The 144,179-nt window shown below is 36.2% G+C and overlaps 2 protein-coding genes across 2 annotated transcripts; one reads left to right on the top strand and one right to left on the bottom strand.

Annotated features, from left to right (window-relative positions):
* Nucleotides 1–69,598: 69,598 nt before the first annotated feature.
* LOC145691684 (uncharacterized) lies at nt 69,599–71,091 on the bottom strand. Its single transcript, XM_081767024.1, has one exon. It carries the CDS (start codon nt 71,045–71,047, stop codon nt 69,716–69,718), a length of 1,332 nt encoding a protein of 443 aa, XP_081623150.1. The 5' UTR covers nt 71,048–71,091; the 3' UTR covers nt 69,599–69,715.
* A 5,630-nt stretch (nt 71,092–76,721) lies between these two features.
* fabp (fatty acid binding protein) lies at nt 76,722–139,544 on the top strand. Its single transcript, XM_081768336.1, has 4 exons — nt 76,722–76,944; nt 118,630–118,802; nt 128,512–128,610; nt 138,960–139,544. Exons 1-4 carry the CDS (start codon nt 76,866–76,868, stop codon nt 139,011–139,013), a joined length of 405 nt encoding a protein of 134 aa, XP_081624462.1. The 5' UTR covers nt 76,722–76,865; the 3' UTR covers nt 139,014–139,544.
* Nucleotides 139,545–144,179: the final 4,635 nt, after the last annotated feature.

Raw genomic sequence — 144,179 nt, 5'->3', positions numbered from 1 at the left:
GTTCTCAACACATATAAGGTTTTTCTTCGACCTGTACTTACCTATGGATTCACTGCCTGGATATTAGCTCCATCTTCATTCTACTTCAAACTGGCAACCTTCGAGCGCCATGCCTTTCGTATCGCTCATCGTATTTCTCTTCCTAGTCCGACTCGCTACTTGTATTCGCTCATAACCTTCCCTACATTGCTTTATCACATTGAATCTCTCCGCCGAAACTTCATCACCATTCGCTTCCAGCAAGAACAACCATTGCTTTTCGAAGCCATGCATTACCTCGCTCTATCATCTGTTCGGCCACGATATTACCATCTCCCTCTTAACTTACTCTTCACACTCTATTGCTATACCTTACCACCTAATCATCCAGACTTCGCACTTGTGCAGGATCACCGCCTTCATGTTCATCTACCGCATATCTACCCGTCACATCAAGCACAGTAACTCCTCTGTCTTCTAACAGGGCCTCCTCTGTCTACGTTGGCCTAGCGTCGCCCCTAGGCAGAAGATAACCAGCATTTGTCTTTATTAACAGTCCCTATGTGTTGTAGCGTGCATAGCACCTCATTTCATACCTCATATTCATTTATACAGTTTTAAATTATTATCACAAGCCTGTTTTGTATTATTCTAATCATATTTATTGTACTTGTAACAATATAAATTTTTTGTTGTTAATTACCTCACCTATAAAATGATTATAGTCGCAAAGACTATAATGACCCAAAATATAAAGTGATAAATAAAGAAATATCTTTTAGCCCAACGATTATAACCTTCAATTCCTTCATTCCGTTACATCCCTTTCCTAAAAGAGGGTGTAGCCCTCTACAGGGTAGCTAGCCCAAGGGCTAGCATTAAAAAAACATATAGATATAGTAAAAGGATCCGGGTTTGGTTCAATGAGTTCAGAAAAACACATACGGAAACGTTATATTCTTTATATCCTAATTACATTGGCAACTTTTTTCGGGGCAAAAATGTGCCCGCATGGCATACTGGAAAATATTGACGGAGACCTCTAAGCTGGAAAACAATGTTGGATCCAGTAACAATTTATGCTGGTTTTGCTGTAAATTATGCTATTAATTTGACGAAAATTATTGGTCCAGCAATCAAATTCCAGCACAACTTTTCTTTTAATTTGGAGCGGAGGGGACACAAGTTCGGATACCATGTTGAACTCTAGGTTCCGTCTCCTTAGGATGTTATGAACATTCATCCCATGGAAAGCAATGGCAAACCACTATGGATTCACCTTGCCAAGGGACTTTTAGGTCAAATACCTGCCTTCGGACAGAATATCACATCATCATTCATTAACAGACATAGAATAACACATTGCAAAATTTTGACCCAGAATATATGCGAGACTGCGAGACCATGCGAGAAAGTCTCGCGCGAGACGCGAGATGAGACTCAAAATGTTATACGAGACGCGAGACAAGACTTCACATTTGCGAAACAAGACGAGACGCGAGACGAGACCAACATTTGAGGCTGCGAGACGAGACGAGACTGTTCCATTTCTCGTCTCGTCTCGTCTCGCGTGCATCCCTAACTATAAGATAGAGTAATGTTTCAGCTACAGCACAAGACACTGATTTATTTGGTTGTCTCTCCTGATATCGAAAAATGTAACAAATAAAAGAAAATATTTGATTCGTTTTACAATGAGCACACAAGATGGCACTTGCTATAAGATCTTACTAGACGTGCTCAGTTTTACGAAGTGTTTATTTGTTAGATATATTGTTTGACCGTTTTTTGTGTTATGTTTCATATTTTATTTAAATATCAATTTATATTTAAGGAAATAGATTTTGAGACGAAACTTGTGCAGAACGCCATTATGCGTTGTTGCCAAATTTGCACGTTTACTGTAGTAGTCACAACAAGAAAATTCCTGGATTCTAGCGTTGCAGTTCGAGAAGCGGAATTACGGTAAAGGTCGAAAACTAATTTCTCCAGTAAGTATCCAAGCAGAATTCCATGATTACTTCCTTTTTATCTGGCATCAGTAAACACGCGATGCTATCTGGCAACGCCACACTATTTAAGCAGCGTTTAACATAGTACTGGGAACATTTAGTGATCTGCCTTACAGGATTTAATGTAGTTCAGTGTAGACAAACTCGATTGGAGCTAAATTTGAAAATTAAACTGAAAAGGATTCAATTGACTCTTAACTAATCTCACAATTTGCCATGATGCTCAATGTTATGTTATTATGGAAGAAATCTCGTCTAAGCTAAAGCAAAATCTGTTTCTCTGTAAATTAGCAATTAGTGTAAAGTTAATAAAAATTGAAAGGGAGAAGCCAAATTCGTTATCATAAAGAAAATAAATAATGCAACAACTTAACATTTTCTACTTCATTGATATTTATGGATACCACTAAATCTGGTTCAGTCTCTCTAATAAATGATAGATTATGGATTAATAAATGAGCACAGAACCCAAGTAAATCAAGTATCCCGTTCTTCAGACACGAACTTATGATAAATAGCTGTACAGTTCATCTCTTGAAGGATTTGTCTTCTTTTCTGTTCTTACGTTTCTTCTTTGTTTATATGTTAGGATATAAATCAATTACTGCAATCTTCTGTTGCGCAACTACATAAACTTTTAAAGCAATATTTTTTCTTTCTTTACTGTCTAATGCTGTGTGTGTGTGTGTGTGTGTGTGTGTGTGTGTGTGTGTGTGTGTGTGTGTGAAACATATAACACCAAGGAAGCAGTCGTTCTTTCAGAAAAAAATGTTCCTGAGGGCACAGTTAGTATTCCGGGAGGCACTGCTGGTACTTTTCTATTTCTTATTATATTGTAGACTATTATTTTGGTCTCCTCCGGGGGGCACTCTCAGAGCTCCGGAAGGGGCAGTACCCCCCAAAAAAAACAGTTCTGGAAGAAACTGTAAGGAAGAGAGAAGTCATTACACTACTTGTCAATGAAGTACCTCCAACTGCGCAGATGTGAGCTGCCCCTACCAAATTTTGCCCAACATAATATGAGCAGAGTTACCATCCTAAGGAATTTTGTTGCATTTCTAACAGTTTTGGAGCTCCTTTTTTTACACAAATTATCCATATTTGTACTCTGGTTTTTCATTTACTCAAATTGAATGATTGTTCAGTGTTATATGTTCAAATATTTTGCGAACTACGCACAGAGTAAAACACTTCAATAATAAAACTAACATTAGAAATACCCATAAAAGACAGCTGCTCTGTAATACACCCTGAGAATATGGAAATTATTTAAATTCTGTTTTAAAACAAACTCGAAAACAGCTACTTGTCCTGGTTCTTGAGTTATAGATTTCTAACATTATTATTTAATTAAATAATAAGAATAACATTAGTATTTAATTTTAATAACTATATGTTAAAACTATTTTGTTTATTACAAATTAAGCACTACTATTATTTAAAAAGTAGTTCACAGGATTCCAAGACAACATGATACATAATGAGATGCAGTTCAGTTCGTTCCTCTAGTCGTTGCCTTAACCTAGATTTTGGTGGAAATGTTATTCTGGCAACACTGTAACTTCTATGGGTGGCAACACTGTAATTTATATGGATGGCAACACTGAAAATTCTTCAGGTTCATATTTTCTGTTGTAGAATAACATGGGGTCTCTGGTTTGACTCCCAGCCAAATAAGCTTGTGGTGGACAACATCGTGTCCGTGGATTTGCTCGGGATACTCCCGTTTCCTCCCACTTTCTCATTCCACCAATTCTTCCACCATTATTCACTTGCTTTAATTATTGTCTCCCATAGCCTAACAGGCATAATCGTGGGACGTTAAACTCACAGATTTCATTTTAAAACATGTATTGGAAAAACAGGACAAGGGCCGTAAGAAAACTTAAACTTAATCATGAATATATTAATTACAATTTAGTTGCAACATAAACTGTATTATTTCAATTTAAATATTTCAAAATGGACAGTGATGATACGGAACATGAATGCTCTTTATTATTCGTGTAAGGGGTTTCACCATGTTTAGATTTTATCATTAGTATTTGTTTAGTCGCATTTAATTGACCGTAAACTGAAAAATGAATTAAATATAAGCAATTAGAACCTATATCGTACACTGTAAAAAATGAGATGTTGAAACAACACAAAATGACTACCACTTTAGCGTGCTATTTGGATGTTAATTCAGCACCAAGCACATCGGCTTCCGAGCATATCAGAAATAACTCGTTAGTACCTGAGAAAATTTGCATTAGTTTAATACGAGAAAAGCTTTGCGAAATATCTTTGGCACTTATGCCAAGTAACGAATAATATTCTATGCTTCCTGTAATCGGTCACAATAATATTGTTGGAAACCTGTGAATCATCCGACAACAGTTACATAGACAACAGTTCTGCCATCTTCTGTTCATACATGCTAAGACACAAGAACAGATAAAGAAAATAGATGGAAGCACTGCTATCTGTGTAACTGTTGTCAAATGATTCACAGGTTTACAACAATATTATTGTGACTGATTGCAGAAAACAGAATGTTATGAGCTACTTGCCGTAATGCGAAATATATTTCGCAAAGCTTTGCTCATACCAAACAACAAAAAAGAATGCAAATACTCACAGCCAGTAACGAGGTATTTCTGATATGCTCTGAAGGCGATGTGCTTGGTGTTGAATTGACACACAAGTAACACGCTAAAGTGATAGTCATTTTGTGTTATTTCAACACCTCATTTTTTATTGTGTATAGCGGGTAGAAAGCTTGAGTTCAACAACTGAATTTTTCTTCTTTAAAAAGAGAGAGAATTTCACCTAATTTCCCAAAATGTTCAAGTTTCAGAAAATTGAGTTGAATGTTTTGATCGGGAGCACAAAATAAAAATTTTAGATGCTGCCAGTGGCGTATTTAGGGGGGCTTCCGGGTTTAAGCCCCCCCCCGAAATCTTACTTATTATAGTAAAGTATATGAAATATCTTGCAGAATTTTCACATTTTCAGGCAAAGCCCCCCTTCAATATTGGGGGGGGGGCGGGTAAGACCATTCCATGTTCAATTTTTTAAGCGATGTTCAAAATATTTATGACTAGCTGTTATGCTCGTTCTTCGCACGGATCAGATGAAATATCAATGGAAACAAACTGAATCACGAAAGAACAATTAATAAATATTAATAAAATTGGATCTATTTTGTGTGAATGTATCTCCAACAACGTAGACGTATTTTCATTGGGATGGCCGATGGGGATTGAATTTGAACGTAAACACTATCGGGAGTGTCACTATACATCTGAGTGACCCCGATAAATATGGGTTCGACACAAATATTGGTCATTTTCTACTACTTTTATATGTCCCGGTAAACGCCCTCTGAGACCCCCCTGGTTCGAATTGTGAAAACACCCCCTCAGGCCCCCAGCCGATATCGCGAAAACTATGAACGTGACACAAATATCTGTCATTTTCTGTCCCGATAAACGCCCCCTATGACCCCCTGGTTCCAATTTTGAAAAAAAAAACCTTTGGTCCCCAACCGATGGGACCTGTTTGCAAGTCAACGCCTGTGGAAGTATAACCATTCATCTCAGCGACAGCGAAAACTATGGGTTCGACACTAATATCAGTCACCTTGGATTATTTTTACATGTCTCGATGACCCCTCTATTATGACTCCCGTTCCTTGACTGATGGGGGCTAAATTTGTAAACGCGATCCTGAGTTTCACAATTGAGCTCAGCGACCCCGTAAACTATGGCGTTCACACAAAATATCGGCCATTTTCGATTATTTTTACATGTCTCGCTACCCCCCCCTCCCGAAGGTAATCCCTGGCCCGCATACAATGGTGGCTAAATTTGAGTTGAGTTGATTTTAGTTTAGCGTCCCTTTCAGCAGCGAGGCTATATGAGACGTGGACCTACTGATTAACGTGGAATCCGAGCTACATGAGCTCCCGCCGGGAATCAAACCCGATGGCTAAATTTGAAAGTCATCGATAATGAAAGTATCACCATCGATCTCGGCGACCACGAAAACTATGGATTTGACACTAATATAGGTTTTTAGATTATTTTTACATGTTTAGGAGTCTCCTCCCCCCCCGATGACCCCTGCACGCAGATCATACAATGGTGGCTGAATTTGAAAGTCATCGCTAATGGAAGTGTCACTATTGATGTCAGCGACCGCGAAAACTGACACTAATATCGGTCATTTTCGATTATTTTTACATGTCTCGGAATCCCGTCCCCGGTGTCCACCGGCCCGCATACAGTGGTGACTAACTTTAAAAAACATTGCTAACGGATGTGTCACCATTGATCTCAGCGACCGCGAAAACTATTAATTTCACGCTAATATCGGTCATTTTCTACTACATTTAGCCTACATGTCCCGGCAAACGCTCCTCTCCTGAGACCCGCCGCGTTCGAATTTTGAAAAAACGTTTCGTCTTGATCTGGGGAATGGACCAAGGTACCCGTGACCAAAATTTCTCGCCATTCTCGGTCCATTCGTCTGGTCCACAGGCCGCACACAGACAGACACACAAACAAACTCTATTTTATTTATATTAGAATTTGAAAACAATGCTATGGACGAGTGGCGGACCGAAGGAGTAGAGTTGTCTTCAACACTGGGAGGAGGGCAGATTTAAGGCTTATTCTGGGAGGGGGGAGATGAGACTCATATTACGGTAGATGAATCTGATTTCTGAGGTGAACCTGTTGTATATCAGGCGATGTAGATGAAGTGACAATCGGACACAAATCATCACATTTCTCCCCCAAAACACATTTCAAATCTGATTATTGGGGGGGATCGTCCCCCAGTTTCAAGATTGAGGGGGGCATGTTCCCCCTCATCCCCCCGGGATTTGCGCCAGTGATTGCAATTCACTTTACCTTAGCTTGGAGGCAAGCCACAGTTTAAGAAACTGTTTACATCTTGTACTCATTCAACTGTTTGTAAATATTTAAAAGCTTTTTCCTTTTTATTTGAATCATTAAAAGCACTTCTCGGGGTTGGTCTAGTGATGGTTTCCGTACTAGAAGGACACAGTCCCGTATCTAGGGGGAAAATGAAATGAAATTTTGAGTTTTACGTCCCACGGTTATGCCGGTTAGGCTAAAGGAGACGGTGATAATGAGTAATGAATGGAATGGTGGAATGAAGAAAGTGGGAGGAAACGGGAGAACCCCGAGAAAACCCACGCACACGGTCGTATCTAGGGGGGTCTAGGGGGCCGGGCCCCCCTAAATTTTGCTGGTACCAATAAAATTTTCACGGTAGGCTTGGAAATGAACTATAATATGGTGATGAACTATAGTATGGTTGGATCGGGCCCCCCCTAACTTCAGCCACCCCCTCTACATTTTCTGGCCGGCTACCGGCCTGCAAGGACATGCCGAAACTAACAGATTTTGAATATCAACCTGGAAAAGAAAGTGAAGAGTATAGTGACAGAGAAAGACATTTTGTGATCATGAGTGCGAATTACCAAAGTTGGGTTTCTAAAAGTTGTTTTAAACGAAGTTAACTAACCGTTAAATAAAATGTTGTGCAAGAGAGAGCATTAACAGACCAAAACCATGTCCCCGAAGAAATTACATTTCGGCTGAAAGCAGGGAATTCGTGTTATTATTCAGTCTAAATTACTTTGTTTTCGCGAATTCTGTTGAAGAATTTGAAACGTAAAATATATAAAATTATAATTATGCCTGTTGTACCGCACAGTTGCGAAACATAGTGTCTTAGTTTGAGAAAAGAACGTAGACTGAAAGTATTTGAGAATAGAATCCTGAGGCGAATATTCGGATCCAAAAGGACAGGAAAGGGAAATGACTTCATAACGAAGAACTACAAAGCTTATACCGTTTTCCTAACATTGTTAGTGGTCATTAAGAGTCTTCATCCCGGCGAAATTAAAATACCGCTAATTTTACAGTAATTTGTGATATCTTCGAATAGATAATCGAAATGTGGAACAAGAGCGCCCTAGAAAAGATTAATTTACATGAGAAACCGTTATCACGACTCACTTATCTGCTTTCGATTTCGAGCCATTTTGAAAATCGGCATTTATTTTCGCGTTTCTAATAACAGCTGAAAACGGAAAGCCACTAGGTGACTTGTGATAACAGTACCTCACGCAAAATAATATTGTCTAGCGCGCTCTTGTTCCATATTTCAATTATCTTTTATCTATTTGAAGATATCACATAATTACTGTAAAATTAGCGGTATTTTAATTTCGCCGGGATGAAGACTCTTAAGTCTAAGAGGCGCAGGTGGGAGGTTATGTAGCCATAACTGAAGAAAATAATAATGTTTTCAAAAATTTTAACTGGAAACCTAATAGCAAAAAGACCATTAGGAAGACGTAATCGAAGACGTAAAGACTACTAATATTAAGGTTGATGTTGCAGAAATAAGAATACAAATTAGATTAACTTGAGGAATTAGATTTCTGGGCTTTTAGTAGCTATGGCCATGTCAGCACGTCACATGTGAGGGATGACGTCCCTCGGCGAACACATTGTCCGGAGAATCAGGGAGGAACAAAGGGATGGGGAAAGAAGAAAGCGGTCTGGGACAAGGGCGCCCATCAGGGGGGCAAGGTGGGGCACTCGCCCCCCTAAGAGGAAATTGTACTTGGGAATATCGAAAAACCAATAGAATTTTTACATTAGTTACAGCAAAATTTGAAACGTCACTTATATTTGCCCCCATCCTTCGAAACCACAATATGGACGCCCTTGGTCTGGGATCATTAAGTTAGGTACCATCCCAGTATCTGTCTGGTGTAAATGATGAAAACCCAGGAAAATCTCACTCAGGATGGCCTGAAAAAGCTGTTACACTTTTTCGACCGAGTGTCCCCACCGGGAATCGAACTCAATACATCTTACACCAAAGGCAAGGCTTTAGCGACTACGTTACGCGGAGCCACAAGAATACAAAGTAGAGACTGGATCCAGTTGGTTAAGAGTCTTCATCCCGGCGGAATTAAAATACCGCTAATTTTACAGTAATTATCTGATATCTTCAAATAGATAAAAGATAATTGAAATATGGAACAAGAGCGCCCTAGACAATATTATTTTGCGTGAGGTACCGTTATCACAAGTCACCTAGTGGCTTTCCGTTTTCAGCTCTTTAGAAACGCTAAAATAAGTGCCGATTTTCAAAATGGCTCGAAATCGAAAGCAGATAAGTGAGTCGTGATAACGGTTTCTCGTGTAAAGTAATATTGTCTAGGGCGCTCTTGTTCCACATTTCGATTATCTTTTATTTATTTGAAGATATCACATAATTTCTGTAAAATTAGCGGTATTTTAATTTCGCCGGGATGAAGACTCTTAAGAACAAAAGTCTATGGAAAGCCTTTGTGGATGCGGCATTGAATCTTCGGGTTCCATAGGCAATAGAATTGGTTAAGCAAGAGAGAGTTTTTGGAAGCGTTGGGAAAACGCTAACAGCAGGAAGATATACGTACAATATGATTGCGTGAGCATCTCGACGTATGACGAAAGAAGAAATAATAACAAACAGGATATTAGGAAATTAAGAATTCATGTTTAAAAATATGTCTTAATACTAAATATCAAAAGTGATATTCATACAGGAAGAGAAACTGTACATACGAATAAAACTATCTGTAGACATTCAACCATTGTAGAATATGTTTTGCAACAAATGGCATTTATTTATTTTGTTCTTAAAGTGGTTAAATCCATGCGTTATCCATGTTTTCTACCCAATTGATCTATATGGGGAAATATTTCGCTGTTTTCTTTGAAGTAAGATAGATTTTTTTTAAAAAAAAATGTTTCGTTTTACTGAGTTCTTCTTCAGAGGTGTACTTAAATGTCCCTTGGTTGTTGGAAATTTATGGGAAGTATATTTGAATCAGTTAATGCGAAAAGGGCTTCAGTCAAACAAACTTAATTTTGAGAAAAATAAGAAAAGCATTGGAGTTTTGAAATTATAAAATCATTTTTTTTTTTTTTTGTTTTTGTTTAGACACAAATTACAATAATCGAATGTTGTATAGGAAAACCATTTTTATGCTGATTGCCATGAGGGAAAAAAAAATTGGTTTCGCTGTGAACTGAAGCCCTTCTTGCATGTAAATTATACGCGAAACCCTGTGTGCATGTAATTTTATTTAATTATTTTTTTGCTCTTTTTTTTAACACAAAACTGTGTTAAGACTTTTCTGCCAGGTACCACATGTTGCAGGTCTACCAACCAAATGGAACGAAATTAATAGCTATTACCACTAACATATAAAGCAAATATAATTCTACACGCAGAAAGAGTTTCAGTCACTGACTCAAGCCCATATGCTGCTTAGAATAATTAAAGTTTACATCTGTTTATAAAATGTTGGACGAATGAAATTAAAGCTCTTTATACACAGAAACATGCAATGTTCCTTTTTTTCTTCTTTATCGAAAGGATAGTCTTCTGTAATCTGACTCCACTAAACTTCTTTTATATAAATCTCTTTCGATAGCACACTATAATAAAAGCTCGCATGGACGGGTTAATTCGTTTATATGTTAAATGAGTGCTCATTAATATATTATATACTTATATTTTGGCGTTAGATATTACAATTGCTACAATGTCGCACGGACATCTTAACACTAGCATCGTACCTCTCCAACTAACTTATTGAACTCTCTTTTCACACTCAGTGTATCCAACTACAATATAATACCACTAATTCATTTCTTTTACTTTTTTGGCATACAAAAGAATTCGACTGATCTTTGACAAAATACTAAACACTACAGGCTCTCCCTGCCTGAAGAAAATTAACGTAGTTAATTTTTCTTTTTTTTTTACTTCTAAATACTTTAAAACAATATTAACTTTACCATAAGATAGAATAACAATTATATAAGTCTACATATACTATTATACATAACTTCCTTATAATCTATTTTTTTCTTTAATCTTTACCCAAAAGTTCAAATTTTCTCTCCTCTGAACAATTAAATTTCTTCAATTCTCTATTTGTTCTCTAAAGCTATCCTTCAAGTTGATTGGTATAGGATAAGGTTTGACATTGACTATCTCTTCATCCTTCAAAACAATCTTATATGGCTCCAAATTGGCTAACCTAGACCCATCTGAGAATAAATCTTTATATTTGATTAATAAATCTATCAACTTTGGCTTAACATACATGGGTAAGTCATCCCTAGCTTGCACAGAATCTATTATACACTGTTCAGTAATACAGTTTGAACTCTTACTCTCCTTTATGAAACAGTTACTCACATTAAAACTATTTAAGTTGACAAGAGTTTCAGTACCAACTTTATTCTTTAAACACATTATATTCTTCTGAAGCTCTAGGACAGCGTTGTATTTATACAAAAAATCTGCACCAATCAACAAATCTACATGAAGACCATCGACAACAAATACAAAAATGTTGAACACCCTGTCATTTATTATTATATTTAGTTCCTGGCAACCTTTTACACACTGTTTGACATTATTTACAAATCCAGACAATATCACATTTTTTGCAGGATTCAGTTTTGCTTTAGGCATTATTGCAACAATTTTATCCCATGCTTTCTTTGATAAAATAGAGCACTCGCTACCAGTGTCAATAATACATGTAAACTCTAATCCTACAATACTACAACTCGATCGCGGTGAAGAAAATTTACATCTCTCAAAATTTCTTCCCTCAGAACTAAGCAAAAATTCGTCGTCAACAACAAAACAAATTTTTAAGTTGGTGCTAGTTTGTACTTTTGTTTCATCATGATAACACTCTACCTCATCATTTCTGAATTCATAAATTTGCGTGCCTGACTCTACACCTAGTCAATCATTTCTAGTTTCATTAGTGTGAAATACACGATGATCAGGGAAACTTCTAGAATCCCTGCCTCTTTCATCTTGTTCTGCACTTACGCTATTATCATGCTCAGCACCACTTCTACTAGTTTCATTCTGTACACTCCTTTCATCATTATTATCATCGTTCTTTTCATAATCTTGCCTATTTCTTCGTCTCCAATACCATCTGCCATTTCTGTTTGAAAACCTACGATTCCTTCTGTGAAAATACTTCCCTTCGCGAAATTTATTTTTGGCGTAAGGCCTACTCTTATTATCAGTACATTGGGTCTCTCTATCCTTTACTTGTACATTTCTTACATTTGTTTGTTTTAGCATATCTGTCATTTTGGCTACTTGTTTCTTTACCACGCTTATCATTATCGTAATACTTACAACTATCAAAAACTCTATTATAGCTTGGAATATCCAAACGTTCTAATCTCTCAATTAGATCAGACACACTCTGTATTTTAACAAGTGATAACATTTTACGTACATCATATGGCAACACTGATAACAATAAATCCACAGTCTCAAATTCGTCAGGGCAAGACACTAAGTTCACATACCTTCGATACACTGACCATGCATAATCAACAAGTGATTTATAGCCTGAAGATTTAAAATTAGATTGATACAAAGCACGAAGTTGTGCAGCTACAATCCTTTTATCAGTATACTTCTGAAGAAAATAGTGTACAAAATCGTTATAAGACCTTATTTTACTCTTCATCGACAAAAACCAACCTTGTGCACTATTAGTAAGTTTCTTTTCCAAGATTAATAAACGACCCCTTTCATTAATGCATCCCATCTCAAAATATGAGGTCATTTCTTCCAAGAACTTTCTCGGACTTTCAGTCATGATGTCGCCCGAAAACGAAGGGTAAGCATTTAATTCTGTGAGTTTAACTGGCCTAGATGCTATTACATTATTACCAAAACATCTATTAAAACAGATCCTATCGTTATCGAAAACCTCATTATTAGAATTAAACTGACCATTATCTGCATAGTGAGTAGGAAACACTGTATGGTTACACACACACATACAATCCCTTTCCTTGTCACAACCCTTTCTTGGTTGACAACAATTACCTATATTTTTTTCTTTGACCTTTCCACCTTGAAACAATCGCATTCTGCTGCTTTCTTCAACCGGCCGTATCAAGTTTCTCTCCCTTGCACGTGAAGCAACAATGATGTTCCCCCTCACGTCTCTTACAAACAGCTGAGCACAATTCCTCCCTTGATCTCATACATTCTGTTAATTTTTCGTGAGTTTCAGAACCAGAATAAGAACTATTACTTTCTACATGTTCAAAATTATTTGATTTAAAATTATCATTCTGAAAATTTTGCAACAAACCAGGCCCTTCAACTTGCTCATTAAATGGAAAATAACATCTATTGTTAGACTCTTCATAAGCAAAACAATTCTTATTACTGATATTAGACACAACATGAGAGTTTAAACTTCTAGTACAGTCGGCAACAAAAGTATTATCATTAGACCGCGGTAGTTTGCCAAATGTGCCTTGAAAAGATGTACTTACAACTTGGTTAGTGTTCCTCCTTCGGCGATTTTGATCTGCACACAAATAAAACGCGTCTTCCTGCTTTTCTTCAAGCTGATTTCGCACCTCTGAGCCCTGGTCTTCCACTTCTTCATTTTCTTGACAGATTCTACTTTTAATGGCTGTCTCCTTTTCACGAACACACAAGTCGTCTGGCCGCTCTTTGACAAGTTTTTCCAGGGAATCAAATCTCTCCGTTAATTTTTCCACTTCCTTTTGAAGCTGATCATTTTCCTTTTTGCAAACAGTTCTATTAGAAACTATTCTTACTTCCAAATCTTTAACTTGGCGCTGGAACCCAAATACACTCTCTTCTAATCGTTTCTGCATTCCTTGCATCTCTTCCATTATTTCAGCACGAACTTCTTGGAGGTTGTTTTTCATTTCAGAACGAACTTCCTGGTGGTTGTTTTTCATTTCAGAATGAACTTCCTGGAGGTTGTTTTTCATTTCAGAACGAACTTCCTCTGGAGGTTGTTTTTCATTTCAGAACGAACTTCTTGGAGACTGCTATCGAGTCCTGTCATCAAAGCTAATAATTTGTCCAGTTTGTCATCTTTTACCGACTTTTCATTGTGTGTGTCTTCTTTTGTACATTCGTCACACTTCCATGGAGTATCTGGTTGTGAATAATAGTCCTGCTCCTCTGCACTCATTTTTAAACACTTAAAATGATCAAACATCACAACCCATAGAAAGTCCACTATCGTCACAACAAACAGCTTCCGTGCTCGTGTCCGACATTGTTACCAAAATAAACGTGGCCACTTAAATCTGAAACACCATAATTGCTCAAACACTATAACATAATGGAAATAACTCACTTTTGAACAAGCCACAAACGTCAAGAATACCACCCGAACCAACACGTACTTTTGAATCACGTCGAGGTCACCAATTTGCAATGTTCCTTTTTTTTCTTCTTTATCGAAAGGATAATGTCTTCTGTAATCTGACTCCACTAAACTTCTTTTATATAAATCTCTTTCCATAGCACACTGTAATAAAAGCTCGCATGGACGGGTTAATTCGTTTATATGTTAAATGAGTGCTCATTAATATATTATATACTTATATTTTGGCGTTAGATATTACAATTGCTACAATGTCGCACGGACGTCTTAACACTAGCATCGTACCTCTCCAACTAACTTATTGAACTCTCTTTTCACACTCAGTGTATCCAACTACAATATAATACCACTAATTCATTTCTTTTACTTTTTTTGCATACAAAGGAATTCGACTGATCTTTGACAAAATACTAAACACTACAAACATAGGTGTACCCAATAGAAACAAAAATCCGGTGTTAACTCAATTTCGCCATTTTGGTGACTAAAATCCTTTTTGCATGAACGAATTCATTTAAAGAGTTGTGGTAGAGCGTTCACCTCCTGCGCTTTGGGTCCCTGGTTCGATCCCCGCTCGCGCTGTGTGGACTTTGTGGTGAACAAACACCGCGCTCGTGGGTTTTCTCGGGGTTCTCCCGTATCCTCCCACTTTCTTCATTCTAAAATTTCATTCATTTCTGATGATCACCGTTTCCTTTAGCCTAACCGGCATAACCGTGGGACGTAAAACTTAAAGATTTCATTTCATTTAAGGAGTTAGTTTCATCATGTTCATATGTTCGAGCAGAGACAAAAACAAAAAGAAAAAATCAATCACTACTTAATGGGTCACCACCAATTTTGGCCAAGACGTAGAACAGCGTTTCCCAACCTTTTTCAACTTGCGGCACACTACGGGTGTAACTTGAATTCTCGCGGCACACTCATAAATATTATTATTATTATTATTATTATTATTATTATTATTATTATTATTATTATTATTACTATTATTATTATTATTATTATTATTTGTAAATATAAAATACACTGGTATTTTTTTCTGTGATTACTGATCTCTTTCTCACAGAGAAGAAAGCTCGATCACTGTTTCTCTCCCATGGTAAATCAATATGCTTATTTTTCTTTCTAATTTAAAAATAGAAAAGAATTGCAATAAAAATAGGACAAAGTTTTTTTAATGCACTTTCTTTTTCAAAACTGTATCCAATCTTTCACTTTTTTAATGCACTTTCTTTTTCAAAATTGTATCCAATCTTTCACTAAGAAAGAATATCACTAAATAACGAACGAACAAGCAAATCCCTTGTACTTTTAAGACACAAATGTAGGTAATTTGTATGCATGTTTGCTTTGTCGAAAGGATTTAGCGGTATTTTAAAATTTCAAGTTACGAAATAGTCTGCAAATAATGAAGCAATAATGGTCATAATAGTGATAAATACTGTTTTTAACATTAAAAATGTACTGAAAAGTAGGAAACTTATAATTTATTAACATGGTTAATATACATTACAATTTTCAAATATTATATGAAGGTTATTGTTAAATAATATTAGTAATGTAACAATCTTTCAATAATATCAATTAAAGGTTACAATTGTTTAATAATAATACAATTTTTAAAAAATAAGTAAGACGACTTGGTGCAATAAAAATTAATGTGCAACTTGAGCTTGATGTTCTTTTATGATCTTTTTCAATTGTGGACGGATAGTCGATAAACACGCCCTCATATGATCCGGTTTTGTTACACTTAATCGTGTTCATTGCAGAAAATCTTGCTTCTCTTAAGTAGGATGTAGAAAAGGGAATGAGAACTTTCACAGCCTTTGTAGAAATAGGGCTGCTGGAGAGAAATCCAGAATCTCTTGCTGTGAGTGCTAGAGCTTCAAACCTCGGTCATTCCTCACATCGACCAATTCACTATCTTCCTGAGCATTTAATTCTGTTGACTGTAGTAGAGAATTCGCAAAGTGATCCCTCACCCAGTCAAAAAAAGTCAACTGAAGTGTAGGAAAATACTTCTCAACATTGGTACGCAAGAAAGACTGTTGAGACGTTTGTGTCAATTTTACAGCACTTTGTAACCTCAAAATGTCACATTTGTTTTGTTTTCTAATTTTGTTCTACGAAAGTTAGAGTTTCTTCCTAAATGAACAAATTTTAAGTTGAGTTAATTTTGTCACTTAAAGTTAGTATATTTTCTTTTTTTCCCCTGCATGCTTTTGTTTAGTGCATTGAATGTTTGGAATATGTCGGCAAGAAAAGGTACTTTATTGCAAGAAGAATCATTACTAAGGAAATCGGCATATTCACTTTCTTCTGACAGAAAGAATAGAATAAGTTGTTCTTTGAGTGTATAAAATCTTTACAACATGCGACCACGAAACAACCACCTTACTTCTGTGTGAATAAGCAACTGACTGTATTCAAAATTCATTGCAGAACATAGACCTGAAAATAGTCTTGTTTCAAGAGGTCTTGGCTTTATGTAATAAACCATTTTTACCACTTGATTTAATACTTTTGCAAGTTCGGGAACAAATGATTTTGAAACAAGTGCTTCTCTAAAAACAATATGTAAATATCTCCGGATTCTTTTGCTTTACTAATGCCAAAAATCCCTTTACGGAACCTGTCATAGAGGGAGCGCCATCTGTGCCAACACTCAAACAAAATTTGCACGACAAACCTGCTGCATCAAAATAATCACTTACTATATCAAATATAATTTATCCCTCAGTTGTTTGGGAGAGCGCTTTACAAAATGAAAACTGTATAAGTTGAAAGTTCATTCCACCTCTCTGTATGGACTTTCAATTGAAGCGTAACGTAGCAGCTAACCGTGAAAATGTGTATGGGGATCTGGCAAATAAAATGCCATTACCGAAATACTATCTTTTACACAGTAATGTATGTACAATAATATACAACAATTACAGTAATTTTTCCATTGTAAAGTTCATGGTAATATGAAATACAAATATACATTGTTCATGTGTCTTGCAATTTGGTTAATATAGAATTAATAATTTTGTTTCGATTTTCTCGCGGCACACCAACGGCTCTTTCGCGGCACACCAGTGTGCCGCGGCACACCGGTTGGGAAACGCTGTTCTAAACAAACAATTCCACATGTCAGTGTTTACATACACCAGCACAGTAGAATAAGCTGCATCCATAGTCCATTTTTGACCTTGAAAGTACTTATACTCTATGTACATAATGTCGTTGAAGTAATGAATATTTTGATTACTCTAAGTACTCTCCTTGAAGTAATAAATTGAAAAAACAAGAAGTTTCAATTGTAATTATTACGGTTTTTTTTACCGGTACTTTAGGAACAATTACTGACATGTAATTATGCTGTATCGGACTGTAGTCTCATTATTTTGCGTACGTAATAACGACCTACATATTTTTTGTCCACTTTTTTTTATATGCGTTCCTTTGTAGAGCATGTTAAAGTGACAGGATGAATTATTTTTTGATAAAGGTTTAAATATGAAATTAAAGGAAACGGTCGGGCGTGCTTGTACTTCATGTTGATTAATTATTTCTGTGTACTTTGTAGCATTTTGAATGTCTAAACAGAGCTCGCCCATATATAAAGTGATAAGTTGAATGAATTTGTAATGAGGGTGTGACATTAGATGGATTGAATCGGCAGACTTTGTAGTGCTTTGAATTATAGTGACAAATTTAAATAAAACAACGTTAGTTACTGAAAATAAATTGTTTTGGGTTTAAATGAGAAAATAATGTTAATTTAGTTCTGGGTAGGGTGGACATTTTAATATAAAGGAAGTAATTAATAATGTAAAGAAATCACGCATGGTTCTTGAAGTGCATAATTAATGTCAACCGTTTGATTTTAAAAGACTTTTTTGAAACGGAAACGGAATCCTTTAAAGATTATTTGTCTGGGTAAAGAACAGGTAAACTGCAACGTGACCAGAATTCGGAGGGACAAAGAAGAGGAACACGGCGGGACAGAGATCTTCGAGAAGCATCTAGAATATTCTGAAGGTCATCTGAGGTAATATAAATACGAAAACACTTGCATGACTCATACAATGCGATAAAAGACGGCGGCATCGCTTAACGTTAAGAAAGTACTTCGGAAGAAGAAACAAAATCGACACCAGAAGAGAAAATCATTGGTAAGTACTAACTGTGTATATCATATTTTCCTTTTCTTGTTTCATACTTGTTCATGTTTTCTTTCCATATGAGAAGTGACATTGTAAATGAAATACATGTAAAACACAGTACTATTTTTTGAATGTATTAGGAAGATTATAGGGGACGGATGTGTTTATCCCTTACCGGGAATCGAACCTGAATTCTCCGACATCGAAAACCATATGACTCGGTGTACTTATATGTAATTATAAATTAACTAAGGTGTGGTGTAATGTAATATGGAGGCTACAGGGAATCAAGATTGTTCATTGCACCAGGATTCGAACTAGGGATCTTCCACGTGGAAAAACGTACGCTAAATCTTTTGCTCGGTGAATTTTTACTAATATGTAACTAAAAAAAACGTATATATTGGAAACAGCGTGTAACGCTGCCGGGAATCGAATCAGGATCTTCCGCGCCGAAAGCCAATACAATAAACAAATAGCGAAAAACTTAAGATTGTTTGGACCTCTCCGTCAGGACGAGGCGTAGTTATTATTTTACATATTAAAAGAATAGTTGCGTAGACACACAAACGGACACATTTTATAATAAATAGGCGATTATTTTCTTGTTCATAGGACCCTAGCATCTCTTCAGAATATAAGAAGTTAGTAGCCTTACATGAAAAGACCATTAAATGATGGGTGAAACTGATTATTTATGTAATATAGTATTAATTGTTTATTATTTTTGTGTGTGGAAAGGAACTGGGTAACCTACACCTGCTTTGAATTTTGCTTGTTTTTTATCTTTAGTATTATTGAACTGAACATAAGTTTGAATTTCGGTGACGAATAACATTTTTCCATGTCAGTGGTTTCCAACCTTTTGTCATTTTGAGGCGCATTTAGAAGAATGCTCAGTTTGTGAAATGCAGGAGCTGAATAAAGCTTGGTATGTGATATGTTTTAATTGTGATACTGTTGTAATCATTTTATGAGAAAATTTAGATTTTTTTCTTACGTTCCTTGATGATACAAATAATCGTATTTGATTTGGAGTTTAGCGTCCCTTTTTAGCACCATAGTTATGTGGGACATGGACCTATTGATGAACGTGGACCCCGAAGGACATGGCCTCTCGCCGGGAATCGAACTCGAGTCTCCCACACAAGAGGCGCATACGCTAACCACGTAGCTAAAAATAAGATTTATTCGTGTTTAAAACCGTTACGTGAACTAAAATACGGTATATAGTTAATTTCTTTTGGTAAGCTTCGTGTTTTACATTATATATCCACCTCGTGATTTACAGCGGTCGTAAACTAATAGATAGGAGTTTTGTGTTGTAAATGGGAGGAGAGTATTTGAAAATGTTATTTTGCTCAAAGTCACGTCTCAGTTTCATTAATTGAATGCCGGACAACTGCTTTTTGTATGTATAGAGCATATGGTTTTTTACTTTAACGTCTTAGGGTTACACTTTCTGGCTATGAAAGATGCGAAAATAGTTTAAAAAGTAAAACGATTACTATGGTTTATATGAAAGAAGCACCGTGGATCAAACTTGGACCTCCTGTACGAAAAGCGCCCATGCTAGCCATTAAATTATCGGAATATATTAAACAGTATGGAGAACAAGAATTCGTACCAAGAATGTAATTTTACGTGCGTATGTGACATACAGGCTGGGACGTTTTTATACTAACATTATCAGTGAGATTACTTTGTTTCGCTAGTATTATATATCTAGGTTTTAGGGTAAAGTAGACGGATGAAAGCGAATACTTATAAGTAATTTATGAAGGGAAGAAATAATAGTGGTAGAGGGAAACAGACATAATGTTTCTTCGGATGAAAGGAAGACATTTCGTATGAGACATAACCATACTATTTTATTGAGGCATTAGGTCATAGATTTTTTAGATCAAGAACTTTTAGATGGGGATAATGTAAAAGTAATTCGAACATGATATGGTATTAGTTAACGAAGAATCCTCTTCATTGAAATTCTGTGTATGTAATTAGTACACAGTACTAATACTGCGTACTGCAGTGTGCTAAAATGAACTGAGAATAATAAGTTGTCTAATATTAATTACGTTGATTGCATGGTTTAAAGGCACTTTTTAAATATAGAAAACATATTTGTTTCTCGCCGAGCGACTTTGTATGAGAAGTGACCAGTAAGAGGAGATATATATGTAATAACAGGTAGTGTACGTCAAAGACAACTTGGAGTCATCTAAACAAGGTAGGTAGCGACACTTTTTTGTTACGGAATATAAGAGATAAACGTTTATTCGGCAGCGCAGGTAACGGCATCTAATAGTGTGATTAATGTACTTATTATTAGAATTAGCCTTATATACTGATTATAGTATTTAAGGTTATGACAAGATTTACTAGCTTTGAAATTCTGTAGGTTGTTCGCAAACTTCCTGTACACTAACGCCATGTTTGGCGTCAGATACGAGACAGCGCAGATAATAACAACTATTGGCTTAACCTTCCTATTAGAAATTACCGTGACTGAGTTACCGAGACGCCTTGCTGTTACAATAAGGATAGTAGTTTTAAATCGGTAACAATATCTATTGTATAAAAGCTGCCAGTTATGCAGGCAGGGCATATAGTGAAGTCTATTAATGTGATATACAGATTGAGACATGCTGTTCACTATTAGGATAACAACATGGTGCACCGTGGTAAATAGAAAAACTGTTTAGAATTTGTCCGACATACTTGACATATTTTGCATTATCATCAGGGTAACGGAGTTGCCAACTTAGCATAAAGTTTTATCATTTTTTTAAACAGAAGGTTATTTTGATGATTGAAATTATTAACTAACTAACTAACTCTATGGCCTATGAAACCCGGAGGTTCAATGCCGCGTTCACAAAAGCTCTCCATTGACTTCTATCCTTAGCTAACTGCATCCAGTTTCTACTTTGTATTCCAATCTCTGCGAGATCCATCTTGATATTGTCCTCCCATGTGCGCCTAGGTCTTCCTATTGGTCGTTTTCCGATTGGTTTTCCAGTTAAAACTTTGAAAGCGTTTCTACTTTTTTCCATTCTAGCTACATGACCCGCCCACCTAAGCCTCCTAGACTTAACGACCCTAACAATGTTGAGTAGACCATATAAATTATGTAGTTCCTCGTTATGAAGTTTCCGCCATTCCCCGTTCCCGTTCCTCTTGGGTCCGAATATTCGTCTCAGGATCTTGTTCTCAAATACTTTCAGTCTATGTTGTTCCCTCAGAATAAGTGACCATGCTTCGCAGCCATACAGAAAAACAGGCATAATTATCGTTTTGTATATTTTAAGCTTCAAATTTCTCGACAGAATTCGCGACAAGAGATTTTGAACCGAATAGTAACACGAATTCTCTGCTTTTAGTCGACATTTAATTTCTTTGTGAATATGATTTTCCTCTGTTAATATTGATCCTAGATATTTGAAACTATCCACTTTATCAAAAGTATTATTTAATATTTTAACGCATCCATAATTTGCTGTATTCCGGTCCCGACGCACTTCCATGTATTTAGTTTTCTCTCCATTTACTTCTAAACCTATGTCAGTGCAAGCGTTTAATAAGATGATGATTGAAATTAATTGTGAAAAATAAATATATACATTACTTAAGTATGTGAAAAGACACAAATTGCTTTGAAATCACTTATAGTTGTAGTTGCAAAGGTGTTATGAGAGGAGATAATTTAAATAACATGTAACAGTAAGGGAAGTGATGAGTCGTACCTTAAAATCCTTGAATATTAGAATACACTTGGAGTTCGCAACAACTGTGGCATACAGAATTTAGCTTACAAAAGATAGATTGATGTTTTATACATATTTGTGTCTATCTGTCCTCTGCGGATACATTTTCTAAAGCGCGACTGTACAATAAAATCTTTAAGTTTTATTCTTACGTTCATGATTTGTGGGACATTTGAGAATTAAAACAAATAGTTGAGGAACACACGCCATCACAAAAACCATTTGATGTATACTAGTATAGAAGCAGGGGGGGGGTTCCACGCATTAGGGTTGAGTGCTCTACTATTTAGCCAACACAGCCTCTTCAATTGATCGAAGAAATCGATCCCCTCTTTTCCGTTATTTTTTTTTGAAAGAGGCATAGTAATAATTCTGCTTGCACAATTTTGGAGGGCACTAAATTAAAAATACCGATAGGAGGTATTGTTGGATATTCCTTTTTCCTCTAATATAATTTTGAACACATATATAACACATGATTATACTAAAAAAAGCTTCAGATATTCGACTTAATTCACTATATTTTCTATTATTTCAGTTGCATATTTTACACTTTTTTTAACTATAATTCTCGTATGAGCGTTGTCCATTGCAATTACAAATGACTAGATTTTCATACATAGGTAATAATAACATTGCAAACGTGGAATAAAAGCAAGGATAGAAATGGCAAAAGAACCCTTTAGGAGGAAGTTTATTCTGTGCTTCCGTGAATAAAGAGAAATGATTCGTGTGATATGAAAACAAGTACGTGAAAGAGAGTACAAGATTGAAACTATGGGTGTGGAGAAGAATGAAGAGAATTAGGTCGCGAACCAAGCAGTTTCAGAGAAGAAACTATTTGAAAGAAACTGTATAATAAGAGACTTCATAATGCCAGGGAAAAAAGAATGTCATACGCTATATCGTTGCGAAAGTTGACGAGAACAATATGATAGGTTACAGGAAAGAAAATCTTAAGATGAACGTAGTGAGATGAAAACTTTTATAGTGTGAGATAATTTATATATTATCGAAAGATGACCAGATCATTGACGCACAATGTTATCAATTATAACTCGTCCATAATATATTTGCATAGAGAAATGGAAAGAATTGGTAAACGTTTCGTTATTGTCGACATTCTTTCTTACTTATCATCTTCATGTAAATTGACATGATATTATACGTAGAATATATAAGATCGTTTTACTTTCTCATTCTTTATCCTTTCGTCTTCTTTAATCTCTACTAATTATGTGTCACTGTGTGAATCTGATATTGAAGATTACGTTCCCTTTAGCATATCATGAGCATATGAAAAGCGTTTTAATTGTCTTGTATACCTTTTATTAGGAATATTATTGTTACTATATATTCTCTTCATGATTACATTTCTATGATTGATCTTTATAACTTTTTAATATATCCTGTACAAATTTGACTGCTATGCTTTTCTTTCAACACTATTTTTATGGTAATCTTATAAAATATATGTATTGAAAATAAGAATAGTATATTCTTTTGCAATAATTGTTAGAATAAATATTACATTAATATATTCTTAGGAGATACATTTATTCATAGAAATGTATCTATATACTTAAAATGTTTTACTGTTTTAGCTCAAAATTGTATTTATTACTACATCTAACATTAATATTGCTACTATTACTATTATTATCTGAATTATGAAAAGTGTTTACCGAAACATGTGATTGAGTAATTACTACAAAGGTAATTATGTTTGGAGTAATCTATATAACATGCTGAAATAAGTCATAATTCAAACAATGAATTAAATAAGGCGATAAACTTGTTTGTTAGTCTACTACACACTACAATGGCCAAGAAAATGACTTAAATGTTATTTAAGCGTAAACAATAATTCGATAAAATAAAGCTCAGAAATCAAGATAATGTATTACTTATATATATCTTTAACTTGCATAATAGTGAGAAAATCTAATGACTAAGAGAAAATTAACGATTTCTCATATGGAGAAAAGAGAACATCACTATGATCTAAGGAAGAATCTGTTAAGTAATTAATTGGAACTTCCAAAACACTGCTATGTAGTTGCACAAACTGTGTATCAGAAACAAGCAGTAATGTTTCTTCTTTTAGAATTTATTTCTTCAGCGCCCTGTACTATACATAGTTGCTACTTCCTTTCTAAATTTTGAGTGAAACTGAAATATGCCTTGATGATTACACTGAGAACCATATGAAGTAGTGAATTAATTGTAGCTGAATTGATAGTTTGTTTGCCCTAAGCTCTAAGTGTGTCTTTTCACTCTCGTCCATAGGGTTATTAAAGAGTTAAATATAAATATCCTACTTTTAAGTAACAAGACTATGGAAAATAACTTAGAAATTTATTCTTGATAATCAATAAAATTAAGGTAGAAACAAATATAGATAATTGTAATTTAAATAGAACATGAAGTCATAATATAATCTTTGAATATATTACAGTGTTGCACAAAGGATATTCGATTGCTGCATTCTAATCAAGTTTCCCTGTCATCATGATTTGACTAAACTGATTGGTAAGTAACAGTACTGATACTTTTATTTTGTACAATTTACAAATGAAATTAAATAATACAAAAATTCTGTGAAAAGTGGAAATCCACAAATGATTAAAAATATTTTTTCTTCTAAAAGTACAGTTACTAGTTTTTCTTAGCGTCTGTAGCAACACTACAAACTTAAGTCTTTAACATTTAACTAAATGTTTTTAATTTAATTCCTAGTCTTTACTGGTTAATTTCTTTCCGTAATAAATATTACATCATTTGAATTGAAGTAATATTACCAATATAGTTGCAATCTGATAATTATTTTTTTCCTTTTTGTAATTTCTACAGAAGTCAAACATTTCTTTCGATTTTGAGCACAATACAAATTCCTTATATTTAAAATGAATGCGTTAAATTGCCGATAAGATTTGCCTAAGAACATGTACTCTAGTGAGACCTTTTAGGTAAAGTAATTCCATGTATCTTTTCTTTAAAAAAACTGTAATCAAATAACTCATCTTATATTAAATTTCCAGTAACTTGCTACACTAATTACTATTATTACTTTTCTTATTGTTAACTTCATGTGTACAACGAAATTCATAATTTTCCTATTTTAACTTTTCACTTTAACTTTTTAAACTTTTTGTGATTAACTTTCTACTTTCACTTAACATTCCTGTTTTCACTTTTAACATTCCTGTTCTTTATTTGCTTTACCATTTTTCTTACATTTTATTTTTACTTTTCCGTTTTAACATTTTTTTAAATTTTCTAACTTCTGATTTCACCTTTTATCATTTTTAAATTTTGTTTTTACACTTTGTTTTCAATTTTTTATTATTTGTTTTAATTTTCTGTTTTACTTTTTACTTTTTCAACTTTTCTTGTTTTAACATTGTTTCTTTTTGAGTTATTTTTGTTTTTAATTTCTAACTTTTCTGTTTAAACTTTTTTATCGTTTTAGCACTCACTTTTTGTTTGAATATTTTTCATTGAACTTTTCTTGTTTTAACATTTTTCCTTTTAACTTATTTTTCTTATTACATTTTCTGTTTTCACTTCTTATTTTTTGTTTTAATTTTGTTTCACTTTATCTGTTACTTTTTTGTTTTAAAATCTTTAATATTTTTCTTTTAACTAATGCTTTACCTTTTTGTTTTCACGCTTTTAACTTTTCTGTTTAAACTTTATAACATTTTTAGTACTCACTTTTCGTTTGAACATTTTCTACTATCGTTTGTGTAGTCAACTTTTGTCACTACAGTTAACTATAACTTATATTTTGTTAGTATTAAACTGATTGTTTTATTTTGGTTGAAGTTCAGTAATCTTTCAATTTATATTTATAAAGGTGTAAAAAATTACATTTTTAAATGTACGTTTAATTTTTTATTCGTGTTGTCTTTTGTTTATGATAGAGTAAAACATCTTCTATAAAATCAGAAACATTTTTACAGGAAACAGAATATAACCACATGAAACTAAAAATAAAATGTATTAATCAATTTGAACTATTATTAACTTAAATTGAAAATGCTATTATTATAATTAAATTAAAGAATGATAAATACTAATTAGGAATATGTCATCTGGTGTTTCTCTATTTCACATATTTATTGTGCATATAGCATTTTTACGGGAACAAATACGTTATAATTTATCGGAGACCACGGGTCCGTTTCCCGATACTTTTGTTATCTTCGGTAAACTTCAACTACTTTGACTTATAAACTTTGTATTTAAAACATTACCTTCGATAATAACTTTCCTTTTTGAAATTTTGTATCTTCGCTTCGTTAATGTTCGTGTTTTCACTTCGGGAAAGTTCGGGCCTTCAGCTGGAGAACATTCGAGTCTTCACTTCAAGTATGTTCTGATTTTGACTTCGGGAATGTTCGGGTATGTTCGGGTTTTGACTTCGGGAATGTTCGGTTATTTTCGGAATCCCGTGAGTGTATAAAATGGGCATGTCTGTTGAAATTTCAGTATACGTCTGCGCTTCAAAGTAGTATCTACTCTATATTCCGTGATACTTTGTAATTCACCGAACGTCAAAGTTACCCTTTATCGGCAATTCAGGAGCATTTCCCGATACTTTAGTCATCATCGGTAAATAACTCATTTTCTATCGTAGAACTTTCACTGATAATCTGTCAATGTACAGTCTTGTTACGCTTAAATTCAGCTGATACAGTGTTTAGCTTAAATTCTACACGTAAATCACTCAGAAATCTAATGCAATAAGATAAAATATAATCAGTAATTAAGAGAATTGACTAAATTAGTGTATATGTTGATGGTTGGATTAAATTCTATTTCAACGCAGTCAACAATAAATTGTTTCTTTCTTTTTCTTATAGATTCATTGTCATTACGAATCAAGAAAGGGCTAATAAGTACTAATGTAAGTAATTGTTTGATGTTTTAGACATACATTTCTATTTTGCATCAAATTTTATACTTGATTAAAATTACAACTTGTTCCAATTTGTATTAAATACTATTACCGTTCTAATTACTGTTTAATTCTTATTACCATTACGAATTTGAGAAATATTTTGATTAATATAGCATATATTACTCGCTTATCATTTGTTTTGAAATATTGTTCTTAAGTGATTAATTTATTCTTACAGATGGACGCCATTCGTACAATCAATACCATATTGGATTTCATAGAGGCTCGAGACTACTGTGACGCTGAAGAGGTCTTTTCCTCTTGGGAAATTGTGACGCGATGCCATGCCACTGGTGTTAGAGTTGACAATCTTAAATATTTTAAATTGCGGCGTGCGTTATATATTCACTACTATGAAACTCAAGATGTTGTCCTCAACAGTTGTAAGACTGCAAAAGATATAATTGATTTGCACGAGGCAGGATTTTTTAAACATGGAGAAATAAGGGAACAGGCGCGTGAAAGGGTAATGCAATTGATATCGGATGATAAAATTTCTGGTTTAACTCTATCCGACTTCGTTGAATATATGAGGGACACTGTGAATTCGCCTAGTCCTACATCAGATACAGTATTTTTGGTACGATTCCATCAACATCTTCATTGTACGGTACTGGTGGTAAACAATCAGACTTTCATGTTGTCAAAAGTACATCTAAGCATTACTCCTACTTTGGTTTACAAGGAAAGGAAGTAACAATTAGGCCTGATGCTAAACTTATCAAAGATCCGGAAACGCACATTCGAAACCTATTTGATTTCGTTATAGACAATACCCTTAGTGACGTTGACAATGACACGTATGTAGGCATAACTATTGAAAGTTCTGCTTGTAATCTGAACAAACCCATATACATGTCATGGCGTCCAAAAGCTGAATTGAACCCTGATGTTCTTTTCTATATAGTAGAGAACACATTAAACAGTAATGAAGAGTTTCTTTTCGCAGATGCGGTTACTTTTAAAGTACATATCGTTGACCCTCGTAAAGGAAGAGGACGAACCCTTGGTACTAAGAAACACACTGATTTAATTACTTTCCTAGAACAAAATGTGATTCCTATGAAAAAGGATGTGTACTGTCTTCCCAAGAGTATTATTCTTGGGAAGGCTAAAGCCGATCAATTGTCAGCAACTATATCGTCTTATGACAAACCCAAAACGTTTGTTGAAACAAGCAGTAGCTTTGTGTTCCACTGTAGATATAGATATTGTGAATAAGAATGGATGTACTTTGGATGACGTGAAAAAGTTTCAAAATCATCTGTTACCTGATTACCAAGTTATTGTTTACGAGAAAAATGGTATGACTCGTGAATTTAATATAATATATCCTGGAGTCCACGCTGGAAAGCAAATTTATATTTTATATGATGATCAACATTATCAGTTGATTACAAATATCAGATCGCTCTTAGGGAAACAAGGATACTGTCATCATTGTTTGGAAGCTTATCATCATGTACATGATCACAAATGTGCATACAAATGTCCGTATTGTGAAAAATATCATGAAGTGTCTTCCTCAGACAATATGAAACGCGAATGTACAGATTGCCACAGACTGTTTCCTATGGAAGAATGCTTTATAAATCACAAAAGTGTAGTAGGGAATGGGAAAAGTGTTTGTGATAATGTCAAAGTTTGTATCGAATGTTCTGTTATTTATGATATTCGGCGACGAAAATCTCCACATACATGTGATGAACGATTTTGTAAAACGTGCTATAATCATGTCGAGCATGATCACGTATGTTTCGTTCAAAAAGCAGCACCGACTCATGTAAATACATTTTTGTATATTATATTTGATGTAGAGACGATGTTACTCGATGAGAATGAAAAAGGTGAACAAGAACACATTGTTACTTTGGTATATGTAATGCATCTTTGTTCGCATTGCAAGAATAAATCCTTACATGATCCATGTCTTAAATGCGGACATAAAGATGGAAGTCGCGAGTTTTCCTTTAAGAGCATGGAAGACTTTATACGTCACGTGGTGATGGATCGACCCGCCTTTAAATCGATCATAGCATTATCTCATAACGGCAGTAAGTACGATATGATTTTCGCGGCTAAGACATTGATCGAAAGTCAAAATCTTTCACCTTCAATAATAGCACAGGGACACAAAATTATTGAGATGAAATTATCAAATAAAATTATTTTTAGGGACACTTTCCTATATATGGGTATCAAATTATCTGCACTCCCAAAGACATTAGGCTTAAATCAAAACTTAAAGAAGGGATATTTTCCATACCTATTTAATACAGAGGAAAACCAAAATTATGTAGGAAAGATTCCTGAATTACATTACTTTGATCCAGATTCACGAAGTCCGGAAGAACGCAAAGAATTAATTAGTTGGCACAAAGAATGTATAGAAAACAACATGCAGTACGATCTGCAAAAGGAAATGTTCGATTACTGTCGCAATGATGTTAGAATTTTAGCGGAGGCAGTAATTAAATTTTCCGATCTAATTGAAGAAAAAACTGGTGGTCTCCAATGCTTTATCTCTGCTAACACTATTGCAAGTACTTCAATGTTAACTTATCGAACATTGCATCTAAAGGAAAATACTATTCCTATTATTCCACCCCTTGGATTTGATCATCGTGACCGACAAAGCCTAAAAGCGTTGCAGTGGTTACGATATATGGAACGTACCAGAGGTACAAAAATCGAATATTCCGCAAATGGATTGGAAAAACGTTGTGGTAAATACAAAGTCGATGGGTACGAGAGTAAAACAAACACAGTATTTGAATTTCATGGATGTTTTTGGCATGGGTGTAAAATTTGTTATGCTAATCTTCGTCATACAAGCCTTGATTCATCTTCAAATCATCGTACAACCATGCAAGATCGATATGAATCAACGATCACAAAAATCGAGTACTTGAAAAAACAAAAATTTAATGTTATTGAAATGTGAGAATGTGAATGGGACGCCAAAGTAAAATCAGACAAAACAATACAAGATTTTATGAAAGATCAATGTGATGATCTTGTTGATCATCTTGTCCCTAAAGAAAGTTTTCACGGTGGCCGTGTAGAATGCTATAAGGCATTGCATGAATGTAATAATGACGAGACTATCTCTTACCTTGATGTTACTAGTCTTTACCCCTGGGTAATGGCTCGTAAAGCTCTCCCAATAGGTAAGCCAAACATTCACAAGGGACCATTTTTTCCAGACATTGAAAAGATCCATGGTCTCGTAAAATGTACTGTTCTTCCACCATCCGATTTATATTTTCCAATCCTCCCTTACACATGGAATGGAAAATTATTATTTGGTTTATGTCGATCATGCATGCAAGAAAGTAATATTGGAGAATGTACACATTGTGAAAGTGATCGCGCCATTACAAGTACGTTTTGTACCCCTGAATTACATAGAGCAATGAAATGCGGATACAAAATACTGAAAATAAAAGAAATTTGGGAATTTGAGCTTATGGGATCTGAAGTTTGCCATTCAAATAGTTTGTTTCGCAGTTATGTAAATACATTCCTTCAAATGAAGCAGGAAGCTTCAGGTTTTCCTGCTGAATGCAGTAGAAAAGAAAAACAAGAAAAGTACACTGAAGAATATTTCAGGCATGAGGGAATACAGTTAAATTATGAGAACATAGAGTACAATCCCGGATTAAGATATATTTCGAAAATATTTTTGAATTCGCTGTACGGGAAATGGGGACAAAGAACAGATCTTTCACAATCTGTAATCGTCGATACTCCTGAAAAATTTATGACGTATCTATATGCACCACAATATGAGGTGCAGTCAGTAATTCCCATAGGAGAGAAACATTTAATTGTAACATATAAAGACAGAGAAAATGAAAACAAACCGAACAAATTTTCCAATGTTGTGCTTGCAGCATTCATAACATCATGGGCGAGGCTTAAACTTCACGACCTTCTGACTACTGTTGGGCAATACCACGTACTGTACTGTGACACAAACAGTATTATATTTGTTCAACCACGACATGAGAAATCTAAGCTTGCGATAGGGTCTTACTTAGGAGAATTAACAAACGAGGTTCCAGAAGGATGGGAAATAGATGTCTTTATAGGGTGTGGAGCAAAGAATTATGCTTACAGAATGAAAAATATTCAAACTGGAGAGTTCGATTACGTGCATAAAATTAGAGGAATTACTTTAGATTCTAGGGCACGTCAAGTAATTACCTTTGAGCATTATTATGATTTAGTAAAGGAAAAAATTGAAAGTAAAACATTGTTGAATCCACGTAAAATTACTCGTAAGCCTGGATTTACTATAGTTACAAGACCTGCAACTAAAATGCATAGAGTAGTAAACAATAAGAGACGACGGTTAAATCCCCACAGTAAAACAGACTATAGAACATTACCCTATGGATACCGAAGTTAAAGTCTTCCTTAGTGAGTCATAATGCACGGATGTCTACAACCAATGAAAAAAAAAATAATTTTACACATGTGAAAAGAAAATGAAAATGTTTGTAATAATCATACCTGTTGGTTCAACTTAATAGTATTTTGTATATGATATAAAATTACATGGACATTTTCATGTATTAAATAATGTGTATTGTATTACTTGTTATTATTACCCAACTGTACAACAATATATATATATATATATATATATATATATATATATATATATATATATATATATATATATATATATATTGATTACCAAATTATGTACCTTCAACTGTACTCATAATGGTAAATAACAAACACATATTGTATAATATTAATTACTAAACTTATATATATTTAATAAATGTATATCATTTCATGTAAGACTCATTGTTTGAATAACTACATATGCAATTCTTTTTTTTTAATTTCTAGCAATATAATTTCCATAAAATATTTAAAATGAAAAATATTGTTTTATTTATGTCAACTTCACAATACTCAATCGTTTATATGATTTTTCAAACAATTTATTCTAAGTCTATATACAAATCGAAATGATTCTTCATTTAAAAAAATATATTTATGCAAAAGGTCAACATCGCACAAAATAATTGTGAAATTACGTAAAGATCATACAAAATACAAAAACTTCTACCAAATAATTACAAAGAAGAATAATTAATATTTCGCGCATAAAAAAATCAATTTCATATATAAATATGAGAGTACAAAGCGGTTAAACTAAGCAGGTTTGGGCATAAAAAATTCATCACTCTCAAATAAGAAAGTTCCACACGGCACATCCAAAAAGGGTGAGTATGAAAGGTAAGTAAGCTTTACACATACATTAATATCAAGAATACTATCATACCTAACGTAATATCACAAGTTTGATTCAAATAAAGCGTATATTACAGCACTTTCATACTTTAATTACAGTCCGACAATAAAATTACATGCGCGGAATGCTAAGTTATATACAAGTAATGAAGTGTACATCTTCAAGGTTACATACATACATAAAGTAACATAGTAATGAAACTGTTAGTACAAAAAATTAAATATTTTCAATGTTACAATGTTACAAAGTAATGAGACTACAGTCTGGTACAGCATAATTACATGTCAGTAATTGTTCCTAAAGTACCGGTAAAAAAAACCGTAATAATTACAATTGAAACTTCTTGTTTTTTCAATTTATTACTTCAACGAGAGTACTTAGAGTAATCAAAATATTCATTACTTCAACGACATTATGTACATAGAGTATAAGTACTTTCAAGGTCAAAAATGGACTATGGATGCAGCTTATTCTACTCAGCACGTGGTTCGGCAAGAAGATTTCACACCAGAGGGACCTACAGTCACATGCAGACGACTGCTTCTAGCCCCTCCCACGGAGCAGAAGACGACATCGGAGCAGCAACGCCACCGCCACCCAAAGGACCCTATAAATTGGATGGACAAAGGCAATTTAGTACCAGTTTTCTGGTGACCTTCCTCTAGTCTGCTTCGGGACTTTAGAAGTAACCTAACCCCAGGGCCTCTAGTCTGCTTCGGGGCTACGCCTATCCTCTTTCCTGGCTTAGCCTGCTCGGGGCTCTGACTGGGAATCCCAACCTCAGCCGCTTAACCTGCTTCGGAGCTCTGTTGGCCAACTAACCCACACACTGCTTGCTTCGGAGCTTTGGGCACCTTATTCCACTCCGCTTAGCCTTCACGGGGCTCTGCAGAGATCCTGTCTGTGACCTTACGGTCAAAGACACCTGTAACTAACCTTTGATATTAGAGAGATTAATTTGTACAGTATTTTGTGGAAATACTTTTATAGAGAAATTTTATAATAAAATTGGTAGTGGGAGGTCGATTCCGGACAGTCTTTTTATTAACGCTCTACCTATACCTATATGGGACAAAGTTTTACAATATATATGATCGAAAATGACCGTTAATAGAGTAGAGGGGGGCAAGAGTACGTGGGGGTAAGGATACGATTCCCTAAAATCAGGTGAATATATTCGCGTATGGCAATAATGCGTCACGTGGAGTTTGATATTAATAGCGTCTAGAACCTAAACAAGTTTGAGTGTGCTGTGGCAAACTACAAGCTATCTAGGTAATTATTTATGTTTTTCTAATAGTTTGATATAATATTGGGACATAAGTAGTTAATGAATAACTTACACAATTTTATAATGATTTCAAAGTACTATAAAGCGTTAGTTTCTAACATATCCATTGTTTGACAGGATGGAGTAAATTGACTTTCTTCCAACAGTTGGCTGTACAACATCAAGGGGAAAGTCAATTGTGTAGTGAGGGGGCAACGGTACGCAGATACCTTCGGGGCAAGGGTACGCATGCGTACTCTTGCCCCTTCTGTTCTATGAAAAAGAATCCAATTTGATTTAGAACTAACAATCAAAAAAGAATGTAGATTCCGCTGTAATAGAGAGTGACGGCAAACTTTACGAATACTGGTTCCCATATGTAGCCTATAACGTTAAGAATTCTGAAGAATCCTGATATTTTCTTATGTACGAGGGCTAAATTTTTATTCTAAATACTATTCCTTACATAACAGTATCTAAGGTGGTGTTTGAGTTTTCGAAACAGATAAACGTGTGAGATAGTGACATTTGCAGTTATTGAATAACGTTACGCTTGCTTATTTTATTCAGGTTTCAGAAATACTACGCTTTGTCCTCTTTTATCTTAAATGTCAGTAGTCTTCAGTAATAAATTTCAATGGGCCTTATGCAGAGTCGTTCTGACGCGTGATTAGTGCCATACTAAAAAGTTCGACTACCGTATGTTTCCTGTAGTGGTCAGTCCTTTAGTAATCATACGTTAAAACGACTCTGCATAAGGTGGTATCAGTCCAATGATTGGTATGGGATTCTATAAAGATATATGAAGCTAACCTAACCTAACATTTGACAATATGTAGCTTCATCAAGGATAGGTCGAGAAGTTTTCAAGTTACCCTTGTAGGTGACAAGCATTCTGTAACTGATGGAATAAGCTGGAAATATATTTTTATAAAGGGTCTAAATATTATCTGATTTGTTTTTGTATCCTATGCATTTCCATTACTGATATAAAGAGAATTAAGGATTTTTCTTTTCTTTTCTTGAATGAGAATCTGCAACGTCTTTGGGTACAATGAAGCCAGTAGACCTATTTACCGAAGAAATGGAGAACGAATTAGTGTAATATATCACATTACTGGATCAATTCTTCTATGAATTAACTTTAAAAGATCTAAGAAGAATGGCATACAATTTTGCTGAACGTAACTAGGTGCCCCATATCCTTTAGTCGTGTGAATCGAATGGCAGAAAGAGATTGGACAGAGTCTTTCCGTCGTAGACATTTAACAATTGGTTTGCAACAGCCTTCAAAGACTGGTCTGGGGAGAGCTCGTGGTTTTTGCAAGCCACAAGTTGAATGTTTTTTAATTGTCTAAAAGATCTTGTAAGACAAAACGGCTTTTCTCCACGGGATATCTACAACATGTACGAAACTGGAATAAATACGGTTCCTCATAAAGTTCCAAAAGTCGACTAAAAATCAGTTGTGAATAAAACTGTATCTAGTGATTTTGGAGTTAACAGCTGTTTCATGGTGAGTGCATCTGGTTCATTTATTCCCCAGATATTTCCCACAAAACAAATGAAACAAGAATTATTCGATGGCTCGCCGCCAGGTTCTGTGGGAATATCTAATTCTGGTTCATCAACTCACAACTTTTCGTAGAATGGTTATATTATTTACACCAACATGTGCGATCAAATTCGGTTTCGAAAAAGGTATTTTTACTTGTTGACAATCAGACCTGTCACATTTCAATCCAAGCGATTGATTTCTGCAGGCAAAATAGGATAGTGATGTTGAGTTTACCACCAAATCCCAGTCATAATTTGAAACTATTCGATCGCTCCTGTTTTTGACCCGATGGAATCCTGGTATTCAACTGTGTGTGATAAATGGATGAGGAATCATCCATCCCACATAATTCCAAGTTGCGAGTTTGTTTACTGAGGCTTACTACAAAAAAGACTCATAAAATGCTTCGTGTGGAGTGTTGTACTGTATGGGGCGGAAACGTGGACATTACGTAAAGGTGATGAAAATCGACTGGAAGCCTTCGAAATGCGGGTGTGGAGAAGAATGGAAAGAATTAGTTGGGTCGAGCGGAAAACGTATGAGAGAGTGTTAGAAATGGTGGGTGAGAAAATAACACTTTTAGATATTATTAGGAAGAGGAAGAGAAACTGGTTGGGACATTGCCTAAGAAGATATTGTATCATGAGGGACGTCCTAGAGGGTATGGTGGTGGGAAAGAGAGGGAGGGGGCGAAGGAGACTACAATTAATGGATGATATAAAAACAGAAAGATCATACGCGAAGACGAAGAAGTTAGCGGAGGACCGTGGAGCATGGAAGCTTCTCAGCTGCGGCAAATGACCTGCTAATAAAGACAGAATACCTATGATGATGATGACTACAACGCTGCAACCATTGGTATCCAGCCTTCAAGAATCTGGAATTGTCCTACTGAATCCAGATGTGTTCACTGAAGATGATTTTCTTCCATCTATTGTGGATGTGATAGACTTAAATGTAGAAGCCAGGTCTGAAGACGAAAGCATTCCTGAAGCAAAAAATCAAGCATCAGACCTGAATAGAGTCCAAAATCGTTCATCGGATGATTCACTGGAAGTAAAAAGGGACCTATGCGGTGCATCCAGATCAAACACTCCTTTGCCAGTTGCTCGTCCTCCTTCATCTGTTACCAAACCTTTAAACAGTAACGCTAGATCCTCACTAGAAGCAAGCAAGAGCTCATGCTGACTGTCCACTTCAAACACTCTTCTGCCGGTTGCTCGTTGTCATTCATCTGTTACCAAACCTTCAACCAGTAACGCTAGATCCTCACTAGAAACAAGCAAGAGCTCATGCGGACTGTCCACTTCAAATACTCTTCTGCCGGTTGCTCGTTCTCACTCATCTGTTACCTAACCTTCAACCAGTAGCACTGGATTCTCACTAGAAGCAAGCAGGAGCTCATGCGGATTATCCACATCAAACACTTCTCTGCTGACTGCTAGTTCATCGGTTACCAAACTTTCAACCAGTAAACTAGATCTTAACTGGAGGTAAGCAGGGGCCCATGTGGACCATTTACACCATGCATTCCTTTGGTGGTTGTCAGTCCTCCTCCAACTGCTACCAAGCACTCAACCAGTAGATCTTGATCTTCTCGAAGTCAATCAGAGATTCTGACATCCTCTCCTTTCAAGCAGAACGGCGCCCTCCAAAGAGCAAAGGCAAACCTCATCTTGCACCAGGAAAGCTACAACCGAAGTTGTGGCTACAACTCCTCAGGTCAGTGAGGAAGTAGTGTACGAGTGTCCATTATGCAATATCATCTACAGTGATCCACCAATAGAAGACTGGATCAAGTGCGCACGATGCCATGAACAGTTGTTAATGCTCTTTTGGGTGCGTACTCTTGCCCCTCTGATTTCGTACTCTTGCCCCACATATAGGGGCAAGAGGACGAATTTGAATGTTTTCATTCTATCAGTTCTACTTCCTCCAAGAATAGAGGTATATAAAAGTTGAGTTCACATTTCGTAAAGGAGAGTTCAAGCTTTGTGTTCCATGTAAAAGTTTTCCGTTGTAACTATTTTTTACCAAAATATATAAGTTTAATTAAAATTTGCGTACTCTTGCCCCCCTTTCCTATACTATCGAATCCATAGTTTTTGGAGTCGCTGAGATGAACAGCGACAATTCCGATGCCCTTTAAATCCAAATTCATCCCCGTAAACTGGGAAAGGGGGAGGAGAATATATAAAAACTGATCGAAAATGACATATCAGAGAGCGCTTCAGGAATAGTAAAAAAAAAAAAAAAAAAAAAAAAGTGACTGACCAACGGAATATATTACTCATTTTTCCTATTTTAACCCAACGAAGCGGCCAATTGACGCTAGTAACAAATATCGTTTAAATGTAGTTTCATAACACCATTTGTGGACCTCTTGTAACGCAAAAAGGTTTCTGATAACTTCTGGACGAAATTTAAAAAAAAAAAAAAAAAAAAAAAAAAACAGGGGATGAATTTGTGCATAAATATACGACGAGTAAACGTTGGAGACGAGACAAAAGAAGCTGTTTCTATAGGAGACAAAGGAGTAGAAAGAAGTCTTTGGAAACTGAGACGAGACTAGGGGCGGATCCAGGACGAACTTCTGGGGGGGACGGTGTGTTGTGGAATATGATTTATTTATATATAAAATAAGAAAGTTTCCTCTTCTGGGAGTAGCGATCGCCCCCCTCCCCTGTATCCGCCCCTGGACCAGACAAGATCAACAAATTTTATGAGAAAACCTTATTACTAATCTTGTCTCATGTGCAATACTACCAGGTATTCAACAGTCTTTAAAACTGTAACATGATCCGAAACATGAGAAGTAAAAAAAATAAAATGAAAATGGAATAAAATCTTACAATTTAACGTCCCAGCTTATGACTTTTGGGATAAAGGACACAATGAGTAAAGTGAATAATGATGGAATGAGAAAGTAGAAGGAAACGGTTTGAGTTGAGTTGAGTTTGAATTTAACGTCCCTTTCAGCAGCGAGGCTATATGAGACGTGGACCTATTGATTAACGTGGAATCCGAACCACATGAGTGGAAAGAAAAGGGAACACTTCGAGAAAACACAATGGACACGATATTGTCCACCACAAACTTACTTAGGCGGGGATCGAACGAGGAACCTGACGCACCAGTGGTAAGTGCTCTACCACTGAGCCACCCTGCCCCTACAAAAGAACTGAGAAAGTGATTAAAGGTTTGGTTAACTCGCATTGGAGTTTAACGTTAATTTCAGCACTGACGCTATATGAGACAAGATCTAGTCTTAAATGCAATCTGAACCACCATAATGCGTTTGACTGTCAATGCTGTGGTTACCGGGAACCGAACACGAGACTCCATTGCACCGAAGGAACAAGAGCTAATCACTAGAACAGCAGTGACTGGGGGAAGCAAGTGGGTTTCTTTTCACATTGTAAATAAGGTAGGCCTATATACGGTATACATCTGAAGTATCGGGATTCAATGTTGAAACCGGAAATATACATCTAACACCCCCGGTTTCAATAGAAGTATACGTTCGTAGGTGGAAAATGCCGTATAGATGCTGAATATGTACTGGCCGGTTATATAAATTACGTACTTTCATTAGATATTTTAGTTGGTGTTTAAGATATCTTAAATGTGCGTCTTTTTTTTTTTTTTAACCCTAAAACTATGCATTATGTTAGACTTTTCTTTTTCACCTCTGATCACTATACTCGGCCATTTGGATACGTAAAAAGAAAAAAAAAATGTAATAATCTTACATGATACCAGAACCCCATAGAGAACACGGCATTCGTATGAATCTTCAGTTATCAGAGGGATTGAAAGTTCTAACTCGTCTCAATAGATGTCAGTAGTTGGTCTTTCCAGAAATATGCATAGCTTAATGCAACTCTGCCACCTAGTGGGGAAGGACGGAACTACTTCAATCTTGTGAAGGCACCTTCCCACTTACGGAAGCGTGAATAGCGAGGAGGGGCGGGATATGCAAATTATGATAGAAATAAAATATGAAATTACGAATAACATATTTACACTTTACTTTAGCAAAGTTGTAAAACAAAAGCTACATGTTTGACATTATGTCTTTCCTATTGCTGTTCAAGATTTCTACTTTATTAAAATACTTTACTAAAACTAAATAATTATGCAAATTAAATTTATTTACAAAATTATCAAAAACGAGTACAAAATTCTATTTCAGTGTATAAAATGGCGTTCAGAAACTTACTGAGTAAGGACATAGCAAGTTTAACAAAACACACCTGAAATCATTTTTCACTTCCAAACGGTTGACATATTGATCAAAATCGAAAATCCTGATTGACGGAGGTAAGTTGTCGAGAATTGAACAAGAAATGTTAATGCTATTTTAGCTACTCTTAGGTAAACAGGCAGAAAACAAACCCAACATTCTTCAAAACACGCTCGCTGAAACAGTTGAATCGCACTTCCATTCAATTGCTTCCTCCTGAATTTCATGTATTAGTAAATCTACATCAATGGTGAAAGGTGTCGTTGCTAATTTGCACTGCTATTCTTCTTCACACAAACCAGGAAAATAACGCTTGAATTCATCATAGACTGACTCACACTTACATTATGAGTATGAATTGATGTCTCACCATATGGTTAAATCACACTCTTTATTATCAAGAAGTTCATTTAATTGGTGCAACGACATTGAGCAAATTTTTCTAAGGATTAGATCGTTGATAATCTGTTATCTATGACTTATTACCGAGTAGCAGAAAGTGCTGAAATTGCGCAAATTTTCGCCGCGACGTTGCCAACAGCAGAATTCAGGAAATTGTGTGAGATTTTGCACCGAAATGGCACCAAAACGCCATTCCTTTGTGAGATTGTACTTGTACTGCATTCTTATATTTACAAAGCAATATGTTTACAGATAAAATCCTTGGAATTTAAATCCTACAACTTTTGAAAAAGATCTTCCAATTTTTAAACTTCCTGTCATAATTTTATTTGCCTTTTTGTTCAACTGTTTAGTAGCTCGTTGCTTACGATAATAATGTATAAAAAATCTTTCCCACAACACCTAAGAACAGTAACTAAGATGCAAATACGAATACAGTAAATGTTTCACGATCCCATGAATTTATTGGCGAAAATCGTGTCAGATTATCTTCATTAAAGGAAACTATTATGAGGACAACGGAAATCAAAACACACCGTGAGCATAAAGCCCTGTCCTGATTATAAAAATTTATTACGGAATAACCGTTGGACAGAATCATGTAAATTCTAGTCCGTTACATAGATTAGTATTACAAGTTTTTTAAAGACCAATAGAGTGACACAGTACGTTACTTGGTTAGTTGGCGAAATGACATCGAAGCAGGAGAAACCGCAATGCGTGCTGTGGTATCACGCTCTCCCCGCCACGAACATTTCTCCACTGGCCTTTTTTAATGAGGCTATATCAAGGATAGAGTCTATGTCACACCTGTTGCTGACGTCGAGGAACTGAAGGCTAGGATACAAGCAGTTGTGGGTACTGTGACAGAAGACATGTTACAGAACACCTGGCGGGAACTGGAATACCGCTTAGACATTTTCCGAGCTACCAAGGGGGCACACGTTGAAGTGGTCTAACGTAAGTGGTCTTTTTTTTTTTAAAAAAAAAAAACTTGTAATACTAACTTATGTAACTGACCAGTATTTACATTATTATGTCAAACGGTACTTCTGTAATATTTTTTTGTAATCAGGGCAAGACTTTGTCCTCACCCTGTAGATCTCTTAAGGGAAAATTTCAACTTTCGGAGTGCAGCATTTAGAAAGTTTTCAAACATCCTATGAGAGATTAGATATATATTTTAGCAAAACAGACAGTGATGTGTAAACCGAAGCAGACACGACGGATATACATGCTTTAATTGAGAATTCTATGGAATGTCTGAAAGCTGAAGAGGAGGTGAGGTGAAGGAAGAATAAAAATAAGGCATTGAGTTGGAAGGAGAGTGTAGGCTAAAGACACTGATAATTTAGTACGATTTCTCAGGCTAAAGTCTGTGGAAATTTGAGCAGATACGAAGCGGTGTGTACAGAAAACCCTCCTTGACATTTTTGTTATTCCCGTTTGATTCCGCGAAAGACTTACTAAGATACGTGGTAGACAGGGGTGCCCACAAAGGGGGGGGGGCTATGACGCAAACTGCGTCATTGAAATATTTGGGGGGGTTAAAAATCTATATAAATATGTTTGTGTAAAAATTAATCGAAATTTTTTTTTTTCATAGAAGAACACCTACGGATAGACAATTGGAGGGGCACCACTGTGGTAGACACACCTGAAATATGTAAACAAATGCTTGTTTGTGATTTGCCAAAACTGAAAAAGGTGAACAAATTCTTATCTGTGATTGTTCGAACGCCTGTCCACGATATTTAAAGGGAACATCTAAAAATATTTATATTTTTTATTTTATATAATTTTGTTTTCCTAACAGTTTTCCAATGACCATTTGTTTCTAATAACTATTTTCTTACAGCTTTAATCTTACGGACAATCTTACATTTAGATATGATACAGAAAATTACTGTAGGGCCGCGGGGGCTCTGTGGTAGAGCGTTCACTTCTGGTGTGGGGGAGTCCTTTGTTCGATCCCCGCTTGAGCCAAGTGAACTTTGTGGTGGACAACACCATGTGCGGGGCTTTTGTACAAGGGCGTCATTTAGGGGGGCAGGAGGGGGCAATTGCTCCAACCAAGAGTTTGAGGAATATATATACTTTAATAGATTGTCTACTAATATATTAGTAGAAAACGTGAAAGTCTTATGTCGATGGTTGCACCCCCCTCAAGCAAAGTCTGAAATGACGCCCCCGCTTTTGTAGGGGTTCTCCCGTTTTCTCCCACTTTCTTCATTCCACCATTTCATTCATTTCTCATCATCACCTAGCTGGCATAACCGTAAAAAGTGAAAGAAAGACAGAAAATGGGACATGTTCCCCTGTCCCCCTCTATAACGACGCCTCTGCACACATAAAATAGCGATATCTGAAAATGCTATTGTCATTCATTGCTTTGTACATTTTTTCTCCTAAAACGACTAGCGTTTTGGTGACTGTTTTTATTAGTCGAAATGCTTATAGTAATGTTGGCAACATTGCACAACATTTTTTGCTTAATTTCCAATTTTTGTTGCCTACTCATTAATGCTTTATCTGTGTCAACAGATAAGGGAGTGAAAGTTTGCGCAATTTCAGTGCACCCTATTTAATCGAGGAAAAGATGAAAAGTTGGGCGTACAAGCATTCAGAAGGCGTTTTTGTAGTAGAATCTTCTCCATGAAAGCTCTTCTCGCGTCATAACAAGTTAGTATGTTCGTGTTTCTACATTGAAATATGAGATTGAGATTATGTGTCAAAAAAGTCAGTGAGATATGAAAAAGAAAATGCAAATATGTAATCAGTAAAAGAAATATAAAGTTCATCTTTTCCTACATTTAAGAAAAATATTTCCACATCTGACTTACAGCGTTTGCACACGTCCCGGATCCGGTTCCGACAATGCCGGCGATAAAATCGACGGCAATGTAATCAAATGATAGCTTGCACACGCTTTCCGACCCGGCAAAAAAGCCAATGGAACTCCCAGGACCGGCAAATGCAGTCTCCCTAGCCGCCGACAATGTCGGTGTCGGCTCCGGCTCCGGTTTTGTCGGAGGCAATGCTTTCTTATGCGTGGATGCACACACAGCCGGTAATGCCGGGGCCGGCTTGCTGACAGGTTTCTTCAATCTAGCTACAGTGAGTGAGTGGCAAGGCGTTGTGTATTCTTGTTTCTTTTCCTGTATTTGGATTTTTTGTTTACTTCAGTTTTTTTCTGTTATTTTCTTTTTTTTTTTCATATCACTTCAGCATATAATGAAGAATGAAATAATCAAAATGGCTGTGAGGTACAAATATAGCGGTTTGCTATTTACATAAATTCTCAGCAAGGGAAAATCAGATCTTGTTTGATCTAGACTCATACAGCATACTTAGCATATTCTCTTTCGAAAACCAACGAACTTCGGCATGGAAATGTAAAGTTTTATGTTTACCACTGAAGTTGTCACACAAAGCGTCAAAGAGACAAGTATTCAGAGCACTTACTTTAAAAAATTAACAATATTAATAGTCGATGATAATGCCTGCTTCGGGTTCTCAGGTAAAGTTTTTGCAGCTAAGGCTTACCTGTGAATTAAAGTGTGAACCAGTAATTGTAAGTTTTCTGTCCTTTGCCAGCTTTATAAATCCAGACTGCGAACTTAACATTCTGGAGCTTCATCAGTACATATCCCTACAATTCTGCCTCAAGACAAGTCATTTTCAAAAAATGAAAAAAAAAAAAAAAAAACTGACAGCAGAAGAAACTTCAAATCTTTGGATGATATCTCCAAACTTTTTAAAAGCAATATTTCTTCCATTAACCTCTGTTTATTTATGAACCAACAGTACGCTATTAAATAACAACACTGAGATGTGTCTGTGGAATCATTACATAGCAGGGCTTTTTCTTTTTTTTCTTCTTCTTTTTTTATCTGACCTTTTAAATCCAAGGCTATTTCATTTCTTTTATGTTTCGCAGTATTGTCTGAAAGCGATATTTCGTCAATTCTTTTCTGGATTTCTTTCCCAAGTACAATTTTGAAATAATATATTTCAGTTTAACGTCCCACGATTATCCAGTTTAGGCTATGTAGTAAATATACAGGGTGGTAGGTAACTCCACCGACAAACTTTGGGAGGTGATTCCTTATATGAAATGAAAAAAGAAAGTTCTAATAAACATGGGACGAAAAACGTCTCCTTTCAGAGTTATGAACCGCCGAAAATTGGAAAATTCACGTTTCGAAACGCTCTGCCTTAGAAACTACAGGACCGATTCCAAGCGGTTTAAGAGGCCTTATCACTGCGAAATTAAAATACCGCTAATTTTAGAGTAATTATGTGATATCTTCAAATAGATAAAATATAATCGAAAAGTGCAACAAGACCTCCCTAGACAGTATTATTTTGCGTAAGATACCGTTATCACGACTCATTTATCTGCTTTCGATTTCCAGCCATTTAAAAAATCGGCATTTATTTTTGCGTTTCTAAATAACAGCAAACGAAAAGCTACTAGGTGACTTGAGATAACGGTAATTCATGCAAAATAACATCGACTAGGGAGGTCTTGATCCACTTTTCGATTATCTTTTATCTATTTGAAGATATCACATAATTACTGTAAAATTAGCGGTATTTTAATTTTGCAGTGATAGAGACTCTTAAGGAATTACAAAGGAACTAGTATGCGAACTATCTAAATATCGGCGAAACGAACTGTAAAAAGGAAATTGAGCTATAGGGATACTCCCTCAAGTACTAATAACGCGATCGTTTCGCCGATAACGGAGGATGGTAAAACATGGATATTTAGATAGTTCGCATACTAATTTCTGTGTAATTCCTTAAACCGCTTATTATAGGTTCTATAGTTTCTAAGGCAGGGCGTTTCGAAACATGAGTTTTCGAATTTTCGGCGGTTCATAACTCTGAAATGAGACGTTTTTCGACCTATGTTTATAAGAACTTTTTTCTTTCGTTTCATATAAGGAATCACCTCCCAAAGTTTGTCGGTGGAGTTACCTACCACACTGTATATTTTTTGCTTTGTCGTTCCGAAAAGAATACACACATTATTTTGCTTACTATTGTTTATGTTCTACGTTCACAGTTCTTTGTTTTCCTTACTAGTCTGTGTTAGTAAACTTAGCGTTCACGTAGATTGTATGACAATGCACCAGAATTGAGTGCAGGGAGACAGCCAAACACGCAAGAACGATTTTGTGTTATCAATATGTATTTTTTGAAAAAATGAGAAGATGCAAAGAAGCTTTCAAAAAGTGTACGTTCCATGGCAATAGGTAAACAAGTTTGGCAACTGGTATTCCTGGTAATGACCCAAAGAAAAACAGGCTGCGTATGAAATGGATATGAGGGATATGAGTACTGGTAACATAAGTATTCATTCCCAGCTGAAGTGATGGATGCCATCATACCTATCTATAGAGTTCTTGCGGACTTCGCGCTTTTCGGAAAATGTTTGCATGGGAAAACACAAAGCCCCAATGAAAGTTTCAATGCACTGATATGGCAACCATGCCAAAAAGCTAGATTTGCGTGTTGTAAAATCGTACAAATTGCAGTGTATGATGCTGTTCAGTGTTTTAATAATAGCCGTTAAGCAATAACTGGTGTTCTGGAAAAGATAGGAATTTCAAGAGATGAATACACCTCCAAACTACTGCGGGACATGGACAGAAAGCGTATAATAAAATCTGAGTTTTGGGAATCCTGAAGCTTACCAAGTAATCAAGAATGAAGGGTAAAAGGTGTAGGAAGGATGAAGAAGACACAACGAAAAACGAAGAATATGGTTATGGTGCTTTCTGAATGTTCTGATCCGCCTTATTGATGAAAATCCATTGTAAATTTTAAACTTTTTAATTTCTCAAAGTTGATTTGATTTGATTGATTTTTTTAGTTTAGCGTCCCTTTCAGCAGCGAGGCTATATGAGACGTGGACCTACTGATTAACGTGGAATCCGAACCACATTTTCTCAAAGTTGCATTTTTGGATATCCATGTACCGTTTTCTCACTAACTATTAATGCTAAAGCAGCCAAATTTCGCACAAATCTTACTTATATGTACAGTCGTGTCCAAAATGATTGTCGCATATCTATAACTGACTTCTTGTAAGAATATAATTTGTTAAAGATTTTGCAGGGTAGTTTTAATACTGATACTATGTGTATAATCGGGAAATGTACATTTGTGGTATATTTCATAGGAAGAGAATTATAAATACGAAAATTAGAATGAGTTAACAAAATGTTGCTAAATGGACAAGAAAGTTTTATTTTCGTTTTATTGTTCTTATTTACTGATCTTTTGACATGAAATTTGCCACATACATGTATTTGCCGATTTTACACATAGTAGCATTATAAGAAATACCAGGCGAATTCGTTATCAAATTAGACATGCGAGAATAATTTTGGACATGAGTGTACCTCCATTTACTGAACTAGAATTATAGCATAGATCCTTTATTTCTCTCAATTACTCTTTGGTGAACATAAAAAATGACATTATTAAAATCCCTCGAATGTTAAAAAGAATAATTATTGGCTTTGTATGTAACCTAAAAAAGTAATCCTAGTTCAGTAGCATTACCAGCTAGTGTAGGGTGTGTGGTATAAAAATTAAATGAATTCCTTAAGTAGTTTCCAAGAAAAAAGTACAAATACTTTTAGAGCTGTGCTAAAAACTTGAGCCATGCGATAGGCATGAAAGGCAAGATAGAGGGAAAAAATTAACACCGAGATGCTGTACTTCTATACATATCTATCGACCAAAAATTAAACTTCTGCAAGCAATAGCAAACCGCGCAAATTTCTCGTAGCGGCCAAAACACGAACATCCCCCCTTAAGACTGAGCCACGGTGTCCCAAGTACAATTTTGGTTCCCTTAAAAGTATGATATATGAGATTTGATAAGAGTCTTACCAAAATTTATTATTACCAAGTGTTATTGTTATTATTATTATTATTATTATTATTATTATTATTATTATTATTATAATATTATTATTATTATTATTATTTTGGCTATTAGAAGAGAAAGTTCATTTGGTGCTTCTATTACCTTATCACCTTATTCTGCTCGTGAAAAGTTCCAAAGGAGTCTAACCATACATTTCAGCGAGTTTCTTTTCACAATAAAAAAATATATATTAGAATTGTCTTTGAGAACTGGATGTGGCTATTATTGACAAATGTCGCTCCAATCGGACGGGGCGGAAAGCATCCTTGCTAAGGACAGCATGGCACACAATACTCTGTGGTAGTTGAATATTTTTTTTTTTCTTCAATGAACGTAAAATTATATCCGATGTTATAACTATACAGTCTTCTCTTTGAAGTGAAAGCTACCATTTTGCTTCACACTAGGAGAAAAGTGAGGGGGGGACACGGGGAAACACCGTATCCCACTTCCAAAAATTATGTACAGCGTTCCCCCAGTTCCTAAAAGATTACAATGGGCAGAGATAGGCAGAGCCAATGAAATTTTAATACATTAAAAACTATGTGCTTTTAAATTGTTCCAAATGGGTGACAGTATTAATTTCCAGTAATAGTTGTAAATTTTTAAATTTTATTCTGTATGTGACCACATCAATAGTATGTTAATTTCGATCTCTTAACGGTAAAAAATATTTTGTGAAATGTAATGGAAATTCAGAAGGATCCTTCTTTGTGAATTTCTAAATATTGATCGATGGAGGTGAAGAATATGTTCAATGTTTGTACTTAAAATCCAAAATATACTTTGGCTACTACATATGTCTGAAATTATAGTAATTACTTAATTTCTTAATGAATGAAAGTTCCGAATTTAAGGTACTTATTATTAATTAACATATTAAAATACACTAACACTTACATATATGAAGAATGAGTGTACTTATGTTTTGTATGTATGTAGATAGATAAAAACATCACACAACTAGACACGCATACACAAAATAATATGGTGCCGATATAAAAAGTTGATGAAAAATGACCTCAATAAATTCCTCCAAATTGGAAGCATTTGATATGTCAATGGAATTTTAAAATAAATCATTGGTAGTGATTAGTGTGTGTAAAAAAGTCGAACTTCGTCGGGCTAAGTTCTGATCCCTTAAGCCCTTATTCTACAACTGCTTGAAGTTCGAAAATGTTATTGTTTCCCTCGTTTACTTTTATTTTTAATATTCCCGCGCAAACAGCCGCTTGAATGTGTCTCTTCACTCTTCTCACTTTCATACCTTCATTCTCAACGTCGCACAGTGGGGCCAAACCAGGCAATTCTTAGCAAAAACTCGAAGAATGAAGTAAAAGATTGACTTGATATAATTTGCTATAATGAAACCTTAATAGTGTACACATAAGATAGTGTGCAGGAAAAGAAGTGATAGCTATTTACAATGAATTCATGGGACGTGTAAATTTGGTTATCCACCGAAGCAGGAAAGGTGCTGCTTAGTGACAGAAGATAGGAAATTGACTTTAAATGTGACTATTCTTACATTGCGTATAGATATTCCGTGACTGGTAAACATGGTGACCCGACCGACATGTACACCTATGTATCGTTTTGTATATTTAGAATGTTGAGGTAATGTGTAATCAATAATCATATTTGGAATGATGTTAATATCAGTATCATATCCCTATGGTAATCCCCTACCTAATATCATATTTGGAAAATGCTGTGGTACTGAAAGCATATAAACTGTAGTCAAACGATAGAATGGCATTTTAATAGAAAATATGGCATAATAATGTTATGTCTGTGATTTTTTAATATATCGTAGCGGAAACATTGTTCTTACTGTATGCAAAGTGAAAACCTGCACATATTTGCACTTTTGGGAAATATAGCGCATGAAAATGTTTGAAGAAAACGGCATTTTGGATGCAATGCTGCTTTAGAATTGAGGTGGGATGAATGTGAGAGCAAGTGTTAGATTATTAGACGTGTGATCCCCATGCACGCAGTGACAAAGTTGAATATAGATCGATTCTGGGAATTTTGCCGCCAAACCTACTTGGTGCTTCGCCCCCTAGGACCCATCTTGTTACCAACATCCAATCATACTTCTCTGGTATTCGCCAACAGAACTAAACTCTAGTCAAACATGTGTGATTAATGGTGGCGATATTTTGAAACGTCAATGTTTGCCAAACAATCTATGGGCCATAAGGTAGAACCATATTTAAAATGGTGTTGATCAATTCAGTATTGCGTTTTTTTGTGATGTGATGCGTGCACAGAAGTGACATTGGAATCAACGGTAATGAGCCTCCGCTCGCTCCAGCTCAGAGTGTTCCAATCAAGCACTGAAATTAGCCCACGTAATGCACGATGAAACAAGCTGAACAGGTTACTGATGCTTTTAAATCATAATATGTTTAATACATCTGATAATATATCGAGAACTTGTGATGAGATAATTTTTATGTATTGAAGCGTCCTTGCATCTTCATTGTCATAACGAATCCTCCACAACTTGGAAATAATTTTGAGAAGCAAGAACTTTTCTTCAATTTTATTACTCTTCAGTTGTAAAAAGAATAAGTACACTTTTTCCTTTCATGCGTAAGAATGTAAGTCAATCGTCAGTTGCCAAATCAAAGCATATTGCCCACGCGTTTGTTTATGCCAATCATATAATCTGTTATATTATTTAGGCGCGAATATAAGGAATATTTCCTTTTATGATGTAACACTCTATGTTTTTGATAAAATAATGTCGAAATAACATTATTGCAGCCCCTGCACACACCAAACTAATTGGTTTTCTTTCAATTTTCTGCTTCATATTGCGAATTCTTATTTTTGCCAAGAATTCAGTGCTTTGGCTCCACTGTGCATCGTGATTAATCGGATTGGATAGGGAAAAAAATGAAATGAAATCTTTGATTTTTACGTCCCACGATTATGCCGGTTAGGCTAAAGGAGACGGTGATGATGAGTAACGAATGAAATGGTGGAATGAAGAAAGTGGGAGGAAACGGGATAACCCCGAGAAAACACACGCACGCGGTGTTTGTCCACCACAAAGTTCACTTGGCGGGGCTGGGATCGAATCCGGGACCCCAAGTACCAGAGGTGAACGCTCTACCACTGAGCCCCCAGGGGTAGAAAAACGTTTTGAACTAAGCAAACTCATCACTGTCAAAACGCCGAACACGACTTTGCTCGTTTCTGAGTTTGAAAATGCTCCCGCGTACACTATAAGTCATTACTCGGCACCTTGTATACCACATGTCATTAAGAAATCATCTATAACTCTTTAAGTAATAAGTAAAAAATTGTTGTGACTTATTTAAACTTTTGGATTGCGAGCGAAGCGAGCAAGAAAATTTTTAAGAAATCTATGTATTTCATTGATAACCGACAGCAATATTGATCTAATAGGGCGCCAATACTTTCTGGGGGCGACTCGTCTTTTATTCATGTCCAACACAACTTTTTCTTTCTCCTTGCTCGTTCGGCGCCCCTTGTTGTCAGCTACGCCCCGCTGCCCCCCCCTTAGCTACGGCTCTGGAGATAGGCAGGGGGATGGCGTGACGTCATGCCGCTATCTACCGTCCTCCTATCTTTTCAGACCCACTTTTACCCCTGCTTCACACAGACATATACAAATGAGAAATTACAAAGTCAATTCAACATTCAGAACAGGCCGGTAGCCAGCCCAAAAATGTAGGGGGGGCCTGGTAGAAGTTAGGGGGGGCGACCCAACCATATTACAGTTCACCATCATATTATACTTTATTTGCAAGCCTACCGTGAAAATTTATGGGGGGCCAGTGAAAATTTAGGGAGGGCCGCCCCCCTAGCCTCCCCGTGGATACGGGCTTGATTCAGAACACCAAAAAAAAAAAAAAAAACTCACATCTGAACACCGCACAGTGAGTAAAATTGTAATTCTAGCAGCGAAAAATTCGTTGCGCTGTAATAAAACATGATTTTTATATATTTTTGCACTTTTTGTATTGCTAGAAGATGTTAGCGAATTAAATAATTAAACACCCATATTGTTACCAGTGTGTATTTTTGCCTGAGAGAAATAGGGTAGTAGCAAAGTTTGCAACAAACGTATTTACGTCTTTGGAGCAGTATGAACGTTGTAACGAAGGTAACCAATAGTATTACATGTATATCCCAGCAAAAAGTAAGATAAGATGGTGATATACATATAAAGTAGTAATATGAACATGATATGAAATTAGAAAAGAAGACATAAATTATTACATGTATATTTATTTCTTTCAGAGAAACAGTTAACATAGTTGTGTATACGGATGTAACTCTTTGTACTAGCATGAACATTTGTTATCAAATTACTAAATAAAACACCTATATTACTGCACGTGTATCCACGTATGCTAGAGACAAAAGTAAGCACACATATTGAGACAAAAGTAAGGTAATAGTGTGAACCTTTAATGAATTTTACCAAGAAATCAGAAATGTTGGTACATGCATGTCCACGTTGTTTTAGAGAAGGATTTAACATAGTAATTTGGTATGCATATATTCTCTTGTAGTAGTACGAACCTTTTCAAGAACTTAACGAAGCATTTTTATATATGTACAGCCACTTACTTCAGAAAAACAGAAAACAGAATGTTTGTTTTTTGTAGTATAATGAACCTTGCATAAAGTTAACGAGGAAAACGTAAGTATTGCGACCCATGCATAGTCACTTTGTTCAAAGAAGTAAGTAACGTAATAGTGTGATATGCGCATGTACTTTTTCTAGTAGTATGAATCCTTTTATGAAATTAACGAAGAAACATGTAGTGTGACATGTAGATAGATTGACACTCAAGAAGAACTACACCTTTATATACACAAGAATTCTATCTTACAGCCATGTCACACGTATCTATGCATTACATACGTATTTATTACCATTCGTACCTATTCGCTCTCGGAGCTTGAATCCTGAGTTACTGCATCAGGCTCAGGTAGCAAGGGATCTAACAATAATTTTCTTACATCTGGTGAAAGGGGCTCTTTATGGCTGTGATAGATACAGTAATAGCAGTTTGTGAGATTGAAGAAATTACGGGATCTGAAGAATATAATAATGCATGCATCAGGTCCCTTAAAGTTTGTTCGCGAGACATTTTGCGGTATTTCGATCCGAAACTACGTCTGCATTACGCCACACTTGAAATAGGTCCCGACGTTTCATCTTTATATTTGCTGCAAAAAAATAATATAATATTAATAGGCAGATCTTGGCAGCTTGTTTTTCGCCATTATCTCTTTATAGTATGTAAATCAAAAGAAAATAAAAATGAAGACGCCATCTCCCTACATCAGTTACTAAATTTTTACACACATTATGTATAATAAATAAAAAAATTGAGCTTTATTTAGTTAAAGGCATATTTCAAACAGTCATAATTATAAAATAATACGACTACCAATATGTAAAGAACTTCTTAAGTACCAAGTGCTTGATACATCCCCAAAATATTCAAACTCTCAACCGAACTAGCGAAGAGATGTTTTCGCAAACACGGAAGTTTATACGAGTAACTTCATTTGGACACAAACAGAAAATGTAAATATGGTCAAAACATTTAATGACTCGTACACTCCTTATTAACTTACTTATCACATTGCTTTCAATGATATTGTGTGGACTCACTATCTCTGATTCATTACGTATTGCCATTTTAGGTATAGGTGTTGGTTGGTTTTCGAATTTTCAGCCACTAAAATGGCACTTTTTCCCACTGTCCACCGGTCTGAAAAATTAATGAAACGAACCCCATCCCCACCATTATAAGTTCACTGCTGGATGAAGGTCTTTCCAAGTCTTTCCCATAACTATCTATCTTCAGCAATTCTTTTCCAGATTACTCTCTAGTAGTTCTTGATTTCGTCACACCATCTTGTATACGGACCTTTCCTAGGCTGTTTTTGTCGTCTACGTCTCATCATGCTTCCAAAAGACTTAAATGATCCTAATGCCATTTACAACAATTGTTTTTTCAAACCGTTTCAGAGATACCAAACACATGGGTAGTGATTGATATACTGCTTCAAATGACGTATTTGTGTTAAATTTTTATAATGGTTGTTGCTTGATATGGCTTGTGAATGGTTCCAATATTGCAGATATAGACAGTCTGCGTTATGTTTATTATTCAGAAGCACAATGGCACTGATGAAACAAGAAAAAAAGTGCCCATTATCAATATATCACTCATCATTATCATCATCATTCATCATAGGTATTTAGGGATGGTACCGAGACCGAAACGGACTTTTATATATCGAGACGAGACCGAAACCGAAACAGACTTTTATATACCGAAACAGACTTCTATAAATCGAGACGAGACTTAGGTCAGTCACGAAAGTCTCGGTCTCGTCTCGAATATTGACATTGATAGCTATTAAAATTGACTTTTCTCAAAATTTGTTTCTTTGCTGTGTGAGATAATATGGGAACGGTTGACTAATGTACAGTAGTGTATTTAGGGGTGGTTATCCGGCTCAAGCCCCTCCCGAAATAAATTTGTGATTTTTTTTATTACATACAACACAAATGTTTGTTACTCGTTCCTCAAGCCTCTTCCGAAACAAATTCCATTGCTGGTGTACAACTATATAGCCTTCTCTCTCTCTCTCTCTCTCTCTCTAAAGAGAGTTTTGTATGTTCTCCCGTTTCCTCCCACTTTCCTCATTCCACCATTTCATTTATTTCTCATCATCACCGTCTCCTTTAGCCTAACCGTAAAACTAAAGATTTCACACACACACACACACACACACACACACACACACACACACATATATATATATATATATATATATATATATATATATATATATATATATATATATATATATATATATATATACACCCAGCCGTAGATCCAGGATATGATCAAGGGAGGAGCTAAATCATAGTTTGTTGCTTTATCCAGTGTAAAGAAAGTGCGATTGAAGCCCATTTTATCGAGTGTATACCTAAGCGTCAAGGGGGGCTATAGCCTTTCCCTTGGATCTGCGATATATATATACATATTAAAATGCTGAAATATTGAAGAGGAAATTCTTCTAGATACTCTGCAATACCACTAGATAAACAAGCAGTGTTGCTGACGAAACAAAATTGTATTTTCTCAAATTGCACTTTGTAAATTATTAGATATTTCTGATTTAGATATTAAATAAAACCACAATACCACATACAGTATTCTGTATAACAAAGGGCAATACAGTATTACTAACATCAACATTTTGGAGATCTCTAATAACTCAAATGGCATGGATAGTGCAATGCGTATCAATTGTATCTTAGCGTCAAATACTATGAACATAGTATAATGTATTTAGAATGAAGGAAGGAACAAAGTTACAAGAAATGGAAAATTTAAATTATTTTAAAGACATTATTTCGAAAACGTGCTGACATATCACGTCTCGATCAGATAGATGCTTCCAAAAGACTTAAATGATCATAATGTCGTTTACAACAATTATTTCAAACCGATTTAGAGATACCAAACACATGGTTAGTGTTTGCTATACTACTTCAAATGACGTTGCTTTCCTTTGCTTCTAGAATATATCAACAATAGTTTTGGAGGATTTTAATTACAAGTCGCAGTTACATTATTTTAAGCAGTGTTGCCCACTTAAATAAATTGCTAAATATTAATCTAAATATATTGAAAATAAGTAGCTAAACTGCAAAATATTTTAAAATTAGTCGTAATTTGTTTTATGTTGCAAGAATGTTTTCAAAAGACGATATTTTTCAGTCTTTGGGCTACTTATAATGTTAATTTCAAAGCTTTCGTTTCAGCAATACATGTAAATGCAAATTGTATCTGAAATTAAATGTAACTGATAAATTTTCAGTAACACTATTTGTTCCCCTATGCCTTAGGCCTGGTGTATATTTTAGATTAAAACCGTGCTTAATCAAAAGTTCTAATTACACCCTAATTACTTTTCACTTGCTTTAGTTTGACCACCATCCATATAGCTATATGCAATTATTCAAGGACTTATAGTTAGTAATACACATTGTGTTCCTTTTCTGTTTGTTTTGTTTTAGTTTAATGTCCAACGGTTATGCTATGTCGGCTAAAGGAGACGTGAATCTAGTGGAATCCGAACCACTTCGGTCGTTCAACTTTACCCCAACCGGAATGGAACTCGGGATCATACGAACCGAAGTCAAGCGTGCTAGCCGCTAGACCAAATGGGGGTCTTCACATTGGGTTGATTTAAATCATTCAGTCAGTGTTGCCAGATCCGAAGATCAAAAATAGCGTGTCTGTGCTCCGAAAATAGCGGATTTGAACTATTTGTAGCCCAAATATATAGAAATGAATTATTTGACAACTAATGACTGATACTAGTGAAATAATTTTAACATGAGCTGGAAAATGTGCTGGACGTATTGCAAGAAAAAATTATGATCGGTGGAGACGAAAACAATTCTAGACTGGATACCACAAGACAAAGGGACTGGATACCACGGGCATGGAGAAGACTTGGAAAGACCTTCATCCAGCAGTGGATTTATAATGGTTGATTATGATGATGATGATGATTTCATTATAGCTGAACCTCAGAGGTAAACTAAACAAAGTCATAATTTCGTAATTTTACAGGAGAAGCTAAAAACCGGTTCCTTAACTAAGACCAATAGTATTGTCTTCCAAACTATACTAAGTAGTTACAAAGTAGTAGGATGCTTTTAGCTTACAGTACATTATTACATCGGTTTGGGTACAAAATCTCGCGGCCAAAACCTCGCGGCGACAACCTCCCGGACCAAAACCTCGCCTGACCAAAACCTCACCTCCCAAAATCTCGCCGGGCCGAAACCTCGCCGGGCCAAAATCCCGCTTGGCCAAAACCTCATCGCCCAAAACGTCGCGGGCCAAAATCTCGTGGGGCCAGAACCTCGCCTGGCCAAAACCTCGCCACCCAAAACCTCGCGGGCCAAAATCTCGCCGGGCCAAAACCTCGCCTTGCCAAAACCTCGCGCCCCAAAATATCGCCATACCTAAAATCTCGCCTGACCAAAATGTAAATGTTCCAACAGATGATACGGATGACGGTATAAAAAACGCTGTTTCAGAAGAAGTATCACGGGTATTTGACCAAGTCCCGCGATACCATATGAAAATTCTATTACTGTATTAGAGGATTTCAATGTGGAGGTAGGGCGACAGGATGTTTTTAAACTGGTTATAGGGAAAGAAAGTCTGCATAAGGAAAGTAATGACAACTAACGGGGTTAGTTTCGTGAACTTTGGAATATCCAAAAACTTAAAATTTTAACAAAAATCTAATAATATTTATGAAAGTATGAAATAATATATGAATTTTTACGACGTCCCTTGATTATGTCCTATAGGTTAAAGGAGACGTAGATGACCACGATGAAGGAAATGATGGAATAAAGAAAGTGGGAGGAAACGGGAATAACCCGAGAAAGCCCAAGCACAAGATGTTTTGTATCTTCTTCTTCTTCTTCTTCTTCTTCTTCTTATTATTATTATTATTATTATTATTATTATTATTATTATTATTATTATTATTATTATTATTATTATTATTTGAAATGTGGAATTGCATATTAAGAAACTCATTGGGTAAATTTTAAAGAAAAGTTTCATTCGCGGCGAGGTTTTGGCCCGGTGAGATTTTGTCCCGCGAGGTTTTGGGCGGCGAGGTTTTGGCTACGCGAGGTTTTGGCCCGGCGAGATTTTGTCCCGCGAGGTTTTGGCCGGCGAGATTTTGGGCGGCGATGTTTCGCCCGCGAGATTTTGTCCGTATCCCTATTACATCACTAGAAAGAACATAATCTATTAAAAAGTATTCTTAACTCAATTTCGACCAAAAAATGAGTTAGCATAGTCTACCTCTACAGATTCAATCTTTATAATATATATTTTTGACTATTCAATCATTTATGTTGCAGTAAAACTACGAAAATTAATATACTGGTAAAAGAAAATTAGAAAGTTAAGAATCACTTGTTTTGGTGAGAGAGGGAAAATAGACACAGATAGCTCGAATTACTTATATACTTATATAATATATGTGTCCGTGTTTCCAAATAATTTTCAATCAATATAAAATTTCAACGTAATGAACGCACGATTAGTTTTCACGAATAAAGATCGCATGCACCGCTGAGAACTCACGAATAAGCTTAATCTATGTTACGGCACTGGATATATGCTTATGTAATGCATAACGACCTTATGAACTTGTATAAAAAACAGAATGTACTAAAAGTGAGACGCGAACTATGCGAAACTTCGGACTATGAATCTAACTTGTTTGGTGATCCAACCCCAGACCACACATAGCAAGGATGTGTCGTATCTCCCACCACAAGGTTCAGGAAGTTCGTGTTATAAAGTGTCAATTAAACACGGAGATGTGAAACGATATTAAAGCTTTGATCAATTTAAAAGAAAATATATTGTAGTAATAATTTACCCTATTTGTTAAGATACTGAACGTTATATTATGTTTTTAAACTGACAGTCAAGGCAGAATGTATTGGATAATAAATGAGGAATTGTAAAACTTCAGTATCGGTACGGTTAAATACATTCGTGCTGCTATGTGTTGCGTTATCCATTAGAAGGTATTAAACAATTCTGATTCAAAGGAAGGAAATAAACTACTGTATAGTATAGGAGGTAATTTAATAGAGTTTAATTGTATATGCAGTACTGAGGCTATATGAGACAAAGTCTATTGCTGAAACCTGAAAATGAAATATGGGTTACTATTAGGGTTTTACCCCATTTATATACCCATTGATGACTGAACCTGGAATACACGCATGGAAAGCATTAGCGCTAGCAAATTAGCTATGAAGAGATACACCATACCATAATTAAAAGTCAAGAATGAAGGCAAATAATAAGAAACGGCAACAGCAGACTGTACGATAATACTACTTTCACAATTTTAATTTCACATTATTTATTTCGGGACTTTCGAGACGAGACTGAGACTTGGTCTTTAAGACCGAGATCGAGACAAGCATCTGTTGACCGAGACGAGATCGAGACCACTATTTATCAACCGAGACGAGACCGAGACTACAAAACCTCGTCTCGTCTCGTCTCGATACCGTCCCTAGCTGCCCTTATTGGCAACTCGCTGCAACCAGTAGCTTGCTTGCCTACATTATGGTTGGCAGTGCTATGTAACCAAACTAAAAATGCACTTTATTGCACTAGCGTTAAAACACTTTATGAAAAAGCTGCTTTTCAATCTTTTTGTAGCTATTAGAATTCGAAAAAGAATATTAGAGCGTTCACCTCTGATGCATGGGGTCCTTGGTTCGGTCCTAGCACGCGCCAAATGAGATTTGTGGTGGACAAACACCGCGTCTGTGGGTTTTCTCTAAGTTCATCCCTTTCCTTCTACTTTCTTCATTTCACAATTTCATTCATTTCTCATCCTCACCGTCTCTTTTAGCCTAGTTGGCATAACTTAGAACTTTAAATATTCCAGATCTTTTTCGAAAAACAATATACTCTTTTCAAAAAATAGTCTCGGGCCCCCTAATGTGATATTAGAATCTCTTATATACCAAAAGCAAGGTAATATATCAAAGTTTCTTTTACCTACCCTACAAAGTGCTAATGTGGGTGCCCTTTGTGATACGGCAATATCTAGTCAGTAGGCAATTTCCTCCCATATTCGAATCAACATGCCTTTGGTTTTGATTTGATTTCATTTGATTTTCAGTTTAGTGTTCGTTTTCAGAAACGAGGCTATATGAAATGTGGACCTACAACTCAATGTGAATCCGAACCACATAAGCTCTCGTTGGGAATTGAACCCGAGCCGTCTCTCGTAACGGCAGCAAAAACTTCTGTGATCCGCTCTTGTAGGTCCGTCCGATCTCAAGGCAATGGCAAGACAAAAACGCGGTCTTTGACAAAATCGCATGGTAGCCTACCATATTTGGGTACTTCGGGAGCCATCTCAACAAAGCTTTATCAATACGACCGGTGCAACCTATCCATTGCAAAAATTTGCATATTGATAGCATTTATCGTTTTTGCTCAAAGGAAATAACTTTTGAAACCGGAAGTAATAGTAAATTTGAACCACTTTTGACATCGGTAATTGTTGTTCATGGTCATAATATGTCGTCTTGAGACGTTGAATCGTGTACCAAAAAAAAAAAAAAAAAAAAAAAAACTTCTTGCTTTATGTCTTTGTACGGCGATAAACGTTAAAACCGGAAATTTTAAATTTTAGTCACTTGTGGTTTGAATAGAGGATTTATGGAGCAGATGTAGCCTATTATTGGACGCTGAATCAATTGTAGAAATTGCATCTTGATAGCATTTACCGTTTTTACTCTACTGAAATCAGTATTTTGCTACCAAAAGTAATAGTAAACTGGAACCATTTCCGGTTTTGGTAGAGTGTTCAGAATAGTTTGGGGTATGTTGTCTTGAGACGCCCCCGACTATATGCTAAAGGACCGCAAGAAGTGCGCTGACCACAGTTTACGAATCACTGCCCCACTCCATTAAGTAACTTGTTACATGGTAGTTCTTTTACTTGCATTCATATTTTAATGATTTGCAACAAACGATACAAAAAAATTGCTTTAATGCAGGAAATACGATAAATTATTACAGATTGGTTCTTAAACCGATAACGTTATCTGCTTCTGATTATATATATATATATATATACCAGGGAAGCAAGAAAGTTCGTGCGCTTTTGAACCACTCCCGCTTCCATTTGGCTGCTGCGGCGACATCTGTCCCCGTAGCATGAAAGTTTTGACTGTTTGGGAAAGCTTATTCATTGACGCATCAGCCACGGTGAATATAACAACGCATTTGTCAGTGTAGTGTGTAAAAATCGCTCGTGATCATGTCAGTGTCAAATGAAGTTTTTAGAGCTTGTTTGCTTTACGAGTTTAAATTGGGGACAAATGGTGCAGAAGCAGCTACAAAAATATGTGTTGCGCTCGGAGAGGGTGTAATAAGTAAATGTACAGCACAAAAATGGTTCCAGACCTTTTCAACTGGTGACGAGACCTTTCAAGATAAGCCTCGCTCTGGGAGGCCTAAATCAGTGGATATGGACCATCTGAAGGCCTCTATTGAAGATTATTCCAGTCAAACATGTGAGGAACTTGCTCACCGATTCGAGGTAAGCAGGAAAATTATTCGGGTAAGTCTGCATCAGTTGGGGAAGACCTGAAAACTGGGTCAGTGGGTCTCTCACGAGCTGACCGCTATGAGCCAAGTTCTAAGACTGAATATCTGTTCATTTTTGTTTACGAGACACAAAATCTGTCCAATTTTGGACCGTATAATAACTTGTGACGAGAAGTGGGTCATGTATGACAATAAAAAACGGTCATACAATTGGCTATCACCGAATGATCCGAAGCCTTTGACTGCAAAACCGAACATCCATCAACACAAGATTTTGCTCTGTGTTTGGTGGACTACAAACGGTATCGTGCACTACGAATTCTTGGAACGTGGTAAGACAATTACCAAAGATGTGTACTCATCACAACTGAGAACGGTAGCCACCAAACTGACCCAGAAACAGCCAGCACTAGTAAACAAAAGAGGTGTGCTCTATAACCAGGACAACGCGCGCCCTCACACCGCAAAACAAGCGCTGGAAGTAATCTCAGAACTTGGTTGGGAGCTTGTATCTCATCCTCCCTACTCCCCAGATGTCGCCCCTTCGGATTGCCATTTATTCTTGGCCATAGACAACTTTATGCGTGGCAGGCAGTTCAAGACTGAACAAGACGTCAAAAATGCAGTTGCTGAGTTTTCCGAGTCTCGGGAACAAATATTCTACAAAACTGGCATTTACAAGCTTGTTGAGCGCTGGGAGAAGGTTGTAGAAGCAAATGGAGGCTATTTTGCCGAATAAACAAACCGTTAAAACCCTGTAATTGACAGTTTTCTTCCATAGTATAAAAGCGCACGAACTTTCTTGCTTCCCTGGTATATATATATATATATATATATATATATATATATATATATATATATATATATATATATATATATATATATATATATATATATATATATATATATATATATATATGAGAACAGTATCTGTAAAGTAATTTATAGTACTGTGTCCCATTTTATTATTATCTTCATTGCTTTTATTAGATCATAAATATAGTAATAAATAAATCAATGTGTCACTTTCAATTATCTCTGAGACCATCACGAGATTATCGTTGGAGCTACTGCATAACTTTTTTATTATTATTATTGATAATTTGATTTAGTCAGCGGCAAATGCATACAACTAAATAAATCTATCAAGGAAAAGAAGTATAGATTTTAACATGGTGAATTTTCAAGTTTTATGTCTATCAGTCTAACACGCGAAAATTCAATTATTAACCTTTTACCCCTAATTTCTATTAGCTTAGCTAGCATATTAGCATCTATGGTTGCACAGATTTGTCTCACCACTTTTCCTTGTGTACCACAGGGTAAGTCTCAAGTATGTAACATTTTCGGGTTACACTCATTCTTGAGTCATTGAGGGAAAGAGAGATCCTATCATATTTCAAGATGTTGAATTACTAATAATCGACTGTGAGTCGCAATAATTTTATTGGTGGATATGAAGGTGACCCTATCACAAGTAACACAAAATATTCTTCTTCCCACCCACACGCTTCCACACAGCAAAAATATAATAAAGTGACTTTTCTGCATGTTTACATGGCAAAATTATGTATTAAGTTACTAAAGTTATTACTTTGTAATGCCTAAATGTTCATTAAATTAGGTGATATAATCGTGATCGTGGGTTACACTTTTTTTTTTTTTAAAGAAAATAAACGTTCAACGTAGTCGTTAGTAGCCATCACTGAAAGAAAGATCCGAATTGATTTGATTTTGAGAATTGTCCATTTCAACAGCAAGGCTGTATGAGACGTGGGCCAACAGCTTAATGTGGAATCCAAACCCCATGAGCTCCTGCCGAGAATCGAACCCGGGTCTGCCGTGTCACGTACACTAACTGCTTAGCCATGGGGGAGCTCGAAAGAAGAATGCAGTACACAAAATCACGTTTATGTTAATTTGATGAAAATAAGTAACTCACAATTCAGTAATACCAATTTTTATTAAAGATGCTTTACCAAAACTCCTTACACTTTTTTTTAAGTGGAAGTTTGAAAACAATCGACAAACAAAACTTAACGGTTTTCAGCGTAGTTCTAAGTTCTTTCCTTATAGTACTTTCATGCAATATTTTTTGTCATGTAATGTTGGAATATTAACCGGTTTTTGTAGAGCAATAAATTTTTTTTTTTTTTTTTTAGTTTCTCTAACACATTAAAACTAGAAGAGCGTAAATACCTTTAAAGAGCGAGAACTCTCACAATAGCCGAGTTCACCGTTACCTTAAAACGGCCCTGGTTATGAAATGTTAATTCTTCTTCAATATGTCTACAATGAAAGACTTATTGCCCAAAATAAGCCTAATCAAGTATATGGCTCTTTTCCAACATCGAGCTAATGGAGTGAACCATTTGGAACATAGGACAAAACAAACGTACTTTTTTTTTTATCACTGTCTAAACATTAATAGTAATAATACTCTAAAATTAAAAACCCTCAGGGCTATGGCTCGACCCGATGGCTTTTCTAGTTAAGTGATATATGGTCAGTCTCCGCTTGTTGGTATTTCAAACTGTCTAAACCCGAGATTTGCTGCCTCTCAACTAAAATTCACTACGTTTCAAACTGTCTTATAATGCTAAGTTATGTCCTTTCAACGGGATTCAAACTTTTGAGTCACATACATCAAAACAACGTGCGTTTACCAGTCGGCGGTAAATTAAATTGTTTACTACAAGAAATGTGCGTTTTAAGAAAATGAAATCTGATTGAATATTTAGCTAAAATGTTAAGAAAACGTTAATTTTTTACTTTATGGAAATGATCACCACTTCTGTCACCAAATGTTAATTAAACGAAAGGCTTTGAGTCAGGGGCGTCATTTAGGGGGGGGGCAGGAGGGGGCAATTGCCCCCCCAAGAGTTTAAGGAATACGTATACTTTAATCGATTTTCTACTAATATACTAGCACAAAACGTGAAAATCTTATGTCGGTGGTACTCTTGCCCCCCTCAAGCAAAGTCTGAAATGACGCCCCTGCTTTGTGTGTGGGTCTTGGAGGAGAGAGAATACGGCATGAATAAGTGACGAAATGTAAACTGATTACGATAATGTTTGCTTGGTGGGGATAGACAACAAATTTTATAAATACTGTACTTACAACGAATGTAAATCTAATGATTATTTAGTATCTGTACAAATGAAATGAAATCTTTCAGTTTTACGTTCCACGCTTATGCCAGTTAGGCTAAAGGAGACGGTGATTATAAGAAATGAATGAAATGGTGGAATGAAGAAAGTGGGAAGAAACGGGAGAACCCCGAGAAAACCCACGAACACGGTGTTTGTCCACCACAAAGTCCACAAGGCGCGAGCTGCACCAGAGATGAACGCTCTAGCACTGAGCCACCGCACCCCTTTGTATCTGTAAAAAAAAAAAAAAAAAAAAACGAAATTCTATCTATTGTTTAAAGTAATTCTGGGTGGTATTATTTGGATAGGTTTAAAATAAGTTATAGGAAGAGTCAGACAAGGAGTATTTCCGACAGGTATGTAGTTGGAACACTAAGAGAGGGAGGGCTGAAATTATTTTGTGAGGACCAATTTGAAAAATGAAATGAAATATTTCAGTTTAACGTACCACGATTATCCCCATTAGGCTATGGAATGATAATGTGAGAGGAAAAGAAAATGAAAATGAAATGAAATCTTTGCGTTTTATGTCCCACGGTTATGCCGGCTAGGCTAAAGGAAACGGTGATGATGAACTAATGAATGAAATGGTGGAATGAATAAAGTGGGAGGAAATGGAAGAACCCCCGAGAAAATCCACGCACATGGTGTTTGTCCACCACAAAGTTCACTTGGCACGAGCTGGAATCGAACCAATGACCCTAAACACCAGAAGTGAACGATCTACCACGAGCTACCGCGGCCCCAGTGAGAGGAAAGGAGTACACCGAGAAAACCTACAAACAAAATCCCAGACCACAAACTTATTTAGGTTGGCATGAAACCAGGGAACCAACGCACCAGAGGTAAGCACTGTACCACTGAGCCACCATGATCCTAGAGGGTATAAACATTATCTAATCTGAGCCACCATGACCCTAGAGGGGATAAACATTATCTAATTTGAGCCACCATGACCCTAGAGGGGATAAACATCTAATCTGAGCCACCATGACCCTAGAGGGGATAAACATTATCTAATTTGAGCCACCATGACCCTAGAGGGGATAAACATTATCTAATTTGAGCCACCATAACCCCAGAGGGGATAAACATTATCTAATCTGAGTCGCCATGCCCCTAGAGGGAATAAACATTATCTAATCTGAGTCGCCATGCCCCTAGAGGGGATAAACATGATCTAATCTGAGTCGCCATGCCCCTAGAGGGGACAAACATGATCTAATCTTACATTTATTCATACATACAAACACACAAGTAAACGTATTGGAGCGTCTGAAGATGATTGCAGGGGGCTGAGCTCATCCTGGACAACACCTAGTCATAACTTCCGGCGTAGTTGTGAATCTTTGCTTTCGGGAATTATTACCGGTTACCTTTCTCGGATACCCGTCTATTTCAAACGTTTCAACGGAAAATCATAGTACATCAAAAGATACATCAAAGGAACATCTCGAAGCTATCTCTAAAAGGTGTTGTGAAAGTGATATCTCGGCTTGGAAAGTGCATGTTTATATTAGAAAATTTGTGTCTCATTACGAAAGTTCTGTCTTATGATCAACTCTGTCTGCCGGACTCTCACTGCTTTGCCGATTAGTATTTAGATCACTCTTTTCGAGGTGAATACACCGTGACGTCACAGTCTATTGCTCCCCTTCCCAGCAAATCATACGGAGAGGGGAAGTAGGAGGTAGGGTACCTGACGTTGGTTAACAGACAGTGTTAGCAGATAAAAAAAAGAATAAAGAAAACGTATTTGATGATTTAACAGACATAAGTTATGTCTCTTTTGCACTGCCAACATTTGCTCTTCTACCCATACTCTCCCCTTCTTTTCTTATTGTGTTTTTTTCTATCAGATTGTGAAAGCACACTCTTACGTCATACATCGGCCAGTTAACAATTCCTGTAATAGATTATTTATAAAGTTTTAAATTTGCACAATGGATGGCAGGGATATGACTTGTTCCCACTGGAGTAGATGGCAAAATTCTCACCGTTTCGACGGTTAATATACAAAAAGATGAAATGAACCGAAATGAAATATTTCAGTTTAACGTCCTTCCATTATGCCTGTTAGGTTAAGGGAGACGATAAGTAAAGCAAGTGTGTGATGATGGAAGTGGTGGAATTCAAATGTGGAAGGAAACAGGAGAACCCCGAGAAAACCGACGGGCACAATGTTGCCCACAACAAACTTACCTGGTCAGGGATTGAATCAAGGACCCCATAAACCAGAAGTAAGCGCTCTACAATTGACCCAACGTGCTCTCTAAATTGTTTCGTATCTTTCTTTGGGATAGTCTAACTTAGGATGGTCTATATTAATTTCTCGACATGCCTCGTACTTTTGTCGCGTATGAAAAACAAATCTGGGCATTCACTGAGTCAGACAATTTTCCGGATGACTCGTCTAACACACGTATACATAGATATAAATGCAGTATAGAAAACGGAAGAAGAGTATATCACATCCGGCCAGCAGCGTACTATATCACAATATAAAGCAATGGAAGAGTTTTTTTTTTTATTATTATTATTTTCTGTGAAGGGAAAGAGTTGTGGGAGGGGATGCAAAGATCATCCTCCATCTCTTTTAATTCAATCTTTCGCTGTGTCTTGTGAAGCTCATTCAGACCTAATTGAAGGACTTAAAAATCTGTCCCGCTTTCAATGAAGCACAAGTGACTGGATGAAGAAGAAGGACTTGGGAAAACCACTCACACCAATCTACAATATACATGTAGACGGCCTACAATATGTGTATAATGAAGATAGAGGATCTCGGGAGAACATCTGGCTCTTTTAAACTCGACATTTTTCTCTTCGCATCTGTCGTTTGAGATTGCTTGTTATTTAGCCCCGACGCTCTGAATAGATAACGAAACCACGAGTGGCGCGGCAGAAGAATTCATGTGAAAATACAGACTGTATGATGGCTACTGTTGTATCTAAAAAAATACTGTTATATTCTTGGATCAGGACTTTCTATCTAAATATAATAATAATAATAATAATAATAATAATAATAATAATAATAATAATAATAAAGTATTTTTCCTGCACCACCCTGGCAAAATCTAAAATTACACTAGAGGGCACGGTGACTCAGTGATAAAGAGCTTGCCTTTGGTGCGAGGGGTCCCTGGTTCGATTCACGGCCTGGTAAGTTTATGGTGGACAACATCGTGTCCGTGGAGTACTCTCTTTCCTCACACATTCTCATTCCACAAATTCTTTCACCATCGTTCACTTGTCTTAATCATCCGTCTCCCTTAGCCTCAAGGGAACAATCATGGAACGCTGTAATCAGAATCCTTCCACGCGAAGTCCACGAAAGAAGTGCTGTAAGGATATCTAAAGCATATTTACTATTGAAATATACTGTGCAATGACTTAAACACAAAGACAAAATGTTGATAAACGCTCCTCATTGTGTTCGTACGATCATATTATCAATTTATAGGGTTTTTTAAATCAATTTTGTAACACTAAAACAGTGTTTGTGGAAAATATCCGGTCAGAGAAGATAATAACGAAATACCCATCTCCTATATACTTAGTACTAGAAAGAGACGTTTAACTTATTACAGACGAAGATTGGAAATGAAATGAAATGAAATTTTTGAGTTTTACGTCCCACGGTTAGGCCGGTTAGGCTAAAGGAGACGGTGATGATGAGTAATGAATGAAATGGTGGAATGAAGAAAGTGGGAGGAAACGGGAGTACCCCGAGAAAACCCACGCACACGGTGTTTGTAGACGAAGATTGGAGTTAAATAAGAAGTGAAGATAATGAAAGAAGTCTTTTTTGGTAATAATGTAGTTCTCTGGATTAGGGTTCTCCAAAGTTTTTAGCCTATAAGGGCCACGTTGTCTTCTCCACCAACTTCTAAGGGTCAACACCTAGCTAGTTCATTAATACCAACATACTGTAGTGCCAGCACCATCTTGTGAGAAGCGGCGGAGTTACACAAAACATTAATTATGTTTGGTTAGTCGAAATATATCTACAGGTCGTATTCGCGGGCTTGTGTTGGCCCGCGGTCTGTAGTTTAGAGACCCCCTGCTCTAAAGCAGAATTTCTCAATATAAGGTAGGTGCAGGTAAATACGCCATGTTAAGAATGTTGGAAGGCCTTAATTTTTATGGAACACAAAGAACAACACATGTACATTGTAGAATAGCATTTTTAACGTGTAGACAAAATGTGGCAATGAAGCCACTTCCTTCTGTTCTGTACCAAAGGTAAAAGAAAAAAGTGTTACAAAGTGGCGTATTTACCAGTACGTGCAGGTAATTACGCCAAGTCTAGGATACTACTAGAAACCTGTAATAAATCTTGCAACTGCTTACATAGTCTTTATTATACGAACTCAAACATTACAACACAACATGGCTGAAGAAAGAAAAAAAAGTGCAAGATGAAGATAAAAAGATAAAATGTATAAACGATAATCTCCAAAGTTAAAATGAAGCTCCAAACTGAATTTTTTAGTCCATAAAAAAATGAAGTGTCATTGTACTGTGACTGAAAAAAAAACATCAATATTACATGGAACATGTGGGCGAAATGAAAACATCTTTGTCTTCTGCAGTCAGTCCTGCACAAGCCCTCGCTGCACCATGCTTGGTATTGATTTAGTGACCATGGACAAGGGCGCCCATGTTGTGGTTTCCAAGGGGGGAAAGTATAAGCAACGTTTCAAATATAGTTTCAAATTTTGCTGTAACTAATGTAAAAATTCTATTGGATTTTCGATATTCCCAAGTACAATTTCCTCTCAGGGGGGGCGAGCGCCCCCTTGCCCCCCTTGATGGTCGTCCTTGGCCATGGAATCTCAAATACTGAAATTACACTTGCAAAACAAAGTGTTCCTAGATTGACACGAAATAAGGCATACATTTTTGTAAAGGCAATATTATGAGTTAGTACGGAACTAAATAACGGATTCTTACCTCTATTGAAATAATAACGTCCTTGTACGGAACCTTCCCGAAGCAAATAACACTGCACGACGTGGCAGTCCAAGCGCTGGCTCAAGGAGCATGCCAAATCGGACTTGTCCAACCCCGTGGCACATATTGGAGGCACATTCTTGCGGATTTCGTCGGAAACGTCCCAGCACTGAACATTTGGCATTTTTAGCTGCACTGGCTTATATAACTGCAGTTACCTTATTTAATATTATAACCCCTCTTTCATGACATCATCTTGCCAGCAAGCTCCCTTAAGTAATTTCCGGTTTATTATTGTTGCTTATAGTTGTATATATGTGTAAGGCTTACACACACAATCAATTCTGCAATAATAATAATAATAATAATAATAATAATAATAATAATAATAATAATAATAATAACAACAACAAAATATCTCAAACGAAATAAAAAATTTCCCAGATATTTCTATGAATATGAGAAATTCAATAAAATAGTTAAAAATGAAATTTTCTCACTACTAGATCCTAGTTACATTTTTTTTTATCTTCGTTGACGATCCACATGTATTTCTCTCGCGATCTCCTTAGGTAATTTGATCCAGGTTGAGAAACTCTGCTCTAGAGTAAAACATTGTTTAATGTCTTCGCTTATTTTCTTAGACTTTCCATTCTATGCTATGTGCGCGTATCGCAAGTCTTCAAGAATAGCTATGCTTCGTCCGTACACCTGTCAACAGGTATCAAAGCAAATAAAATGAAACCTTTAAGTTTTACGTCCCACGGTTATGACGGTTAGGCTAAAGGAGACGGTGATGATGAGAGATGAGTGAAATGATGGAATGAAGAAAGTGGGGAGGAAACGGGAGAACCCCGAGAAAACCCACGAGCACAGTGTTTGTCCACCACAAATTCCACACGACGCGAGCTGGAATCGAACCAGGTACCCCAAGCACCGGAGGTGAACGCTCTACCACTGAGCCACCGCGCCTCCAGGTATCAAAGCAAAAATAGCACACACACTGTACAATAAATTATCTGATAAGAGAGACCTCATGGTTTCTTCGTCCTGTAAGGATGTGGGCGAGTTATCCTGACTGCCGGATTTTCGAGTGCCAAGTTTTAGGAACTTTACTGTATTTGAATCAGAATCTCATCTTAACTTGTATCTTTTTTATTGAAACCGGAAGTGTCAGTTACCTACTATAACTTTCCGGTTTTAGTGCTGATTACCTGTAGAACAAAACGTGTAAGAGATAGCGAGAAACGATTCTTCTATGGATTCACTGTCCAAGAAGACGTTCCATCTTTATTCTTCTATGCACGCCGGAAGTTATGGTACTTCCACTTCCGCTTTTAATACTGAATCCCTTAGAACTTAAAAGTACGACTATACACGTAATTTCAGTACGTAAAACAAAGCCACTTGTTTGTTTATAACTTTAACGAATTTACATATAAAATATTACACAGTTTTATGATGAGAGTAAAATACTAAAATATCCTTAAAGATTCTTTGGAGGAAGTTAACGTTTGTTTGTAAGATGTATGGTAAGTCTCAAAGCCTGTAACACAATATCAACTTTGCAGTGAAATTTAAGCATTTTAATCTGCCTTCTACCCCACATAGATACCATAGGAACTATTCCTTTTCGCAAATTGTGAGTTGCAGCCACCTCCAAGATATTTTCAAGAGCTTGCATTACATTACGTATAACATCTTCATCATTAGCAAACAACAGATCACAAACAGGGTGCAAAATTTTGGACTTGGGCCTTACTGAAATAAAGTTGCACACAGCAAGCAGGTGCTCCTGTGAACCGTATCGAGCAATATTGACCAGGATCCATACTACGGCCCTTTTAGTCTTAATATCATTCACTGTCTTCATGACATTATTTATAAGTGGCAAAACATCTTGGTTAAGTGTTTCCTGAATCAAAGTTTGAGAACCACTGCATAAGTTGGAGATTACCCGTGCTGATAACTTCACGATTTTATAGTTGGTATGTGATAATAAATGTATTAAAGGGCTCAGAATGTTGAAGTGACGCATTAAGGTCTCTTGTTGGATTATAGAGCCAGTTACAAGATTGTTGATTGCTCGTAATGTAGCCGCAAGAACTTTAACATCACGTGTACGTAGAAGATTCAGCAGCCTTCTAGCGCCATCGCTATCAATAGCTTTTTGGATCTTATCTATTCGCAGTTCTTTGTCACGATCGTACAGTAAGAATGAAAACAATAAGCATGTTCCATCTAAAACTTCAGTGTCCTCGATACTTAACAACTTTATCAATAGTGGAAGACATTGTTCCAGTAGTTGCGATGGTGGTGATGGAGTTTTATGTCGACAAAGATCTTTCAGCCCTTTGACTATAGCCTTTACAATTTCCATCGAAGCACTGTTCTCTACGCACTGTAACATTTTCGGCAACGCCGTTTGCAAAACCAACTCTTTTGCCGTTGCAGAAGATTCCACTATTAATGCTAAAGCCCAGATTGATTGCTCAATGATGGATGGAAAAATGGACGTCAGAAGTTCAGCTATGGGACTGATAGCACCAGAACGAATAACAATATCAGCTTCTTCAGGAGTTCCTCCAACGATAAGTGACAATATTGTAACTGCTTCCAATTGTAATGGTGGCTTGTCAAATTGGCTCAAAAATTGGACACTTTTGGACACTATGGTTGACAAAGAAGTTAAACCAATATTCGCAGCAGTTTTTCCCTTAAGTATCTTGATTATAGATCCCGTGGCTGCAAGTTGGACAGTAATGTCGCTGCTGGACATGGCTTCGATAAGTTTATTAAATTCATCTTTTTTTGTCTGATTATAAGTAATAAAATTCATTTTGAACTTAGTATCTACAAAATATAGTTTAATTTCGACGTCAATAATTACCAAGGAAAAATAAAGAAACATACATCTTCTTGAAGCATTGTTGATAAAAATTTGATTTTTGTAAATACTGTAGTTTTAAATAAACACAGGAATACCTAGCAAAACGTTTGCTGATTCGAATTCTTTAAAATAAACGTGCTAAATGTAGTTGATTTGATTTGAATTTTGAATTTAACGTCCCTTTCAGCAGCGAGATGTCAACCTACAGCTTAACGTGGGACCGAACCACATGAGCTGGTGCCGAAAATCGAACTCGGATCTAACACGTCAAAGGCACATATGCTAACCATTTAGCCACAAGGGAGCTCACTAAAAGTAGTGAAGAGGAAAACGGGCTACATACAGGGTGGCCCAAAAGTAGATATACACCCTTGCATTGATTAAGTATAACGTTCTAGTTTATGGGTTTATTTGCTTCCGAGCTTAAGATGTAAGTAAAAACACATTACGAACAAATAATAAAGAAACTAAGTCTATTTAAGTGGATAACAATAAGAAATTATATAAAATGCAATGAGCTGATCAGTACGGTACTGTATACTTACTTTTGGGCCACCTTATACAATAATTATGAGTAAGGCCCGGATTTTTATGTAGTACAAAGTATCGAAATATGTACATAAATATGTAACAAAAATCAATGAAATATGTAAGAAATATGTTAAAAATATGAAAATATGTAAAAATATTTTCGTGTTTGTATCTGTGCTATGTTCTTAGCTAATAAATATACTGTAACATATTATGTCATAAAAGCTTAACAACTGTAAATAACTTCCTACAGATACGTACAAATTTTCAAAAGAAACAAATGAAAATATGTATCAAGAAAGTAAAAAATCACATTATTGAACATATAAACATAAAAAAATATTTATTTAAACAAAAGGCATTTACTTTTGGGACGAACAATGAACCACTAAATAATTTTAGGCGATGGAAAAACTTGGTTACTAACTTGTCACTGATACGTTCAAATTTTCACTAAGAACAAATAAAATTGTCTCGTGGAGAAATGAAAATCACATTATTGAATATCAAAAGAGAAAAAAAAATTAAGAGAAAGAACGCTTACCTTTGAAACTTTCAAATTTATAACTGCGCGTTTGAAAACCACTAACTTTCGATAGATACGTTCAAGCTTTAACAAGGAACAAATAGACTTTGTAAACACATTATTAGAAATAGCACCACCCGTAGAGGTTGCACATATAAAAAAAGGTGAGAAAGCTAGCCAACTGTGTGCGTTTTAGTTTGTTTTGTCGGCACACATCCGAGTGGCGTCTGCTTGCAAAGGCGATAAGCACAAAAATCTTTATATTGTTTTATTTCTTTATATCTAAAAAAAACAAATCTTTCTCTTTTTTTCAGGATTGGAAGCGATAACTGACGACGTTTCTTTGCATATTGTAGAGTGTACGATTTGTTTTGACGAAGCTTTCCCGCAATGCAAATCGGTTGAACAAAGTGAGAGAAAAAAAAAACAGATAATTAAATAAAGTACTTTTCGAGTTATTGTTCCATATATAGGCCTATCTTTATTTGCGTATTATTTAAAGAAAATTAGCGAAAAGGAGCAAGGAAACTGAATTTATGTAAAAATATGTACAGTAGACGGAAAATATGTAACAGACTTCAAAATGTGTAAAAATATGTTACGTGATTTTGGTTTATATGGCTCCTTACTTCGTAATTTGCGAACATTTCATATTTTCAAAAGCGTACATACAAAGGAAAAAATATGTAAAAACATAAAAATCCGGGCCTTAATTATGAGTGAATGGGTTTATAATAAGGATTAAAAATAGTTCAATATTTTCGCCTAGATGTTTATGCAACCCGCTGTCTTCTTAAATGTTTTGAGGGTTGCATATTAGGATTACGCATGAATTACATATGGATAATCGTCGTTAAAGTCATTGTTACTATTGAAGGTGTTAACTGATCAACTTAATTAACGAACCTGGAACGAGATAATTATTGTAGCTATCTATTGCGAAAAACAAAATTCAAAAATTCGCCAAATTTTAACAAGAGTAATTTCATTTCAAATTTAGGATGATATCTAAAAGTATAGTCCAGTGGCGGATCTAGAAGATAAAAACTGGGGGGCAGCCAGAACCCATACTATGGTAGGTGCAAGGGCGCCGATTTCTCTGTAAATTTGGGGGGTGCCCATTCAGATGCAGAAGGCATATATGAGGATTTTAAACACAAATTGCATTCAAATTATGTTAAATACTGTATATTTATAAACACAATGCGGGAGCCCACATGAGCTTTGGGGGGCCCGGCCCCCTGGGATCGGCGGCCTTGGGTAGGTATATCATGAGTTTACTATAAACTATCAAAAATATATAAAGAATATTTTAAATTATTTTTGTCACTCAAAAGACTAGGGGGACCTAGGCCCTCCGGCCCTAGCCTAGATCCGCCACTGGAGAAAATGTTTGTAGAACTTTCGTTGCTTGTATATGAGAATTGTTAACATACAGTTTTTTTTGTCACATATTTTAATTTGATCCTCTTTCTCCTTCCATAACCTTGCCCTATCATATTCCGAAAGTTTTGTCCCTACAGCTTCAAAGGAAAGTTGATACCTTTACTTATACGAGCCAGTGGCGTATTTACGATTTTGTTTCGGGAGGGGCTTTGCTAATTTTCGGGGGGGGGGGCTTTGCCTGGAAATGTGAAAATTCTGCAAGATATTTCATTTACTTTACTATACTAAGTAAGATTTCGGGGGGGCTTAAGCCCGGAAGCCACCCCCCTAAATACGCCACGAGCAGCTGTTCTTAAACAAGAAAATTTAAACATATCTTTCCCTGGAGAATTTCTGAACTGAGTAGAAAAACAAGGTATTTTTAAAGAAGGTTGAAAAATTATTTAGATACTTGCTTTACAAATTTATGTTTCGGAATATGTTCCTTGAGCAGCCTAATTAACATGACTGGGGAGGGAATAAAATATATTAAAATCCAGCTCGAAATTGTGTACTATTTAAAACACTTTCGATATACCACGTGATCAGAGGTGCATTTGCCCCATTTCTCCACTGTATGCGGCTATACGGTTATTCCAGGGAAATTGTTCTACCAACTTATATGTAACGTAACAGTACACAGATTTTAAATAGAGATTTTTTGGTCAATATTCAAGACAAGACCAAAACTTTCGAAGCTGGGCTAAGTCTAGTCTCGCTATCGACTCGAATTTCAAGTATCTGTCGCGATTTTAGTCTCGTCTCGATTTATAAATATACGTCTCGATCTCGTCTCGTCTCAAAATATTGAGACGAGACAAGACGAAATCGAAAGTATAGCCTCGGTCTCGGCATCATCCCTAACAGGTCAAAAGTTAGATAAGAAATGTTATAATTGCATATACGTAAGAGTAAACTATCCCTTGTAGGTTTTTTTTTAATGGGGAGTGATTCATATGATATTAAGGTGTTTAATGAAATACCTATTTATGGATTATGAACAAAATGGCCTGCGTCGTTTTTGAGAAATTCGTCCAGAAAGAACTAACCCCAAAGAGTAAACGGTTCCTTCTGGATTTTTCCTAGAAAATAACTAATAATATATTATCGAGTTTTTAATGCAACACTGATTTATGAAAAATGAACAACCGTTGAAGATATTTTCGATATACGTAATTGCAAATTTTGATTTTCATACTTTCAGTAAACTACCCTTATTTTTGCGGTTAGGAAATTAGAAAACACAACTGGAAAATCTTAGAAAAAAAACCGTAAATTTAGGATTTGTTCTCAATACATTTCAAAAGTCAAGAACACATACATCTATTATCGGGGCCAACGGACGGAGAGGCGATTGAACAGACACCCAAAAATCTTTTTTTGGTTCGGTATGTGTAAGAGCCACAAAATGTATAAATCCGTTGAAACCTCGAATTCGATTTCTTTTACCATCACCAGTGGCGTATTTAGGGAGCTTCCGAGCTTAACCCTCTCCCGAAATTGTATTTACTGTATTAAAGTAAATGAAATATCTTGCAGAATTTTCACATTTACAGGAACAAAGTTAGCAAAGATCCCCCCCCCCGAAAACAAAGTCGTAAATACGCCACTGACCATCACCATATTTCCTTCTCTCCCATCGTCACTCAATAGTAATAAACAATGAAATGAGATGAAATATTTCAGTTTAACGTCACGCAATAATGCAATTTAGGCAAAGGGAGACAATGATTAACACAAATGAATTGTGATGGAAGAATTGGTGGAATGAGAAGGTAGACGGAATCGGGAATAAGACGAGAAAACCCCTGACACGATGTTGTCATCCACAAACTTACTTGGACAGGAATCGAACTAGTAACCCCACACACCAGAAATAAGCTCTCTATTCTAAGCCATTTTGTCTCCGTCGAGAGTAATGAGTAAACAATAAATAAAAAATATATTTATTCCATCTTTTGCATTATTTTGTTAAGGGTCTTAACTACAGCGAAATTAAACTACCGCTAATTTTAGAGTTTTTCTGTAATATCTTCAAAACAAATAAAAATATTCGAAAAGCAGAAACGTAGTGAACTAGACAATACGATTTTGCATGTGATACCGTTATCACAACTTATTTACCTGCTTTCGATTTGCAACTGTAGATAGATTTAACATTTTTTGCGGGTTCTGTTAATTGCGGCATAGCAAAAGCAGATAGGTAAATTATGGTAAAGGTATCACATGCAAAATTTAATTTCGCTGTAGTGAAGACCCTTAAATACATGGATTTTTCTTCCTTTAGGGGAACTAAGACAGTCGAGAGACGCCACTGCTAGAGCTCTCTCGTGACTAAATCAGGGGTAAAAGTGAGGGGGAACGCCGGGAAACGTCGTTCCCTCACTTCCAGAAAATATCTGTGGCGTCTCTCCACTTTCTAAAAAAATACCAAAATGAGCAAAGATAGGCACGGGGGACGGCGTGACGTAATGCGTCCCCTTACCTTTTCAGATCCACTTTTACCCCTGGGCTAAATAATTAGCGTACGCGTGTTTGGCGCGGGCTCGATTCCTGGCAAGAACTCACGTGGTTCGGACTCCATGTTAAACTGTAAATCCACGTTTTATGAAGCTGAACTGGACTGAACTGAACGAACCCTAAATCAATCAACCAGTCACTGCGAATTAAACTGAATTCTGGTATCGAACACGTAGGCCTACGGAGGAATTTATTTCGGGAGGAGTGTCAAAATTCAATATGAGGATAAATTATATTAAAAATTTGTAAATTTTAATTATCCCTACAATCAGACTAAATTTACAGAAAAGTTCAGACTCACCCCTCTCCGTTCGCCCCTGATATTAGCTGTGCATCCAGATTTAAAATATAAATTAAAGCACAGCGATAAAGATTTCTCTCTCTCTCTCTCTCTCTCTCTCTTTCAATTGTAATTTTTTTTCACTCAATAATATTTCAAAATAGAATAATAAGGACTTAATTGTGATAAAATCATGTTTGCATCAACTTTCGTCAATAAGATTTGTCTTAAATTCTATTGTTTAAAAAAAAAAAAAAAAAAAGTGTCACTTTCTTTACGCAACGTGCGCGCTGACCGACTGCTGCGCCATCTCGCGACGCATTGCTAAACTATAGCGTCATTGATTTATGAAATGCAGTCGTGCAGGAAGGAATATTGACCGAGGATCAGACGCACACCAGACCGGCCAGAGTTGTTTGCAGCGTTGATAGCAGCAGTTGTTGAAGTGCGACTTCGCGGAACCGGCATTTACTAATTCAGTCAGCATGGGCGACGAAATCCCTCTTGGAAAGAAGTTCAAGCTCTATAAGAGTGATAAATTCGACGAGTATATGAAGGCATTAGGTAAGTTAATAATCAGTTTCTTTTTTAATATGTTTTTTGTTAAATACAACAGTATATAGAGGTGAAATTTTAAATTAAAAAATGCATGCATTTAACTTCTAATGAATTTAACATGTAGGCTAATGCCTCTGTTGACTCTTTAAGTATTCTAGCATTGTTTTACACTTTTTCGTGTTTTTACATTCATAAGCACAAAGTTTCAATTACTGGCACCCTATAATAAAACTAATTTGCAACAATAACGTGTAAACTTGCTGATTGCAACAGATTCTCATAAATTAAAAAAAAAAATAAAAATAAAAGTTTTGTCAGATTAGGCTATGCATTTCTATAGATTTTTTTACTGATTTAAATTTTGGATTTTTTTCTCTGGGGTTGAGAAGTCACGTGATGAGCTGGAACCAATCAGAACGCTGGTCCTTACTCGTACGATCTAATCCCACGTTTATTGGGTGTAGTAATCCCACTTTACACCTTTTTACGTACCCGGCCCGGGACGTGCTATTTGGGGTAATGTCGTTGTGAAGTAACTGATGTATTTTTTTTTTCTTTCATTTGAACTTACAAGCACCCTGAGTAGTGATTTTTTTTTTTTTTTCAGTTCCACCATGCGAATGCCGGAGTGTCTTTAATACGTAAGGCTTGGCAAATTTTCGTGGAATGTTTGGTCTTTCGTTATTGTTTCAGTGGATATTATTCAGACTAAATTTCGAGAAATATGGCCCCGACCCCAATGTGTAGATAACTTTGTGTGTTTGGGGGGGGGGATTGTACTAACGTTTCATTACCCTTAACAGCAATCAATTCATACTGGAATGTGCAGTTCCGTAGCGCAGTGCGTACGCAGGAATTTATTTCGGGGGGGGGGGTCCAAGCTCAATATGAAGGTATTTTATATTAAAATTCGTAAAATTGTCCCTAAAATTCGGATAAATTTACAGAAAAGCTGACATTTCGGGGGGGGGGTCCGGATCCACACCCTGCGTATGTCACTGCCGTAGCGTAATATTTGCACTTCGTAAAAGCTAAACAAACTAAGATGTCTAATTGCCCGACTTAACGGGGTATGTCAGGGGACATGCCCCGTAGAACACTGTTGGCTTACTGGAATCCTAAATAAGGTTCTGTGAATCCTAAAGAGGGGCCAAAGTCTCTCCTAGCAAAATAAGTCACGCTAATACTAATTGGTTAATACACTTATCGGAGTCTTTGCTACGATTCCCGGTTGAGTGATTGGATATTAAGGTGTGGACTTAAGTCACAAACTTACTACTGTATATGCATTAGTTCTAGGTTCGGCACTTTTAAATTTTATGTTGAAGGAGATGAAGGAATTAATGGTAAAAGGACACTATTAACATCCATGGCCTGAGCGAGGTTTGAACCCGCGACTAAAATAATTTATCATGAGTTACTTTGGATCGTTCGAGAAAGCCGGCCGGCTCTATATTAAAGGTGCGTTGCCAGTTTCCAGTGTTTATTAGAATGGTGAAATGTCAAAATATATAATGTGCAACCACCCGAGACCTTGTGTTATGCTATATTTGTTCTTGCTGTAGTTGTGATTACGTGCAGTTAAATTGCGCAAAGCTTTAAATTCATTGTTGTGCAATAATCGATAGCTTGGGGTCACGTGTAGTAAGATGCGATACTGGGATTTTGGGAGACCTGCTCCCTTAAATTTTAAAGAAGCATTCATTGTTTATTTAAAATTTTTCTTACATTGTAGGAGAAAAGTGTGCACGCTTTTGCCAGCTGCCTAGTCTTTCAAGAGGGCGTTCTGTTGTATTTCTTTATCCTAGTAGAATGGTATTGTACTAGAAATGTGGCATTCAAGACTTGAGATTATGTGGACAATTTATCTTGATCATCCGCTATAACGGAGAAACCAAGAGGGAGAAAAGCGAAACTGCACAAAGCAACTACAAGGGGGGGGGGGGGATTCTTTGCATGTTAACCACAAGCGCCCAACAGTGTTGCCAACCCAATGTAGTTATAGCCTATTTTTCTAATGGAACTATTATAGGGAGCTAGCTTGTTTACCAGCGGGGGCTGAGGTAAAGGGGGAAAAATTTCAACAGTTTTTCTGCCTGACTCTTGCAATACTCCCTTACCCTCCTTCGATATGTCAGCGTTGCCAGGATTAAAAATTTGTCACATGAATGTCATTCTGAAGAGTTAGTGTGAGTTTGTTATTTGTTGGGTGCTGTTTTGGTTGCGGTTTTGTTGCTTATTATTTTGACAATGGCTTCAGAGCGTAAGGGAGGGCAAACTATACACAGCGAAGCTAGAGAAGTAATAAGGAAGGCCATAGTGCAGTGCGACGAAGAAGCGAGGGAGAAAAAACTAAAGCATTTATCACAACCTAATTTGCGTGTGTCCACGTATACAGGGATCTTCGATAGGGATTGCATAATTGCATAAACTCTTTGAATTAAGTGAGTATTAGCTGAATTTTTTGACAACGCACTGGCAACCTTGCCCAGGACCGTCGAGTGACCGTTTGTTGGCGACGGGGTGGGGAACCTGCCAATCAACTCTGAATTCCTCAGCCTCGCATTAAAGCTAGCTCCCTATAATACGTCAGATTACATATTTCAAGTAATGTCCAACGAAAACAAATTTATTATTCAGTGTTGCAAATTAAGGATGTTGTAGTATCACAATCATCCAAAGTTTGGTAGCGTCTAATACACAAACACGACTGACATGCTTTGAATACCATGGTCATGGTATGACTGGTTTTGAAAATAAACTTTCAAGGGCTTGGTAATTTGAATTTTTTGAAATTATTTATTTTTTAAAAAAAAAAAGCTTAGATAAGTATCATATCTAGTTAGTATTGTGGTTTGTAATGTATGTGTAAATTATTTTGCCGTTTACAGCACTTCGATATCTTGAACCTTCCCGGAGATGGGTTGCGAACTTGATCAATATTTATATCTCCGGAAAGGTTTGAGATATCGGTGTTGTAAACGGCAAAATAATTTATACATATCCATTATAAACTGCACAAGTGACTACGTATGTAAAATTTTTTTCGTAGTAATTATTTTTAAAAAACAAATTTTCAAGCCCTAGTAACTTAATTTCTATTCGTTCGAAACCTGGTATCCAGCACTACGGTACTTTCAATGTGTATTATTGTCAATCACCGTTGTACTGTATGTTAGAGGCTTTCAAACTTTGGGTGTTTGAAACTATAACTTCCTTAGTTTGCAAGGAGGGCGCGGTGGCTCAGTGGAAGAGCGGTCACCTCCGGTGCTTAGGGTCCCTGGTTCGATCCCAGCTCGCGCCGTGTGGGCTTTGTGGACACAGTGCTCGTGGGTTTTCTCGGGGTTCTCCCGTTTCCTCCCACTTTCTTGTCCATTCTGTATAATATACATTTTCTACATCATGGAGTTCATGCACCAATAAGAGCGACAGGCTTGACGTGACTTTAGTTAAAATTTGTATTGATTTTGAAAACATCAGATGAAGTTATGGAAATTAGTGCGAAACACTTCCAAACGATGGAAGATTTTCACGTAAACGATCACTATGGGGAAAATAAGGTTTATTTTATTCTCTTTGGAATTTCAAATTCACCACAGCAAAAATAAACCCTAACGATTGTAATTTTGGCCTGTTCAAGACTAAACTGACGATAGGATTTTTTGTGGCATCCCTTTCATATCCCGTCTGGAGTAGTAACACAGAAACCTCAGCGTGAGGTATTTTACACTAGAAATAACCACAAAAAATATGAGCAGTTCTGATGCAACAGGCACACACCCTTCTATATTATGTGAACACAGTATTTTTTTTTTTTTAATAGAGAGCAGCACTAACAAACAATTGAGATACGAAAGGCACTTATGCAGTGTTTTACTTTCAACACTTCATAGCCCCCCTTTATGGGCACAGGCCTGTAGTCAGCCCAAAAATGTAGGGGGGCCCGATCCAACCATAGTATAGTTCATCACCGTATTATAGTTCAATTGCAAGCCTGCCGTGAAAAGATTAAGGGGGCCAGCGAAAATTTAGGGAGGGCCCGGCCCCCCTAGACCCACTCTGGATACGGGCCTGTATGGGCACCCTAAATATATGCATGAACAGAGCGGAAACATGTCAATCTTCATCCTGACTGAACTTGAAATAGTTTCAAAATGACCAATTTATCTAGGGAGCATGGTTTAGTCATGGAATGCGTCACTACTTTTGGTTTCTTTGTGGTGGCGCGGACAGATCCGATGACGCAAAACCAGTCAAATATCAGCTCTGTAACATCACTTCAAAGTTTGATTAGTGATGCCCGGTACCATGGGAGTCACTGGTGGGGAGGGGGACGCGTCCTTCAACATTTTGAAGTACAAAATTTCCAATATTCTAATTTATATACTAACGACAGAATAACATAAATAATAGGTCTAATAATAATTAAGATTATTTATTTGGAATATAATATCCAGGCTGTGAAACAGTTCTTGATATACCTTAGGGCAGCGTTTCCCAACCTTTTTAACTTGCGGCACACAACAGGTGTAACTTGAATTCTCGCGGCACACCCATATATATATAATTACTATTATTATTTGTAAACAGTGGCGTATTTAGGGGGGTGGCTTCCGGGCTTAAGCCCCCCGAAATCATACTTAGTATAGTAAAGTGAATGAAATATATTGCAGAATTTTCACAAAGCCCCTCCCGAAACAAAATCGTAAATACGCCACTGTTTGTAAATATAAAATGCCGTGGTATTGTAATGTGATTACTGATCTCCTTACAGGGAAGAAAGCTCGATCACTGATTTTCCCCCGTGGTAAATCATTATGCTTATTTTTCATTCTAATTTTAAAATAGAAAACAATTGCAATGAAGTATAGGACTCAGGTTTTTAAAAATCCACTTTCTCTTTCGAAAACTGTATCTAACCTTTAACTAAAAGGGAACATCACTAAATAACGAACAAATAAATCTCCTATATTTTAAAACACAACTGTAGGTAATTTGTATGCATGTTTGCTTTGTTAAATTTATTGAATGATATGTTAAAATTTCAAGTTACGAAATAGTCTGCAACAATAAAGAAGCAATAATGGTCATGAGCAGTGGCGGCTAATGGTAGTGTTGCAGCGTTGCGCAACGACCAAAGTTTTTCAAGAAAAATTGTTATTAACAGTAGTAGTAAAAAATGAAAAATTTTACTTTATTTTACTCTCATATATATTTTAAATAATATACTTTTCACTTCTGTAACTGTAAAATCCATTAATCCGTTTTCAAAAACGAGAAAACAGCCCATCAAGAGTCTCTAATTTATATTGCGTTGCAGCGAGCATACAACGACCAGATTCCTTCAGCGCGGGAATTGGAGCGAATGTTAAGTCTCCTTTCCCCTATCTCAGAAGTTAAAGGGACTGGTCGTTGCAGTGCTCCTGCAACACGGCACGGGTTTTAGTGAACGAGAATGCTTTTCGCACTACGAAAGATTTCTAAATTTTATTACACTATCAAGAAACAAACGAAATCCATTTTTATCCTTTCATATATTTAAATTACGGGATTGTGCTGAAGCAAACCAATATAATGATGCCTTTTTAAAACAAGTAATCACAGAATTATAAAATAAGAAAAAAATACGTAGTAGCTCAGAAAGCAAATGAAAATAAACACGCATTTACAAATTAATTATTAGCTTATGTAGATAATGAAGGATTCTTGTAAAATAATTTATGAGTTGAGTTGATTTTGAATTTAACGTCCCGTTCAGCAGCAGAGTAATTTATAAATAAAATTTTAATACATCAATATAAAGAATCATACTTGAGCTCCTTCGTGGCTAAGCGGTTAGCGTACGCGCCTTTGGCGCGGGAGACCCGGGTTCGATTCCCGGTGGGAACTCAAGTGGTTCGGATTCCACGTTAATCAGTAGGTCCACGTGTCATGTAGCCTCACTGCTGAACGAGACATTAAACTTAAAGTCAACTCAAAGAATCATACTTCAAGAATTACTATGTTTTCTAAATTTCCAAACACAACGAAATTCGTTTAACTAGCAACCATGCGTGCTTTTGCTTCTGACAAGAATTGCCAATCAAGAAAAAAAATCTGTTATGCCTTAGAACCTGGGTTAATGTAATAAAAGATCACATTTCTTCCTTTCAAAGCATTATAGCACCAGACGTTTATGTTAAAAATTGTAAAACATCTCCCACTCTGTGGATATTATTTTTGTATATACATAATTCTTTCGTAAAATAAATGTATTTTATACTCCTGTCGACTATCTGTATACAACTGTGATGGAAAACGCTACAGTGCATTTGGAATTGGTTAGCAATGCTGTTTGTTTTGGCGTTCCTTGTGGCTCCTGTTACATGCAGACCCTACGTTTGGCAGGTTCAGAGTTTGCTTATCAGAACATATAACATTAATAAGCATTGTTTAGTCTCATGTGGGAGCAACGTTCTATATTCCATTCATGGTGCAATGCTTACAACGAAGACTGATGATTTGGAATGTTGTTTTTCTTTCATACACGTGTGTGTGGGTGTATATGTGGCATTCCTGATTCATATACCTTTCGAGTGTGTTTCGTTTTTCAGTGATTGCGTTGTGTATGTGTTCTAATTCTGTGAGTGATTTACAGTTCTGAATCAATTCTATACAATGAATTCTGTAAATAATTTACAGAAGAAGTCATTTTCCCAGCTCTCGGCTGAGGAGAAACTTGCGATTAAAGAACTTGGAAGGCCAATGCCAGACTTAGATATAGTGCAGAGCATAAAAACAGGTAAAAAGGCAGTTCAGGAGAGTGTTCAAAAAAGTTATATACAATAGTAATGATTGGTTGTGTGGGTGCGAAGTAAAAAATGCACTATTTTGCTTTCCGTGTTTGTTGTTTGGTGGTGAAGAGTCGTGGACAAAATCAGGCGTAACAGATTTAAACCATTTATGCTCAAACGTAAAAAAACACGAATCTTCGGCTTCACATTTGAGAAGTGTTTTAAAATTCACACTTTTTGGAAAAGTAAATATTGTTTCGCAATTGGACAGTGCTTATAGGAGAAAATTGGAAGAACACAATGAAAAAGTCAAACATAACAGGTACGTACTAAATATTATCATAAACTGTGTTCGTTTTTGTGGCGTTTTTGAACTTGCTTTAAGAGGGCACGATGAAACTGACTTGTCCTCCAATCCGGGAGTATTTAGAGGATTAATAGATTTCAGTTCAGAGTTAGACGTTGCTTTGAGAAATCATTTAGAAAAAGCTACAGTGTTTAAAGGGACGTCGAAAACGATCCAGAATGAGCTCCTACAAGTAATGTTTGAAGTCTGTCAGGAAGAAATAACACATGAAATTAAAGAAGCTGATTTCCTGGCTATTATAGCCGACGAAACAAGTGACATCTCAAATATATTTCAAATGGTTATCGGTTTTCGGTACGTAGTAAAGGGCAAACCAGTAGAACGCTTTTGGAACTTTATTTCACCACCAAAGCACGATGCTGAAACATTAGCTTCTTATTTGCTTGCAGAATTGATAAACCAAAGGTTAGGTCTTCATGAAAATTCACGCAAATTAATTGCACAAACCTATGACGGTGCATCTGTTATGTCTGGTTCTTCTAGGGGGGTACAAGCAATAGTTAAAGACACTTTTCCTAGTGCCGAATATATACATTGTTACGCTCATCAAGTTAATTTGGTTATGAGCAAAGCTGCTTCCGTAAATAGAAATGTAAGAGTTTTCTTTTCTAATTTACAAGGTATTTGCACATTTTTTTCTGGTAGCCCACAGAGAACCGCAGTTTTGGATTCAATAGTTCAGAAACGGTTGCCTCGGGCAAGTAATACTCGTTGGAATTTTATATCTAGAAGTGTGAATACCGTATTTGACCATAAAAAAGACATCATCCAGTGCATGAATAAGATACTAACGATGGATGAAATAAAAAATGCAAATACAATCCACCAGGCTGATGGCCTAAAAAAATCCTTATCAGTCACCACTTCCATTTTTGGCTATCTTTCTTCAGCAAAATAATGCCACTTGTAGAAATTTTGTTTGGTCAGCTTCAAAAGAGAGAAATTGACCCTTCTTCTGCACAACAGGCGATTTTAAACTTTGAAAAGAACATTAATGCAATAAGAAATCAAATTGATGACGACAGGAACAAGGGAATAGAATCTACAGAGAGAGAATCAAAAAAAGAGGAAGAGTGACAGTACAGAATGGAACAGAGAAGCTAAAGAAGTATGTGATGTTATAATTTGCGAAGCGAAAACCCGGTTTAAATTCACAGGACATCTTATGGCAGCAATGTTGTTTTCACCAGATATGTTTCCAGAGTATGCTGTAAATTTTCCAAGAGAAACAGTCAATAAAGTGTGTTCAATTTACAGTTTTTTCGACAACACTAAGCTCTGTCACGAACTGTCTTCAATCTACGCTGCAGAGGAATTTCGATCCCTGTCGGGGGCTGTGGGTTTGCTAGAATTCATTGTCCAGAATAATTTAGAAAAATCATTCAGTGAATATACAAAGCTTCTGAAGTTGATATTAACTGTACCTATGACATCAGCAGAAGGAGAAAGGTGTTTTTCCACATTGAAAAGAATTAAGACATTTTTAAGAAATTCGATGTCTCAAGAAAGGTTATCAGCATTGGCTATGCTCTCCATTGAAAAAGACTTGATAATGGGTATACCAGACTTCAACCAGCGTGTAATAGACAGATTTGCTGCAATCAAAGAGAGAAGAATGGACTTTCTATTTAAATAAGGTGAGTAATCTGATAAAATTTTCTACATTAATTTTTAGTTCTTTTAAACATTATTTTATTTATTTTCATATGCCACATAGTACTTGCATCTAAAGTTAAACTGATTAATCAGTAAGTCCAGTTTATGTCTTCCATCTCCAATCGTTCGTACTGCAACACCCGAGACCACAATCCACCGGCCGCCACTGGTCATGAGAATGATAAATACGTTTTTCAACATTAAAAATGTACAGAAAAGTAACACAGTATGAAACTTAAAATTGTAGATTTATAGTAGAGGTTCATAGTAATGTGAAATACAAATATATATTTTCCCCTATGTCTTGCAATTTGGTTCCTATAGTATTAATAATTTGTTTCGATTTCCTTGAGGCACACCGGTTGGGAAACTCTGCCTTAGGGGGTTCCGTGAAGGTAAGCAGAAAGGTAACAAATGGAATGTAAGATATTAAACAGTTTGGCTTAAGTAGTACATTTAAATCACTTTCTTTCTTCAATTGTTACATGCCACACACACCAGTGCCCGGTACTCGAACTCCCATAGAGCTCCGGAAGGCATGGTGGCTCAGTAATAGAGCGCTTAGCTTTGCTCCGTAGGACCCCTGGTTCGATCAGCAACCAAGTAAGTTTGTAGTGGACATCGTGACCGTGGATTTTCTCGGGATACTGTTGTTTCCTTCCACAATCTAATTCGACCATTTCTTCCATCGACTTACCTTGATCGACCGTCTCCCTTAGCCTAATCGTTGGGCGTTAAACTGAGATTCCACTCTTCCCCATAGACCTTCCTTGTGGCTAAGCGGTTAACGTGCCCGCCTTTGTCGTGGAAGACCCGAGTTCGATTCCCAGTGGCTCATATACCAATCCCGTTAAGCTGTAAAACTGTTTCATATAGCCTCATTGTTGAAAGCTAAACTTAAAATCAAAGTTGGACTCCTAGATACCGTGCCTGGACTTTAATATTTAATAACTTCATGTTTATTCTTCCCATACTGGAAAATGTTTTAAAGACAGACTATACAGAAAGATATCACAAAGCTAGGTTGGGCGGTAATCTTTTGTATATTTTAAAGTTCTTAAAAAGCTCGTTCGATTAAAGTTTGATCTCTCATAAGGACATGTAAGTTTTTCTGTGATTGTCGCGTATACTGATAAAACTTTCAATGTCATTGCGATTCTTAGGATAGCCCCACCCTCCACAATAGGCTCGCACCTAAAAAATTTTGTTGAAGTGTATAAAATTTTGTGGGGGTGGGTGGGTGCAGTACGTGCATGTAGTATTGAACCTATTCTGAACACGAAAAAAAAAAAAAAAAGCTAAGGAATTACTGCCATCCATATTCTCAAAGCTAGCACTAATTTTTATCAGTACGGATGAGGTGTAAGATCAAATCTTTAGTCTACATCCGCGAAACAAGTGTAACTCGGTTTAAAATATCTACTAATGCTAGTCTGGTTGCGGAGTTTTAAGGGGATACCCTTCTCACAAAACAAGGTTGTGTGCGCACTAGCGAAATTGAAATGAACGTTCATGTAAAGGAGTTCAAAATTGAACTTTCTATTTTTAACATATTTCACAGAATTTTGTTGTATTTGAAAATTTAAGTGCATTTGGTTAAGTGCTGTAGATTGATGGACGAAGCCAGTCGAGGTTCAACTTATTTTCATACATTGATAGGGACTTCAGGTTAAGCGTCGTTCAATAGTTGAACTTGGTACGTACGACCGAGAGAGGGAGAAATACATTCGCAGCCTCGCACATAGTGTCTGTGCCTGCGAGTATTTCTTAGTTACAGAGTCTGGTGCAGGGCTGGATTAATCTATCTGAAGGCCAGTGGCGGATCCAGGGGAGGGGCAATTGCTTCCCACAGGAAACTCTTATTTTATATATACATATAAAAAAAACTCATCCCATAGTTTGAAGCTCTTAAAAGTAGCTCTAGGTAGTAGTATGACAACACACCGCCCCCCCCAGAATTCGGTACTCGATCCGCCCCTGCTGGAGGCCCGAGGCTAGAAAAGTGGCCTGAGGCTAAACTTCACCTTATAAATTTGTAAAGGTACAGTAAAAAAGTTAAGGGCAATATTTCATATTTTTGGTAATTTTTATTTTGTGGTTATATCTTCAGGATTCTTTTTAGCCATTCGAGATTTTGATCAAAATGGAAGCCCCTGTCCACCTAAGCCCCTCCCTTAATCCGGCCCTGGTCTGGTGGATGACGGGTCGACTGCTTCCAGGTCACATGTCACGAAATTCGTGATGGGCACAGTTTAGTGGGCGGAGGAAAGAGAAACATGGCAGATGAGAGAAGTCCAGGTAGTGGAATGGAATAGTTTTTGCCGTGTATTGTAATCAGATCGAAGAATAGCTGCCTGCAAAATCTATTCTTCTGCCTGTCTCCGCTTACTTTCAACACCAGTATTCTTGCTCTTTGATCTGTGCAGCTTGAGTGGAAGCGGCAAACTGTGGCGTCGGAGATTCCAGTTGGAAAATATATTTGTAAAGTGCAATTGCGATTCCATTATTATTATTATTATTATTATTATTATTATTATTATTATTATTATTATTATTATTATTATTATTATTATTATTATTATTATTATTATTATTATTATTATTATTATTATTATTATTATTATTATTATTATTATTATTATTATTATTATTATTATTATTATTATTATTATTATTATTATTATTATTATTATTATTATTATTATTATTATTATTATTATTATTATTATTATTATTATTATTATTATTATTATTATTATTATTATTATTATTATTATTATTATTATTATTATTATTATTATTATTATTATTATTATTATTATTATTATTATTATTATTATTATTATTATTATTATTATTATTATTATTATTATTATTATTATTATTATTATTATTATTATTATTATTATTATTATTATTATTATTATTATTATTATTATTATTATTATTATTATTATTATTATTATTATTATTATTATTATTATTATTATTATTATTATTATTATTATTATTATTATTAATTTTTTTTTTTAATCCTTACAATGAGTTGCAGTAATGTTGCTAAGGTCTCGTGCCAACATTCTTTCTTTCCTTTCCCTCTCATTTTTTCGTTTTTTTTCGTCTATTACTCTTTCGTATTGTCATTTCATGTCATATTTCAGCATTGTGCATATCTACTAGCAGTATTATAAGAATAAATTTCATTTTTTAAATACTAACGTTTCTAAGTCCATCTGAGATGCTAAAAATTTGGCGCAAACTGCTTATACGGTAGTTTTTCCCTTATTTAAAAGGAATGTCAATGTTGGACAATGGTACAGTCTTCTCTTTTAAAGTACACTCATGTCCAAAATTATTGTCGCATGTCTATAAATATGTTATAAGAATATAATTTGATTAATTCGCCCGGTATTTTTACAATGCTAATATGTGTATAATCGGCAAAGACATGTATGTGGCAAATTACATGTCAAAAGAGCAGTAAATAACAATAAAACGAAAATAAAACTTTCTTGTCCATTTAGCAAAATTTTGTTCTACTCATTCTAATTTTCGTATTTATAATTCTTTTCCTATAAAATTTACCACAAATATAAATTTCCCCGGTTATACACGTAGTATCAGTATTAAAAGTACCCTGCAAAATAAATTATATTCTTACAAGAAGAGTTATAGATATGCGACAATCATTTTGGACATGAGTGTACACCTTGTCTCAAAAAGGTTGAGCGCATTCTTTATTGGTGTTTTGAGGCAAAAATTTTCTAAGTCCAGCTTCGTGTATCTTCGGGAAAAAGTAAGCCAGGTTCGAACCTCCAAGCCAGCCTTTGCAATCGGGAAAAAGTTTGCAGATTTGTTTTTCTTCTTTTAAATATAATAAGACTTGTTACCAAGTGTTTAAAAAAGCAACATTGATTGAAATACTTAATAATACAATATTTCGAAACCTTTTTTTTTTTTTTAAATGTCAGCACATGCTTGTTTGTCATTTAGCTCTCCATACGTAATGGAACATTTAAATACGTTAAAGAATCTTTCCATATGTAAAAGAATGCTCAAAGTTAAGAAATAGAACATAATTATCGCCTGAGTACTAAAATAAAAGTCAAAGTAGAACAGAAACAGCGTTTGTAATGGATATGAATGTCATAATTATCTTGAGATCCGTTATACATCGCTAGAAGCATAGTTCTAGAAGTCCTTGTGTTAGCTCATTGGTAAGCTGTCGGATTTCAAATCATAAGGTTAAGAGTTCGAATCCCGTCTAGGTTAATCCTTTTTTTTAAATTAGAATTACATTAGAATACATAAGTTCTGTATATATAACATAATCATTGCAGAACATAGTAATTATTATGTTTAAAATATAACATCTGAGATAATTTTCACAGTAGGTCGGTATATATGAGGATGTAAATGCAAGTTAGGAAAATCATTTAATAGCAATAAATAAGTTATGTAGTGTATTTATTTGCATCTATTTGTCATACACATGTAACTTCTCAATATTCTCATTACAGCATGTCATTTACATTCGTGAAATACAATATATTCCTACGGATATAGAAAGTGTATAAACAGAGTATCCAAAGTCGTATCCTGCTTCAAGACACATAATTTTTCCCGATCCCCTTAACGTCACGGGAAGAAACACACTCTCTTTAGAACGGAATGTCGTTACTTAGTCTCATTCGAATACGTTGAATATGCTTTTGTATATTCATCTCTCTCTCTCTCTCTCTCTCTCTCTCTCTCTCTCTCTCTCTCTCTCTCTTTCGCTTTGTTTATGTGTGTGTGTTGCGGAATATCCCAAGTTGAATACAACATTTGCCAAGTATATGAGCATCATTGTCATCGAATACCAGAAATTGAAAGTCGTGTTTCTTCAGGTTGGGTTTGCGTGTTCATGTTAGCTCACTGGTAGAGTACGGACTTGCCAATAAAGAGGTCTTGAGTTCAAAGCCTACAGCTAATTATCATTCTTTTGTTAGTAGGATTGCACAGAAATCGGATACAAGGAGTGGTTTACTTCTAGAAATATTTTCAGAAGCGTTTAGGTAGCCCTGAAAAGGGCTGTTTTCGGGAGTTGAGGCGGGGACATTAGTAATGTGTCCAAGACCCTTCTGAATTTATTACACGCTCCATTCTTCTGGGCATGGAATCTGTTACATGGGTGACAAATCTATCTCCTTCCCCTACCTCCAGCCATGCTTCGGAAACAAGATACCACAGGTCATTCTGAGTTCTTGGTGGATCTGCCTCAGGCCAACTTTCCCTTAGAGTACGCTTCACTTCTGCCCACATATTTTCCATGAGATTGAGGTCTGATCCACGAGCGGCCAGTCGATTAAATCAATCTCAGGGTGCCCTGCGAACCATTCCTGAATCACACGGGAAGTATGTATTGGCGACTGGTATTGCTGGAACTGAATTACACCATCAGGCTGAAATACTCGTACAGATAGCACCATGATATTACTGATAATGTCTAAGTACTGAGCATTGTCCAGATGTCCTTCAATTCTATGAAGCTGTCCTGCTCCGCGACTGGAAATCCAACCCCAACATAAAATAGATACATGGCCACTGCGATTGCAAGCAGCCACATATCCATGGTCATATCGGGTGCCTCTCGGACGATACACAAAACGGCGTCCCTCCTTTGATGTCGTGAATATGGATTCATCTGAGAAAACTACGTTTTCCCAATTGAGACCCACATTCGCCTGTGCAAACGCGAGACGGTAAATTTTGTGGTCGTCTGAGTTTTTCCTTCACGGCAGCAACACGGCCACGTAACCCAGCATGATGAAGCCTTCGCAGAGCTGTATGCTTTCTACCAGGAAAGAGAGAAACTTCCCTTAGCTGTCTAGACGTCCTTAGTGGGTCTAACCGGGCTTCGTTTACTAATCTCGCATCTTGGGCTTCGGTTGACACATGCGGACGACCAGGAGATCGTAATTTATCAGTCTGACCTGTAGCACCATATTTCCGAATCCATCGCCTTCCTGTAGAGGCCGGGACACCTACTCGCCTGCTAGCTGCAGTTGCAGAATAACCTTCCAACTCCCATAAAGTAATTACTGATGTACGTCTATCCATAGTTACCAATGTTCTGTGCTGTGAGAAGGAAGCTATAGGTAAAAGCTAGTACCTGACGTGTGATTGGTTACTTGCACGACACGCCTATTGTGGGAAACAGCGTTGCCAGATCTAGCATAATGATGCTAGATCTAGCATAATTTGCATGTCTCTAGCATCTAGCATCTTGCTTTTAGCATCCTGCCCAAATCTAGCACAATTTCAGCAAGTTTATCAAAAAGCCGTAAAACCTGGAGATGAGAAAGAAGTTGGTCGTGGGAAGAAAAAGAACGGCAGAAATGTATCCTCTTCCATTGATTCATACAGTCGGTAAACCATACAGGCAGTCTTATTTTCCGAAGTAAGTTCGAAACGTCATTGGGCTTTTTTGTGGCTCCACCCAGGGTTTTCTAATCCTTTAACTCCGAGGCATGGGCGGAGCTATGGGGGCCATTCTCCCCCCAACTTTTTGACAACTTCACCATCTTTATTTCTGACTTCATGATCATATTTATTCCTGAAATGACAGCTCCGAGACCGACCAAAAATCTGCCGCCCCCCCCCCAGCAGACGATTCCCAACTCCCCTTATGCTGCGAAGTAATTTTCTTTCAAAATATGTAAACAAAAACTTTGCATTCATTTATACGATATATACGCCATTGAGTCTGGCAACGACTGCATTAATTTAGTTGAGTTAAAATTTTGGTGCGTGAAGTATTGAGTTCTATCCATGCATTCTTGCTCTCTGTGTATTTTAAGTTACGTTATCGTATCTCAACTTCGTTTTTTTAAACTCCTGAATTAGTAATTATGAGGATCTAGCATAATTTGACCGAATCTAGCATAAGTTCGATCAGGTTTTGGAATAATTCCGAGCTATGAGTCTGGCAACGCTGGTGGGGAACGACTTGGTCAACGACTCGCGAAAGAAATCTGAAAATGGTGCGCCGTAATAATAATATCAAAAACAGTTTTTATAAAGGAATATTAATACATACGAAAAGCTGTTTAAAGAATGAATTGTTATACTGGCTTTACACGTATAAAAACATATACCATATACCAAAAAGATTGAGCGATATGATGATAGCTGTTTTGAGACAAACTCTTTCGAAGTCCAACTTCGGGTATCTTCGGAAAACAGTAAACTAAAGCTGCTGGTTCGAACCTCCAAAGCCAACCTTAGTAATCGGGAAACGATGTACAGATATGTTTTTCCTTCTGTTAAATATAATAAGACATGTTGAAATGGTATTAAGTGTAGAAAAAAGTAACATTGAAATACTTAATGATACAATATTTCGAGACTATGTATTCATACTCTCGTTTCGTCATTGTGATTTCCATACGGAAAAGAGCATTTACGTATGAGCTCAGTTATATTTCAGAAGCAGCTTCCGAAAAGCGGTCATGTTAGCTCAGTGGTGCACCCCTGAGAGTTTAAATCGTGAGTTCGATGCCCGTTCAGGTGAGATCCTTTTATGATATTCTACTTTCCTCAATGCATGAAAATTATGTAAAATAGTTACATTACAATTCATCAGTTGTATATATCAGTTGAATATATATATTCATATCATCAGTTGTATATATCAGTTGAATATATATATTCATATCATTTCACGACATAAGTAATTCTTATCTTTAAAATATAACATCTGAGGTATTGACAGAACGTCGGTGTGTTATGTGTGAATATTGAATACAAATTTAAAAAATCGTGTAATAGCAATAAATAAGTTATGTAATGTATTTATTTACAGCTACTTTCATCGCAGATAACTTCTCAATATTCGCATTACAGCATTTAGGTAGAGCATATCGAAAATCGGATCGTGGTCCAAGACAAAAAACTAGCTAGCCCCAAACTGCCACGTAAGAAATTCGCGAATCGCAAAAGTAAAGTGAAGAGATTGAGAGCGGTAATTCCTTAATCGCTCTCTCTCAACTCTCTTATCTGCATTTATACACATAAAAGTGTATGTATGTATGTTCCAACATAACTCATGTATGCCTAGAGCAGGGTTTCTCAACCTGGGAGTCGCGGCCCCTAGGGGATCGCGAAGATAGGCGGAAGAGATAAATATAGTTAGAATCTAATACCAGAAATTATTTTTAAATATTATTTTTAATTTTGTTGTGATAGGCATACTTTTATTTTTTATACACACTGTAAAGAACAATAAAAAATAAGTCTACTGAACATTTTCAAAGGGTGTAGAATTCGTGTTACTATTCGGTTCAAAGTCTCTTGTCGTCGCGAATTCTGTCGAGAAATTTGAAGCTTAAAATATACAAAACGATAATCATGCCTGTTGTTCTGTATGGTTGCGAAACATGGTCGCTTACTTTGAGGAAAGAACATAGACTGAAAGTATTTGAGAACAAGATCCTTAGACGAATATTCGGACCCAAGAGGAACGGGAATGGGGAATGGCGGAAACTTCATAACGAGGAACTACATAATTTATACGGTTTACCCAACATTCTTAGGGTCGTCAAGTCTAGAAGGCTTAGGTGGGCAGGTCATGTAGCTAGAATGGAAGAAAGTAGAAACGCTTTCAAAATCTTGACTGGAAGACCAATCGGAAAACGACCATTAGGAAGACCTAGGCGCAGATGGGAGGACAATATTAAGATGGATCTCGCTGAGATACGAATATACAAAGTAGAAACTGGATCCAATTGGCTAAGTATAGAAGTCAGTGTAGAGCTTTTGTGAACGCGGCATTGAACCTCCGGGTTCCATAGGCCATAGAGTTAGTTAGTTAGTAGAGTTGTTTAAAAATGAATTTAAATCAAAGAGGTATGATATAAAACTAATGAGAACTGTATATAGAAATACTAGAAAAATACACATGCAACAAAACCTGCACATTGAAATACAATTAAAATTAAAACCTAATGAGACACCTAAGCATGGTGTAATTTCACTAGTTCAGCAATGTCCGGTTCAATCTTCATGACGAACATTATCAAGCCATTTTCAACTGATAAGCGATTTCTTATCTTTGTTTTAATGTTTACCATAAAAAAACACACTTTCGCACAAGTACGATATAGCAAATGGAATTACTACTTTTAAAGCAGCAATCCCCAGACCAGGATATTCTTCTCTCCTCATCAGGCAGAACTTGTCCAAGTCTTCGTTACAAAAAACCAGTTGCAAAGACTTGTCGCATAATCATTCTATTATTTGGTCAAGAAGTTGCGGGCTTAGATCGGATACGTTAATGGCCTCTTCAATGAAGGAGTTTAACATCCATCTTGAACCAGCACCTTCGTCGTTGGGAATATAGATATTACAGTTACTGTATCCACTGTCAGTGCCGGGAGCCGAAAAAAGGGGCCACACATTTCGGAGGAAGTGTTACTCATGTTAGGAAAGTGCATGTGCACATGTGTAAAATAGAAGGAAAAACGTAATAAAATGTGCTCAAAATTAAGGAAAGGTAGGGTTTATTTTGAAAATGTTATTGAGCTTCGTGCCAACCATGGTGGCGCTTCGTAGCTAGTCTGTCGACGTCACTCATATATACGGTGACATCGTACTATACTCTCGTCCCGGGCGCTGATTTTCCATGGCACTGTTCACTATAAACAAAAAAATGGATTCTACTATTATAGAAATAGGTATGTTAAAAATCCCACACAAGCTTATTATAAAACAAATTAGAAAAGGGTCGCTGGCAAGAGCGTGTGATAAAAGGGGATCGTGATAGAAATTAGATTGAGAACCACTGGCCTAGAGTAATTTTAACCACATTTCTTATAGTTTCGAAAAGAGTGCTGTCGGGTTACCTATGGTGAATGGGAGGGGGATACATATAAAAGATTGCTAGAAAATGATCGATATTAGATTCATAGTTTTCGGGGTCGCTTAGATAAATAGTGAGACTTTCAATTTCGCTTAACTCCGATTAAGCTCTCATTAGTAGGGATGGGCACGAACGACTTTTCTTTGAAACTCGACTCGACTCGAAACAGACATCTTTGAGGTCTACTCTTGGACTCGGCGCGAAAAATATCTTCCAACTCAACTCGGATTAGAGTCAAGTCGAACCAAAACGAGCAAAATCCTGTGTGTAGTCCTACCTAGACAATACATAGACAATAATTATTCTATCATCAATTATACTACTATTACTACAAATAATAATAATAATAATAATAATAATAATAATAATAATAATAACAACAACACCGTGTACAAACATGAACAATAGATGGTTAGTAAAGGAATACTAAAAGCTAGTTGACTGCCGACGTCGGTAGTCATGAACTCTACAAGGCAAAGACATCGTTCATTACTCTAAGCTGTAAGCGTCGGTGAACTACAGATGGTCAACTATTGACCTCTCGCCAGAAATTGGTGGCCCCGCAGCGACGATCCGTGGTGGCCCAAGTTCCATTTTGAAAACTTTACTACCAGCAGCAGAGACGCGATGAAACGCCAACGAACCACAAAATTACTCTCCCAAAATATGTCAAAATGCCTATATGTGTGATTTGTTTATATTTAGGTGAATCAAAGAAACACAAAACAAATACCCGGGGTGGACGCAAACTATCAATATTACGATTACTAGGCACGTGTTCTTCTGACTTCCCCACGGAAACGATCATAAAAAGCTTGGTTGTTGAAGGATAAATCATTGACGTCTTAATTTAGCCAATCAGACAAACCCCTACATCTCGAGTTCTAGAAGGTGATACCGTGAACCGTTTCAGATTTATTGCTTCCTGGTGGAGTACTATCCATGAGCAAAATTTGAGCATAATAGCCGACATGCATCTTCGGTGCCTCTTATCTTTAGTACAATTTTAACCAGAGATGGTGTGGGTCAATGAAAATTTGATCCACAACCCACCATGACCCACTATCACCCACCACCCAATGCTCCATTGGCCCACTCTGACCCATCAACCATCGTGATCCACTCTGACCCACCACCAACTATGAACCACTCTGAACCATTGTGACCAACTCCGACCCACCAAAACCCATCGACATCAACTCTGACCGATGGCCCACGTCCTCCTCTCCATTGGCTAAAGAGGTTACACTTGTCATAAAACAAGACTGTGAAATTATCACTTACCGGAGTTTGAATTTCTACCGTTAATGGCTCAAGCACCCCTCTGTTACAATACTGGTGGGTCTGACCTTTACGATATATAATGGCAAAGTGTTTCTCATCTTCCAAATTAAAATGAATTTAAATTTATCATATATAATTATTTCTTTGTTGCCTTACAGACACATTTCAGTAGAAAATAGGGTGAAATTTGAAAGTTTCAAATCAAGGAAAAGTAGACCAACGTAAAAAAAAAAAAAAAAAAAAAAAAAAAAAAGAAACTAATTTTCTATATAATTAAGCATGCCGTACTAATTGAAAATGCCCATGTAATTAAGTTTAGAATACAATTTTATGGCCATTTTTTTCTAACTTTATGGCTTGATTGCCTTATGCTCGGAACGCTCCATATATTAAACACCAGCTTCAGCAATTATAAATAGAAAGCAGTGGGTATAAAATTCAAAAAGAACTTTAGTTTGCATTACTCAATTTGTTTCTCTACCAATATCAATCGTTTTCGATTATTTTTACAAATCAACCCACTACCAATTTCCAATATGTAGAAAATGCACCCCCGTGCCCCCGCTCATAAAAGATAATTTTAAAAAATGCCAGGACATACTCTCTTTATTTTTAATAAAGAGTTATATGCTGAATTTCAGCTCTCAGTTGAACGGCTTGTGAGATACTAAATTTTTCGCAAAAATTCGGACTTCTACTCCCCCTAAGGATATGTATTATAATGAAAGTGACACGCGTATGATAACTTCCCAGTTGGGATTGGAGCCTGATTATATACCAAACGTCAATTCATTTGACTTTGCAATTTGACCGTGATGATTACACAGACATAGTTACTTTCAATTTTTTATGATACATATCCTTATTTCATATGTTACAGATGATTCAAAAATATTTTTTCAAGCAGTTAGCTCCTCTAGAATCTCACAGGCTGCATCCCAAAATCCAACTCCTATTATCCTATGACAATCCAAAAGTTACTGAACTTTTTTTATTAGGAACAAATGACAAAAGAAAAATGGAGAGCTTGAAAGTAAAATGTAGAAAAGCTCGGTGAACCCAATAACTATATATTTCTCCACCCCTTCATCCCGAACTTAAAAATAAAACTTAATTCGAATATGGTAAATTAGTGAATTTATTACAGTTAAATTCCACTCACTACATGCTACAGCTACAACTATGTAACAAAAAATAACAACTGTGAAACATGTTCTGAATTACTATTAGCAGGGCCGGCGAGAGCGGTCGCGGGCCCCGGGGCTGAGCAATCCCGGGCCCCTTACACATTCCCTTATGACTTTACGTACTTACCACTTTGGACGGAGGTAAACTAAAATGAATATTAAGACTTATTTTGAACTCTTTATTAGACCATTAATGCGTTTAATTTACATGTTAAACAATATTGCTATATCTCCAAATAAGTGAATAATAAGAACTCTGAACCTAGCCTATGTTCACTGTTCGCTGAAAAAAAACTCATTAATTCACTATTTATGATTTTGTTTAGACCCCATACTTGTTGGTTCTAAGATTTTTGAAGGCTTCAAAACTAAAATGAATTAAAAAATAATATATTTAATACAATGGTATCAAAATACAGAAAAAAGTAACTTATCTATTTGTAATACCAAAAGTTCTCCCCTAATGCTCAATCAAATGCTCAAAACAAATTAATTTGTGAAGGAAATACAAAAAGAAAGTATTAAATAGTTAATGAAAGTTGAGAAAGTAAAGGTTCTCAACCATCCAACCTACCCTGTACTACATGAATATCTTTGAATATCTTTGTATGAATATCTTTGCACAAATTGTTGCTATAAATAATTATATAGAAGTAAGCTATGCAGTTAGTCTTCCTTAACTAGAGACATGAGGCATTAGGCCTCATTTAGCTATTTCAATGAAATATTGCTCAAATTAACTATAGTGCGATTAATAATATGATATTAATAGTAATTGTCTGTAGGAGAAATTTATTATATGTATTATTACTAGACAACTGTTACAGTTACAATGTATCCCTTTCTACGAATAGTTACAACAAAATTCCCTTTCTGGCCTTTTTCAGGGCGAATTCATCAATGACAGCATCCAGGTTGGTACACTTGACAAGTTCTGTCTCCACTGCCAACAAGCCTAAGCTTGATAATCTGTCTTGACACATTGTAGAGCGTAAAGCATTTTTTACTCTACTTAACACTGAGAAAGAGAGCTCTGCACTAGCAACGGTAGCAGGGATTGTGGCGAATATACGAAGGGCCACTTTCAGATTTTGAAATAAAGTTTCTAGATTCAAAGTTGTGATGTTATTTAGGAGATCCCATGGTGAAAGCGTTTTCTCACCAAAATTGGCCGAATGTATCAATTTCAGGCTATGCAGTTCATCAGAAAGATCATCTCCTAAATCTTTTGGGTATCGCTGGACTAGTACAGCTGCTTGTTCTTGGATCTGGTCACCTGTCATTTCTTTGCAAGACCACAGTACACGAAAATTGTTACACAAAGAGCGCACTGATTGGAAGCGAACTGAGTAAGAATATACATTTAGTAATTCTTTATCCTCGGCCGCCGGGCCCCCTTTGGGGCCCTGGGCCCCAGGGCTCTGGCCCCTCCTGCCCTCCCCTCTCGCCGGCCCTGACTATTAGATTTCTTACGCTATTATTAAACATATTAGAATAGTAAAAGAGGATTGTTCGTGAAATAGTATATTTGCTCTTGATTTATAACTTTTTCATACGGAAAAAATTAAAATATTATTCAAGTTTTAAACTTTGCACTCTGCAAATATGTTGCCCTCTAGGCAATGGGACTAATGTGAAATGTGGACTAATGTGGACTAATGGGAAATGCTGCACTGTTAGCGGCGCTGAAAACTTACGATTCGATTCTAATATCGAATGATTTCGGTATCTTTATGTCGCTACGTAACCACCCTGGGTGCTAATGGGATCTTAATTGGACTTGAATTGAAAGTAGAACTATTTACCTAAGCGACGACGAAACTATGGATTCGATACTAATATCGACCTGTTTCTAGCATTTTTGATATGTATCCCGACAGTACTCTTTTTCCAGACTGTAAGAAATATAGTTAAAATTGCTCTAGATATATCAGAATTATGTTGAAATACACACATAAATCCACTTTTATATTCTGTATAAATAGAGAGTGAGCGAGCGAGCGAGCGAGAGAGGGCGACTCAAGGCATCACCACTTCCACATTGCAAAAGCATATATCAGGAATTGAATTGAAAATCTATGTAAAGACTTTCTGCTGTGGCATGCTTCATAAGGACAATTCCAGTCTGCTCACGTGACCTTTGGGGTTCATGAATTTTTTTGCGAGCGTTCCGACTTTGGATTCTCTGTTTATACCTTCTGTTTATGCATCGAATAAATTTTCAAGAACATAAATGACATTCTGTATTATGAATGTTGAGAATTACCCTCTATATGACAAATAGCTGCAAATAAATACACTACATGATTTATTTATTGCTATTGAACGAGTTTCTTAACTTGTATTTACATCCTCATATATAATACCGACCTACTGTGAAAATTATCTCAGATGTTATATTTTAAACATAGTAATTACTATGTTCTGCAATGATTGTTATATATACAGAACTTATGTATTCTAATGTATTATAATTTTATATAATTTTTCATGCATTGCGGAAAATATAATTTAAAAAAAATGATTAACCTAAACGGGATTCGAACTCTTAACCTCATGATTTGAAATCCGACAGCTTACCAATGAGCTAACACAAGGACTTCTAGAACTATGCTTCTAGCGATGTATAGCGGATCTCAAGATAATTATGACATTCATATCCATTACAAACGCTGTTTCTGTTCTACTTTGACTTTTATTTTAGTACTCAGGCGATAATTATGTTCTATTTCTTAACTTTGAGCATTCTTTTACATATGGAAAGATTCTTTAACGTATTTAAATGTTCCATTACGTATGGAGAGCTAAATGACAAACAAGCATGTGCTGACATTAAAAAAAAAAAAAAGGTTTCGAAATATTGTATTAAGTATTTCAATCAATGTTGCTTTTTTAAACACTTGGTAACAAGTCTTATTATATTTAAAAGAAGAAAAACACATCTGGAAACTTTTTCCCGATTGCAAAGGCTGGCTTGGAGGTTCGAACCTGGCTTACTTTTTCCCGAAGATACCCGAAGCTGGACTTAGAAAATTATTGCCTCAAAACACCAGTAAAGAATGCGCTCAACCTTTTTGAGACAAGGTGTACATAGGGTAATCTGTTCCGGCAGGATAAAAGTTGTGATTAAGATCGGACATAATTTTTGATTTTTAGCTATGAGTACTTACTCTCAAAGGATTTTTTTTTTTTCGTTCAGTTCGATGTCATACATTGGAGTTTTTGAACATACATATTTTCAAAAACGTTAAATTTAACTTCCTGCTCTGTAACTTATTCTGTCGTCCCGTTTTAGTACCAAGCCTGAGACGTGGGCCTGCAGTTTAAAGGTGGAATCGGAATTACCGTAATGCATTCAGTTCTCTCAAAATCGAACTTAGGGTTCCCAATTCTGGAAAATAAAATTACCGGCATCCCCTCAGAATTCTCTGATACAGGTCTAAAAGTGAAGTGTGTGTTCGGTCCCATCCATGGGAAGGAAATGTACTATCGTGGACGAAAGTGCATTAGCACCTGTATTCTGCATATCCTTAGTACATTCACTAAGCTTAATAGATACGTTGTGTTAAAAATGAGAAATTGAGGTCTGTATTGATCATTTTATTATATTTACCACTTCAAAATTATCGAAACAGATATAGAAAAATAAACTTTACGTGACAATTTTAGATTTAGGAGATGACTTTGTCCTAATAAAGTTGGGAGTGGAATGAGTTGTCATATGCGGAAGCTAGGGACTTGAAACTAAACAGTGCAACATTGTACTAAAGAAATTTCCAAGAGTTACTTGTGAACGAGCAATGACAAATTTATCGCTATAATTATGCCACAAAATTGATAAATTATACGCTTTCTATTGTTGGAAACAGTTTAACAATAAAATCTAATTACCAAATTTCTTATGTTAAATGAAAAAAGTGCTACAGATTACAAAAGAAGTTACATATTTGAAATTTGTATAAAGGCATTGTTGAGGAATTTTTCTTCTGCATTAGCTTTCAAAGTACCAGTCATAGACTGGTGAGAAGTTTGTACCGGTCACAGATCTTGAAATAACAGCCGTATTTCCGGCCAGGCCGGTGAAATACCGACAAGTTGGCAAGTCGAATCGGACCCAAGATCAAGGGCATCGAACTTTCGGTAAGGGCTTATCTTCCTAGTGGGTGACCGCGGTGGCTGTGGTTCAGCGTTTGTCTTGTGCGTTGGGTCCCTGGTTCGAGCTAAGTAAGCTTTGTGGTGTACAAACACAATGTGCGGGGTTTACTTGGGATTCTCCCGTTTCATTCCAACATTCCATTAATTTCTTAGTCTTTAGCCTACACGGTATAATGAGATGTAAAGTATTTGATTTAATGTTAATCTTGCTAGTATCAGTGCAAAAGCGTTAATTGCATATTTCACTACGTAATGTTAATAGATAGTATGGTTCTTGTATAGCAAGGATTAACTTCTAGGATTACGAAAAGTCTTTCTCTCTCTTTCTCTCTCTTTCTCTCTCTTTCTCTCTCTTTCTCTTTCTCTCTCTTTCTCTCTCTTTCTCTCTCTTTCTCTCTCTTTCTCTCTCTTTCTCTCTCTTTCTCTCTCTTTCTCTCTCTTTCTCTTTCTCTCTCTTTCTCTCTCTTTCTCTCTCTTTCTCTCTCTTTCTCTCTCTTTCTCTCTCTTTCTCTCTCTTTCTCTCTCTTTCTCTCTCTTTCTCTCTCTTTCTCTCTCTTTCTCTCTCTTTCTCTCTCTTTCTCTCTCTTTCTCTCTCTTTCTCTCTCTTTCTCTCTCTTTTCTCTCTCTTTCTTTCTCTTTCTCTCTCTTTCTTTCTCTTTCTTTCTCTTTCTTTCTCTTTCTCTCTCTTTCTCTCTCTTTCTCTCTCTTTCTCTCTCTTTCTCTCTCTTTCTCTCTCTTTCTCTCTCTTTCTCTCTCTTTCTCTCTCTTTCTCTCTCTTTCTCTCTCTTTCTCTCTCTTTCTCTCTCTTTCTCTCTCTTCTCTCTCTCTCTCTCTCTCTTTCTCTCTCTCTTTCTCTCTCTCTTTCTCTCTCTCTTTCTCTCTCTCTTTCTTTCTTTCTCTCTCTCTCTCTCGAAGACTGCGGTTGATGACCACTACTCAGGCATAACATTTTGTTTAGCTTAATTACCTCTATGGATTGGAACCAGGCCCGTAGCCAGCCCAAAAGTGGGGGGCGATCCAAGCATCATATAGTTCATTTGCAAGCCTACCGTGAACATTTTAGGGGGCCCCGGGCCCGCTAGATCCCCCTGAATACGGGCCTGATTGGAACTCCTCTCTCGTTATTTGCTAATATTGTAGAATTGTATATTTCTTACGTTAAGATTAAATTTTCCGTTTATTACCGGAGCAAACTTCAGTATCACATCAGAAAGAATCTTTTGGTTTTGAGTATAATACTACGTGTTTATACGTATTAACTTGTGGCTTGTAAGCTGTTGAATAGTCTTTCTGATCCTTGCGTCACAGTATCGGTTCAGTCTTGTCGGCTGCGGTTTTCAGTAATTGTATGTGTAAATCAGAAGAGACCTTGAGCACAAACAAGGGGACTGTTGTAGTAGTAACGGAGTTACCGTAGCTTATTCAACTGATGCTCTCATGGCAACAGAATAGGGGGCGGAAAAACTGCGACTGTAATCGTAGCAGGCCCATAGTCAGAGGGGTTAGAGCAGGCAATGTCAGTCTCAATTATTTTTAATTTTGTCTCTGAAACAAAACTTAGATTTAAATTGAAAACTATACACTTTATTTCAACCTAAAAGAATCCAGTTCAACTTGTAGACCTTGTACCAGGAAGGAGCGCTGTGATAGGAAGCTTACCTCTGGTGCGCGGGGTCTCTGGTTCTCTCTGGCCAAGCGAGATTGAGGACAAGTGTCGGTGGTTTTTCTCGGGGTACTCCAGTTTTCTCCCGCATTCTCCTTCCACCAATTCATTCACTGCGCTCTCATCTATTTTCCTTAGCCTAAAGAGCATAATCTTGAGCCAGAAAGACATGACTTAATGCTCTTATCGAAATGTCAGAATATTGAATTTCTTAATGACAAATAGTTTATTCTCCGAACACTTCCTCAGGGTTCATCAGTGTATCGCACCCCGTAGCTCAAGAACCACTTTAGACCAGTGGTTCTCAAGTTCACCTGGTACCTCCCTTATTCATACTTCATGGCCCCTCCTTCCCGCTCATTGGTCTTACGTGTTTTTTTTTTTTTTTTATATATATATACCTATTCTCAAATTTCAAATGCAGCATAGAATTCTCATATTTGTATAATTGCTGTTAACGTGACAAGTTATTGAAGGTCCGTGCTGTATACAGAAAGAGCATAAATGTACTAATTTTTGATAGCTTTGTGAAGTTTTGATTAGCATAATTTAATTTCTAATAACTAAAAAAAAAAATCTAATTATGGCTTTTTTAGGTATATTAGTCAAGCGGCTACAGCATCACACCTATTTATCCTAAGATCATGGTTCGTACTTCATTCTTTTCAGAAAAGAACAGCCTTTCAAACGGTACCACTTAAATTTCCCTATCATTTCCCTGAAGCGGGAAATTTTGAGATCGGGATTTTTCAAATTTTGAGCCCCACTTCAGCCCCCTGTTAACAGATCTCAATATCAACTATAAAATCCAAAGGTGTATACTACATGCATACAAAATTTCAAGCTTCTATCTTAAAGTAGGGGGGAAATATTTACCAGTGAGTCCCACAATGCCCCAGATTAGCACAAGACTCGGATCTCAGGTGAAAAAGTTTCCTGAGACATCCCTATTTATCCTAGGGTCCTGTTTTGTACCTCATTCTCTTCAGAATAGAACAGCCTCTCGAACAGTACCATTCACGTGTCATGTATGAGGCTGGAAAATCGAAGGAGATTTTTGGTAAAATTTCCTTCCTTCAGCTGCACCCCCTGTGTTAAAGCAGATCTGAAACAAATCTGAAAAATACTAATCGGTGAACTGAATGTTTGTGGGAAATTTGTCTTCTAGGTGCAAAAGCTCGCCCGCCAAAAATATGGGCCTAACAAAAATTTAAGTTACGACGTCATCAATCGAAGTCTCGACGCAGAAAGGCGTGAAAGCATACTTAACGTGTTCTACAATGCCTCTATGCTTGAAAAGACAAAATAAAACCCGAAATAAAAGGCTTGGATACTTTTTAATAGAATGGTGAGGACACTAATTTAGGATCTGAAAATAGATACTAGAACTTAAAAGGGTGAATAGAATTAGATGAGGAAAGTGTCAAATATAATTTCTGGATTTTAAACCTAAATTGTAAATGGCTATTACAGGTGGTATTTTCATAATTTTGCCAACTTTCCGCAGGTTGGGAACCACTACCTTTAACCATACTAATACAAATTTAATATGCTAATGATTGAGATATTCATAAAATACTTAAGTTATTGTTTATCTATACAAGGATTTCAATTAGTGTGATGGAAGTTTTTGTAATGACTTGCTGTTTGTTGTAACAGCGTTGTATAACATTTGTGAAGGTTAAACAGTAGTGTTGATGTGAATAGTTAACACTTGCTCGTAATGAACATTCAGTGACGAGTGGAAGTCAACGAACCGTAGAAACCAGCTTTTACTTCTCTGTTCAGTGTTAATTATGTCAATAGAGGTGTGTGAGACGTCACAAGTGTTCCTTTATAGTGTATTCCCCCATCTGCCGCATTAGCTCAAGTTATGCAGAATATTACAGCGTATGTTACATGAAGTACGAAGGCCATTCGGAAAGTAACTTGATGGGTTTAAAAGAAACAAAGAATAAGAGAATTTATTATATACATCTGAAAACTACTTTTGCTTGTTTCAGTTTCCATAAACATTTACACTTAAATCTCTGCACTATGTTAAAAATTCCATCAGCACAAAAATTTCCTGCCTGTGACCGCATCTTTCAGCTCGTCGCAGAGGCGCTGAGGTCCAAGCCACTTCCTCATATGCATGAAGAAATAAGATTTTTCACGGACTTTTTCTATAAATTTTCTGAACTAGTTCATTAGTGATCAGTGATGGCCTGTCACACCTATGTCATGAATATTTGTTCGTCCACTTTCAAATGAACGAATCCATACATGAACAACTCCGTCACTCATCACACTTGGTGCATACACGGCACAGTTCCCGATGAATAGCTGCCGCCGAGTACGGTTTTGCCGTAAGAAAACTTAGAACAGCTCGCACCTCGTACTTGACGGAGTTTTCTATTGCAGCACACATTTTGAGACTGCAAAAGTGGAGCTAGTGGCAAGACAACCTTCAATCTACCACGGATGGTTGCAGACTGATCTATCACTCACGTCTGTGCGAAGATGGTACCGCTGCTCCGCTACTTCACGAACTGGACAATCGGAAACTACTTTCCGAACGCGCCTCGTAGGAAGTTTCAATTTTTAATTACTCAATTTCATATTTTTCTTCTCCGCCTAGTTCTACTGTAGTTCATAAACGAAGAAAGTTTGAACGAGAATATTGAAAAAATATACAGGGTGGTCCAAAAGTATGTATACACCTCTGCATTGATCAAGTATCACATACTAGTTTATGGGTTTTTCTTCGACTCTTCCGAGCTAAATGTAAATAAAAACACATTAAGAACAAATAACTGTCTACCTGATGGGTAACTATAAGAAACGATATAAAATGCAATGAGCTGATCAGTACGGTACCGTACTGTATACCTACTTTTGGGCACCTTGTGTAAAGTAAGCCGAATAAAACTTTCCTCTTCAAAGATCTTGATTAGTTTTGTTAAAATCCGTATGGATGTGCAAGTGGGACTCAGTTTTACGTCTAGTGCCTGATTAAAGGCACAAGATTTTTCACATGCTGATTTTTTCATTATAGTTTGAATTTTACGTGTTAGTACTAGATGTTCAGTCATGTATTGGAGCCCTATAGGATAGATTAGTCTGACATTTGTCAACCAAAACTACACGAGACCGAGAAATAGTTGGATATTCATAATACCAAAAATGCGTTTAGTTTATTCTAATTTTTAGATCCTGTATTTATGGAGGTCGATCGTAGTTACACAATGTATAGTATACGTATTCTTATTTGTATTAAGTGCTAACATTAAGTGAAAACGGCAGGATTGGTGAGTCTATAAGCTGGCTATTACTTGTTTCTACAGATCTGCAAAGTCGGTGAGAGTGAGGAGAAGCACTTTATGGAACTTTACCAAATATACAGTGTGTTTAAGAAGTATCAAACCTTATTTCCCCACGTAAATCGAGGCGTGGGAGACTTCAGTGTACATGTAGAGGAGACAATCATGCGCAGTCATTTTACAGCCCGAAGTCGCTCTGTCGGCCAACGTGTAAAGACGTGAACGGTCTTCGGATTTTTTTTTTTTTAAATGACAGAACCTTAGCAGCGATGTTGCATCAGATTTTGCTAAGTTAGGCGATACCCAAGCGGAAAGCATTCCATCGGATCGGTACATTCGATTTTGAACGAAAATTGGGCATGAATGTCCGAAATTCGATTCAGGCTTTCATCGCCAAACATTGTCATGCTCTCTACTCTACTCGCGCCTGAGACTTTTGGTTATTTTCTAGGCTGAAAATGCCATTGAAAGGGGACCCAATTTGAGTCAAGAGAAGATATTATGCGGAATGCGACACTCAACATTCTAAAAACTGCGTTCCAGAATGGCGCCGAGAGAAGTGTGCATTACCAAGGAGGTTACTTTGAAGGCGGTTAATTTGGAATTTCCAAATCAAATGTATTTTTGCCAACCAAAAGTTCGATATTTTTTGAACACACCTGTCTTACGAATAATCAAAGCAGGCGACAGCAGTCTGGTAGTGGGTAGATTTATATTTAAAATATTTGCATTTGCCTGATAAATTCAGATAGGTTGGCCTATAGCTGTCACTGTTGGACTGCCACTTCGTCAATGTTCAACCCCCAGATGCAGGTCTCATCTAGGCCGTAAGACCCAGGTGTTAGCTCAGCCTCAGAAAGCTAGTAATGCAGACAATACTGGACCCAGTCAATGAAATAACTGAAAATTCAATTATTGCGAGGGATTAGTATTTGTGGACTCCGTAGTGTTAGGCTTGTAATTTTAAAATATAAATTTAATTTCTACGATTAACATATTCAGAAGTTAATTTTTAATTGTTAAAATCGGTAACAAAATTCCCTCTTGAACTGTGAAATATTTATCTTAATACGAAAGTCGTTCAATAAGTCCTTAGGGAAGGGTAAACGAAAACAATTTTCGGTAGACCTTTATTTTTCAATATAATCGTTTAGCTCGACGCACTTTTCCTAGTTTCAACTTTTTAAAGCCTACCAGAAAAAAAGTAGAATTTTGGAGTCCTCAAAATACGAATCTATCTGGGCAATGACAGCGTCGTTCGATGTGAAGTTTTCCGTCGAGCAGTTTTTTAAATTTAGAAAGTCACTGGGGGGGCAGATATGGTGGATACGTTGGATGTTATAATTCGAATTTTAATTCCATTATTTTAGATATCAATCTCGTTAAATTTTATTCTCCAGTGATATCTTGCCGAGGTTTTTCTCAAACCTAATTTTTCATGCAAAATTGAACTTACCTTGTGATATGCCTATGGTCGCAACTACTTCGCGCACTTTAATTCGTCAATCACCCAATATCGTGGAGTTTGTCAATCATTTTAAAGGAAGTCACTTCCATTGGACGCCCCGAACGATGTTAATCATTGTGGTCATACGACCACGTTTACTAATTTACCCAGTTGTAAACTCTCAAACACAGCAGCAGATGTGCCATGAATTTCACCCAACTCGACTTTAAATACTAATAACCGCATCAAATTTCTTTCTTTCAATTTTTTCTAAATAAACACAAGTTAGTTTGTTTGAATCTACTATAACAGTGAAACCATGCCACCGACGTAGCTCAAACTTTGTCTATTGAGTAATGACTTTTATTAAAAGCAAACCTTGTATGATACTATGAGTGCCATCTTTCGAATTTTCTATGAACTTTTTAAACGACCCTCGTATAAGTAATAAGACAGTAAAATTAACGTAAGTTTTGTTTAAAAAAACTTCTTCATACTAATGGCCTATTTTCTTCCATGCTCTCAAGTTACTTGTTAAAAACAATTTCAAATTGCAAGAAAATTCTTGGGGCCGTGGTGGCTCAGTGGTAGAGCGTTCACCTCTGGTGCTTGGGGTCTCGGGTTCAAACCCTGCTCCTGCCAAGTGAACTCTGTGGTGGACAAATACCGTGTGCGTGGGTTTTCTCGGTTCTCCAGTTTCCTCCCACTTTTTTTCATTCCACCATTTAATTCATCTCTCATCAGTCTCCTTTGGCCTAATCGGCATAAACGTGGGACGAAAAACTCAAATTTCATTTTTTTTTGCAAGAAAATTCTTATTGCGTACACTTTAGTAAAATTTAAATTTAATCTTTCCATATATTTAAGAAGTTAGTTTCGTAAGTGTAGCCTTAAGATTGTTTTTCCGACTGTGGTTGTAATCTGCTATGCAGGTGGAATTAAAACAAGAATATTGAAATGTCTTACAACATTTGTAAGAATACTCATATATAATTAATAAACATTAAATTGTCATATGAACAATATAAAGATGTAATATTGTCAAAGAGGGAGCCGATAGGTCGAGGTAAACCTGTTTAAGTCAGGGGAATTAAGATCTCTGTAGAACTAACATAATCTAGTTCAGTGTTCGTAGTTTGAGGGAAATTTCCATAGACGAGGGAAATGTTATGGGTAAATTTACCAGAAAGGGAATTTCTCCCATAGAACTTGAAGATGAGAAATTCAAGCTACGTTAATCTTATCACAACTTCAGTCATCGGTATTGGACGCTCTACAAAGTAGAGAAAATTTGAAGAGAAAATTCAGTTCAGGGAAATTTTCTTAAGAGAACCTACGATTATGATCTAGTTCAGCATTCGCAATCAGATTGGTAAGAGCTTTTCAAGGGTAGGAAGAGTCCAGCATTTTCTCTATTAAACGTAAAGTATTTCAAATGTTCTCGCACTCGCAGGATTAGCATATGTGACTTTAGCAACTACTCGTAACAGCATCCCTTGATACCGCAATCTCTGCAGACGCTCCACACCCTTTTTTAATTTTTAAATATTTATATTGTGTGGTCGTCTTGGTTTATTCATGCTGCAACATCTCTTCCACACTTGGTTGACTATTTGTTGCTGTGCGGCTCTGAAACGTCAGTTCACGCGAGCAAGAATTTCAGCTTTGGCGTCTGTAGTGTTGAAACATTATATCCACCTTTTTGTAAACTTGTACCTCTTATTTTAAACACTGGAAGGAAGCTGATTTATACTTTAACGTAACACATATGGTAGTGGAAGCTATGCACGTAGAACGCCTGGAATATAAATACTTGTTCTGAAGTCACTTTACTATGTTACTGAAATTTTCTTGTAAGTTGAAAACCAGCGCATGTAGGTAATATTCGGAATTTCGCTTTTTCAAGGAAACTAATCTACAGTTTTCGGTTGCGGCATTGATCTCTAAAGTATAAGCTGTAATATTGAACACTTTAAAGTACATTCAGACTTATTGATTCTCCACCTTTGACTTCTGAACTTAAGAATACATGAAATGTACTTTTATTCAAACAGGAAGTGGTAGAAATGTTTCCCCAGTTTCCATAATGCTTCCTATAGAGCGAAAACTGCCTAGAAACTAGTTTCAGCATTCCAAGAACAGGTTAATTATCAGCTTATCCCTCTAAAACTGAAAGTGATGGATCTTATATACCTTTATAGAGTGCATGTAAATTCTAAAATGCTGTATTATAACTTACTTTGGGGAATGTATGGCTATTTTATGACTTACATGTTAAATCTGTTTTGCCCTAAGAAGAGTAAGGCTACCTGTATCTCTGACGAAGTAGTAGTACTATCACTGCCTATTTTGAAACCTCCACCAATCACGTTCTACATTAGCATTTAACGGATGGGGGAGGAGGGGTGCGTCCGAAGATGAAACGCTAATTGATAAGAACTCCTTGAGCTGAATGATAGGCGTTAGTGTGAAGTCATGCGTAATTTTCGAAAACAAACCTTTATGTACTGTATCTTGATGCTGTAAGATTACCACGCCATCTATAAGGTCACTGATATTGGAGTAAAATATACCCTGAGCAAACGTTTGATACTAGCAAGTTGACAGTACACATCATGATTCATCAGTCCCAAATTCAGGAACTGACCAAGGGCCGGGCAAACCGGCGACTGCCCGGGGCGTTAGTCAAGAGGTGCCAAAACTACTCAAAAAGTAAATTTTATAACGTATATTCTACTGACTTCCTAGTTTGTATTTTGTAAAGTATCGTATATTCTTGTAAAGATTAAAAATAAAGTTTAAAATATTAAAATTACTGTAGTAAAATGTAAAATATAGGCTAGGACTAGGGGGCGCCAGTCACTTTGCCTGGGTGAAAATTTTGCTTTGGCCCGCCTCTGCCCAAATTGATTAACTCTTTAACTTGATTATTTTGAGTATCAATCGAAACACTGATATGCTTTGAGGGTGAAACTTGGTCTGTTTTCGAGAAGACAGAACTAATTTCTATGGCATTAAAATGTACCCTTGTCAATAAGAGATGAGAAAGTTGACAAACGCTTAAACGTTGAGTTCAGTCTACAAACTAGATGAATTATAAACGCAAATTAAGGGTGTTAAGGGTGAAAGGAAATATACCGGTAAATTTAGACGTTATTCTCTATACTAAACGAAGCAAACCAGCATTGTAGTTGATTTAATAGTCCAAAGATCTGATTCTGCCTCTATTTGATTTAGCATCATCTATAGGAAGTTCGCCTTGAAACGGTCCAGTCAGGGTACAAAATCCTGGTGAGTTAAGAGTAGTTCCTCTCTAATATTTTTCGAAACAATCCCCTCCACTTGTAATTTGCTAGAGGGAGTGAACAAAGTGACGAAGTTTTTTTTAAAATGTATTTTCGGGTAAAGTAGTTGTTAGATCCCTAATCCTTTACTGTCCAAATATTTCAGTGCGAAGAGGTTTAAACACATACTTCAGCTGTTGATTTCAGTTTAATCAGTGGAAAAAGGGCTTTAGTCAAGCAGCTCACTGATACAGGGTATCAAATTTCAATTTCGTGTTAGGCCTTCAAAGCATTCGGTGAGCAGGGGCGTAAATAAGGGTCCCGCAGACACCGCATTGCAGGGGGCCCAAGCCATCACGGGGCCCCCAATTCGTGATGTAGAACGTAGAGAAGGGGGCCGCATTCCACGTTGTCTGCGGGGTGGCCCCCAAGACCTTAGTTACGCCACTGTCGGTGAGTCTTTGTCCGTTGATTTTGTAATGATCGTTGATTTGTAAATTTAAACACTAATTTTTTACTTGTTCAAGTGTAAAACTCAAATACAGTATGAAGTATTGGCAATATATCACAAATGTCTGCACCCGGACATCTTTTGTAGTATACTTCGCTTTAAGTTCAAGCTGTGATGCATGTGGTAACTAGTTCAGCTTGTAGAGGTTTATTCTGTTCATCGTAGAAGAAATTGTGGCACGATAAGGGTCAATTAGGACTAAGCACGCACTTGATCCGGGTCATTGGATGCCCTTGACAATAACAAGCGGTAGAGAGTACATTGCCTTTTCGTATCACAGCTACGAGATTTTTTCTTTTTAAGCTAGTATTCTATCTATACAAGTTTCAATATGATTACTAACGGGTTGATATGATATATTAAAACGGAATTCTCATTCCATTCAATATTAAGAGCGGTGAACGGTTCTAACTTGGAATCAGACATGTACGCGGGGATTTCGGAAGGGAACCAAAACTTTTGAGATCAAAATTCAATGAGTAAAATTAAAATTTGTAAAATCACCCCTAAAATTGAGTTTATGGATGTCAGGATTTTGGAGGGAGTCCGAATCCCAGGGCACCCTGCTCTGCGTCCATATGGTGGTTCGTGGGTCAACAGAACGTTGCCCTCTGACCCACTCAGCTAAGTGCAATTTAGACAGCATCTTCTGAACACTAGTGAATTTGTCTTTACTTTCAATGCCTCAATTTTCCTTATTAATTCACCCGGGTTCGATTCCCGGCGGGAGCTCATGTGGTTTGGATTCCACGTTAATCAGTAGGTCCACGTCTCATATAGTCTCGCTGCTGAAATTTTCACTAATTCTTGAGTTTTCCATTGGGCAAACGCACTTCTACTTCCTGTAGTATAAAAGTGTTTTTAATCACTTGAACAGCCTAACCGTTTGGTTGTGGCAAGAAGTAATTTGAATGGCAGACCTAATTTTACCCCCTTGTGGTTACACCCCTGTTCATAGAATTGTTAGGTTGATTAAATTGGGATTTCTAGTTTGATGCGAGCCACCAAAGGCAATAAATTCGGTAGGTTTAAATGAATTACAGTTTTAAAGGTATTTAAAATTTCCTTAGATCTGATTACTCTCTCACTTAATTTGCTTTATATATGAAATTGCGTAAAATGATTAACACTTAACAGGGAAAGCTGTCTTCAGAAGAAATATGGACGCTCTAAAAGCCATCCAAGCCTATGGTTGTGTATTCATATTTGAGTAGGTTTATAAAGTTTTATAAACCAAACTAATACCTTTCCGTCCAGATGTTTATATACCACGTCCATCCTTGGTGGAGCGCTTGGCTGACCGTCTCGAAGGGGTTAAACATTAAAATTGAGTGCAACAAAATCTGATTTTCAGAAAAGGGAATTTTGAATAATTTAAAGAAACGAGTAGCCGAAATTTTCAAAGAAACCGAAAAGTTGGATTCATTCACCACCAAAGAACAGTTTTTAAGGCACCTAAAAAATATTAATTTATTAATTTTTAATTTAATAAAGATCGAAATTCTTGTAGCCACAAGACTAACAAATAAGGGGCTAAGGAAAACTCAGTATGTCATTGGATGCTGAGAAATATCAGGATATACTAATTACGCTAATTTGGCAGACGATAGGTTCTATGCCGCAGTTTTGATTCTCTCTTCAATCCAGAGATTTAGTTAAATATGTAGATATCTGCACAAAACCTTAATGAATAAAGCAACACACTGATTTTAGGTTACTTTATACACGCGGACTTTTAACATACAGTCCAGTCAAGTGTTCGAAGTAGAATCTGCACCAGATTAGGTGGATAAACCAGCAATTTAGTACTACCGAATAGCCAATTAACACTTCAGCCCAGGTTTGATTCCCGGGGAGCCATGCGGTAGCTGCTCTAGCCCGGGGCCGTGGGGCCTAAGCCTCCCAGTTTTTTTTAATAACAAAAATAATTTAAGGTATTTATATTTTTAAAAGTTTATAGTAAACTCGTGTCAGTCTGGGATCTGGCTGGTGCCCCTCAGTTTTTACCTTCTAAATCCGCCTCTAGAGCCATGATAGTTAGTAATGCAGTCGAATAAATTTGAGTAACTTAGTTTTAGAGGCAGAAATAAGATATTTTAATTGATGTTCTGACCGCATATTACCGAACTTAAAATAGTGTGGCCGGCCGTTAGCTGCTCCTGTCAATTTATAAGAACCAGCTGTCTGCTGTAGCTGAATAGCAATACATTGTACTTTTTAATATTGGGTAGAAATTGATTCCCCCTCAAAATTTTCCCCCCATCAACTCGACTTGTCACCTTCTCGTTTAAGAAAAAATCTTAAATGTTCTATGAGAGAGAGAGAGAGAGAGAGAGAGAGAGAGAGAGAGAGAGAGAGAGAGAGAGAGAGAGAGAGAGAGAGAGAGAGAGAGAGAGAAACGACAACGTAAAGGCACACAAGTGACATGGAAGATGCACATTGTATGAAGGAAACTTGGAACACCTAAAATCAGTTAATCAACAATGTGTATTGTTGGTATGGTGAAAGCCTAAGGCAACAGCGTACTGAACGGACAACATTGCTTTTTCATTTAACAGAAACGCATACCATTGTAGAGTGCAAATTGCCGGTGCGATTGGAAAAAATAAAATTGTAGATTGTGAACCGCCTATTTTTACTGGTAACTATTTTATTTTCTGCTAATTTTTTCGTGGGGCCGCAGGTTCGGTGGTAGTTCACCTCTGGTACGTGGGATTCCGGGTTCGATCCCAGCTCGCGCCAAATGGACTTTGTGGTGGATAAAGTGTGCGTGGGATGTCTTGGGGTTCTTCCGTTTCCTCCCACTCGCTTCATTTCCCATTTAGTTTCTCATCACTGTCTCATAGGCCACGCAGCCTTTGCGTTGGACGTGGAACTCCGATTTCAAGATATTTTTTCGTAACTATTCTACTGAGTTGGCTTATGGCCCCGGAATTTTGATACGCCCTGTATGACGCCAGGCCGTATTTAATAGGACTTGGCCACTCAGGACCATCTGAAAATGCTGCCACTCAATACCATTTTGCCGCAAAATTTCTGTAGTTTCCAAAACTAGAGCATGGAAAAAAAGATCCTCTAGAAAATTTACCAATTGCGACTCATGTTCGCACATGCGTGAATACAGGCTTGTATGCAAGGGCGCAGATTTCTCAAACTTTGTGGGCCCATTCATAAAAAAAAAGTACATATAACAATACATAAGAAAAATGCATATAAAAATACAAATTCAAAAAAAATACAGGGGACCACGTGAGCTTTGTTGAGGTCCAGGCCCCCGGACCCTCAAGGATCGGTGCCCTTGTTGGTATGACTAATACTGATATTTCAGGTAGGCCTATGTTCTATAGAGCTAAAAGTAACTTCTGGTAAGAACAAATGCACGGATCGCACTCGCACATCACCTAATTGAGAGTTCCTAACCCTTTGTGGGCTAAACACAAATTTTATATATTTATGACTTTTACGTGGCGAAGTTAAGGCTCTGCAGCCTTCTCCGAGCACTTAACCACGTGCATACATTATGTATTTTTTTTTTTTAAAAAAAAAGCACGATTATATAGAAAATATTAATTACAATAAGAAAAGTACCGAACCACATAAAATTCCTATACAATTAAGAATCTGAGATGGTAACTTGTAATTTGTATATTTGCATAATTTGTCTTAATCCGGATTAATTTTCTTCTGATAGAATCAAGACGCCTAAACACTTGTTGCTAACGTCTTGTTTTGGTATGCAACAAACTTGAATACTGTGACATTAAGACCTTCACCTTGGACTTGTTTCAGTTCTTATCGCGTACAGTTAAGTTTTTATTTAGGCTGCAGAGTAAAGTCTACCGGGAACTTTTCTAGAGATAAGAAAACTTGTCTAGAACACAGAAAAATAACCTACTGACAATTTTTATCTTTGTCAAATAGTTGACAAACAATCCTCCATATAAATATTATGTAGCATGGAGTAGTTTTTATCTATAGACCTGGTACTTTGGTTCATAGTTCTAGAATTTCATTGATAACGAAAGAGATGTCATTTGTATGCATTTAAATGTTAAACATACATCCACGTCAGGAGAGAATAAAGAACTGAAGTGTTTATATCAGGAAGTTATCCCACCAGAAACTACTTTGTTTCCTAATTAAGAATAACAAATCAAAGTATTTCTTACCAAGCTATGCAATATGTCGGCTTTACAATAATAATAATGATAAATGATAAAATTTTTATTATTCGTCTTTTGTGGCTGTAATTTAAGTTAGCGCTGAAGATCTAGGTCAGCGTTTCCCAACCGGTGTGCCGTGAATGGGCCGCTGGTGTGCCGCGAGTAAATCGAAACAAAATTATTAATTCTATAGCAATTAAATTGTAAGACATAGGGGGGAAATGTATTTCACATTACTATGAACCTCTAATATGAATCTACAATTTTAAGTTTCATACCGCGTTACTTTTCTGTATATTTTTAATATTGAAAAAAGTATTTATCATTGTTATGACCATTATTCCTTCTTTATTGTTGCAGACTATTTCGTAACTTGAAATTTTAAAATATTCAATCCTTTTGACAAAACAAACATGCATACGAATTACCTACATTTGTGTTTTAAAAGTAAGAGATTTGTTTGTTCGTTCGTTATTTAGTAATTTTCCTTAGTGAAGGTTGGATACAGAAAGTGTATTTTTAAAAAACTGTCCCATTATTTCATTGCAATTGTTTATTTTTTTTAAAATTAGAATGAAAAATAAACATAATGTTTTACCACGGTGGAAAACCAGTGATCGAGCTTTCTACTCTGTGAGGAGATCAGTAATCGCAGAAAAAGACTACGGGTATTTTATATTTACATATAATAAAATCTATTAGTGTGCCGCGAGAATTCAAGTTACACCCGTAGTGTGCCGCAAGTTGAAAAAGGTTGGGAAACTCTGATCTAGGTTTATTTCTCGGGGAGAGTTCATGTTCGGAACCTACGGTAAGTTGTAGGTCCCCACTGGATCTGTTCTGAACGACTCGTAACTCCAAACGAATCAACCAATCGTACTGCTGTCCTTCCGTTGGTGGGTATCAAAGTAAATAAGTTAAACTTTAGTGTCTCGAGAGTGCCATTTCTACCAGTTTCGGGTGGTTGTAACCGGAAGTGGCAATCATAGTCTAATAACTGAGGAAATTTCACTTCTGATTTCAATGTTAATCTCCATAGGGCACAAACAGCGAGAAATCTTTATTATTATTATTATTATTATTATTTCAAACTAGCCAAAAATAATCTTCCCTTATCTCAATTCAAGCCAGATGTGGAGCATATCGCAAGCAATAAACCCGTTTGGGGAGACTCAAAGTACATATTTTCATTACTTTATTAAATTTACCATAGAAGAGATTGATAAACCGACACAAACTAAATTTGTCTAATGCCAGTAACCCGCCTAAGGTACTGTTATTGTCGTCTAGTGCAGTGTTTCTGTGTGGGTCGCGAGAAATTCTTCCTCTTAATTGTGAAAATTTTATTTTAACGCAAACATATGTTGTAAAGTAAGTACCATTCAAAAAATGAAAATTGAAAGTTTGTTAATGAGGTGAAGAGTAAGTGCTTACTCAGATCCCTGCCCTGTTGTACGATAAGTAAAGATGCTGCCTTAGGATGGAAAGAGAATGGGTGAGTCAAAATCTATCATGGGGTAAGGCATTGCGTTGAGAATAGTGTTAGCTCTGTTACCTTTATATGAAAAAAATTAAATACGATTTACAAAATTTAATTGGTTTGAAATACCACCATTACGTACAATGACAATATGTATTTGAATAAAAGTAGATAGGCCACAAAGTACTTTTTAGTATTTAATATGGGTCGCGGTAACAAGATTTGAGAACCACTGGTCTAGTGCATAGGAATGAGATCTCACACAATATTTCACCCCTGGTTGATTAAGTCAGCACGAACTCGCCTACTTCGTAGGTTTCTTGTTCGATCCCAGATTGTAAAAGTTTGCGGTGGTGTTCTAGTTTTCCTCCCTCATTTTCATTCCAATATTTCCATCACTTTTAACATTAGTCTCCTTTTATCTAAAAGTATAACCGTACATCGTTAATTTCAATTTCGTACCAAAACTTTTTCTGAATTTCTTTCCTAAAATTTGCAATATTTTTTTTCATTCGTAGGTGTTGGCCTGGTGACTCGCAAAATGGGCAATGCTGTGTACCCAACAGTGGAGGTGACTGAAAATGACGGTGTGTACACCTTGAAGACCATGTCCACTTTCAAGAACCAAGAAATCTCATTCCGTTTGGGAGAAGAGTTCGACGAGGAGACTCCAGATGGGAGGAAAGTTAAGGTCAGTATTGAAGATGTAAGACATTTTGTAAGAGACCAGAATTTTTTAAAAAAATTCAGTTCTTTACGTATTGAGCGCAATGACACGAAGCTGCATAAAAGGACGGGTGGTACTGCACTATATTGATCTTTTCTAATCTGTAAATTAGTAAAATTACATGCAGATACATAAAAAAGCCTTGAAATCAGTCCAGTTTTTTCACCTAGATTTCAGGGTGTGTAATTTTCTAAACATTCTATTAAGAGTTTTTTTTTTCACATTGGAAAAATTTATAAACTAACATGCTAGTTCGCAATTGAAACTAGAATTTAGTAAAACTTCAATAGCTCTGAGTGGTTATGTGGTTATTCTGGTGCTTTCGGTAGGGAGACCAGAATTCGATTCCCCGTAGGAGCTAATCTGATTTGGATCAATATTAAGCTGTACGTAAGGCTCATAGCCTCGGTGCTTAAAGGGACTGAATTCTAACCGACATAACTTCACTCCTTAGATATTCAGTTCGATGTCTTTGGCTTTTACAGAATTTATTACAACATAGATAAAACTTAAAATTCGTGATTAATGAATAACCGAAGGTCCTGAAGTTTAAGATCTGTATCAACACTGTAGTTTGCTTCACATGCATATCAGTTTATTCTTATAATAGATAGCTGAATTGTAAAATTTTGTACTAGTCTTTATCTCCATTTATTAGCTAAAATGCCAGTTCTCCGCACGGAGAGACTAGGTTTACTGAATATATTTGAACCCCATTCCGCACTATAGGATGCGCATTCCAATGGAAAATATAAAGCCTTCAGATATTTGGTATAGTTTTAGTCGTATATCCTCGCAGGATACGCCTTTTAGTCAGTAACAAGGAAAAAGACCAATTTATTGTAGGTAGGATGCACACGAGAAAAAACTTGAGGCTCTTAGCTCGAAAACTTGCTGTAAAAGCTGTCTCGACTCGAGAAAATGTAGATTTGTTGGAAGAGCTGTCTCGACTCGAATTCTCTCAGGAAGTCTCGTCTCGTCCTGTGCGCATCCCTAATTGTTGGTGCTAATTGTTCCAAAACTTTCAAACTTATCTTTCTTGTGCTCGATCACAAGATTAGTTTAATTTTTGTGTATTAACTTCGAAAACTAGACAAACTATATATTTGAAGTTCGATTTTTATCTCTAAAGTAACAGATCGCTTACGCTACTGGTTATGTCTGAATAGTAAAACTGAATTTTCTACTTGTACCTTTTAGTATTTCTATTGAATTTGAGAGCATAATAGGATTTTAGAATTTCCGTAGAATGAAGTCTTCGTGTTTAAGCTATGTTGGTTAGCTATGTTATGCTCGTACAGGTGTAAACCAGACCGGACCTTTGTGGTTTTTAAAGTTTTAAAGATAAAATGAGATCATCATAACGGACCTCTTATTAATCTAGAAATGTTTATTTGTATAACTAACATATGGTGATATAGGGACCCTTACTACACTCGCGATAATACCTATGTGCAATTTATTAAACATGTATAAATGTACTGAATTTGCTGCAGCACTTAACTGAAATTGAAATAAACCACGTTTAGTTATTTCATTTATCGATGTACACTGGATGTTAATGCATATTACGTGTGAATATGGCAGTTTAGATTGCTTCTAGTTCTGTAAATTTTGATGGTGTGTAGTTTGAAAGCTGGCATCGGTGTAATATTGAAGTTAAGCTGACAAGCGAGAATCACAGTGACCGTGCTTTCCTAGTTTCCCCCTAGTTCTCTTGAGTGAGGAGGAAGCACAGCTTTCATCACGATAGGGACGATCTTCTAGCTTGATCAGATTGCTTAATACAACTCTGAATGATGATGAATGAAAATGCCATTACTGCAACATGTATCTTTTTGATTTAAAAACTGATTCTGAGCCGAGTTATAAACAGACCTAAAATGCAACCTACAGTTTTTCTTCAGAACTTCATGGCTATTTCAGTATGTGAACAGTTCTGAAGGTATTGCGGTCGTAGAGGATATTACCATACTATCGCAGTTCCATAAATTACTATATTACCTGAAATATAATGGTTACATGTCTCATGCAAAGGATAATCCGAAATTCACGGTAGTGTTAAAGAATAGAAATCATGGATATCTAATGAATCAATGCAGTTACATAGCACAATGCTAGTGATTAGTAGACCTAATAATCGTAAAAGTATGTTCATTTAACAACTTAAAATATTTTGCTCTCGAAATAGGCCTACTTTTTTTTAAAAAAAATCTTAATTTGCACAGGGTTGGGGTTTCTAAACTTAGTTCTTAGATGGCATAATCGTAGAAAGATAATCAAAATGTTAAATTTTAATAAGAACAGACGCTAAATTCGAACTTAAGAGAAAAAGAAACTGTACCTTGAAAAGCGAATTGATATTTTTTATAATTGACTTAGCAAAATTATTTTCAAATTATACTGATATTAAATACAAAACTTAATCAGAATGTAAGTTTGATTATTATTGATAAAAAGATCTAATATGCGGAAGGATACTGAGGGGTATTAAGTCATATATGTGGGAACATTGCTACAAAACTAAACGAAGAGACTAGAAAATTAGATGTAAAACTGGGAACGTCGTAATGGGTAACATTGCCGAGTATATATTATAAATAACACAGTTGAACATTCGCTGGTGGGATATGTCGATAGCGTGGCTAATGTTACCTTCGAGAAACTACAGGGAAGGAGGAAGTGATGAACCATTTTTTCATAAATCTCATTAGCAACCTAGTTTTCGAGAAATTCTTCGAATTTTTTCCAAGCTATTTTCTCAAACCTCTTATTCGATTTAGTTCATATTTAACATTGTTAAATTAATGTAAAGCCGGCTGCATATTGATGAGACAGGATAGCGAAGTCGTTATAGGGAGACTGGAGATGATGCAGAGTGCCTTAACCATGTCTCAATTTTAGAGGACTCTAGTATTGCTCGAATGAATGTGTCGGACAAGGCTGCTGCATTGCTCACAGTAATGAACCACGTCTTGGTTGTCCTGTCCTGGTCAATGTGCTTCCGGCTTAAGTCATTTCTCACGATAAAAAAAAAGTCCGCAAGATTGTTTACTCTTGGATCTTCGGAGAGTTTTTTCGAAAACTTTTAAGGTTTAGAAAGGAATTGCCTTGTACAGTCAACGACAAAAGTTCTTTAAGTTCGATGGAATTAGTTTCTTAAATAGCTTCTGAGTGGAAGCACAATTTTACAGTTTACAGTAAATTGTCATTTTCTTACGTTCCAGTCAGACCAGTTGTAGCTCCAGCCGTACCAGTAATTCCCAAAATAAATTTTACCAAACTGAAAAAAATTGTCGCTAACTATATGTATGTGCACGATTATCTTTAACCGTTGGTCATATATGGATACGATTTTCACTAATTGAATAAGCTACTACCAACATAAAGTACACATAACATTTTGGAAAGTCTCCAGTTTGATAAAACATCCTAAAATATGCTGCAACCTGGTAAACAAAGGTGTTGCATTTAACCAGAGGTTAACCTTTCTGTAGCAAACGTGCTTTAAATGGTTTAACAATGTTGAACGTTGAGGTAATTGGTGACATTATTACTGTTTACATACCAACCATGCTGAATTTCTGGCTGAATATAATCTACTTTCGTGATTCGTCGCACACTATCAGGAAAATCTTAAATAAAATTTCCATTACAGATTGAACAACCTTGCCCATTAGCAATATAAACTTGATCATAAAGGCAGCATTTGTGCGCCTTTTATTGAAATGAAATTGTAAAATGTAGCGCAGTTTTGCGCTAAGCTCTTGCATAGCGCAATACTTCGACTGATATACCTACTAATTCCGAAACTGACAGTCTACTAGTTTGTCATATGTCTAGTTTAAAGACTCGCTGAAATTCAAAACCCGCGATTTGAGATACTAACGCAATCTCGTGCACAAAAAGGCTATTTTTTTAATTACTTGATATGATAGTCTTGACTAATGTAAGGCCCGTGTTATCTTTAATAAAATCAATTGTTATAATTATTACGTGTTTGTTCATGTTTTGTAGGATACACTTTATAGGACGTGTTCTAGCTTCAGTTTAGGTATCTAATAACTTCTGGGCTAACGAGAAAGTGGAAAATTACTTGAAAAACTTACTAAAACGTAGAAAATAATACTGTTATCTATATATTAAAGTTTACCAAGCTAAACGCAGAATGCCTCAAAATTCACATCGAAATAATTTGTCAAATTAATTTATTCGGCTTGGCACGAGTTATATTTTTTTTAAAAAGGTAATAAAGGACCCACACTCCTTATAGAAATTGTATTTCGGTGGAATTGTTTGAAACAGTGATATGCTTTGGATATTGTAATCCTGAGAAAGTCTCAATGAGCGCAACCACCTATCACTGACCATTTGGAGACTACGAGCACATCTTTTTTGAAAACAGGAGGTACTGTTTTCTGGGATTTGTGGAATTGTATGAAACCCTGAAACTGTTTAGATCTTTTTATCCTATCAAACTTGGAAAAGGAATGGAGAAAGTAGCAGTCAACACCATTTAAGCGCAGGTAACATTCCGATGTTCATCTTGCGGGAAAGCCCTGGAAAATCCTAGACAGAATGACCAGCCAGGGCCAAACCTGACGAATGCGAACAATTATCTACCAACTGACAGTATCTTTGCTTGGTAGCCGCAAATTACCGCTTTTTCTCAGGATCACGTCTACGATGTATAAAGTTGAATTAATTTCCACCGAAATCCAAAACATACTCAGCTGTCCTCCCCCAAAAAACGGCCCTGTAGTGACCAAACGGTTAGTGATTTCTGGTTCTGCCTATTGAGACTTTCTCGGGATCACAATATCTAAAACATCAGTTTTTCACCGAAATCCAAAATATCTGCGGCTGCTCTCAAAAAGTAGCCTCGTAGTGGCCAAAGGGTCAGTGATTGGTGGTTGTCCATTGACTTTTTCTCAGGAACAGAATGTCTAAAACATAACTGTTTCAAGCAATTCCACCGAAATCCAATTGCCATAAGAATTGTGCATTGTTCTTTCCTGCTTTTAAGCACTTCACTATTACTATAACAGGGTGTCTATTGGTCACGAAAGTCACGAAAAAGTCACAAAATGTAGCTTTTGGATCACTATTTTTTTAAATTGCAAATGTAAGTACAGATTGGAAGATTTTGTTCTATAAAACGTCAAAATTCACCATCAAAAATGTCTATGGTCGACTTTAGACGCTACCAAATCGCAAGCAAAGTAAGTTTCTATAGCATGGATGAAAATTCGGCCTAATTCGCACCCAAATTCGCTCTTGAAAATGTTAGGAAATCTTATGATTTGGTAAAGAAAAGGTCACGAAAAAGTAACTAAATTTAGTTTTGGAATTTTAGTAGACACCCTGTATAACCATTTCATAAATGAGTTTCCGTAATAACTGCAGCATGGCATAATTGTTTAAAATGAGTGAGAAAGTTAAGTGCGGTGGTCGCGTACCTTTTGGTTTTTGAAAAAGAAGTCTGTGTAAGCCAGGAAAAGATCAGAAATGTTAAATCTTGGAAAATATACATACATTCCAAGTAGGTAATAATTTGTCATAACAGATGATACAGCACTATTTCTTGCAACATAAAATCCTGAAGGCATAGTAATGAGCCGTAGAAAAGAGATTTTAACTTTCAATTATTTCTTGCTTGTGAATTGCTTTGCAAACAAGAAATGCACGTGTTTCTTAGTAATACAAATGTCAAGCATACGCGAATTGTAAATAGTTGAATGCATACCGGTTCTGCTACTTGGTCGATAAAAACAACTCTTTAACGGTATCTTTTCTTGTATGTATGTAATCCCATTCGTGATACTAGCACACAGCTGGCATTTATTCTTTGTTATTGCGATATCGTGCTTTCGCATAATGTATTAAGGACAACTTCTATTAAAAGAAAGTGTACTAATTATGTAACATGTGCAATGTATAAAAAAGGAAATTGTAGGCAGTGACAGTCAAGAACTAGTAAAATTAAACATTTATAAACTAATTTCCAACTAGGGCCTATAATGAAATGCCTAATAAACTTTCTCCCAAAGCAGTTTGAATACTCTTAAAATATTACTGAGAATACATTACTTCAATAACATTCTTGATAAGATATAGTTTATCGAATAAGTCGCAGTGGTCGTAGTTGAGAGTATGCGTTGGTATGCCATATACCGCCTCTGGTTTTTCAGTAATGAGGACAGTCTGTTTGTGATAGACAATATTTAAATAGCCGGTATGTTGTCAAAATCATAATAAAACATACCGCCTCTGCTTTTCCCCCCAATTTTGAACACTGATAAGTCGAAAGATAAGGAATTTGAATTAAACAAAATGGCGAATCTTATGCGTAATTTTCGAGAAACTAATTTCTTGTAACTTTCTCGAAAAACTAATTGCTCATGCCATCTACTGAGGTGAGAACTGGTACTGAAGTGTAAATTTGAATCTTTTCACTGTCACTAGTATTGGTACAGTACAGTACTTTACAGTACAGTATGGTTAAGGGCAGGGCCGGATTAAGGGAGTGGCTGTAGTTCCGGGCCTCCAGGTGGAAGATGACCTCCACTCTGGTCAAAATCTCAGCTGGCTGTCTAAAAAGAATCATGAAGATACAACCATCATAATCATCAAATAAAATATGACCAAAAATATAAAACATTCGTATAATTTCCTACTGTACTTCTACAGAAACGTATTTGGAGAGTCAGCAGGAGCTTCCAGATGGGTTAATCCGGCCTTGGTTAATGGTATAGACGAAATAAACTTTAGTTTGTTGAATTATAATTGTCCAAAAAGTGAAATAATGAAATGCTTGAATAAATTAATATCCACTTTCTGAAAATTAATTATGGCTCCCAAACATGTTCGTTCTTTGCCAATAAAGGAGTTTTAATTCTGCTGAGAAGGTGGGGCACAATTTCTCAGTGGTAGAGCACCTACCTCTGATTTGTGAGATTCCTGGTTCGATCCCCGGAAATGTTTGTAGTGGATAAGTGTCCGTGGGTTTTGTCGGGTACTCAGATTTCCTCCCTCATTCTCATTCCATCAACACGTTATTCGTTTGCTTTCATCAGTCTCTTATAGCATAAAGGGATAATCACGGGACGTTAAAATATTTAATTTTAATTTTTATTCTGCTGAAACACATTCATGTGCTATGTAAGAGTACTGGCAACATTAACTTATTGTATCTATTGGAGTTCTGGATTTTAACTAAATTTTTAAAATAATTTGTTACTGGAAAATGTTGAAAGCACTGGTTTAGGTTTAAAGTTTGTGTTTTGTACGGCCTTACATGCAATTTCAAGGTTATGAAAGATTGCTTTGAAGTCGTGTTTGCATTTAAAATACTTGAAAATTAGCACTATATGCGCACTGTAATAGTATTAAAACGTTCTAATTTGAAAGATGGATAAAGACAGAGCCAACAGGCGTATACTTTATGTACCAAGGACAAGGAAGTGCTGTTGTTGCCGGATAAAGTATTTCTTAGTCGTGTTAAAATCTGCAGGCTTTTTTTAGCTCCTGGCATAAAAATACGGGAGCGTATAGTTGCACTCCAGGTAGGTTTTTCTCAATGGCTACTGGCCGGATCTGAACCAAATTTGGTTGGCAAATAGCGCATAATCTAAGGAGTAAAATGTACTATATCTGGTGATCGAACACTGCTAGGGAATAACTTCCCCACAACACTTTCACAACTTTGTACGCCGGGAGCTTCTAAGTTCGATTTTTCTGATTTCATTATTCCAAACAGTACGCACATGACTTAAAGAACGCACACAATAGTTGGTGTGGTACTTAATGAGCATTTTCATTTAGTGCATAACCTATACCAGCAGAACAATCAATGAATTAGATTGGTAACATACTATTACCGAAAAATTGAACCGAAAACTACTCGAGAATCTAGTCAAGCATGCAATTTTATTAAGCTCAATGTGATATCGATTGATATGTTATTAAACAAAGTTAATATTGGGCTTTGATTTACCATATTCTATATTGACTTGTTTGGCATCATGAAAACTTCAGTGTATACATCATTATGTGGGTGGGTGGCATGGTTGTAATTTTCTTGCAAAATATTAATTTATCTCAATGTTCTCGATATCTACACATGTTATATTCGCGCATGTAAGTTTGTTCAGCTCATTTCGATGTTTCACCAAAAAGGTCTTTGTGAAGTTGTTCCTGCTTTTACACAACAGGACGTGAGGTAGAGAGCAAGTTGCATATATCATTCTGGTTTTATTCTGTAACTAGCCAACGCGTTGCCAACAAGAACATTCTATTTAAAATCAATTAACTTGTAGTAAACTTCAATTAGTAAAACGTTTTCGCGAGAGAAAAATCAGAAGGGGTCGCGGTAGGTCAGTGGTAGTTTACCTCTGGTAATTGGGGTCCCTGGTTTGATCCCACCTCGCGCCAAGTAGACCTTGTGGCGGACAAACAGTGTGCGTGGTTCTTGGGGTTCTCGCGTTTCCTTCCAGTTTATTTATTCGACAATTTCATTAATAAGTCTCCTTCAGCCTAGTCGGCATAATCGTGGCACGTAAACGTGATTCCATTTAAAAACTCCAGTTTTAAAATGAGATAAGATGAAAGATCACTGACAATGCAATTAAGGGAGGGGGGGGGGGAATAATTGATGGCATTGATTCCGTTCAAATGATTCTCGCCTTCGATGGGTGCAATTGGATTACTCGGGACTTACTGCTCGTAAAAGTTCTCCGAACTAGTTCTGTCGTGAAATGGGAACTAGCTATCCAGATCATCTCTCTTGTTCCTGGATGATTTTGGGTTAGATCAACTCTCAGTTCTGAGAGTAAGCCACGAAAATTCGTTAATTGAAAGGGGACATTGAGCGAACCATTGCGAATTTACCGTGCAAATGTATGTGAAATGCAAAAGTGGTTAAAAATTAATCCTCAGAATCCATTCCACCCATAGATGCAGACAAGGGGATTTGAAGCTTTCATTGTTGCATTGATTTCTTTGGACAATGCGTTCAATCGTATACCCAAGAAAGTTTTTTTTTTAACCTTCCTTTGAGCAAAAAAAAAAAAAATAAAAATAAAAAAAATCCAAAAATTAAAATTTACTATATCACTAAGTACAACCACCTCAAATGGTATGAACTTGGAAGCTTGAATCACCCTACTGATAAAATTCTGCGCACATCACTATATACATTTCAGCATCACTGTATCTCTGAGCAAGGCATACTGTCTTGTAAGTTTCGCCAACTAAACTCTTGGCTTCAGTGTTTGAAGCCAGTGTTTACTTCGCGAAACTTACAAGACCGCTTCAAAATTTTTTATATACTTAGCGATTAATTATATAATACACTAAGCTAGTGTAATGGAGAATATTACTGGTAGCTCTTTTTCTAATTGTCGTTCGTACTCGTCCTTATATTAAGTAAAATATTTTAATTGTTTTTCGAACGGTTGATGCTCGTAATCTGACTGCAGCTCAATTTTTTTAAAACCTGTAGAGCACCAGTCTACATACTGTAACGTCATTTTTGTCCGCGCAAACTATGGTATTTTTTTGAGATAGTTTCGCACTTTATGATAAAACTTTGTGCTTTGTGAACTATTCAATGTACTCAACTTGAAATGTCTATTAAATCAGTACTAAAATTTATTTTAACCTTTTTTTCCAGTCCACTATTACAAAAGAGGGTAACAAGTTAATCCATAAGCAGAAGGGGGAAAAGGATACAGAAATTATTCGAGAATTCGTCGATGATGAAATGAGAGCGGTATGTATATTTATAGTAGTTTCTAGTAGAACTAAGTTAACGTCGTTTACTAGTATCTACTTTTTATGTATCAGTTATGTAATAAAAAGTTAGATGACAAATTTTTGTGCGGCAGCTGAATTGAAGTTTAGTCTTCCGTGTTCCTCTTTAAGTTCATAAATGCGCTTAGTGTTGCCAACGCTGTATCGTGGCACTCGGGTTTATCTAAATGATAGAGAACCTTATGAAAGTTTCACAATATTAGATCACTGAAGGCAAATTTATAACCGGAGATGATTTGGCAAAAGCGCTAATTCACGCCAAACGTCTGTTCGGCTGCCGCGTCTTATAAGAAAATCACTATTCAGTTTCAGATTATTATACAGCTGATTTTGTTAATCTGGTGTCATAACTTCAAACCTATTTCTCAATTTTTCATTTATGTTTGCAAATATTGTTTCTAAGGAAGATTGTCTAAATCATTTGAGAGGCTATACTTGAATTAAGTAACAATCTTCTGTTAATACATAATTAATGGTTGATTACTCTCTGCTCAGCACTGATCTTACATAAGATTGAACTTTAAGTTGGATCCGAACTGCTACACGCGTTTACATCTTCCTAAAATCGAACTAGGACTTCCGCGCATGGAAAGCATGAGCTTTAACCTATTTCACTTCGCCAGAGACAATTTATAGTGCTGACTAATCACCTGACTGCACATAACTTTTGATAGGTGGTAAACTGGAAAGGTAGGAAGTTCAAGAAATAGTTAAACTTGTACACAAAAATTAAACTTAATTTGCTCAATATTGAGAACAAAATGTCGTGCTAATTACCCAGAGAACAGTTCTAAGTTTGTGGAAATTCAAAAACGCATACGCATGTAGGCGGGAAAGGGTCCAAGGAAAGAAACCTGCAAAATGGAATTTTTGCAAATTTTAGAGAAGAATCATTAATGACGCTTGTTAATTTATCCGTATTGTAAAAATATGAGACTTCTAGTAAAGAACAATTATTTCATTCGCATGAAATACTTTCTGCTTTAGAAATTTCAAGATGTTTTAAAGAAAAAAGAAATGTATCCCTGAATTGGAGGAAAATGTTGCATACATCACAATGGTACTAATGTTGAATTTTACGCAATGCTTACATGAAAACAATAGCATGTAAGGTTTTTAATATCAAATTTTCGTAGGAAGTAAATAAATTTTGCTCTGCTCTAAAGCCTAGTCATTACAAAGTTATGGATAGAAGTACGCCAAAGATCACTCACTATTACAGGACGTGCTCAATGTATTTCCCATTCCTGTTGATTGTCAGATGCATTCTGACTTCCCAGTCATGGAAAACCTTGTGCAGTGTAGACTGTAATGTTGGATTCACCGCATAAACAAGATTTCACACAATCTAGTGGCGTCAGGTGAGGGGGAAACGAGGCGGCCATTCCATAGCATCTCGCTGATCAATACACACATTTGAAAATTGCTGGCCGATATATTGTAATGGGGTGGGGCACCATCGTGTTGAAGAAACTTAGGGATTAATCATCCTCCAACAAGTTATGGCAAGATTGTCTAATATGCGTCTATAACCCATCGCAGTTAGTCCAGTTGAAAGGACCCATAACTCGATTCCCTCTAGATGAGACCACACCATCTTGCCGGGATGAGCTGTAGATTCTCTAACCGAATGCAGATTACTATCCTACCAATACCGCGCGTTCTGTTTAATCTCGCCTGACATGTAAAAATTGACCTTAGTGTGTCCATCAGCGAACAATAAGTAAAAAGCGTATGAGATTTTCTCGTAACTGCTCTGTAGGCCATTCAGCAAATTCGACTAAGACATGGATCATCTGTGAGGTATTAATTGCAGCTTATAATGGTGCCATTTATTTGACATAATGCGCATGGTTGAGATGAGATTAAATTTTTCGCGGGCTACACTACGCGTACTTTTCTTGTAATTTTTATTGAATGATACACTTGCACAGCTGCTCCTTCATCTTACTGCCGTGTGTGGTCTAGAGTTTGGCCTATCTGCCATAGATCCAGTTTCTTTAATTTCTTAAACACCTTGAATACAGTACCATTGTTGATTGGGGGGGGGAGTACTTTCCGGATAGTGGTGGTTAAAATAGTTTCAATCAACCTGGTGCTTAGTTCTCCAGAGATCAGCACGGTCTCATTGTGCTCTGCATTCGTTGAAGCAATCTTCTGGTAGTAAGTCATCTGCAACTATTCCAAGAAATTCAATTTCGTAAAGGTTAGAGCTAGAACAAACTTCAATTTCTACGAGAATTTGCCAATAAAATTACATGACATATGCTATAGTTTCACTTTGAAAATTGCTTAAATTCAAGATAGACCTTATTGTGATGTTAATTACTGTTAGGATGTTTCAATGCTTTTAAACAATCTTGTATAAAATTACTTCACGATGTTTCGTAAGGGCCGACCAGTTTTATAAAGTTCGTCCGACCTTTAGTTTCGGTATGTAAGATAATGGGGTAAAGTGAAGACCGTACTTAGACAAGCAGCAGACTTCAAAAACATACAATACTTCAACAAAAGCTCTAAAAAGCATAAAATAGTCTATTACTATCACTTACAATATTTGAAGTTTGTGCCAAGGCACATAAATTTAATCTCTCAAGGATTTTATATTAAGCATTACTTGGTTTGGTTTGGCTTTAAACATTTAGTTTCTATCAGTAGCGTGCACTCTGCTCGGTCGTCGCGCATCACAGGTTGGAAACCACTGATCTAGTGCTCAGAGCTATTAGTTACCAGTTTTGAAAATAAAAATAAAAAAATCTTAGCTAAAACTTGTAAAATCACTTTCTGACTGCAATAAAAAGCTGCGAAAACTGCAAATAGTTACTTTTGCCGGTGTAAGTTTAAACCTCTTGGCGTTTTTTCAAACCATCTTCCAGGTACTTTCAAGTGTAATCAAATACATCGGTAAACACAAATCTTAATCTGACATTTGTGTTTAATATTGAAGATAGATGGTTACAGTGCGGGGAAGTTATTCTGTAGCTGATAATTTAGGCGATGCACGGTGCCTCAGTGGCGCTTATCGCCGGTGCATGGGATCAGTGTCCGTGGATTTTCTTGGAGTACCCCAATTTCCTCCCACACTCTCATTCCATTTCTTCCATTTATTTCCCTTAATCACTAGTCTCCTTTAGCCTGAAAGACACAATTGTGGTACATTAAACAGTTGTATCCTGATAATTTGATTTTAAGGTTCTATTCAGGGTCGGATCTAGAATTTTGAGGGAGGTGCAGCAATAACTAGCAATCACACTAAAACTCTACCTCTGACAGCCGTGGTACCGTACATAGAATAGGGAGGAGGGGTATTTTAAAGAGGGTTGTAAAGATATGCAGAAAAATGTCCTCCTGTTTTTTTTTTTTTTTTTTCTACTTATTTTGCTTGGTGAACCCTTTTCCTTCAACCTTCAAATAATCCACTTAAACTATTGCTTTTTCGAAGCTGTGCTTTCTTTTAAGCCGGTGCACCCCCTCCCCCCTAAATCCGGCCCTGGTTATATTGGATGTTGACTATAAAATGTATACAAATGTTTGAATAACATAAAACAAGCAACATATAAGGGAATGGTAGTGTCGCATCTAAGACAACTTTCCTAAAGAAAGTTAAAGGAATTTCGGAATGTGAAAAGTTTTTAAAATTTGTTCGAAAATCTCCCGTTACTAAAGTTCAAAAAATAGGATACTCCTGGTTTGTTCCCCCAAAGGAAGTTGCACTACAAAATAATTAAGAATGTTTCCTTGTCCTGATAATTGTAATGCTAAACAAATCATATATTGTTTAAATACAGCTTCAATGCTATTTTTTTCTTTTATTTCTTGGTTTACGCTGGAGTTAAGTTTATTCTCGGAATCAGTCTGGCTAACCAAGCGTAATTACTCATAACAGTGAGTCACTCTGCGATTGACTTACACAACGTTCACTTTCTTTGCTGTTTTCTAATATAAACATCCTGTGCAATGACCTCATTTAATACCTGCAATGTTTATTTTCCTTTACATGTGACTCCACCCATATATCCTTGCATTGAAAATGAAAGAAATTCCTACTATTGTTCAATTCTGAATATTGAGTTAAGGTATGCTAACATCCACATAGCTTTTGGATTACCTACTGCAGCGTGACACCCTAAGTAATGCGCAAAGATGTAACAGGAAATCAATTAGCATGTGCAAATAGTAATATCAACCGCAATAACATTCTTTTGCAGTTGCTTAACTTCCACTTAGTGCGTGGTATGTTGAGATACGTATGCTCTGAAGAACAATATACAAGGAAATGACAATTCAAAAAGTCACGTTCCAATCTAGCAACTGTATACTTGTATTCAAATATTTGCTAAACATAGTGTTCGTCTTGCGTTTCGATACTAAGAATTTGAATCGTGGAATACATTGGCGTCTCTGGCATGTAAAATTTGGGGGGGACATCAAAGGAAATGATCTAACTGCTAGTATCTTAGCGGAATGTTAGATTATGTCACTTCAAAATATTGGGGGGCACGCGTCCCCCCGTCCCCCCGCCAGAGACGCCCATGGTGGAATATATCGCGTCCTTAGAGCGCAAAGGTTCTATGTCCAACTTTTTCCGAAATTGAGATTTTTATACTTATCGATGGCGCATGTGCTTTTTAACATGGTGACAAAAAATTATTTACAAGAAATAATGGATGAAATATTGTCCTGTACCATGTCCTCATATATCCTATGTCAATTCTTTTTGCTCTCCTGTAAAATTTCTAAAATTGAACATAGAACCTTTGCGCTCTAAGAACGCGATATGGTAGTCTTTGAAAAAACAGTGGCGGATCTAGAAGGTAAAAACTAGGGGGAACAGCCAGAATCCAGACTGATAAGTATATAATGAGTCTACTATAAACTTTCAAAAATATGTAAATGATAGCTTAAATTATTTGTCACTCAAAATTGAGGGGCTATTCCTCCCGGCCCCTGGCTATATCCGCCATTGAAAAATATGAATAATTGCAAGATACCCTTTTTAAGAAAGGAGTCTTCTACTAAATATAGATCAGTCTCCCAAATCGTTAATCTCAGAAGTATAAAGGATTCAATATCAGACGGAAATAACTAGTATCTAGGGCGAGACTAAACTAGTTGGCTAGTTTTTCCTACCAGGCGAGTGTTGGAATACCTTTCCATAAAAGCTCGTGTAAATTCCAAGAATTTACTTGGTTTCCCTTGTACGAAAGTACTATCTAGAATTCTAGTCTTTTAAAGCCTTGACGCAGCAATTGCGTCTTTCGGACTTTGTCTTAATAGCTCAACCCCTAATTAAGCAAGCTGCCAACTGTACGGGTTTAACTACTAATACGGTTATACTGGTTGCTATTCAAAATGTACAGATGAACTAATAACTTTTACACTGGTTTTGACGCTTTCTTCGTTAAGGCATTGTCGTAGTTAAAAGGGTATCATTACGAGAATTTAGTATACAAATATTGTGAAGCATTAAATTTGGAAAACTCTAAATCAGTGTTTCTCAGTGAGTCGCTACCCATTGGTGGGTTGCGGGCCGATTCTTTGGGTTGCGAGAAGTTTCTACTTTTTTTTTTTTTCCAATTAAAAACACTTGATAAAGTGTGCTATTCAGGAAATGAAAATTGAAAGAGTTTATTAATGAGGTGAAGAGTAAGTGGTTATTCAGAGCCATGCCCTGTTGTACAGTCAGTAGAGATGCTGTGTTAGGATGGAAAGAGAATAGGTGAGTCAAAATCTGTCACGGGGTAGGGCATTACGTTGAGAATAGTGTAAGCTCTGTTACCTTTATATGGAAAAATTAGAATTATAATTTACAAAAGTGAAATACCACCATTACGTAGAATGACAATGTGTATTTGAATAAAAGTAGGTGGCAGGGCCTAAAATTGAGTGGAGTACTCCACACTTTGTGGAACTGTAGGGAAGGAGTGTGGAACTATAATTCTTAATGTGTGGAGTGGTATTAGTGTGAGTACCTTACTTTTCCCGGATTATGCATTTAAACGCGTTAGTGTGTCAACTGTCTTACTGATTCAATACATTCATTATGCAATGGGTTACTCAATTCCATATAACTGCCAGTATATGACATTAAGCCATAAGTTTGAGAGTGATAAAATTTTTCTTTTGGACATAATAACAAATAAAAATAGAACTGTAGCAAAATTGGAGGGTATGAAAAAGAAACCTCTGTTAGGCGGGTGGGAAGAAACTCTTTTAAACGAACGTGTGCAAGAGAACGTCAACGGAGAAATACAGTACACATTACATGGTATTCAACTTCGTCGTAACACACGTCGCAATAAATCCCGTAACAAATGTCAGTGAGAAAAGACTTTACTGTAGTACGCTACGAAGTCCTGGATTCCATAATTAACTTGGTTAGTCAGCGTTTGCTGTATGAAGACAGTATTGTTGCTTTGGAGCCTTTGCGTGATTTGCAAGAGGATGTAACTGATGATGCCCTAAGAGAATGCCACAAAGTTATTTGTCCTGATACAGATTGCAGTTCGCAATGCAATATAGAGGCATCATCGTGCAGTATATTGAAAGGTCTGGACGCTAAAAGCCCTCTCATGAAAATCTGTGGAAATCAGTCATTTCATGCTCTATCAACAAGTCTAGCCCGAGTTGTTGCTTCGAAATCATGTTCTTCCGATGTTGAAAGACTTATAAGTGACTACAACATATTGAAAACAGATAACTCTTTGGCTCACACTACTGTGAAAAATTACCTTCACGTTAATATAAATATGGGTCCGTTGGAAGATTTTAGCTCAACCCCTGCTGTTATGAAATGGCTGACCAGAAAGGAAAGGCGTTTTGAAGTTGGTAGGAAGTCAAAGGAACAGCCCTGGTATAACGGTGTATTTGCCGCGGCAGAAAACGGACTGAGACAGCATGATGATCACGGAAAAATGACAGTGAAATTCTTATGTAAGAAAAAGTGACTTTTTTCTTGCAATGAGACTATTTTTCTTACCGGTTTGTTTCCTGTATTTTATAGTTTAATACAATACAATTAAATATGTATCCTAATGTGCCTTTAATTTTGTTTGCTCTGGATGCCAAAATTTTCCTACACAATAATAATAATAATAATAATAATAATAATAATAATAATAATAATAATAATAATAATAATAATAATAATAATAATCTTATTATTCTTATTCTTATTATTATTATTATTAGTTGGGGGGTCGCAGGTAAACATGATGTACTGGACAGAAAACTGATATGTCAAAACAAATGCTGACTAAACTAGTTTTTCTATACTATATAAAATTACCAGTGTGGAGCTGTGATTTCGTTGAATTTTAGGCCTTGGTAGGTGGGCCACAAAATACTTTTTAATATTTAATGTGGGTCTCGATAACGAGTTTGAGAACCACTGCTCTTTTTTTTCTTTTCTTTTTTTTTTTTTTTTTAAAAAAAACTTGCTGTATTGAAAAGTGCTAAAAATGAAACAATATAAGTTTGTCTGTTCAGAAATAAATGTTACAGTAATTGCAGTTTGAAATCAACCTATTTTGTTTTTCTAACAAATATTGCTGAACATCGATTAAAAATGAATGCGTTTAACTGAAATAAGGTTCTAATGACTAAATTGAATTTGAGACTCACATTGTGAATGTACGGGTGAGCAGGTTTGAAAAGTTGGTAGCTCTGTAATTAAGCCAGGAAGATAATTGTGATACTAATGTGTTCCTGAAGGATGAAGCTTGCCACCGATATGCATTTTATATTTGTAGGGGTACCATGGCCGAGAGGTGAACATAAAATTCTTTTCTTTGCACCATTTTTGAGTGCACTTTCTCTCTTGGGAAGTCATAAAAACCGGTATGTGAAGGAATGAAGTAGTACACTACACGCTAATATAGTGTAAAAGTACTTGTTGCTTATGTAGGGGAGAAGCAAATTTGTCCATTTTTTTTTTTTTTTCACGTAAATTATTTTTCCGGACTATTCCATTTAAGACGAGGTATTTTCACTGAATTGATTTGCACTAGTTGTAATCTGATCCATAAGTTTTCGAACTAGGTTTGTATCGTGACTGATAATTAGGAAGGCCTGCAACAGCACTTTGGAAAAAAAAAAAAAAAAAAAAAAAGGGGGGGTCATTTTTATAGGAATTTTGTTCTGAATTTGACTGTCACTTTGTATTGCAGCAATGGCTACAATTTGTTACAAGTGTAGTGCCTGTACATTAGCCTCATTTTGTTGAAGTAGTGACTAAGGGTTGCCAGGTCCCTCCCCAATTCAATTTTCATATTTTACGATTTTTTGTTCTGAGTTCGGTAGAAATTGCATAAGTTACCTCGTTAGAATCAGTGGTTCATAAGCTTTCCAACGAGGTATCAATCACCCTTTGATAGACATGGTCACCATGGCCCCAACGTGAGAGGAAGATTTCGTTCAAATCCCTATCCGGTGTATAAAGGTTATGGAACTAATACGAATAATGGAGGTATAAAGTCAAATTAGCTTTTCCTCTTGTGCCTTTCATTTTCTTTCAATTTCACCTAGCTATTAAAGCTATAGTGATAGCGAAAACAAAATACAATTCGATATTTCAGCGGATTTAATTATCCCTAACGTACCAAAATATATATAATATTTGGTACGTTAGGGATAATTAACTTAAATCCGCTGAAATGTCGAATTGTATTGTTTTCGCTATTATATATCCATCCATCCGATCATTTGTTCCAGTGATATTTACTAAGATTCTCCAAAACCGGAAATTTCAATTTCTCAAATTCGAAAATTCTGTTCTTTATGAACGCTTTATAGAAAATCATGAATTAGTACTCCAATATAGTTGGGCCAAAGGATAACTCTGAGAGCAGTGGTTGTAGTTACCGACAACAGTTCTGTTTGGTAAAATTTATTTTGAGAATAACGGGGTATAGCTGGAGCAGACAATGATGGTATGACAAGAACGTGCAGAAAATTCTCTTTAATTTACTGAACTACACATTGTGCTTCCATTCTAAAGCTATTTTCGAAACTAATTTCATGACTGAAAGAACTTCCGTCTGACTGTACCTGTAAGATGCAACAATCATAGATTTTTAAAATGTATTTCTTTAGGTGGCTTTGGGTTAGTCTCACTAGTGCAACCCTGATTTTTTTTTTTTTTTTTTTTTTTTTAAGCCAGTGCATTCGATCATTCCCCCTCAACGCATTTTTAGTTTCTCGTGCAGTTGCTAATCCCGACAAGTATATTTGACTTTTTATCGTTTATAGCAACTTGGCCATTCTTTACCCTTGCCGCGTAGCCCCGGCAAAAGATTAATATGCCATTGTTACTAAGTTTACCTTTGTGCTTTTGTCACTGACATGTATGATTTTCCTAGTATATTTTCTTTCCTGTTAGACATTTTACTGAATTTTGGACTTTGCGGTGGATAGTGTCCGTGGGTTTTTCTGTGGGTTCTCCCGTTTCCTCCCACTTTATTCATTCTACCATTTCATCAATTTCTCATTGTCACTCTTGTTTATGCCTACACGGCATAACCATGAGACGTGAAACTGAAGGATGCATTTAAATTTTTGAATCCGAAGACACTGGTACAGTCAGCGACAAAAGTTAATTCAGTTTGATAAATTTAACTCGAATACGGGTGGTATACTTGGAACGTACAACGGTGGTACAATTAGCGGCAAAAAACCTGCAACATGAGGATGTAAGTTTATTGTGAAACTACGCCTAACAGCACAGGGAATGAACATAACGTCTAAGTGGAACGAATCACGCCAGGATAAACCTCGGCCTCCTCCCGTGTACACTTATTTTGGAGCAAAAGACTTCGTCATTTCACAATAAACTTATATGCTCATGTTGCAGGTTTTTTGCCGCGGATTGTACAACTGGAACGTACAGAAAATTTTAATTTACTGAAAACTGTACTGAAGTTTACCTTCCATTCTGAAGTTATTTACGAAATTAGTTTAATCAAACTGAAAGAACTTCTGTCGCTGACTGTACAAAAAAACCTTTTTAGTATAACGCATTCTACTTGACAATTCCATTATTATTGAATGTTCACGTTCAGGAAAGCTATTATCCTTTGCAGTCTGGCATATGAACAATTTATCACAGGTCCTATTATTACTGGGTTTGGTAGGACAAGAATAGATATAATGTATTCTTTGCACTGAATTCATACGGAAACAATTTCTCAACTTTTGCTTTCACACTAGTTACAGACGAACAATCATATTTTATGACACTTAAATATGTACTTTTAAAAAAATACTTCTGTTGTGATTGTAAATACATTAAATTCTAATTTCTTGTTTCAGACAATGACAGTGGACGACATCGTATGCACTCGAGCATACAAAGCTGTGGCATAAGTCTTTTTTCCAGTCATTCCAGGGTTAACCAGCGGAAACTTATGCTCGACATATCGACAGCTTCATTTTCAAATTCGTCTAGGAACCAGTGTTAATCGTTAATTCAATTTTTTAAAATAGTTTATTAATTTAAAAAATTTAAAATAGTATCCTGTTTTTAAAATTAGTTGATCCACGTTTAGATATAATTGCTCAAGTCTTTGTTTAGAAGACCATTATAGACTGTGTAAAAAAGCTTAACCAAACTTTAGTTTAGATCAATGGCATTCCTAATTAAACCAGCTTTAATAGTCACGTGCCTAATTAATAAATCTAATGTTAAACAGAAAGGCACAATGGTCATGAAAAGACTTGGTCGTTTTTTCCATATAAAGACTTGTTTGTTATATATACGTACAATAAACGTAATTGCAAATGACACAAAATATTTTTGTAATTTATATTACAATTGCTTTGTGTACAAACTTCTTACAATGTATTTGATATTGTATTATCTTGCAATAAATAAAACGTTCCATTAAAAATTAATAATTTTTCCTTTATTTTATTTTATTTTTTTTTTTTAATTTTTCACTAATTCTTTTTGTAACTTCCAAAAAAGGGAACCAGAGTTAAACCTTCAGCTATCAGTATAGGTGCAAAATTTATTGGTGTCCGAAGTAAAACTGCCCAGACTTGACCGAAGTTTACTTCATCTGTTCTGTATGGAAACTCACGGTATGTTTACGAATAGTCGTATATAGTGCTTAGTTTTTTTTCACCCTAGTAACTACCATAAATATTTTACAACAGATTTTTACAAACAAAAGTTCCTGACTAGTTTTACGTTGGAGAGCCGGTATAGGAATAGTTGGATGGGCACTACATAATTCCGGAAACCTCATAACCCAGCCACCTTACACATTCCTATATCACAGCGTACATCGATGTAGAGAACTGGTAATCCATGGAGTGAAGTTAAGATATCGTGAAAGTCATAGTAAGGTTTCTGATTAGTCTTCTATGCTGGATCCTACTTTGCTAGGCTTGGATTTATTAGATCAGTGCCCACACATCACCATCTCATATGGTTTGAATTAGATGTCAGGAATGTTTGTCGCCATATTGAAAATATTATAAAAGCAGTATTGAGCCAGTGGCGTACGCTGCATCTTGAGGGTCAAGCTCCCAAGGTCATACCATTTGTCGTTTCTATATATACATCGCAATATGGCAGATGTTTCTGTGCACATTTTATTCAAAGGGGAATTAAAACAACTTCCCTTGCTTACACAACATGATTTTTTTTTTGGTGAATTATCACCACGTAATTGACAAATTAGAACATATTATTAGAAAATCGGCTTCGAACAAGATCAGAATTTTGTTAAAAGTAACTGACAATGATATTTAATAAGACTTGGTGAGTGAGGTTTCTGATCACGAGAGGCGACGACTATCCTACAAAACAATAAACCACCTTGAGTGCCTTCCAGAAATATAAAACAAAATCTGGATAAGACAAGCTGTTTCTAATAAAACAATTAAGGATGAAGCTTGTATCTGTATTGACGCTTAAAGTGTAATAACCGCAATCAACAATCCCAAATGCACAACCACGACATGAAATATTATGTTAATTAAATCCTGCTACGATAATTTGACTTCAAAATTATCAAATCACACTATTTTATACTAAAGCACATGTCGGCATAAAATTTAATGAGCATGTGGATGATTTCTTGGAAAGCAGTTATATCAGGAACAATAACATTAAAATACCATATAACTTTAAATATATAATCAAGGAAAATCATCTCCAACAAATTCTATCATAGAAAAAGAGCAAATCTCACCCAGGATAGAATTTTTGGAAAATAACGGAATGTCACACACGCTCAATCTCAACCCATTATCGACTCTTGGACAAGATCAAAAACAATATTACTCAGATTACTTTTACAGATTACGTTAACTTTTAAAAAATTATGGCAGATTAATTGTAAAAATTCAGATGTCAATCAACTGGAACAATTGACATTGCAATCTAAATTATTTAACAAAACTCGAGACAAGTTTATGGAACATATTGTTCAATATTTCCATACTACACCAGTTTATCTCAATTTACTTTTAACAGCTTCAAATCAAGAGTTTTTACTCTTTTTTTTTTTTTTTTTTTAATTCCTACATCACAACAATTTGAACATTGAAAAACAAAAAATCAGATTCCTCATATAGTTTGAAGGGAGATTACAAAGTAAAATATTAAAAAAAAATGCTAAAGCAAGATGTTAGGGCTTTAAAATAAAATTGAGTGGCCCCATTTAAAAATACAATTTATTATTGATTTGTACAGATTAAAATTTTTGAGTTGCATGTATAGAAGAAAACAAAATTTTTAAATTTGCAAGTATAGCATAGTGGGTTGCGTGCCACTCAGGAGACTTACACCCACAATGATAAATGACTCGTTACATGCCAGATGGCAGAGTTTTTGCTGAATCTCCTCTCCAAAGTGGAAAGGAATATTGTAGTAAAGAAAGGATACTTACAAGGCACAAATCCCAAACTCCATGGCTGCTTTTTGAAGTTTTGACCCAAACTGTATGGAACGAAGGATGGATCAATTTTTTTCCTCTGCCTCTTGCCCGTACTTTTTTTATATTATTGAATCTCGTGACGTATGATGGTGAAAAACCTACACCAGTCCACATACCTATATGGTACAAAAGGCAACTGGCCTTTATTTATGGCGATATAGATGGTTTTAAACATCAATTTTGTCTAGATAGCGGGGCAGAATCGTCTCTGATTCCCCTTTCACGTCTTCCTCCATCTGCAAAACCTTATGCATTTCCAGGTGCCAAGTATTATATAACAAAAGAATACTGGATTTAACTTTCTCGAAAAATTCCCATAAAATTTTTACTTTTACATTCAATCTTGTGTATTTGTTACTTTCAGTTTGTTAGAAGAATCCAGTGTTCGCCCTCAAATTAATCAACAAAGGATTTGACACCAGGAATAATCACACAATAGGAGGATATAGGCAAACTGGGATAGTAAAAATTATGGCTTAAACCAAAAACCCTCGATAGAGGATGAGACAAACATGACTTGCTCCCAAAAAAAGCGTAAGTGGAAAAACTGATATCGTGATACCAGTTGCGAATAGAATTCAACGCTCTAAATTTCTTCCAGATGTAAGACTATGAAAACAATTTCCTTGGAATAAGTCGGACAAAAATAAAATGTGGATTCTGCGGCCAGGCTACTCGAATGAAGTGAAAGATCTGCGAAATTGTCACGTGAACTGTAGTAAGGCGTTCCACAGATCTTACTGCTCAAGTAATAATAATAAAAAAAAAATCCTTTGTCCTGCATTGGGAAGGTTTTGCCTATCATTTTTATCCGAATAGTTTTTCTTCCAATGTCGAAGTCTCGTATCCAGCACGCTATACAGTGAAATCTCTGAAAAGTAACTTCATGCATTCACTAATACCTTGAATAAATATCAGGAAAATAAAAATAATTTGGGCAGAAATGGGTTAAATTCATCTGAAATTTAGTGAGGAAATTCTGAGGGACTATTTGCAGGCAGTGGATCGGGGCTCCCGTCCACTAAGCAGTTTTCAACGAACTTAGACACAGAGAATTCAGTAACGAACTTTGTGTGTCCGTCTGTTATTTTCGATTTTTTCAATTTTGAACACTGCATTCGATAGAGCATCAAAAAGTAGCAGATAAAGTAATTAAATTTTTTGCGTCACTCTTATCGTTCCCGAGATGGTATATATTTCCAGAGATTTAAAGACCCATATCTCGTGAGCCATAAGTCAGAGATCATATTGGTGTTGATCAATATCTAAAAGGATGGTAAACATTTTGGTTCCAAATAGTAACCGGCCAGTGGGCACCAATTAATATTGAAACGTAAATGTTTCATTCTATTAGGGGTTGATTAACACAAATATAATTTCTATATGACTTACCGTTCCCGTGATACTGGCCAAAAGATAGTTCTGATTTCGGGAGATTTAAGGAGCCATCTCGGGAACCGTAAGTCTGAGATCATATTTATGTTGTGCAATACCTAAGAGGATGGTGAATATTTTGGTAAAAAATAGTAACCGGTGGCCACTGATTAACTGTCTACTGGCCAACTTGCCACCGTTCCCCAGATATTGTCAAAAAATTTCGAATTTCTCGATATTTAAGCAGCCATATCGCGAACTGTAAGTCATAGATGATATTTTGCTAATTTTTGCAAGAAAGAGAAGGTACGGATAAAAAAATTTTACATCTAGGAACCATGACAGTTACCCTTCCCGCTCCATATCTTCATTCTTTTTAAGTTTGTTCTGGCAATGATTTTGGAGCATTCTCAATTGCTTTTTTCTAAACTCAGCAGCCTTTGCCATACACAGATACACGCTCTTCTAATACTAGTTTAATAGTTCTCTCAAATGGTATAGAAGTTGGCGCTATGGTAAGTCTTTATTGATGTCCGAAGTAAACCTGACCAGACTTGACTAAACTGACATGTAAGGGGTCCATCTAATTAAAGTACGCTATACATGGTAGTTAATATTCATGTGCTGAATACTGAAGTGGGGAAACTACATTCTTCTCTTCATAATTCGATTTTTTTAATATTGCAATTTACCTTTATATTAAGTTATAACCGTTCATTACTTTCCTTGGACCACTTTGGACTCTGCGTTCTATTAGTAAATATAACATTATGATTAATTATTGCATAAAAGCTAGCAAGAATGAAAACTCGTTAAAAGTATTTGTTTAAAAATTGTAGTATTGCAAACATAAAACTGTTCTGTCCCGGAGACGATCTACTCACTTCAAACAACCCTTTCGGATCTGCTAATATTTAGAAGTAACAAAATTGTTCTCGAGAACAGTCAAGAAAGCATATCCAAAAGGGATCGAAATTTGTTCCTATAATCAATTTTTCTTTCAAGCTCTCCTATCTCGGAGGTTATAAGCGTACTTTACCTGATGTATCGGTATTTCTAATATATATATATATCTTTATTCACTCCCAACTTTACTGTATATTTAATTTTCAAGTGAGCCGCGCTGGTACAGTGGTAGAGCATTCTCTGGTGCGTGGGGTCCCTGGCTCGATCCCAGCATGCGTCATATTGGGCTTTGTGGTGGGACAAA

The sequence above is a fragment of the Thermobia domestica genome, chromosome 8 (assembly GCF_964235325.1).
Source record: "Thermobia domestica chromosome 8, izTheDome1.hap1.1, whole genome shotgun sequence".
In the NCBI taxonomy this organism is placed as follows: Eukaryota; Metazoa; Arthropoda; class Insecta; order Zygentoma; family Lepismatidae; genus Thermobia; species Thermobia domestica.
Note: the sequence above shows the minus strand (reverse complement) of the source record. Positions and strands in the feature narration are given on the sequence as shown.

Coding starts and splice junctions, on each gene's coding strand:
- LOC145691684 (XM_081767024.1), bottom strand. CDS start 71,047: ATGAATTTTATTACTTATAATCAGACAAAAAAAGATGAATTTAATAAA.
- fabp (XM_081768336.1), top strand. CDS start 76,866: ATGGGCGACGAAATCCCTCTTGGAAAGAAGTTCAAGCTCTATAAGAGT. Junction 76,945..118,629: donor CGAGTATATGAAGGCATTAG/GTAAGTTAATAA, acceptor TTTCATTCGTAG/GTGTTGGCCTGGTGACTCGC. Junction 118,803..128,511: donor CAGATGGGAGGAAAGTTAAG/GTCAGTATTGAA, acceptor CTTTTTTTCCAG/TCCACTATTACAAAAGAGGG.